Below are 135,215 nucleotides of genomic sequence, written 5' to 3' on the forward strand. Positions count from 1 at the left end.
TGCTCTGAGCCTTGGAAAGAAAAAAAACATGGGACGAAATATCTGTTGTAGCTCTGGGCTCCTTATGGCTCAGTTTTAGACCTGGATAAGCAAAAGTTTAGCTTGGTTTTTCTCCAGGCTACAGGAAAGCAATGAGACAATCATCTTCTTTCCATTTACTTAATACCACATTTTCTTTGAAGTAAAAAAGGAAAGTGAGGTGTTAGATTACAGCCATTAAGAGCTCAGGCTTTGGCGGCAAAATGATCTGGATTCTAATCCCCTCTTCTGCATTTAATCACTTAATAATCATTTAATAAGGCAAGTGTCTTAACTTTTGTGCACCTCCGTTCTCATCTGAATGACACCACTGACCACAGTGTTGTTTTAAGGATTAAATGAGATATTTGAGGACAAAGTATTTATCTTGGTGCCTGGCATAGAGTAAGGCAATCGATAAAAGCTATAATTATCATCATAAACTCACTGGGGAAAAAAATCCACAAAAAAGGAAAGCACAAAGAATAAAATTAAAGTTAGCTGTTATCCCACCACTCAGAGTAATGAGAGTTAACAATCTCAATTATTTTCTTCCTCTTGTATTCTGCACACATACAAGTTGATTTCATTCAAACAAAAGTCACTTCCTCCCTTTCCCACTTAACATTATATTAAGTGTGGACACATTCCTATGGCCTTAACAGTTCTTAAAAAATGTGATTTTATACCTACATCTCCACCAGAATTTCTGTTTCCAACTTTTATTATATTTAAATACTGTGCAGTGAATACCCCAATATACATATTTTTAGTCATGTTTCTGATTATTTCCTTAAAATAAAATGGACTTTCTGATTCAAAAGGCATGAACTCTTGACACTTGCAGCCAAACCAAAGCAGAAAAATGAGGCCAGTGGCCAACCCCACCTCACCCATACCACATTCCTTTTTTTTCCCTCATTATTGCCAATCTGAAATGCAAAAATTATCAAGAACTATTTTCAAACTCAAAAGCCCCCAAAGGAACAAAGGATGCAAATCAGAAAATACCACCTTCACTTCTGTGCTGTGGCCCCAAGCACCCCAGACACTGCTCCTGAGGCGTCCCTGCGGTTGGTCCCCTGGGCACACCAGTGCTTCCTTTAAAGCCACACAAATCAGTGACTGGTTACATCTGGGGTATAAGATTATAGGAAGGAATTTCGCTTCCTCTGTACTGTGTAGATTTTTTTGCCATGATGTATTTTCAGGGAACAACAGCAGAGATCGCTGTGTTTAGAATTTGGGGTGAGAACCTCTCCAGCTGTCTCTGCCATCATCTCATGATGATGTTGTGACCCCATCCATGCTGCCCCTGGCCCCCATCTGCAGGCAGGAGGCAGGCTGGGTGTGCAGCACTGGCTCCTCCCACCAGGCTCAACCTGCTTCAGTCCCCTCTGCCAGCCCCCACCGCCCTCCTGAGCCAGCACCCACGGATACTCACAGCCGCTCCAGCTCCTTCATGTCATCAAAAGCCCCCCGTTCCACCACTCCAATCTGGTTCTCCATCAGCTGCCTGGGGAAGCAAAGAGACAAGGACAGCTCCAGGATGGTGGACAAGGACTCCTAGAAATAGCTGGCACGAAGGAGTGAAATAGGAGCAGTGCCCGAGACCACGCATTCCCGAGTCCTGGCCTGAGTCAACACTCTTCCCAGCTTCATAAATTTCCAACACGGGCTCCTCGGTACACTCAGCCCTGACAGCAATTTGTGTTTCCCGCCCTACCCAGTACCGACCCTCTGAAGCTGTCAGCAGGGCAGAAGGCCAGGGGGCACCAGGCCCTAGGCCATTGCTCCAAAGGCAAGCTCGGGGAAGCTGGTGCCCAGGCAGCAGGGGCTGGCCCAGAGGGCACCCGTCCATGGGGCAGAGCAGGGGGAACTGACCAGTCGCGGGGGGAAGGGAGCTCGTGCCAACTGAGCACAGCCCACACATGCAGCAAACACACTCTGCAGTTGGCAGACGACACCCACTCGGCCAGCGCCCCCACTCCGCCTGGCCACATCTGCTGCCAGCTGAACCACCTGGCTCGGGGGACTCAGCCCCTCCTCACCGCCAACGCGGCCTGAAACCCAGGGCATCTGGCTGACAGGGCAGCATTTTTCACCAGCAGATCACTTGCTGCACGGTAATTTCTGAGCTCATCAAGTATGTCTTTCTCCCATGTCTTCCCCTCCCTCCCCTCAAGCAGGTGGCTTATGGGGTGCCACAAGGGCCTTGGATGAGGTCTGGGGCAGGGCAGGGGGCATAAACTGCTACTGGACACTTCTCTTCCTCTGCTTTGTTTCCAAACAACTGGGCTGGTGAGGAGGTTATGCTGGAGGCTAGGGGCGGGGTGGGGGCGTGGGGGTAACACCAAGATGGAAAGGGGGCTTCACCAGACTCAGAAGAGGTTCCTGGAGCCTGGGAAGGGGTCAGAGTCAGGGGTCCTGGAGAATCAGAAACCCACTCCCCAGTGATGGACAGCTATGATCCCAGAGAGGATCAACCACAGGCTCACCAACTGCTCCAAAGATCTTCCAAGCCACAAAGTCAATCGTTCTGAAAGAACCAGGCCCCAGGACCCCTGCATTAGCCCAGGAGTTGGGAATGAAGGACCCTATGCCCATAATGAATTTCCTGCCAGCCAGGTGGGATGCTGAAACTGGCTCAAAGTCGAAACTGAGTTGAAGCAAAGAAAATAAAGAACTGCAGTTCTTCCCTGACACCTGTGTTTGCAGGCTGAGACAAATTCAGAGGAGGAGAGGTGAAGGGATTCACCCCTTCCCCTCATTCCTCACCCCTGCCCAGCCCGACAAGGCAGGTGCCATGGATAACTCCTTTGCTGGCTGGTGGCCAAGCCCAACAAAGCCATACCTGCCACCTCCAATGTCTGCCACTGCCAGGCACTTGAAGGGGTCACCTCTGTCCTCAACTGCCCCCAGTAACTTCTTCCTCAAATCAAGGGGTCTGTGGCCTCGCTGGGAAGTCTTTCTGCGGCACAAGTTCAAAAGAGCTGTGGAGACTGTTACAGACTGCATCGGGCCATTCTCCTCCCCAGAATTCATACACAGAAGTTCTTGGGATTCTGTTTAGAGGTAAGGCCTTCAGGTACAGAATTAAGGCTAAATGAGGTCTTAAGAGTGGGGCCCTAGTCTGACAGGACTGGTGCCTTCATAAGAAGAAGAGACATAGAGATGTCTCTGTGCACACACACAGAAAAGGCCACTTGAGGACACAGCAAGAAGGTGGCCAGGAGCAGAGGCCTCCCCAAGCCAACCCTGATGGCATCCTGGCCTTAGACTTTTAGCCCCCAGAACTGTGAGAAAACTAATTTCTGTTGTTTAACCACCCAGTCTGTGGCCTTCTGCTATGGCAGCTTGAGCAGACCTGGTCTTCCCTCACCCCAGAAGCCAGCCAATGGACAAGGCAGTGACCACTGGTACCCACTCCACACCCAGTTTTCTCAGTCATGTGTTAGGCAGTGGCCACTCCAGGTCAGGACTTAGCAGCACCTCAACCCACTGCTCACGTCACCCCAAGACTGACTATGCAGGAAAGGGGCCCTACTGGCCCACAGCCCTACGACCCACAGCCAGGGCTCTGCTGTGAGACCACTGCTGAGCCGGGAGAGCAGGAGAAAGGTTACAAGGGGCGGCGTCTCATACTCACAGCACCCGCAGCTGCTTGAGTCCTGCGAAGTCGTTCTTGTGGATCCGAGTGATGTTGTTGCCGTTGAGTTCCCTGGTGGAGGAGAGGAGAGAAGGAGACGGTGAGCTGCCCATGGTGGGCCTCAGGCCAGTGCTCAGCTCCAGGCTGCCTCTCCACGTGACTCAAGTCAGTCATCTCACCAATGAGACCGGGTGCTTTCCAGCCAAGTTCCAGGACCCCAAGTCTATGTTGTCCTAGCAAGCTGGGGGACTTCCCTGGTGGTCTAGTGGTTTGGAGTCTGCATTTCCACTGCTGGGGGCATGAGCTCGATCCCTGGCCAGGGAACTAAGGTCCCTCATGCTGAGTAGTGCAGCCAAAAAAACAAACAAAAAAAAAACTAAGACCTCTTTGCAGCAGATGTTCAACCAACAGGAACACTCAGGGCCCAGGCTCACTACTGGGAGTGCTCCAGAACCCCAAAACATGGCTTTTGCCTTGAAATAGCTCATTCTCATTGAAAAGACAAGACATTCTCACAGGAAAGAGCTTGGAAATTATCTAGTTAGAGAGGCTCTTCAGGCAGAATCGCCATTGAGCCTCAGTTTCCTCATCTGTAAACTGGGGGTAGTAACTGTTTGCCTCACAGGATTAAAATAAGGCATGAACAAGTAAAGAGCATGGTCCACATGGAAAGGACCCCTTTGGGGATACCACTACCATCACCTGGCTCCCACGAGTTATTCATATTCACAGCAGAAGACAGCAGAGAGGGCCGTGACATCAAAGGAGCTGAGAAAGTGGGACTCAAGTTGAGGCCCCAAAGACAAGGCAGAGCCACAGCAAGAAGGATGGAGTGAACATTCCAGGGAAGGAGAAAATACAGAATGTGTGGGTATCAGGGGAGGAGACAGGCTGAGGGTTGGAAGCCATGGGAAGCAGGATTGGGGAAAAGTGGGCTCTGATTGAAGAGGGCCTGAGAAAGCAAGCAGAGGACAAACGGAGCCAGTGTGGCTCCGGACAGGAGCTGCCTTGAGACCACTCCTGCAGGGGAGACAGGAGGACAAGGGAGCCCCGATCCCACGACTATAGTGGCTCCTCCCCTCACACCATCCAGGCCTCCAGTTCTTCCTCCCTCCCAAGGCCAGGCTCCTCCCTTGGCCCTCCCAATCATGCCCTGGGCACCCTGGACCTGCACCCCACCTCAGAGGCCAACTGGCCTCACCTCCTTCCCCCTTTCACCTAGCCTCCCAGGAAAGCTCACTTGGCCTCTGCAGGCCATTCCTCTTCACGGGAACCCAGTCTAGCCTCGCAAAGGGATGCCACTCCAGGGGTCAGGCACTCCACTCCTAAGAGAGTTCATCCACGGAGCCACACACAGCAGACTCTCACTCAGGGCCAGCTCCAAACCCAGCTGTCACCTTCACACCTAACCTGTCTTCCCGTGCAGCCCCGTGCTCCCAGTCACATGGCCTCCTCCTCTTTCTCACCATCATCATGGTCTCCAACACACTTAACAACAACCTAAGAGCACCCATCCCAACACACGCACACGCACATGCACGCACACACACACACACACACACACGCACATGCGCACACACACACACACACACACACACACACACACACACACACACTTACCTGCAGCCCAGTCTCCTCATTTACCAACTTTGGTCAAAGGTTCCAGCTGTGGCCACTGTCCCAACCCAAGTCCAAGCTATTTTGAAAAACACCAAGTTCCCTTTCCTAAAAGTGTTTTGGAAGTGTGATGTTCTAGAGTTGCTTCCACCAAAATCAAGGTGACGCTGGTTTCCACACACTTCGGGAGCTGGGCTTTGTGTGCACCCTCACAAGACGCTGGAAGGCAGTTACTGTGTCTTACAGATGAGAAGAGAGAGTCTCAGGTGCGGCACCTTCACGAGGTCACACCTGGTGATGACAGAGCAGGGATCCCAACCCGCAGTCATCTGATCCTGGAGCCCAGGCTTCTTCCTCCCACCAGGCCAGGGTCTCTCCCCAGGTTGACAAGCCGGTAATTCATTCAACCCATCACTGTCTCTGCCCTTCCCCTGAGCCTGGCTCCTGATCCTTCAGAGCAGCTGGAAAAACTCGTTCCCTGCTCCTTACCTCTTTTCTAACAGGATCTCTCTGAGGGGCTTGAGGCCTGTCCAAGCTAACGGAGCCCTTCCCGCTCTAAATGCTGGGGACGCCTTCCCCACAGGTTCTTTTGAAAGTAAAGGACTCTTTTTGTTGAATGAAACACGTTCCCCTGAAACAGCCACCTCTGAGCCTCTCTTTGCTGCTCCTTCTGTAACATGACCCTGCTTCAAACAATGAGAATGTCTTCTTGAAGTCCTGAAACCTGGTCCCATACTTTGGGCTGTCCTGCTGAAACTTTCATCCCTGAACCCCAAACCTCAAGGTTTTTGATTATAAGCACAAAAATATGAAATTTAAATGGGCAGTGACAGAGCAGCACTTCCTTAAGCTTCAGCGCCTCTGTGAAACTGAATGCCATGCACCCATTGAAAATGGTAGAGATTTCTTTGTGTTGACCAGGGAAGACTCCTTGATGCAGCACTTGGGAAAAGGGTTTTAATACAGCTTGCACACCCTGAGCCCCCTTATGTAAAAACTCACAGGCTGTAAGTACAGGTCTATGCACAGAATGAGTTTGCTGGGGGTGATTTGCCGCATTCCTTTTTTCTACATTGTTTGAATTTTTAAGAGATCTATACTTTTTAAGCCAACAAAATAGGCAAGTTACGGTGCTGAAAAATAAGAGCAATATGTGTACATTATTGAATTTTTTCAATTTCCTGAAGAATAAAGAAAAAAATTCAAATCATACATAAGCTCATCACCCAGAAAGAACCCCCTGTTAATATTCTGGAATATTTTCTCTCAAGCCCTTGGATACAAGTTTTATATTGTGGAGATAATTTGACAAATATTTTTTGAACACTTGCTATTTGCAAAGCATTTTGCAAGGTTCTAAAGATACAACAGTGAGTGAGACATAAATGATATACCCACCTTCTACAATGTCATTCCCTGCTCAATCTCCACTTATGATTTTATCGAAATAAAGGATCCCCTTCATTGGATATATCAAGTAAAAGGGCATGTCTTGATTCCTTGTTACTGGAACACATGGGCTGTTTTGATATTGTTCAATAATAAATAATATCACATAAAGTTCAATGGGCATTTGGGAGGAATACATTCCTGGAAACGGAATTACTCAGCCAAAGGTCATGAGAAATCTTGGATTTTACAATCATTCACTAATTCCTTCTCATGGCAACCATGGTTCATCAGGCAATTGACTACAATAATTATTCAATTCACAGACAGCAAAATGAAGCAAAGACCGATGTTAAGACGTGTCTGAACAAGGCAGAGCCCAAATGGAGCTCCGAATCCCTGAGGGTGGAATCCCCATATGTGGGCAGACTGTGGGGAGGATCGCAGGGACTGGTGGTGATGCTGTCTTAAATCTGCCTCTCTCCTCATCTTTGCCACCAGGCTCCACCAAGCAGACTCTGGGGCGCATTCCTCAGCCATCAATGGCCTCCAACCTCTCCTCCTCACTTCCTGCACCCCCTCTCCACTCCCAGTCCAGAGAAGACCTGGGACAGGCAGACAGAGGAGGACAACGGTGCAGACATCAGAGCAAACACAGCCCTTCTCTCTGGAGGCCCTGCTGGTGGCTTCCAGGCAAGAATGTCGACAGAGTCGGCCCACCCCCTTCCAGCCTCCCCCATCAGCCTTGCTCTCTAACCCAGAGTTAAATTGAGTGCCTCCTCTCGAGGGAGAGCCCTCAAGAAGACAGCCTGTGAGGCAGGCAGAGCTCTCATCGGGCTCCAAGGTCCAGGACTGCAGCTTAAGAAGTTACTATGGCCACTTGGCCTGACAGACTGGCCTCCACTGGCCCCACTCTCTCCCCTCACCCAGGCGGCCCACCAACCTGGCCCGGCCACTTCCCCTGGAACCCTCTGCACAGGCTGCTGGAATGAGGCAAGGGGGTCATTTTTCGCCAGTGCCTGATTCCTGCAACAGGTGGTCCTTGGATGTTGCCATGGAGACCCCTCCCCAGCAAGCCGCCTGGGAAAAACGGAGAAGCTACTGTGACCTTCAGACCTTTGCAGCCAGAGCGGCCAAATGGGGCGGGCTCTGGGGCAATTCCCAGCCTCACTTTTCAGGAATAAGTTAGGATGCAGAGCTTCCCTGGGCTCCCGAAGGTTCCTGCCACCAGAGCCCACATCCAGCACTTGCCTCTACTGGGCACCTCTGCATGTAGGCTCTGAGCCAACTCTAAGCATACTTCCTTTCATCTCACCACACACAGTAACCTATGAGATGAAGCATGTTTTCTCCATCTTGCTGATAAGGAAACTGAGGCAGAAATTGGTGACGAAATTTCCCCCGTGCCATGCAGCTCATAAGCAGTGGGGCTGGGACCAAACCATACCCAGGCCACTGCATGTTCAGCTCTTTCCCCTTCATCACGAGGTCTTGCGCTGCAGAATTCTGTCTATCCCACTCCTTACCTTGAGAAACCGGGCCTTGGATGGCACTGAGAACAACTTAGATAGGACATCCTGGGGCCCTATGGTAAGACCGTGGATTCTATCCAAGCAACACTGTCAGGTGGCTAAGAGCTCGGACTTTAAAGCCAGATTATCCGGCTTCAAATTCCTACTCTACCGTCGCTAGCTGTGTGACCCTGGGCACAAAGTCCAACTTCTCTGTGCCTCAGGTTCCCCATTTGTAAAATGAAGACAATGATGACACCCACCTCTTAGAGATGTGGTGAAGTTTAAATGAATGACTTGACTACTTATAAAGCACCAACAGCAGTGCCTGGCATACATAAATGCTCTCTACATCAATATTGCCTGATGTGATTACTCTTATTCCTCCTGTTGATGTTTTGTTTCCCACAAGGACCATAGCCCCACTAGAATGCTGGTGCTGGCCTAGCTGGACCAGCTGAGCAGGGAAGAGCCAGCTGCTCCTGCCCTGCAGAGCCCCAGATGCCGCAGATACCCTGAGACGATCTTCCCTCTTCCAAAAGTAATGAGTCTGCATCCATCCTTCTCCCTGATCCTTCTTACCAGGAGGAAAGACCCTCCAGTGGCAAATGGCCCTGATTCCCATCTGTTCCTGTGTGGTCTCAACCTGAAAGGAAAACCTCGGTGGTAAAAGATTTTGGAGAAAATCCTCTAAAGCAAAATTACCAAGCAAAAAACAAAAACACACCAGGATTTCTTGAATCCTCTCAGGAAACAAGAATCTGATCCCTAGTGTCTGGGTGTTTGTGATAAACCAAAAGAAACCCTTGGATTTCCTAAAGCTGCAGGAATAAACACCCTGGGCCCCTCTTGGGGTGTTCTGGGGGCTCCTCGAACTTCACAAGCATTTCTCACGGCGCCAGGGATGGGGGGTGGGGGTGGGGACAGCCACTCCTGGCGCTGGTTCCCCCCACCAAGGGCCAAAATCTACAGTGGTGATGGGGAGGCTCAGCGCCCTCTAAGTTCCCTTCCTGCCAGGTCTCCAAACACTGAACACACGCACTCTGTGAATGAGACAAGCCTCGAGGCTGGGGGACTGTATTCCTTAGTTCCTTTGAAATCCTACCCTGGCCAAATCCACAGACCTGAGTGTCCGTATAGTCAAACGGGAGAACCCAGGGAAGGAAGAACTTCCCAGCCCAGCTGCTGCCCCTACAGCAGCAGAGGGGCCCCTACCCCCACCTGCAGGCGGATGGGCTGCATGGAGCGCCCAGAGTCACAAAAGCAGGCTCCCCTCATTCCCTCTGGCTCCCTTCCAATCTGTTCTCCAGGCCATAGCCAGAGTGATCTTTTCAAGATGCAAATCTGATCATGTCACTCCCCACTTAAGCCCTTCAATGAACCCCCATCGCTCTTGGAATCAAGACAAAATCTCCTTAACATGGACTTCAAGCTCCCATGTGGCTGCCCCCATGTTCCCTGTTCCGATTGGTGCCCTCAGATGGCAGGGCCTTTGAATTTGCCATTCCCTCTGCCTACACACTCCCTCCTTCCTCTTTGACTGACTAATTCCTCCCAATTGGTCCAGCCTCCCCACACATGCCCACAGGGCACTCCCTCTGCTCTGCAGCCCCCATCAGGGCGGCAATTTTATATGGATTTGGGGGGTTCCTTGACTGATGTCTCTACCCTCCCATGAGGGTATAAGCTCCCTGTGGACACAGACGGTCAGTTTTTCCTCATTATTGTATCTCCAGGGCCTAACACAGTACATGCACCTGATACCTGAGAGATGTCTCAGTAGGTATTTCTTGAATGCAAGAACAAATTTGCATTAAAACTGACATATTCCAAATAGCATAGGGTTAGGTGGGTTTTCCATGTTTCTCAGCTCCTTGACTCAAAAGAAAGAAAGAAAGAAAACTGACACTAATTATGAAATACTCTCCCCAAATGGGCATCCACCAAGGAAAGCTTTACACACAGAGAACACTGCTCTTCACCAACAACCGTTCCATAGGCCGCAGGTTAAAGGGCTGACTTTTCCTCAGTCCACTTGCTGGAAAAATACCAGCCCCTGGCTTCAGCCACCCTGCTCCTCCACTTTCAACAACCAGCCCTTCTGTCTCAGGGCCTCTGCTCTCCTCCTCCGCATGAAACCCCACAGCTAGCTCAGCCCTCATGTCCTACAGGCCTCAATTCAAATGTCCCTTCCTCTCCACCACCTCCTCGGAGACACTTACTTAGCTCGTCCTCCAGATCTAGACGCGTGTTTAATACAAGGTCCTTGGGTAAAGGCCAGCCTCCCCTGCCAGGCTATGAGAGGCAGAGGCCACATCTGTAAGATATCACCTGTGAGGGTGCCTGGCACACAGTCTTCACTAAGTAGAAGCCGGAAGAACAATCCTGCCCAAGGAGCCTGGCTGCTGCCCGAGGCCTGGCATGCACTCCCGTCAGCTCCCAGCCTTCCCCACAGTCCTCAAGCCTCAGTGGATCATGACCCAGAGGCTCCCCCCGCCCAGTGGAGTCCATGGGCCTGGCACTAACTCAAGGACTGGGGCCTCCCTCCACCGAGTGACGAATCAAGAAACCCCAAAGATGAGAAGTCAAGGGCCCTGCACCGGAGCTGGTCTGCTACACAAGCTGGTCGGCCCAGACTCCTGGACTCCCACCTTGTTTCCTTGGCTTGAGGACTAGTGATATCTATGCTATCACAAGCAAGGGACTCATTTAAGCCTCATAAGAGCACCTGACTGTGACATAAAGCATTTAAGCAATGGCTCAAGATCAGCCAGCTGGTAGGTAGGTTGAGAACGTAAGAATTTGAACCCTAGCATGTCTGACTCCAGGGCCCAGGTTTTGTTTTGTTTTTTAACTTTAATTGCTATAAAAAACATATAACAAGATTTGTCACTTAACCATTTTTAAGTGCACAGTTCAGTAACGTTAAGTACACTTGCACTGTTGTACGACAGACCTCCAGAACTTTTTCGTTCAGTGAAACTGAAACTCTATACCTGTTAAACACAAACTCCCCGTTCCTCCCACCCCCAGCTCCTGACAACCACTTTTGTCTGAAAATTTGACTACTCTGGGTATCTCAGATAAGGAGACCTGGCTTATTTCACAACGTCCTCAGGGTTCATCCATGGCATAGCATGTCAGAAGTTCCTTCCTTTTTAAGGCTGAATAATATTCCATTGCATGTCTACAGGTTTTGTTTATCTATTCATCCATCAGTGGACACTTGGGTTGCTTCCACTCTATTGTGAATAATCCAGCTATGAACATGGGTGTACAAATATCTTTGAGACCCTGCTCTCAATTCTTTTGGGTATATACCCAGACATGAACTTGCTGGATTATATGGTAATTTTATGTTTAACTTCTTCAGGAATCATCATACTGTTATCCACAGCAATTGCCCTATTTTAAATTCCCAGAAACAACTCAAAAGGGTCCCAATTTCTCCACATCCTCACTGCCACTAGTCATTTCCTGGTTTTTTATAGTAGCTGCCCTAATGGGTGGGAGGTGATCAGGGCTCAGCAATTAATCCCAACTCCATGGTGTATTATTCTGTTCTGAGGCCCAAAGTGCACCCCAATTCCCTCACTATTGAGGTCCAGTTTTCTTCTTGCCAATGCCATTCTGCCCCGAAACCACAATGAGAAGCCCACACACCACAACAAAGAGTAATCCCCACTCGCCACAGCTAGAGAAAGCCTGCACACAGCAATGAAGACCCAATACAACCAAAAAAATAAAGTTCAAAAGAAATTAAAAACGAACGTATCTCAGAGCCTCGAGTCTCAGAGCACCACTTACCAGCTGGCTGTTTTACCCAGGACAGACGGCTCCACCTCTCTGAACCTTCTCCTCATCTACAAAGCAGTGGTTAAGTACAGCTGGGTTTCATCCCCCTTTTCTGGGGGTTCCACCTCCACAAATTCAACCAACCACAAATCAAAAGTATTTTTTAAAAAATTCCAGAAATTTCCCAAAAGCAACGTCATTTACATTGTATTCACAACTATCTGTATAGTATTTATCTCATATTAGGTATGATAAGTAATCTAGAGATGATTTAAAGTACAGGAGAGGATGTGAGTAGGTGATATGCAGATAGTACACCATTTTATACAAGGGACTTGAGGGTGGGGGACTTTGGTACCTTGGTGGTGGTGGGTGAGTGTATGTACTGGAACCAGTCCCTCAGGATATTGAGGGAAGATTGTAATGTCTTCCTTCCAGGACGGTTATGAGGAGTGAAAGTGGACGTGAGTAAAGCATCTGAGTCGGAGCCGGCACACAAAGGGCTGTGGATGGTGACCACCAGCACCGCCACAACTCCCTCCTTGACCCTCTCCATCTCTGCTCTTTGACCTGGCAAAGGTCCATCCCGCCCCCTCTCCGCAGGACTCTGCCTCCTTTCCACAGTCGCCTGCCGCTCCCTCTCCCCCCAGGGACTCCAATCCACCAGCCTCTCTGCAAACACCTCTGAGCGGCTTCCCGCGGAGCCCCTGCACTTGTTCTCTCCTCCCGCAGACTTCCTCACCACCTACTCGCTCACCACCATCTGCTTCCGTCTTCCACTTCTCCCGGGAAACCGTCCTGCCCAGCTTTGCCAGTGACCCCCCAATCGCAGCCCCAGAGCGTTCCCTGGCCCTCATCCTCAGACAGACGGGCTGCTCTCCACACAGTTAACCCTCTCCCCCACCCCATCTCCAAACGCCTTCTTCAGTTTGGCAGTACCTGCGCCGCCCAGGTGGGAATCACAAACGTTGAGTCAGGACCCCCGCATTAAATCCAGGATGAAAGTTCTTCTTGTTCCTGCCCAGCTCCCCCCTGGTGGCTCTCCCCTTCCAGCTGCCCTTTGGGCAGTCCTCCCGCCTTCAACGGATGCATTTTCTTCACCAGGAAACCCCAGCACCAATGAGTGCTTCACAGCTCCTCCCACAGCCGAATCACCAAAACGGCCTTTGCCTTTAAGACCTGCTGACTCAACAACTCTGGGACAGGCCTGGGAATCTGCATTGACACCAGCTTCCCAGAAGATTCTTTTTTTCCATTGACGTCTCTGTCCCACTGCCCTCATGGATTCCACCACTTCCCCCAAGAGACCCTCCCAACTGTCTCTCCAGTCTGAACACTCAACAGAGTCACCTTCCCCTATTTCTACCTCTAGGGTTATTTTTTTCACATAGTTTTTATTGGCAATTCAAACAAAAGAGGAGAAGCCAATTTCATGGCTTCTCCTCAAGGATCAATCACCCCCCCCAACTTTACTCTGCAAGATCATTCTTCCAGGCTTGGCCATGGGGTCACTCATGATGGTCCCATTTGCTCTTTCTGCACTCTCAGCCTCAGTCCAGGCCTGCCTCCTCTCATGCCCTGGCCTCTACTGTACCCTCTAAACCCTTTGAGGACTATAGTAGATGCCAGCTGCTGCTATAACAAATAACCACTTAAACACAAGACAAATGTATTATCTTATAGTTCTGGGGATTAGAAGTTCAAAATCAATCTCGCTGGGTTAAAGTCAAGATGTTCCCAGGGCTGCAATCCTTTCTGGAGGCTTTAGGGGAAGATCCACCCCTTTTCCTTTTTCATCTAGAGGCTGCCTGTATTCTTAGGCTCATGGTCCCTTCACATCAGTCCAATCTCTTGCTTCCATCATCACATTTCTCCCACTACTGACTCTGACCCTCCTGCTTCTCTTTAGGAACACTTGTGATTTTGCTGTATGTGTGCTCAGCTGCTCAGTCATGTCTGATCCTTTGTGACCCTATGTACTGTAGCCCTCCAAGCTCCTCTGTCCATGGGATTCTCCAAGTAAGAATACTGGAGTGGGTTGCCATTTCCTCTTCCATGGGACCTTCCCAACCCAGGGATCAAGAGCACATCTCTTTTGTCTCCAGCATGGGCAGGCAGATTCTTAACCACTGTGCCACCTGGGAAGTCCGTGATTTTGTTGAGCCCTCCCAAATAATCTAAAATCATCCCTTATCTCAAGATCTTCAACTTAATCACACCTGCCCAGTTCCTTTGGCCCAGTAAGGTAACATATTCATAGGTTCCAGTGATGAGAATGTGGACCTCTTAGAGGATCATTATTCAGCCTACCACAATGACCATATTTCCTAAAGCAAAGATTAGGATCATGAAATATCCTACCACCAGGTTTTAAAAAAAAATCATTAAACACATTTTTTTGAACAACTACGATGCACCAGGAGATGGAAATACAAAGATACAGGAGACACAGTCCCTGCCCTCAGGAAACTCAAAACCCAAGGTACCCATCAAGAAAACCACCTTCTTGAAAAGAAATAAGATTATTCTTCCCTACAGAAGAATTATAATTAATAAATGTAGAAAGAATAAGGGAAATAGAAAAGCAAAATTGGATAGTAATGGTTGCAGGCAACATCCATTAATGGATGCTAAAATTAGTAGGTGAGAATATGAGGACAAAAAGGATATTACATACTCTCAAAGTATCTCCTTCCAAGTATTTAATAATTGCCAATGTAAAAATAACGCTATAGTGGTTAAACCTGGCAGACTCCATCTTAACCAAGAGATCAAGATTAACATCACCAGCAATGAGACAGATCGATGTCACCCACCTCTGATAGGATGCTCTGGGAAGAATACATCACCTTGGTAGCATTCTTGACAAAACAGAAAATACCAAACGCAAACTGAAGAGCAGTCTACAAAATAAATAACTAGTTATTTTTATAAATGTCAAGATCATAAAGAACAATGAAAGACTTAGAATTATCACAGATTGAAGGAGACTAAGGAGAAATGACAATTAAATGCAATGTGGGATCCTGGATTGATCCTGTAATAGAAAAAGACATTGGTGGGAAAACTAACGGAATGCAAATAAAGTCTATACCTGAGCTAACTCTAGTGTACCAATGTTAATTTCTTGGTTTTGATCAGGGAATTATGATTAAGAAAGATGTTAACATTAGGGGAAGCTGGATAAAAGGGTGTATGGGAATTCTCTCTACTATTTTTGCAAATTTTCTAAAAGTCTAAAATTGCTTTGTTTTCTTCTTTTGTTTTGTTTTATTTTATTATTTGGATGTGCCAGGTCTTAGCTGTGGCAGGCAGGCTCTTTAGTTGCAGCGCTTGGGTTTAGTTCCCTGATCAGGGATCAAACCCAGGCTCCCTGCATTAAGAGCACAGAATCTTAACCACTGGACCACAAGAAAAGTCCCTAAGATTGTTTTAAAAATAAAAGTGTTTTTTAAGTTTTTTAAAAGAATAAAAACACAACAGTGATAGAAAATCCACTGTCAGAAATCACAGTCACCATAAGCAACTGGTAGGCTGCCGTCTATGGGGTTGCACAGAGTCAGACACGACTGAAGCGACTTAGCAGCAGCTGAACATCAAAATAATGTGCTAACATTATTACAAACTATAACCCAGTGAATAAAATGACAAACAGCAGTCCATACTATTACAAATAAATAACAAACAGATGGAGAAGCTGAAGTTCTTCCTTACAGTAGAATGCCAGGTAATACATAGAGAAAAAATGATGGAGTCAGAAATTTCTCATCAGTGGTACTAAAACTAGTGAATGAAAGTTTGATGAGGAGGATATTTACATGACCCCAAAGTATCTACTGGCCAATTAATTACTTAGTAATTTTTGAGCAGAGTAACTTTTGAGCAGAGAAGCCAAGAAGACACCAAATTACCAAGTAATCAAAGCTAAAATCACCAATATTGGGACAAATTGACATCATGTGTCTTCTGACATCACCCACTGAGAAGAGCGCAACATTGCTTGTTTATCATTCCTGGGAAAAATGTGTAACCTGAATGCAATCATGAGAAAAGAGCAGATGAAGCCAAACTGAGGGGCATTCTACAAAATAACTGGCCAGTATTCTTCCAAAATGTCAAGGTCGAAAAAAAGAAAGGCTAAGGAACTGGTCCAAATTAAAAGAGACTAAAGAACCATGACAAGCAGATGCCCTGTGTGATCCTGGACAGGATTCTGAACCTAGACAAAAAAAAAAAAAAAAAGAAACAGCTACAAAAGACATTATTGGTACAACTGATGAAATTCTAACATGAACCATGGAGTAGATTATAATATTGTACCAATGTTAAATTTTCTGATTTTCATAGCCTTACTGTCCTTAGAAAAAAACACACTGAAATATTTAGCAGAAAAAACTTATGCCTCCAATCTACTCTTAAATGGTTCAGGGAAAACAAAGTATATGTGTAGCATAAGATAAAGCAAAGTGGGCAAAATACAAACAACTGAGTCTGGATAAGGGATATTCTTTGGTTGCAACTCTTTGGTGTTTGAAATTATAACAAAATTAAAAATTACAATGAACCAAGGAATCTTTTTGGGTGGTAGAAATATTTCAAAATTGGGCCATGGTGATGTTTGCACAACTCTGTAGATTTACTGAACATCACTGAATAGTAAAATAATAATATAAAATTTTACACACACACAACCTCTGATGGTTCCTCATTCCTGTGGCCTATGCCCACCTGTTACTTCAGTCTCCCCTCTCAGAACTCACCTACACAAGCCTTCACCCCATCACCTGAGTCTGCTCCTCACTCTCCTTCCCAAGCGTACGGCACTCACCTCTGGATGCCCCAGACTCCCTTGCCCTGGCTTCACCACTCGCCCACCTAATTCCTGCCCAACCGTCCAGGCCCGGTTCAAATCCCACCTCCTGCAGGGCTCCATCTCCTCCTGTATGTCTCACTCCCAACTCCTTATCTCTAACATCCATGGAGTACTTTCTACATGCCAACATAATTCTAACTATCTCACATGCACTATTTCATCTGAAGTCACGGCCCTACAAGGTAAGTGCTCCCATTTTACAAGTAAGGAAATTGAGTCACTCGTGAGCCGGCTGAGCTTTCTCAAGTGGTAGCTGACAAAGCCAGGATTCAAACCAGACCATTCTCACACCCAAGGCTGCCCTGGTCGCCCGCTGTGCTCTGCGTCCTGCATCCCTGTGAGCATCCTTACACATCTGTTCTTTCACAGACAGACCTTTCTCCAGCCTCCAGGCTGCAAGCTCCCGGAGGAGCGGGTCTGTACCCTGGACCTCTGCAGACACTCTGCACACGGCAGGTGCCCAACAGCTGTTTGTCCGCCGCAGGCTGGGATCCAGAAAGAAGAGGAGGGGGTCTCGAGCTCAAAGAGAGGAGCCAATTCTCCACCCCGAGCACATCCCAGCTCCCTGGCTACTGCCCAAGGCCCGGCCGTCATCTGCTCTGGGTAATAAGTATTTGTATGGCGATAATTACAGCATTTGGGAAGAAAATCCCATTAAGCAAGAGCCCTGCCGAGCTGCTAATGCCGGCACAGAACTGGAGGCGGCAACTCCGCCAAGCTCCCGTCTGCTCCCAATAATGTGGGGGCTGCCTGTCCCAGCCTGCCGCCCGTCAGCCAGTCCCCAAAGAGCACGGCCACCCCCGCTGGCAGCCTTGGGCAGCCTGGGCCACCACAGCCAGCCTCCTGCCTCAGAGAGGGGGCACCACAGAAGGGGCAGCCCAGTCTCCATGTCCATCAGTGTTCCCTGGGGATCCAGAGCCCCCGAAGGGTGCCTGATGAGAGAGTAGGGCTGTGCTGGGATCCAGCATTGAGTGGTGCCCAAGTTCCTTTCACGGCCCTGCAATTCTCTGTCACCTTAATAACAATAATACTACTATCGTTTATTGGGCACTTGCTGTCCGCCAGACCCACTGCAAAGTGCTTCTCCCAGCATCACCACATTCAATCCTCAGGACCACCCTCTGGAGCAGGTCCTGTCATCACCCCCATCTTATGGGCAAGGAAATGGAAGTCTCCGAAGTCACACTTATCCCAGTTTGCAATTACGTGATTCTTCTCATATTGTGTCATTCATCTCCATCTCCCCTGCTGGACTAAATTCGGAGAGAGAGGGGTGGTTTCAATTTCCAGCACCATGCAGACACTCAAGAGACAGCTATCTGTTGAGTGAGTGAATTAAACTCCATAACCTGCCCACGGTCCCCACAATTGCAGAATGGCAGAGAGGGGCTAAACAGCTAAGCAATCTGGCCTCAGAGCTGTCCACCCTGCAGAGAGGCCCTGCAGGACACTGACCTGCACCCCAAATCCTAAGGGACATGGGGTGGCCCAGGGAAGGAGCACTCTGAGAGTCAGAATCCAGCGTGCAGCCTGGCCAACACTCAAATGTTTGTCTCCTCCTACACTTTCTCCTGCCCCACCTGAACCCTCAAGCCTTCAGCCTGAGCTTCTCCAGTAATAAAAATAACAATCACCTTGCCTAATGTTTGAATCACAAAGCATTTTCACACACGTAGAGTAAGCAAAGTCTGGTAAAAGCCCAGAGTAAGCGGAGTCTGGTAAAAGCCCGGAGGTAGCAGGTGTCACTCTCCCCAGAGGCAGAAGGGCGGTAGGACACCCCCCATGTGCCAAGTGAGCCTGCAGGTCCTCTATATGCATGCTCTCACTTAATCCTCACCATCAACCCACCGCGGTCACCTCCTTTTACAGATGGGGAAACTGAGTCTCAGGTCCAATGGAGTGGCAGCTCCCAGGCGGCACCACCAGTCACTCGGATCCCAGGAACAAGCCCAGCACACCTGCTACCAGAGACACGAGCCTCACCAGATGCCAACGTCTCCTGAACACCGTGACTCTCCAGTCCAGGAGACCAGAGTCCTGCCCAGACAGCCCAGGCCTCAGAGGCAGACAGGGCTCCTATCTGGCCCTCTGAGCCCCCTCACTGCAGCCACCACCCAATCACTATTTGGAATTCCAAACAGGCTCCCAGACAATCAGCCTGAAGGTGCCCTGGGCAGTCTTCCTTGGTCACAACCACCCACCCCCATTGAAGGAGGCTCCAGACACAGGCGGCTAAACTGGGAGAAGGCAAGGGCCTCCCAGGCCTCGGCAACTGGCAGGGAGCTAGGGCAGAGGATGGACTGGCTAGGAGGCAACGGAACTTATCGAGGAAGGCAGGAACGTAGACTCCCAGGGCCCAAAGAGCAGGGGAAAGTCCTACACCCACAAGGAGCATCAGTGGCAAGCCTGGAATACAAGCGTCCAAGGTCAAAGGGAGAAGTGGGGTCCATGCACACTGCACACTCTCTGAAACACTCTAGTCCAGAAGACTTTTTAAAAAAAAAAAAAAAAAAAAAAAAAAAAACCAACTGAAAGCCAAGGTCCTTGAGTGTAAGAAAAAACAATAGTGGCCATGACGGGGTCCCTCTGAGTCTGGGTCCTACAAAGAGACAAGCTCCCAAGCCTCCTCCACCATACCCCCAACCTTACCCTGGATTTCAATTGTTCCTCTGCAGTGAATTATTCGGCATCCCTTCCCCACCAGCCCAAACGGCCCACAGACCCTCTGGCTGAACCCATTTCCTCAACAGCTCTGGAGCCTGCTCAGCCTCTTCCCAGAAGTCCCTGCAGCAAACCACTGACAATTTCTTCCCACATGAGGAGACAGCCTGGACCCCGAGGTATGGAATACATGATCATAAAGTTGCTGGGCTGCACAGGCTGCCGGAGAAACTGCCCGGAGGACAAAAGACAAACGAATGCACAGCTGCGGTCTATAAAAATTTCACAGCCTCGGAAGAAGCTGCTGCTTCGGGCTCTGATACTGCACGACACCAATATTGATTAGACAGAGCATTTGCCACAGTTATTTTGAGTCTGCCCAAGGTCTCTTTTCAGGATGTGCGTTTCCTCTTCAAATGGCTCTTTCGCGGCCTATCTGTTGAAAACGCAGACTCCCTCGGCTTTCACAGCCTTTCCCACTCTGCGAAGTCATGCATATGGCAAGCCCTGGGTCTCAACCCTGAAGCCTCTAAAGGAAAAATCCAGGTAGAGATAGGCCTTCCTGACCCTTCCCAACCTCAAGTCCCATCACATCCCCCTGCACGCGGCATGTTTCAAGCCCGGAGCAAAGCTGGTCCACTTGCCCAGCAGGCCGGGCACACTCACATTTGTAGGCCTTTTGCTGATGCATTCCCTGTCCGGGCCACCTGCCCCTCCCCTTGGCAAAATCTGACCCAATCACTGTTGGGTCCCACGGTACCCTCATGAAACAGTCTATCCTCTGAGAATCTCCTTCACCTGAGAAAAGGCCTTCTAATCCCAAAGCTTCCCCCATTACCCCACTCTGCTGCCAGAGTTTACAGTTCCGTGTCCCCTTCCCCGTCCTCTCAACAGTACATCCCTTGAGAGCAGGGGCTTGCTCACTCCCAGCTGGAGCCTCAACACCCAGGGCAGCTACTGGCTCCCTAAATGTTTGCTGACTTCAGTAACAAGACTCTTCTCCTGATCCTACCATAATGAAGATGGCTCTCATTTAGCAGGCCTCACAATGTACCAAGCACTTCCTACACATTATCTTCAGTCCTTACAAGAACCAGAGACCTTATGTATCAACAGCCTCCTTTTCCTGATAGAAAACAACAAAGGCTCAGAGAAGTTAAGTAATTTGCCCCAGGTCACAGAGCAAATGACTGACTTTACACCAGGAAATTTCACTTACATCTCATTCTGATTTGCAAGAATTCAAGAGTTCATAAAAGTTAAAACAGACCTTGTTCTCAAAACTAAAGGAGAGAAAGCAAGAAAGGAGATGACTTCAAGATTCAGACCCAAGAGCAAAGGAGAGGGGCTAAAATTCTCAGACCTAGGCTGCTTCCAAGGTAACAGCTACAGGAAAAATGCCCCAAGGACAAGGCAAAGGAACAGAGAGGAGGTCCAGAGGGAACAGGTGTGGAGGGTGACCCTGCAGCCTTGGGGATCCTCTAGACAGATTTCTGACCTTCTGTTCCTCTCCAGGACCACACAGGATCCCCAAGGAATTTCAGTTTGTTCTAGCCTCTCCTGAAGCAGTATCTTTCCCCAGCATCACAACACACACACACACACACACACACACACACACACACACACACACACACACACACACACACACTTGCATCGATTCCCATCTAGATTGCGTCTAGATTGCAAATTCTCTGAACCCTCCACGGGAATTTTTCAGTCTCAGCCAATGTGCTCATTGCTGACCTTGGTACAGAGTTTGATCCAGGAGACTGTTCTCCCCAGGGTCAAATTTCTGCCTCTGACCAGCTGGGAGTCATGAAAATACCCCCAAAAGTTCTCAAGAGCCACTGCAGGGGCCCAGGAGTGTAAGAAGGAGAAGGGGGGTTTCAAAGGGGCTGGCAGCCTCCTCCCAAGTCCAGTTCAAAAATCTCCCAAGGCAGCCACCTCTACAAGCAGCACAAAGGCCCCGCATGAGACCAAAAATCTACACACACAGCCCATGGACATGGAGATTCTCCCAGCTTCGTGCGAATGACTGAGGTGACCCCACAGATCCCAGGAATTCACACACACACACACATTCTGCAAGAGAATTGGGGGAAACAAATTATATAAGTCTATAAACACACATGCAAGCTAACCACATACACACATGCTAACCACTCACACACTACAAAGCTTAGCCAGTCTAGAAAGGGCTGAGTTTTCTCAAGAATTTATAAGTGGGAGACAACAGGCTAAGAGAAATGATTTTTTTATGACTTGTCATGGTCAACGTCTTTAATCTCATGTCTCCCACTCCTAGTTCCTGACCTCTCAGCATTATTCACAGACTCCTGGTCCAGGTCACATCTACCCCTCTCTGGGTGCTGAATATAACATATCCCAAGCCTCAAACCCCAGTTCCTCAAGTCCATTGTCTGGGTTGGGGATGGCTGGATGTGTGGTGGGGGACCATGCCTTCCACCTGCAAGGGAAAAATTCTAAAGGCTCTGGGGCAAACAATGGGGAGCGACGCGGGGAGGGGGCGGGTGGTGGAGGACTAGAAACTTCAACTGCATCCCCTCCTGCTGCCCATCAGCAACCTGCAAGCCCTCAGAACCCAAAGGCACACCTTCCACTCAGAACACAGACCGAGCCCCATGTGCCCAGAGGAGCCACGGTGCCTGGCGAGCAGGAGGCACGTCCCTCCTGGGGCCAGCAAGGCTTTCTGGCACCAATTCATAGGCACTCTGGAGAAACCAAGTGCTGGCGCAGTGGGAAGGCCTGTGATACTGAACGCAGGGTGCAGGTGTGAGGATGGGAGCCGATAGCCCCACAAGGGCCCTTCGAATCCCAAGAAAGGGAAACAGTAGCGCTCTGGCTCCTGGCCCCTGGCAGGCACCGACTCCTTTATTCGCTGCAGAGCCCAGGCCCCGACGGTCTTGCCCCCATCTTTGGCCCTGAATAGCGTCGGGGTGGGAAGGCAACCTCCGGGCTCCCCGCGGGCTATGGATGGGGGCCATACTCACAGGCGCTCCGTGTTCCGCGGGATGTTCTTGGGGACGGCCCGCAGCCCGGTGCCGTGGCAATCCACCGTGGTGCCAGCGCAGGTGCAGAGGGCGGGGCACCCCGTGGCACCCAGGCGCCACGCGGCTGCCCACAGCAGCAGCCAGAGCGCGGGCCGGACGAGCAACGCCGAGGGCCCCCTCGGGGGTATCAGCGCCATGGTGCCCTCACCGCGTCCCGCTTCCGTGCCAGACGGCGGCAGCCGCTCACCATCCCCGTCCGGGGTGGCCTCCAGGTGCAGTCCCGGGGCAGAGCCACCGAGGAGACCGTGAGCTTGTACGCTGCGCCCTTGCGGGCTGGGTGGCACCTTGCTTCTCCAAGCTCCGGCGCCTGTGCGCGGACGGAGGGAGCGCGCCTTGGGCGGAGGGCGCTCGGCTCCTCTCGGTTTCTCGCTGGCTGCGTCTCCCTCCCTCCCTCCAGCTCCCAACTGACTGCTGCGAGGAGGAAAATGGGCAGGCCCCGCGCGCGCACGCACCCCGCGCACACACACATACACACACACACTCACACCCGCACGCTCGCTCCCACCCGGCAGTCATCCATCAATCGAAAAGCACACAACCAGAGCCAGACTCCTCCCCGCCCTCCCCCCACGCCCCCTCCCCGCCCCCGCCTCCCGACGACCACTCGCCGGCCGCTGCGAGCCGGCTCACAGTTTCAAAGGTGGAACATCCGAGAGCGGGCAGGGGCTGCGGGGGAGTGGGCGGCCCACAGTTGGACCTGTCACGTCCCGACCAGCTTTACACACACACACACACACACACACACACACACACACACACACACGCCAAGGATGCACACACTTGGACGGAGGCACCCGGCACCCGCAGCCGCAGCTGCTGGTCCGAGTTGGGGGAGGGGATCTTCTTTTGCAGCCTGGACCCCTTTCCCCAGGCGACAGCCAAGCTTTCCCCGACGGCAGAAACGGCTCTAGGGCCCCACCAGACTTGCTTTTTCAATTCTTGGTGAAAGGACGCTTCTGAGCACCTGGTGACCTCGCCGAGTCACCTACATCACTTGGCCTGGGACCTTAAGGATGGAACAGGAGCACCAGGCTGGGGGGGGGGGGATGGGGGGGTTGGGGGGAGTTGGCAGTGCACATACACCAAAGGCCAAGCAAGTTTCCTCCCCTCCCTCAACACATTCTCTGACAAGATGGCAGCAACCCCACTTCTCCAAGGGGAGTGCAGAAGTTAACTCCCCCCAGAATGAGAGTGACCCTGATTTGGACAGTGGCACTGCTGGGAGATGTTTTTGCCCATTAGGTAATGCTGGCTTCCCAGAATATCCATGGGGGTTGGAAATCCTGCAGATACCTTACACCAGGTTCCTCCATTGTGAAGACAGTTGAAAATGATCCTGTCATGGAAGGATCACTGTAAGACCAGTGTGAATCTGGGTGTGAACAGGAAATCCAAGTGGAGAGAGAATTCACCTCAACTCAGAAAAGATAAGGACCTCCCCCAAATCAAGGAGAGCTGTTGGTACCCCATAGAGAACCCAGAAGTTGTTTGTCTGTGAGCTGGGGGCCCTGATTCAAGGTTGACTGGAGCCCAAGAAGAAGCAGTTGAACAGGTCAAGAATCACCTCCCTTCATTGGAGTTGGCTACCCATGTTTCTGCTTGAGAGAAACCAGAAAGAAAAGGTGACTGATCCAGGAGATGCCAGGAGTAGGTACAGCAGGGTACAGTTTATCAGAGTGTATTGATAGACTCCACAAAATTAAACCACATCACTCACTGTGTACCAAGGCTCAGGGGTTTTCTTTTTCTTTTCTATCTTGATGAAAAATGTGCAGTATCTCTACTGTCATAGACAGAACTGGGACCCGTGTGTCACAACTACTGTGACTGATTTTATGGGCTGTTGATGGCTCTTTTGAGTTTTCACACAGTGCTGCCCATGACCTCTAACTAGGGCTGTGGATCCTGGATCACCAATTAGGTGACAGTTCAGGGGGAAGGGATTTTCTCAGGGTCCCTATGTGGTGTGATCTTAGAGAAAGTAGTGAAAGTGAAAGGGTTAGCTGTTTAGTTGTGTCCGACTCTTCATGACCCCATGGGCTGTAGCCCACCAGGCTTCTCTGTACATGGAATTCTCTAGGCAAGAATACTGGAGTGTGTTGCCACTGCTTTCTCCAGGGGATCGTCCCAATCCAGGGATCGAACCTGGGTCTCCTGCATTACAGGCAGATTCTTTACCTTCTGAGCCACCAGGAAAGCCTTCTTTCTTGAGGGTCCCTGTGTGGAGTGATCTTAGAGAACCTTCCCACAAGTCAGGCCAGAGCTTGCTGTCTGCAATGGCCTTTTCTCCCTTCTCTTTCACAAATTCCTTCTCCTTCTCCACAGGCCCTCAGCCCCTTTCCTCTCCTCAGACTTCCCCCACTGCCTCAGACAGAGAGAAATCCTCATTCCTCTGTTTTATCCCCTCAGCTGGATCTCTATTTACACATGTGGCTCCTTCTCTGACACTCCTCCTGGGACCTAGTCGCCCCCCTCTCCCCCCGCCCCCCTGCAGCTTCCTCATTTCCTGGCTTTGGCACTTAACCCAGCACCCGGCACTTAGTAGGCCTGTCACAGATGTCTGGTCTCCAACCTTCTGCTCCAGAGGTGCCTCCCTGGGCCCCTGACTTCAAAAGCCAGGACCCATGTGGGGAGGATGAGAGTGTTGATTAACGGGCAACATGCCCTGGGGGTTTCAGAGTAGCTGGGTGGAGAAGCAGGCAGAGGGGTGGGAGCAGGCTGGAGGCTGCAGTATTAGCCCTGCCAGTGGCTCCTGAGAGTCAGCCACGGCCTTAGAAGCTTTCAGACCAGCCTGGACAGTGAATGCCCAGCAGGCCTTAAGCCAAATTGTCACTGCCTGGCAAGGCCTGGCCTTTCCTTTAAAGGGGAGAAGGAAAGAGGGCCCCTCAGACCCAGGACAAAGACTCCTCCTGCCAGCCCATCATGGGAGGCCCTGCCCCAGGGGCAAGGCAGCTCCCCAACTTGGCTCCCATCCCCAGTTCCTCCACCCCAGAACCTGGCTGGCTCCCCGATTCTGGAAGCAGCTCACCATGAATGAACGCAGCTCATTAATGTTCCCGGCACATTTACTCGTTAAACAACCGCCTGGCCAGCCGCACGCCCCCTACCCCACCCGTTTGCTTTTTCAGCTTCCTCTCCCATGCCCCTCTCTCTGTTGGATCTCCCTACCCCCTCCCTACAGTCGGGCCACCTGCTCCCTCTGCATGGCTGGGGAGGAGGCAGGCCTGTCACATTGCTCCTGCCCGGAAGGCTCCTCCAAGACCCTCTCTGCCCACTGGCCACCAGCAGGGCAAGCCCCCAGGGCATGCTTGGGGCTGGGTCTTCATAGTCCAGCAGTGTGAGCCTCCTGGGCATCCCCTCAGCCTCACATGCTCTGGACTTCAGGGTCACCTCCTGCCTGTGACTCCAGGAGAAAGTGCCTCCTTCTGGCTTTCTGCACCACCAGCCCCTCTGAAGCACAAGAAGGTGGGGAGCCTGGATGAGGCTCACTGTGGTTTGGATTTCCAAACTACAGAAGGCAAGAATAAGACAGAAAGCCTGCTACTTAGGCATTGATTAGACACCATTTATTAACTACGTGTGTACTATGTGCCTTGTACTGGAAGTCAGCAATTCAACAAGGAATACAAATGGCCCTTTCCCCTAGGGACCTGACGGTCCAGCAGGAGAATAGAAAGAAAAACCCACTCAGTGTGATGGGTGGCATACTCAGGGAATGTGGAATTGCAGAGAAGCTAGAGTGTGGGACCTGGGGTAAGGCTGGAAGACTTCCTGGAAGAGGAGGCAGTTGAACCAAATCTTGAAGGATAAATAGGCATTAGCTAATATGGATCTTAAGCACTGTTGTATTGTGCTTAGTCCCTCAGTTATGTCCAACTCTTTGCAACCCCATGGACTGTAGCCCACCAGGCTCCTCTGTCCACGGGATTCTTCAGGCAAGCATACTGGAATGGGTTGTCATCTCCAACTCCAGGGCATCTTCCCAACCCAGGGATTGAACCCAGGTCTCCCACATTGCAGGCAGATTCTTTACCACCTGAGCCATGAGGGAAGCCCAAGAATACTGGAGTGGGGAGCCTATCCTTTCTCCAGGGGAACTTCCCGACCCAGGAATCGAAAAAGGAATCGAAAGTCGACCCAGCTGAGCTACATTGGTGAACAGCAGAAGAGGAAGGAAGACTTTCTGGCCAAAGAGAACTGCATGAGGTAAGGCACATAGACAGCAGCAGCATCCTCAGTGGCTGAGCTGTGGCAAGTTCCATGAGACTGGTACCTGGCAGGGGTTCAGGTAGGCAGTACTGGCAGAGATCTGGTGCAGCCATTCTCTCTGGTTTATTGGACTTTCAGAATCTCATGGTCTGTCCCTGTGCCCAAGACATGCGTATATGAGTGTATGCTTGGAATGTCCCTTGAACCAGTGACAGTGGCCTCCAGAGAGGGGACTCGGTGGTGGCGGGGGCAGCTTGAGCACGTGTTGTTGTCATTTTCCACTGTTTGGATTTGTTTACCTGTGTAGTATGACATCATCCTCTATTACCACCTAAACATTTTTTTTAAATCCCCAGGGACGCTTAATACAAACACCTACCCCTAGGACCCACCCAAGACCTTAATCAGAACCTTCACTGTTAGTAAACTGGAGCATGAAGAAGTGTAATTCTGACGCAGGTGGTTCCAGAGACAGTGATCTAAGAATCAAGGCCGAGCGTGCTGAGTTAATGAGTTTGAACTTGGCCCTGCAAACTCTGGGGAGTCATTGAAGGAGGGCGGCCTGGCAGGAACAAAGGGTCTGAGGCCTGCCTGCCTCCCTCCTCTCCAGTTTCCACACGCTTTTAGCCGGGATGAGACACATCAAAGAGAAAGATAGTCATGGGGGAGTGGAAGGGGAGGGGAGGGGCAGGAACCTTGTGACACTGGTCAGAGTAGCCTGATCCCAAGATATCAGAGCTGGAAAGGGATTCATAAGTGATCAGATCCAAACAGCACTGACCTGTTGGCGGCCCAGAGAAGAGTTGCAGAGGTGAGCCATGGACGAGGCCGCATCCTGCTTCCCTAGACCCACACCTGGGTAGAACCCAGCATCAATACTCCATCCCAGACTCTTCTCTGACCCTGTCACCCCCACAGGGACTGAGGAAGAAGGAGTCCCTGGAAGGTTGTGGAGGCAGAACCCAGGGTATTTTAGCTTTAATCTTTAACCCCCTCAGTTCACTCAAGTTTGAAGGAGGCTGGGCCATTTGAGGCTGTCAGTGACAAAGCCTGGAGCACACTCCTAAGATTACTGGCCTTTATAGAAGCCACCATTGCACGCAGAACAACTCTGGCAGATGAAGCTGGTGTGAACACCAACTCTTCCCAACTCTGTGGGTGCTTCAGTGATGATTCTGCACTGGCGGTGGGATGAAGCACCACAGGGAAGCACTATTTGGAAATCCCTGGCCACTCTCTCTGTGGGCAGCAATTTCTCTCCTCTCTCCCCTGAGACCACTAGCCCCAGTAGCCTCCCAAACTCTCACCTTTGACTCTGAAACTCAGCTTCACACCAGATTCCGCTTGGGTGCCCCCTTTGCTCTGTGGCCTGGAAACTCTCCGGGTTACAAGCTGGAGGCAATTACAGGTCTCACCACCCTTGTTTTCCCTCTTAAAGGAATCATCGTCCTGTATGACCAACTGTTCAATGTCCAAAAACGATTGTTTCATATCTTTTTTTTTTCTGGCTTTTTAGTTGTTTAAGGCAGGATGGTAAATTTGGCCCATTGCTCCCTCTTGGCCAGAAACAGAAGTTTGTGAGAGATTTTTTAGCAATCCTCTGTACCCTAAAAATAGTCCCAGTGTGCTGCAGAGAGAGAAGCAAACAGACAATTACATGACTCTGACAAGTATCCTGAACTTGCCAGAGAAGAAGTGCCTCAGCCTTTCTGGGGGCAGCGGGGTGCAGGGCAGGGGTGTTGGGGGGGAGGTTGGGGGGAGCTGGGTGGCCCACTTCTCTCAGTTGAAGAAGCTCCTCTCACTCTCTGTGCGTGACAGTCCCCACACCAGATTCCCTTCCATCATCCTCATCCTAAACAACATCTTCTCAAGGCAGCCTTCTCTGGCCCGCTTAGGGGTTAAGTCAGCCCTCTGACCTGTCGTGTGATCTCCTGGCTCACCATGCCTCCCCCAGAGCATGAAATCGTCATTTGCAATTACTTGTTTATCCATCTCTCTTCCCCTCTAAGCTGAAGCGACAGGTTTGCAGCTATCTCGTTCCCTATTGCCTGTTCAGGGCAAGATGCAGGGGAATAAGTATATTTTACTGAATTGTAGGGAGGTCATTCTGGAGAGAAGGAATCTTGAGAATAAAGGCGCGAAAAAGACAGGCCTCCAGTCAGAGTGGAAGCAATGAAGAGGCACATTTGGCTAGAGAGAGAATTCCTTGGGGGAACAATGAGATTGAATCGGGGTGTGAGAGAGCAAGCTGCTGAGGGACTGGAGGGCACGCTGAAACCCTCTATAGGAGCCAGGCTGCAGGCCTCTAAGTCCAAGAAAATGACAAAAACTGGCATCTGGGAGCTCGTTAATTCCCTTGTATCTTGAAGTTTTCATCTGTAAAGAATAATCCTGACAGCTAACACTTTCATTGTGCTTGTAAATTCTAAGGGCTTATACTATTTCAAGAGTTTTGCACAAATCATTTAATTCTCCCAGTAAGCTTATGAGGTGGGTGCTATTTTTACAAATGAGAATGCTGAAAGCACACAGAGGTTTAGTAACTTCCCCAAGGTCACACAGCACAGAGGCGGCAGAGGTGTGGTGTCAAATGGGGACAAGGTCAACCTCCTGAAGAGGGTATGAGATTGAATGGAAAGTACATATGAAAGTGCCTTATGCTGTCCTGGAATGTGGGAAATGTGTTCATTTCAAAAACACCCAAAACCGGTAAGAGTTTTAGGTTAGGGGAAAGGTCTGTCTAGAGATAATTTCTTCTGACAAACACTATATAATTAATTTCGCAGCACTTTCTTCTCTCCTTTTTCTTCAGCTCCTTCTGCAAATGACACTTTCTGCATCTGCCTAGCAATGTAACTGACACAGAATCCAGATATTCTTCAAGCTTTCCTTGTCTTCATGGACCATACCCTGGGTCTTCCAACCTCAAAGGTAGTAATCATTCTCAAACTGAACAAAAACCTAAGTTCAGCAGCTCATAGCCTAAAAACATTGAATGTATTTCATTGTAAATCTAATTTATTTTTTAAAAAGCATCAAAGTGGTAACATCATTGAAATTATAGGTGATTTTTAGCCTCTTATCTTATACTCTCCTCTATTTCCCATATTTTCTATAGTAAACAGGCTATAACCAAAAATTTAAACATTATTATAGAAATAAAAATGAAAAAAAAAAAAAAAAAAAAAAAAAAAAAAAAAAGAAATAAAAATGTAGTTACTAAATCTGTAATTATTGCCTGAATACAATTACTATTAAATTAAATATATCAAATCTAATGATTTTATGAGCAAATAAATGTGCTAAATAACACAGTTTACATTTCTGCACTGTCAGAGCTGCTATAGATCTGCAGAGGGGGCTTTAAAAAAGTGATGACTTGTATGAAAAATCTAGAACATACAAATTCATAGAAACAGAGAGCAGACTAGAGGTTATCAGGGGCCAGAGGGAGAGGGGAGGCGAAGTTACTACCGACTGGACAAAGTTTCCATTTGGAGTGATAGAAGTTGTGGAAATAGGGGTGACAGTTGTGTAACTGTGAATGTATTTAATGCCACTGAATCATATGTTTTAAACAATGATTAAGGGACTTCGCTGGTAGTCCAGTGGTTAAGACACCACACTTCCACTGCAAGGGGCGTAGGTTTGATCCCTGGTCAGTGAACTAAGATCCCACATGCCACTTGGTATGGCAAAAAAAAAAGAAAAAAAAATTATAAAATAAAATTTTAAATGGTTTGAATGGCATTTTAAAAATATATGTATAACTGAAAGTGAAATTTGCTCAGTCGTGTCCAACTCTTTGCGACCCCATGGAATTCTCCAGGCCAAAATACTGGAGTGGGTAGCCTTTTCCTTCTCCAGGGGATCTTCCCAACCCAGGGATTGAACCCAGGTCTCCTGCATTGCAGGCAGATTCTTTACCAGCTGAGCCACAAGGGAAGCCCATATGTATAATTACCACAACAAAAAATAAGTGATGGCTCAGTTAAGGGAGTAGGTATGGCTTAGAAAACCTTCTCCTCCCAAAGGTCCTTGTCTCCTCCTGCCCAGGAAGGGCTTGATCAATGATGAAGACAATAGTGATCACTAACGAGGACCACTGCCTGGAGAATAACTTGCTCACCATGAACCACCAAGAGGGACAGGGGACTTGGACGTGAATGCACGCGGTCTGACTCTAGATGTCACAGCTGTAACCACTTCACTGCACGCCACCGTGACAGCGTTGTTGCTATAGACTTCCTACAAGACATGAATCATCTGCAGGTAACCTGCAGGGAGGTCCTGTTATCCCTAGGCACAGACAGAATCCGAGAATGAGCTGCCTGCCGGTGTATCCAGCCAGGTGGGGAGTCCAGGAAAGCTTTATTCTCAGGCCCAGGCTGAAAGGTGGGCAGGTGTCTGCAAAGCCCAGACAACGATAGCGATTGGAAACAATCTGCACAGTATTGAAATTGAGTCAAAGGACCAGGGGAGGAGTTTTCAGGGAGGGCAGAAAGAATTTTTTTAAAGTACTTGTTAGGCTGCTTTGGGCTTCTGCCAAGCCAGTTTGATTCCTTGGAGGGTCTCTCAGTATCTTCAGGGAACATTCATCAACTGGCCTGGACTAGCTGGGGCAACGGCCTGGAACCTAGCGTCCTGGGATAGTTCACAGACACTTGCCCCCTTCTGACTTTCCCTTGATTGGTCACAGATGGGACACCTGGGGGGTTCCCAGGAGAGAGAGCAGGGCAAGTGTGCCCAGAGGGCGGGGTGGGGTCATTCGGACCCTCTGTCTGCCTCTGCTAAGAGGGGCTTGGAGTTTTTGTTGGATCCTCAGAACAACGTCTGTGGACAAGTAGGGGTGAGTGCCGGCAGGACAGAGCCCCTCTGGGAGGATTCAGGCACCATCTGCATGGGGCCGAGGACAGATTTGCACCCAGGCAAGCAGGTCCAGGGGCTTCTCTGGTGGCTCAGTGGTAAAGAATCTGCCTGACAATGCAAGACACTCAAGTTTGATCCCTTACCCAGGAAGATCCCACATGCCATAGAGGAAAACAACAGAATGGGAAAGACTAGAGATCTCTTCAAGAAAATTAGAGATACCAAGGGAACATTTCAGGCAAAGATGTCTTCGATAAAGGACAGAAATGGTATGGACCTAACAGAAGCAGAAGGTATTAAGAAGAGGTGGCAAGAATACACAGAAATGTACAAAAAAGATCTTCATGACCCAGATAATCACGATGGTGTGATTATCTAGAGCCAGACATCCTGGAATGTGAAGTCAAGTGGGCCTTAGAAAGCATCACTACAAACAAAGTTAGTGGATGTGATGGAATTCCAGTTGAGCTATTTCAAATCCTGAAAGATGATGCTGTGAAAGTGCTGCACTCAATGTGCCAGCAAATTTGGAAAACTCAACAGTGGCCACAGGACTGGAAAAGGTCAGTTTTCATTTCAATCCCTAAGAAAGGCAATGCCACAGAATGTTCAAACTACCACACTATTGCACTCATCTCACACGCTAGTAAAGTAATTCTCAAAATTCTCCAAGCCAGGCTTCAGCAATATGTGAACCGTGAACTTCCAGATGTTCAAACTGGTTTTAGAAAAGGCAGAGGAACCAGAGATCAAATTGCCAATATCCGCTGGATCATCAAAAAAGCAAGAGAGTTCCAAAAAAACATCTATTTCTGCTTTATTGACTACGCCAAAACCTTCGACTGTGTGGATCACAATAAACTGTGGAAAATTCTGAAAGAGATGGGAATACCAGACCACCTGACCTGCCTCTTCAGAAACCTGTATGCAGGTCAGGAAGCAACAGTTACAACTGGACATGGAACAACAGACTGGTTCCAAATAGGAAAAGGAGTACTTCAAGGCTATATATTGTCACCCTGCTTATTTAACTTCTATGCAGAGTACATCATGAGACACGCTGGGCTGGAAGAAGCACAAGCTGGAATCAAGATTGCCAGGAGAAATATCAATAACCTTGGATATGCAAATGACACCACCCTTATGGCAGAAAGTGAAGAGGAACTAAAAAGCCTCTTGATGAAAGGGAAAGAGGAGAGTGAAAACGTTGGCTTAAAGCTCAACATTCAAAAAACTAAGATCATGGCATCTGGTCCCATCACCTCATGGGAAATAGATGGGCAGACAGTGGAAACAGTGACAGACTTCATTTTTTAGGGCTCCAAAATCACTGCAGTTGGTGACTGCAGCCATGAAATTAAAAGACACTTACTCCTTGGCAGTAAAGTTATGACCAACCTAGACAGCATATTAAAAAGCAGAGACATTACTTTGCCAACAAAAGTCCGTCTAGTCAAGGCTATGGTTTTTCCAGTAGTCATGTATGGATGTGAGAGTTGGACTGTAAAGAAAGCTGAGCCTTGAAAAATTGAGGCTTTTGAAATGTGGTGTTGGAGAAGACTCTTGAGAGTCCCTTGGACTGCAAGGAGATCCAACCAGTCCATCCTAAAGGAGATCAGTCCTGAGTGTTCATTGGAAGGACTGATGCTGAAGCCGAAACTCCAGTACTTTGGCTACCTCATGCGAAGAGTTGACTCGTTGGAAAAGACCCTGATGCTGGGAGGGATCGGGGGCAGGAGGAGAAGGGGACGACAGAGGATGAGATGGTTGAACGGCATCACCGACTCGATGGGCATGAGTTTGAGTAAACTCCGGGAGTTAGTGATGGACAGGGAGGCCTGGCATGTTGCGCTTCATGGGGTCGCAAAGAGTCGGACACGACTGAGCAACTGAACTGAAGCAGGTCCAGCTCTGTGAATAAGTCTAGAAGCCCAGCTACTCTGTCCTCAGCTTCCTTCGGTGGGGACAGATACATAGCGCCCCAGCAAAGCACAGTATAAGGCTTTTGCTTCTCCGGAAACGAGCACTGCAATGCCCACATTTTATAGATAAGGAAATAGAGCCCCTAGAGGAGAAGTAAGACACCCAGGGTCAGGAGCCGATGGGGACAGAGCAGAATGCCCTCTGTTTACCTCACCACCATGATGTGTACCTTGAGACTATGTGTCTGTCTACCTGCCTATCACATCTGCTTCCACACCATTCGTGTTTACAGGCTAACACTCACTCCAGTACCTGGAACTTAGTAAATACTCAATAAATGTTTGTAAAACAGAGATGAACTGGGATAGGAAACCCAGGTTCTTTGAGGAAAGACAAAATTAGAAATCCAGGAACAGTAAACTGTTCCCCACCAGAGTGGCTAGAGTGTGGATAAACAGAGCCAACCCAGCCATCTGGGGAGGGACACCCAGGCAGCTCTACTCCTTTCTGCAGTCAAAGTCAGTTCTGCTGATCTCTTGGAGAAGGTGATGGCAACCCACTCCAGTGTTCTTGCCTGGAAAATCCCATGGACAGAGGAGCCTGGCAGGCTATAGTCCATGGGGTCGCCAAGAGTCAGACACAACTAAGCATGCACACACACAAACATTCAGTCCATAACAGTACCGAGCAGAACTGAGGGGTTTAGCCCACCAGACAACATGTACAAGAATATTTATAGCAGCTTCATTCATAATAGCCCAAGTTTGGAAATGACTCAAACGTTCAGCAACAAAAATGGATAAATACATTGTGGTGGATCATTATAACGGAATAATGAGCAAGAACAAACCACAAGCAACATGAATGAATCCCACAGGCATTACGCTGAGTGAATGAAGCTAGATATGAAAATACATAATGTTTAATTCAATTTATATGAAGTAAAACATAAGCAAAATTAATCTACAGTAATAGAAATCAAAATAATGGTTGCATTTGAGAGAATAGTGATGAAAAGGAGCATAATGGAGACCCTGGGCTTCCAGAAATATTCTGTATTTTTATCTAGGTGATAGTTATGTGTGTGTGTGTGTGTGTGTGTGTGTGTGTGTAAAATACACCTAGTTGTACACTTAAAATTGTGATCTTTATGAAGGTTAGATCCTAATGAAAAAAGAAAAAGAAATTTTTATCTGGGATGACATGTATGTGGTAGGCTTGCTACCAAGGTCCCTCCTTGCCCATTAATTGCCCATTAATATTAATTAACCACCATACTGCTTTTTGTTGAGTTCAGCATCAGAACCATTCTCAATTCGGCACTCCAGCCAGTCTGCTTTGAGAAGAAAACAATTGATGTTCCTTCATGTATACACAAGTATCTTAATTAAGAGAGAAAGTATGATGCTATCATCTTCAGTTTGTTTCTCCATGCTTTGGGAAAGCCTGGAGGCAGGCTCCCTGAATACTCTGTTCATTTCCCAGGAGAAAGTGCCTTGTGAAGATTATACTTGGAAACTGGAGAATGGGGGCGTGAGGGGCACAGACTGGGAGGGAGCCCCCTGACCAAGGGCTGGGGGAGTAACCCAGTATCACAGATAACGGTGTGTCCTCAGTCGTTCAGTTGTGTCTGACTCTTGTGACCCCATGGACTGTAGCCTGCCAGGCTCCTCCATCCATGGGATTTCACAGGCACGAATACTGGAGTCGGTTGCCATTCCCTCATCCAGGGTATCTTCCCCACCCAGGGACTGAACCCGCATCTCCCGCATTGGCAGGCAGATTCTTTACCACTGAGCCACTTACGAAGCCCCACAGATAACAGTGAGGCCCAGCATAGGCTAGATTTGACAGTACCACGTAAAACAAACTGATCTTTCTCTACTAGCAGGAAGGAAGAGGAGGGAAGGAAAGGCTGGACTGCAGGAAACGACACCTCTTGATTTGCCCAAGGTCCTCTGGCAGCTGGAAACACAGCCACCCCGTGAGCAGTCACCCCAGCTCCTGGTGTATTATCAGGGGTGCTAACTCTTCCTGTTCATTCTTCACAACTTACAAAACCTTCTAATGAACACCTTCTCTCTCATACAGCCACTTCATCTGAACAAAGTGGAAATACCTTTCCTCCATTTGAAATTTTAAAACTGAGGTTTAAAATGCTAGAAAAGGTGTGGAGAAAAGGGAAGTCTCTTACACTGTTGGTGGGAATGTAAATTAGTCCAGCCACTATGGAGAACAGTGTGGAAGTTCTTAAAAAACTACACAATGCCTGTCATGCACAGCATATGTGTGGGGCCCCTGGATTCTTAGACAACCTGCTTCTGGGTCCAGGATTCATACCTAGCAGAACAGTTCCCTCACTAGGATCTATTGAAAGTCAACCCTTGACCCAGGGGTTGGTAAAATTTTTTTAAATGGGGGAGGGGGATATATTTTTAACTAAAAAATAGAGTTAGGATCCAGCAATCTCACTTTTGTACATACATTAAGAGGAAAACTGTAACTCGAAAAGACATAGGAACCCCAATGTTCGTAGCAGCAGTATTTACAATAGCCAAGACATGGAAACAACTTAAATGTCCATCAACAGATAAATGGAGGAAGAAGATGTGGTATACTTGTACAGTGGAATATTACTCAGCCATAAAAAAGAAGGAAATAAAGCCATTTGCTGCAATAAGGATATACCTAGAGATTATCAAATGAAGTGAAGTAAGTCAGAAAGAGAAAGGTAAATGTCCTATGATATTCCTTATGTGTGGAATAAAATATTTATGAAAATTCTAATATTTATGTAACAGAAACACTTATAGACATAGAAACCAAACTTATAGTTACCAAAGAGGATGGGTAGGGGGAGGGATAAATTAGGAGTTTGGGATTCGCAGATACAAACTACTATATATAAAATAGATAAACAACAAAGTCCTACAGTACAGCACAGGGAACTATATTCAATATCCTGTAATAAATCATAATAGAAAAGAAAATACAGTATTATATATATATACACATATATCCAAATCAGTTTGCTGCACACCAGAAGCAACACAACATTGTAAACCAACTATGCTTCTATTTTTAAAAATTAATTAATTAATTAACTAAAAGAACAATGGTAAAGACCAAAAAAAAAAAAAACCTAAACTTAGAGATATCATGTAATTCATACATAACTTTGTTAACTAAGTTGACAACTCAAGATTCAAACCCAGGCCTGCTTTACTCCCAACACAGACTCCTTCTTTGTCTTTTCCTTTGGTTTGAGTTTTTATTTTTACATCAAAGTTATACATGCAGAAAAATGGCCAAATCATTCTATAAGATTTGTCATAAAAATAACAGGGCCCCCAACCCCCAGCTCATATGCTTTCCTCAGAGTCAATAACTTTGACCTCTTTAAACTGATTAATTTATAATTGATCTCCACCATATACAGAAAATAGACCCAAACCAAGTTGAATCACTCTGGGGTTTCAGCATACTAAGAGCACAAAGAAGATGCTACAGGCTTCCAGAAAGAGTAGAAATAATGTCACCTACAAAGAGTTGGAAATTCCAATGGCCTTGATCCTCTCAACAGCAACACTGGAACACAGAAAGCAGTGAAATAATACCTTCAAAATTCTCAATGAAAATGATCCTCAACTTAGAATTCTATACACAGCCAAAATATCAATCAAATGTGAGGGTAAAATAAAGACATTTTCAGATATTCAAAGTCTCCAAATATTGACTTCTCCCATCCCTTTTCCCAAGAAGTTCATAGAGGATGCTCAATCCTTTCCAACTCACCCAACATTTTGTTACCATCAGCCCTTTTCTGTCATCCCTATTCTTGCAGGTCTTACATCTTTAAAAAAAATCATTTTTCTGTCAGTTTAATAGGACTCTAAGGGAGAAAAAGCAGACCAACTCAGTCAGTTATCACTACCCAGAAGTTATCTGCTTCTATTCATTTTCATAAGCCATGGACACTTTCTTCAAACAAAATCTTATACAGAAGACAAATATCGAAGACACACAAAGGTCATATATATTGCATTGCTTGTAGCATAGTTTCTCCCCATTGGCTAACAGTTAAGAAAGTTGCTGCAGCTATTTAATGGGAAAGGAATGATCAAATTAGAATAACACCATTTTGTACCCATAAATTAATTAATGGATCTAGGCACTGAGTATCAGTTGTTGTTAACACCCCCTACAGCACACACAAAAAATGAGAATGGGACATTGTATGTACTTTTTGATGAGAGAACATGCTACCACCTAGAGTTGCCAAAGAATCAAAACCTGAAATGTCTGGATCCAGCTATCAATTTACTGGAATGACAGAAGGACAGAAGGACATACCGAACTGCATCATCAGTGCACAGTCTGCAAAACCCAGACTGCGCAAGGTCAACCGTTCCTCCACATATAAATTGAAAGAGGAGGAAAGAGGAATAGAGGGAGAATCTTTGGATTAAAAGAGATTTAAAAGATACATCAAATCAGAAAGAGGGTAAATGCACACCCATGTTCATAGTAGCACTATTCAGCAAAAGCCAAGAGGTGGCAACCACTCAAATGTCCATTGAGGGATGAGTGGATAAATAAAATGTGGTATGAAAGTACAATAGAATGTTATTCAGTCTTAAAAAGGAAGGAAATTCTAATACATGCTACAATATGGATGAACCTTGAGGACTTTATGCTACATAAAATAGGACAGTCACAAAAGGACAAACACTGTATGGTTCCTCTTTTATGAGATGTTCAGGATAATCAAATTCAGAGAATTCAGAGAATGGAGGTTACCAAGGGAAAGTGGAATAGGAGCTTGTTGTCTAGTGGGTACAGAGTTTCAGTTTTGCAAGATGAAAAATTCTAGACTTGTTGCTAAACAATGTGACTACACTTAACACAAGTGAACTATACACCTAAAGACAGTTAAGATAGTGAATTTTATGTTATGCTTTTTACTATAGTTAAATTTTTTAATTTAACTTTCAAAAGTGGGTAAGACTAAATGGCAGATTGAAGAAGGTGCCCATGGTTGATCACATTATATAAAAATGGGAGGAAAATGATCTTCATAAAAGTTGGGATGGAGTGAAGGAGGTGATCATCATAAAGGTTGGGATGGAGCCATTGGGAGAGAGGAAAGGAGTGGCATATTGGGACAAGGCATGAAGAGGTTCCTGGAGCTCCTGACCTAGGTGCTAACTGACTAAAGTGGTCACCCAATAATAATCATCATGTTATATATAACATGTGTTTCCTGCAGTTTTTTGTTACCTGTTTTGAATGCAATTAAAAAGCAAGACAAAAATACTGGAAAAAGAAAAGAAAGAAAGTTGCTGCCATCCTGTCAGCATATTCTGGCCAAATAACTCTTTCATCTGAAACAGGAGAGTTTGGGAGCGAGGTGACTGGAAACCGGGTCTACCTCACCTCCCCACCGCTGAGGACTTTTGCAAAGCCCTGTGCTGCCCTGGGTCCTCCCGCTACCTTCGAAGCCCAGGCCCCGCACACACACAGCCCCCATCCACCCACAGGGACATTCTCACAGAGTTACAACAGCTGAGCTCTGCCTGGGGTCACAGAGGGAGACAGGACTGTGCAGCGTGACAAGCCAGGGTTTCACCCACATGAATGCAGAAAATAAGACTCGGACGCTTTTGTTGTCAGCTGTCAAATTTCATTTTCTGGTTCCCAAATTCTCTAATGTGAATTCTGCTGAAATCCTTATGCCACCATAATGTGCCGTCACAGGGTCACGACTGCACCAGCTTTCTGTCAGTCTACACCATGAGTGTCCCAGCATGGAGTCCTTGACTGTTACACAGCCTGCAGCATGCACGGGAGGCTGCTGGGGGTTGTAGCTGAGAGTGCAGCTCTGGCTCAGGCTGCCCAGCTTTAAATCTGGGCTTAGGTGACAGCTGCTTATGGTCTCAGGGCCTCTGTCTCCCCACACATTAAGTGGGGCTTGTAAGTACTTCATAAGGTTGTTATGGGGCCTCAATAAGCTAAAATACATCAAGTCTTCAAAGAGAAAGCCTGGCTCAGGGTAAGGAATTGGTGCTTAGTAGCAGAGGTAGTAGTTATTGTTCCATTTAAAGGATGCAACCCTACAGAAGACCTAAATAGACATTTCTCCAAAGAAGACACAAATGGCCAATAGGCACATGAGAAGATCTCCTTATCTCTAGTTATTAGAGAAATACAAATCAAAACCATAACAAGGGACTTCCCTGGTGGTCCAGTAGTTAAGAATCTGCCTTGCAACGCAGGGGACACAGGTTCAGTCCCTGGTCGGGGAACTAAGATCCCACATGCCATGGGGCAACTAAGCCCACACACCACAACCACTGAGCGCACGGGTCACAACTAGAGAGGAACTGTATTCAATACTGTGTGATAAACTATAATGGAAAAGAACGTTTATATATATATAACTGAGTCACTTTGCTGAATAGCAGAAATTGACAACATTATAAATCAACTTCAGTTCAGTTCAGTCTCTCAGTCATGTCTGACTCTTTGTGACCCCATGGGCTGCAGCACGCCAGGTTTCCCTGTCCATCACCAACTCCTGGAGCTTGCTCAAATTCATGCCCATCAAGTCGGTGATGCCATCCAACCATCTCATCTTCTGTCGTCCCCTTTTCCTGCAGCCTTCAATCTTCCCCAGCATCAGGGTCTTTTCAAATGAGTCAGTTCTTCGCATCAGGTGGCCAAAGTATTGGAAATTCAGCCTCAGCATCAGTCAATGAATATTCATGAATATTCATTCCTTCCAATGAATATTCAGGAGTGATTTCCTTTAGGATTGACTGGTTTGATCTCCTTACAGTCCAAGGGACTCTCAAGAGTCTTCTCCAACACCACAGTTCAACTATACATCAATAAAATTTTTTTGAAATAAATAATAGTAATGCTGCCAGGTACATGGGGTGTATTTATCTTTTTAAGTTAGTGTTTTCATTTCCTCCAGATAAATTTTCAGAGTCATACAGTAGTTCTATTTTAATTTTTTTGAGGAAACTCCATACTGTTTTACACTATTGAAGCTGACTCTGGACGAGTCTTCTATTACATTAAAAGCCACCTAAAAGACGAGGCAGGCAGCTGACACTTGCAAGCAAATGCTGATAACAGGCACCAAATCCCAAACCTTAAATCTCTTTCAGTACCACCACTTTCACCCTAAGATTTGGGAATGATTGTGCTCATTTTACAGTGGAGGGAGCTGAGAGCCATAGATGGAAAGGAACTTGCTCTGTCACTCGCTAAGAGCCTGGTAGACTTAGAACTGAAACCCAAGTCTTTAGCCCTCTTCCTACTACACCTACAGTGTGGAAGAGTCTGGCCATCATGTTCATGGGAGCTCTCCATCACAAGAACAGGAGACGTGAGCAGGACCAGCCTCAACTTCAGACAGCATGTATTGGTTCCCTTCTCTCTCTTCTTTGCTTCTCTGTGACATCTTGCCCTCAGACCAGCTGTCCCTCTAGGCTAGACCCACCAGCAGCCTTAGTCTCACATCCCAACTCCCAAAGGCCAAAGAGGACAAAGGTCTCATTTTCCCCAGCCTGAGTTTTATTGGCCAAACTTGGGCCACAATTCACCCTTGGGTTGCTCATTGTATGAGTCTAAATCCTGGTTCTGTGGCTTGGGTAACCCAACCTCTCTGTGTCTCAGTTTGCCCGTTCTGAAATGAAGAAAATAATTGTACTTGCTTCACTAGGCTGCTGTGAGACTGATTCATCCATTAAAAACAAAAACATTCCAACTACATGCTAGGCAATGCTTAGGTGCTGGAGCCACTGTAGAGGACAAACAGACCCCTCTCTGCCCTCGTGGGGTGTATAGTCTAGCAGTAAAGACAGACATAAAATAGACAAGTGCATAAGCAAATATCTCTATCACAGGTCTTGTACAGGGCAAGAATAGAGCTCTGTGGGAGAGAAAGAAAGGGGACCTAGCTTCGATTAAACAAGCCTGACTCTGGGTGTGGTGTGGAATAAACAGTCTATGGTAGCTGTTACATAGGTTCTTGTTCGGCATCTTCCCAACCATCTGGCCTCCCCACAGCGACTTCCCACAAGGAGAAGAGCTAGTGATTTGGCTGCCCTGCTCTCCATCTCTGCGACCAATTACGAGTCTCCTAGGGAATGGAGAGAAAGTGTGACGCTTGTGCTGGGACAGCAGAAGTGTGGCGGGTCCCAGGCGGCCGTTCCTGGTGGGTGGCACTCACCCACCTCATCCGCAGCAGCAGCCCCTTCCGGCTCTAGTGGAGGTCTGCAGAGGCCCCGGAGGCTTCTCAGGCTCCAGGGTCTCCCCAGCTCCTTCCCCTGGCCCCGAGTCAAGCCCTAAATGAAGGCGTGCTGGAGAGAGATTTTCTGCGTAACAAGCCAACTTTCCACTCACCGGTGCCAAGCTCTGCTGTCACCGCAGATCCTGGCCAGAGGGACGAGGGCCCTGCCTGGCCCCAAGCCGTGGGGCTGTCTCATTGTTTCCTGGTGACTGCCTCTGGAGGGACCATTTGCAAAACTCTTCATGATCCAAGATGTGTCTGTGGACATGCTGTGCCCCCACCAGCCTCCTCTGGGGCTGTCTTCCCAATCCCTCTTGTGCAGACATGCTGTTTCTTCAGGGAAGAAGGGCCAAGATTTGCTGGGTTGGATTAATTGTCTCAGACTCTGACTCTGACTCCGTTCCCGCTCCACTGTCACCACTGCCCTGATCTCGGCTCAAGGCCCCAGGACCCTAATCAGGACCCCGGGGGCAGCCCATCCAGTCTGGCCTCCTCTCCTTGTCCACTACAGATGGCCAAAGGGGCTGCCTGGAGCACACATCACTCCTTCATTTGCCACCCTTTGATGGTGTCTGGATCCGAATAATCTGAACCAGTCCCCTTGATGGAGCCAGCAGGGAGTTCTCAGCAAGTCGAGTGTATCATGCAGGGTTTGCCTAGAATGTCATACACTCTTTTCATCCAAGATTTTCCCAAAATGTGCCCTCCTTGTGCATTAACTTATCCATTGTGCATTGATTTATCCATTAAATAATGAAAGCCTCTACACACAGGCTCCTTTGCTGGGCCCAGGGATATGATGGTGAGCCACACAACCACTCCCCAGGAGTTCATGGTCCAGGGAGGGAGGCAGACATCACTGAAAAATCAAGAATCACCAGTTTATAATAATCACCCAGAGTAGTGAGAGCTGAAGGAACCATGTGGATCCTGAGAGATTAACAGAAAGGCGTGACTCTGCTGGGAGTCAGAAATGAAGCTTACCCTGATACGGGATAAAGTGTACGTGCCATGGCGGGGAGGACTAGGGGGAGGAGGCGAGCTTCCAGACAAAAGCCCTGAGGCCAGAGGCCACCTGCAGCCTCTGGGGTCTGAGAACCTGGGTGGCAGGTGGGCAGAAAGCGCAGTGGTAGGCCGGAGAAGGAAGTGGTTACAGCCAGATAGGTATGTCAGCAGATTGCTCTTGATCCAGAGGGCCCGGGGAGCCCCGAGAGCTAAGAGGAGCTCAAACAAGGCTTGAGCCCTCCTGAGCAGGAGGGGTAAGAATGAAAACAGAAAAGTTTGGTGAGATATGATACAGGCTGGACTGATATTACCACAACACAAATGCTGGCTCAAAGAGGACTTTATTTTTTAACTTTGTATTATGGAAAAAAATTTAAATATATCAATGTAGATATAACAGTGTAATGAACCACCCTGAAGCCCTCATCCAGCTGCTTCAGCAATAATCAACCCAAGCTTGCTTCAGCTACATCCCCCACACATCCCTCATCCCCATTGGATTGAATTGAAGCAAATCCCAGATGCCATATATTTCACCATAAATATTTCAGTATGTACCTCTAAAACAAAGGACATTTTTGGTGGGGAGATCTTTCTTTTTTTAGTTGAGGCATAAGGGATCTTTATTGTCACACTGCTTATTTAACTTATATGCAGAGTACCTCATGCGAAATGATGATGAAGCAAAAGCTGGAATCAAGATTGCCAGGAGAAATATCAATAACCTCAGATATGCAGATGACACCACCCTTATGGCAGAAAGCAAAGAGGAACTAAAGAGCCTTTTGATGAAAGTGAAAGAGCAGAGTGAAAAAGCTGGCTTAAAACTCAATATTCAAAAAACAAAGATCACGGCATCCAGTCCCATCACTTCATGGCAAATAGATGGGGAACCAGTGGAAACAGTGACAGACTTTATTTTCTTGGGCTCCAAAAACACTGCAGATGGTGATTGCAGCCATGAAATTAAAAGATACTTGCTCCTTGGAAGATAAGTTATGACCAACCTAGACAGCATAATAAAAAGCAGAGACATTACTTTGCCAACAAAGGTCCATCTAATCAAAACTATGGTTTTTCCAGTAGTCAGGTATGGACGTGAGCGTTGGACTATAGAGAAAGCTGAGCACTGAAGAACTGATGCTTTTAAACTGTGGTGTTGGAGAAGAGTCTTGACAGTCCCTTGGACAGCAAGGAGATCCAACCAGTTCATCCTAAAGGAAATCAGTCCTGAATATTCATTAGAAGGACTGATGCTGAAGCCAAACCTCCAATACTTTGGCCAATCCTGATGCAAAGAACTGAGTCATTGGAAAAGACCCTGATGCTGGGAAAGATTGAAGGCAGGAGAAGGGGATGACAGAGGATGAGATGGTTGGATGGCATCACCAACTCGATGGGCATGAGTTTGAGCAAGTTCTGGGAGCTGGTGATGGACAGGGAAACCTGGCGTGCTGCAGTCCATGGGGTTGCAAAGAGTCAGACACAACTGAGCGACTAAACTGAGGGATCTTTAGTTGCAGCATGTATACTCTTAGCTTCGGCATGTGGAGTTCAGTTCCCTCACTAGGATCAAACCTGGGTTCCCAGCATTGGAAGCTCAGATTCTTACCCACCAGGCCACTAGTGAAGTTCCATCTAAAAACAATTAATGAAAATACAAAGGGAAATTTTTAAGGCTTGATGTGGTGATGGTTTAGTTGCTCAGTCGTATCCAACTCTTGTGACCTGTACCCTGCCTGGCTCTTCTGTCCATGGGATTCTCCAGGCAAGAATACTGGAGTGGTTCCCGACGGGAGGTCACGTGACGCCTGTGGGTCACGTGGGCCAGTCAGGTGACACCGCGGGGCGGGTCGACGGGCTGCGGGGCAGACGGCGGACGCAGGGTCGCGGTTTGAGCTCAGGGCCCCCCGATCCGCGTCCCGCCTTCTTTGCCGCCATGACGGGGCTAGTGCTGCTCTACTCCGGGGTCTTCGTGGCCTTCTGGGCCTGCCTGCTAGTCGTGGGAATCTGCTACACCATTTTTGACTTGGGCTTCCGCTTCGATGTGGCGTGGTTCCTAACGGAGACTTCCCCCTTCATGTGGTCAAACCTGGGCATTGGCCTAGCTATCTCTTTGTCTGTGGTTGGGGCGGCATGGGGCATTTATATCACTGGCTCTTCCATCATTGGAGGAGGGGTGAAGGCCCCCAGGATCAAGACCAAGAACCTGGTCAGCATCAACTTCTGTGAGGCTGTGGCCATCTACGGCATCATCATGGCAATTGTCATTAGTAACATGGCTGAGCCTTTCAGTGCTACTGACCCCAAGGCTATTGGCCATCGGAACTACCATGCAGGTTACTCCATGTTTGGGGCTGGCCTTACAGTGGGCCTGTCTAACCTCTTCTGTGGAGTCTGCGTGGGCATTGTGGGCAGTGGAGCCGCCTTGGCTGATGCACAGAACCCCAGCCTCTTTGTAAAGATTCTCATCGTGGAGATCTTTGGCAGTGCCATCGGCCTTTTGGGGGTCATCGTTGCAATCCTTCAGACCTCCAGAGTGAAGATGGGTGATTAGATGGTCTATGTGGGTGGGGCCGTGCCCCACTCGTATTTATTTGTGGTTTTCCCCGGGACAGCTGGAGCTGTGCCCCTTAGGCTTTCAGGGGGTTTGGTGTTTAGGGCCCTCCCTACACTCACTTCGCGCTACCTGTCGACTTGGAGGCTCTGCCTGGCAGGATCATCTGTGTGGGGAGCGGGCTGTAGATGACTGTGCAGCTTTGCACCTGTGTCCCACCTCCACCTCCAACCCGTCTTCCCAGTGTTTGTGAAATAAACGTGGTATCGGTCTGGGTCAAAAAAAAAAAAAAAGAATACTGGAGTGGGTTTCCCTTTCCTTCTTCAGGGGATCTTCCCAACCTAAGGATCGAACTTGGGTCTCTGCTTTGCAGGCAAATTCTTTACTAACTGAGCTGAACATATGCCCTACTTATAGTCAAACTACCACTCAGAAAAAGTCATCCCTCTCACTATTGCCTTGCACTGATGCCAGCACTTTCTTAGAAAAAAGAGATTTCCACCACTGTCTCATCCTAAAACATTAAAGAGAGCTAAACCTTAAATCCAGGTTCATTTCATGAAAGGAGGCAGCTACATTATCAAATCTGTGGAAATCTAATGGATACCCCCAAGTGATACCAAATGCCCAGCAAGCAGGGTGCTCAGGACAGGAGGAGGTGGGCTCCTGCACTCCCCACTGGCTTCCCAGGCAGGCCCTGGGTCAATGGGGCAGATGAAGAAGGGGCTTCCAGAGAAGTGAGAGGCTCCAGAAACAACCCAAAGGAAACCGAGAGGGAAGGATGGCCAGGTGCTTCCTTCCCTGGTCAGGTCTACCCACCAACACCTCCACCCTTAGGCCTGCAAGTGTTTCCTGTTTGAGCTAAAACCTGGGGACTCCCTGTCTTGTCTGTCCTCCTGCCTCACAATGAATCATTGGCCTCACATTCACACAAACATACAACCTGCACCCATGGGTTTCCATGTTCAGAGAGCGGTTCCCGTCTTCTGCAGTGAGAGGACAGCATCCGCAGTTCCAGAATCCTCTAGTTCCCCGAGCAGCGTGAGCCCTGGCATTATCTAGTTAGGATGGACCTCCTAAAACAGACGTCTATTCTCAGCCCTCGAAAGAGGCAGCTTCCCTTCTTCAACGCACTCCATCATCTACAGAGCCTACTGTGTTCCATGCATTACACCAAGCCGGGAGACACAAAGGTGAATTAGACTCGGGCCCTTTGCAGAAGGAACTCACCGTCTCCGAGAGAAACAGGCATATGAACATGGTGCAATTGGACCAGAGAGAGAGAATGCAGTCAAGAAGCTGCAGGAATTCAGCCCATGGAACAAAGAGCTCTGCCTGTGAGAGCAGGGCGTCTTGGGGGACATAACTTTTAAGCTGGGTCTTTTTTTGGGGAGGGGGGATCCACACCTCACAGCATGTGGGACCTTAGTTCCCCTACTAGGGATGGAACCCATACCCCCTTCATTGGAAGGTGAAGTCTTGACCACTGGACCACCAGGGAAGTTCCTGAGTTGGGTCTTGAATGACACTGGGGAAAGTCAGGGAGGGGGGCTTGCCCCATGCATCCAGAGTGAATCCGTGCTCTTTGGATGGGAGCGGCAGAACTAAATTACACAAAATCATTGTGTTTCTTTGGTCCTGAAATTCCACCTCTACAATTTATCTGATAGATTTACTCACTCATATGTGAAATGACATATGTTCAAGGAAACTTACTACAGCAGGATTTATAAAGCAAAAGATTAGAAATAATCTGAATATCCATCAGTGTGAAGATTTGCTTCCTGTAGCTGCTGTAACAAAAACTACAAACTTGGTGACTTACCTCAACAGAAATGGATTCTCCCACAGTTCTGGAGGCCAGAGGTCTGAAACTAATGTTGCTGGGCTGAGATCAACACAGTGATAGGGCTGTGATCCCTCCAGAGGCTCTAAGAATTCTTTCCTCCCTCTTGCAGTTTTTGGTGGGGTGGCTGCTGGTATGCCTTGGCTTGTAGCCATATCACTCCGATCTCTGCCTCGGTGATCACGCTGTTTTCTCCTCTTCTCTGTGTCAAGTCTTCGACCTCTCCATTAACAAGGATACATGTGATTGTATTTAGGGCCCACACAGATAATCCAGGACAATACTCCCATCTCAAGAGCCTTAATTTAATCACATCTGCAAAGTCCTGTTTCTCCATAAAGGTAACATTCACAGGTTCCAGGGATTAGATGTGGCTATCTTCTCGAAAACCATTATTCAGCCAATCACAGGATGCATCCTCACAGGGGAATATTGTGCCGACATTAAAAAGAATGAGGTATCTCTCTGCGTACTGATATGAAATGGACCCCAAGGTATATTAAAAACTTTAACATTTTTATAAATTTAAATAATTTTTTAAATTAAGTGAGAAAAGCAATGAATTCAAAGGATTGTGAGTAGCTCATAGAATGGAAAAAAGAAAAGCAAATAAAGAAACGGTTTGTATCTTGTGCTACCAACCTATGTAAAAACTATACTATATATGTGTGTGTGTGTTTGTGTCATCTCCAGAAGCACACACAAAAAATTGATAATAATGGATACCACTGGGGAAGGGAATGTGGAAGTGGGGGACCAAGAAACAGCTTTGTTGAGATATAATTTACATACCATACATGACACCCATTCAAAGAGTACAATTCCATGGCTTTTAGCGTATTTGCAGAATTGTGCAACCATAAGCACAGTCAATTTTAGAATATTTTCATCAGCCCCAAAGAAACCTTCAGGCCAACTGGTAACATAACCAAAATGTCAATAGACCATCCCATAGTCCTATCAGGCCAACTGATTCCAGGTTATATGACAAGTGCTGAGACTAGTGAATTCCTAAGAGAACAGATCTGTTGCTGCACTCACATTGCTCTGAAATGAGTTCCCTGGCCAGAAGCAATATTATGTAGAAAGAATCCCGGGATAGTAATGAGGTTTTCTGTGAGTGCACAGACGGTTGGGCTGGCAGAATTTCTGGAAGGGATAGCAAATTCATACCCAGAATAAGTATCTATTCCAATGCGGACCAAATCAATGCCCCGCCAGGATGGAAGAGGTCCAGTGTAATCAATGTACCCCCAGACAGCCGACTGACTGGTCCCCCCACCTCCAGCAATATAAGCTTCTAAACTCTCTGGAGGGTACTTATTTTCTTCTGTTCTTCATTCACTAAACAATTTTCTGAGGCCCCCTGGGCCCTGCCTTTAGGTGGCATTGCAGGGACTGGGCTCTCAGCCACTGTGTCTAGCTCAGGGCTTTTATACACAGGGACGTGAGAAATAGTATGGCTGCAACTGCCACCATATCTCAAACAGAGTGGCATGCTGAAAAGAGCAGTGAACTAGGAGTCCAGAGCATCTGATTCCTAGTTCTAGGTTGGCCATCAACACCCATGGGATGCAAATGGAAGCAAGTTGCCTAACCAGGTCCCATGCTTGAAACAGAATGGAAGCCCCAGGATAGCAAGTACCACTGGTGGACCAAGGGTGGATACACAAGGAAGTCAGTTGTCCATGGAGGAATTTTATAAATAATCAACTAATAGTTGATCTGCTTTTTATTATCACCATATACCTTCAATTTTAAAGAATGTCAATGAGAAAATATGCCTCACCAAAAAAGTCTTCTAAGTTCTAAACAATTGCTACTGTTACTATTGTTTTACTAATATAAGCAAGCTTTAAATTGACATGCTTTTACTACTTATGCTTTAATAAACATTAAATTTTATATGGATATTAACTTGAAGAACTCCCAGTTATTCAATTGGCCCCAGACACACATGAACCCAGCTACACGTGTTTACTTCTAGAGTAGGTTTATCATGGAATCTTTTAAGCTTGCATGCATGCTAAGTCACTTCATCCGTGTCCAACTCTTTGTGGCCCCCATGAACTGTAACCCTCCATGCTTCTCTGTCCGTGGGATTCTCCAGGCAAGAATACTTGAGTGGGTTGCCACGCCCTCCTCCAGGGGACCTGCCAGACCCAAGGATTGAATCTGCGTCTCCTGCAGCTTCTGCATTGCAGGCAGATTCTTTACCGCTGAGCCACCAGGAAAACCCTCTTCTAAGCTTGAGTGAGTGAGTGAGTGAGTGAGTGAGTGATAGTAGCCCAGTCGTATCGATCTCTGCGACCCCATGGACTGGAGCCCACTAGGCTCCTTTGTCCATGGAATGGAATTCTCCAGGCAAGAATACTGGAGTTGGTTGCCATTTCTTTCTCCATCTTCTAAGCTTACTTCTGGATAAAGTTAAAGAGAGATTGAAGAGAGGTCGCCATCCACCCAATCCCTAACTCCTAATGCTTTAAGTAGCAGGTGGGGGTAGGTCACCTACGCCATCTAGTGGCCGACATGGTGATTACCAGCACTTGTGCCTGGACATTCTCATCCCGGAAGGCCACTCAATGGAATAGGGTAGTGAGATGTGGAGGCTATTGAGTTCTTGAAATGTGGTTTATCTGAATTGAGATGTGCTGTAGGTGTAAATTACATACTGGATCTTGAAGTCTTAATACAAAAAAAAAAAAAAGAAGAAAGTAAAAGAGCTTCCCTAGGGGTCCAGTGGTTAAGACCCTGCACTGCAGGGGGCATAGGTTCCACCCCTGGTCCTGGAGCTAAGATCCCAGATGACCTGCAGCAAGGTCAAAAAAAGAGGTAAAATATTTCACAATTGTTCATAATGATTAAATATTGGTTTTATACTGATTCCATGTTGAAATGGTAGTCCTGGAGCAGGGGGAGCCGCAAAGGAGCTTAATTAGACAAAGGCAGCCCCAGGGCTGATGGCCTCCCCTGTCTGCCTAGACAGCAGTGCGCACATATGTTCCTGCACTTCTCAGGGCCTTAGTTTCCTCCTTCTTAAAATGGATTAATGATACCGCTCTCATGGGATTTTGATGATTAAATGTGATAAAGCATATAAAAAACTCCTCAGACAGAGTGGGTGTTCAGTGGAATCTGGTCTCCTTCCTCTCAGAGCTGATAAAAATGCCAGGAAAACTATAGAGGAGGTGGCCTCCCCCAGGCACCATCAGAGGCACTCGATTTGCTTCTCTTCTCCCACATTATTGCTAAGTTGCAAGTGCCTTAGCTGAGTCATCGGGTTCCCTCATTGTGGAGGATCAGCTCCAGCTGTGGCCCTCCTGGGTGCCGCGCCCCCCCCCCCCACCATCAGCACCAACTGTGCACCCAGCACCAGGCACCAGCTCTCTCTGCACCCTGCCAGCCAAGGCTGAATCTGCTGTCCTGCCTGGGTGTCTCCCTGTCCACACACCTGCTCCTCCCCTTCTGCAGTGAGCTACGCCTCCCCCTGCAGCGCCTGCATCCACACCCACGACTGGGCACACACTGCGCCCCCACTGCCACCTCTACATTAGCAGTTCTCAGTGCTGCCCCCAGGCCAGCAACAGCAGCACGGCCTGGGAACTTGTTAGAAATGCAGACTCCTGGGCCTCCGACCACCGGAATCAGAAACCCCCCGGGCCAGAGCTGCGGCACGTCCCCCAGGGGATTCTAATGGTCACGTCAGAACAGCGGCTCCGCAAAACCTCGCTCAGCTACCAGGCCAGTTCTTCTCAGCTCCCACGGCCAGGTCTCGCCTTCTCCCCGCCACCTCCTCTGTCCTGTGACCCCTGGTACCTGACACCATCCTGTTCCCTCCCCCTTGCCCACATTGCTCACAGTGATGCTGACCACACCTCAGTCATAGCAAACCTACTTTCTGTCACATGGGCCAGCCACTTTTCTATTTCTTACTCAACAGTTTTAAGTCTGACACTAGTTCAAATATGCATGTTAGCCTGGCCCTAAAGAACCTATAAATTCAGACAATATACAAGTTATATTTTTCCACTGCACATTAAAATAAACCCTATTAAAATGTGGAGTTCATCCAAAGCACCACCTAAAAGTCATTTGGGAGAAACAGGGCCTTACGTGTGACCTGGCTCTCCCAGAACACACTCCACCCCCTACCCATCCCCCAAAGCCTCAATTTCTCCTTTGTCTCTCATCTCACTTCATGCTTCTATCAGTGCACCCTTCCTTGACCACTGAGTTAACTACCCTTTCATTCACCTGCCCCTGACTCTGATATCCCTGAGGACTCCCCATGAAATGTCACCAGCCCAATAAGTACATATGGGATGAATGAACTCTGGGCCACGAGATGTGGCCACAGCACCCCAGACTCCCTCCTTACACCCTCTGCTCTCTGCAGTGTCTCCAGAAAGTGTCCCTGGGCCTCCCCACCCCAGTCTTTGCACCTTCTCTCCAAGAGCTAAACCCTTAAATCATTAGTACCCAGTCAAAAATAATCTCCTTCATGCCCCTCAAAATCTAGTCCAGGCTGATGTAGACTAGACACGCACATACATACAGACTTTCTGTTGGGGTATAATATACACTCAGAAAAGTACACATGTAAGTTCTCAGTTCAGTGAATTTTCAAAAACTGAACACACCTCTTTAACCAGCACCTCAGAACTTCCTCTTGCTCACTTACTTGCCATTAATCTGCCCACTATCCACCCCTACCCAAGAGTAAGCACTCTATTTTCTAATAGCAAAGATTCATTTTGTCCATTTTTGTATTTGAATGAGATCAAACAGTATGCAGTTTTATGTCTGATTTTCAGCCATATTCTTACATGCAATTATAGATCACATGTTCTCATGGCTGTGTACTATTCAAAATTCCACTGTATTACTTTCCTATTCCTGCTGTGACAAATTACCACAAATTTAGTGGCTTAAAACAACAGCTTATTATCTTACAGTTCTGGTGATCAGAGGTCAGAAATAGATCTCCTTGGGCTAAAATCAAGGTGTTGTCAAGGCTACATTTTTTTCTGGGGGCTCGAGGGAAGAATCTACTTCCTTGTCTTCTCCCATTTCTAGAGGCCACCCATACTCCTTGGCTCATGGCCCCCTCCATCCTCAAAGCCAGCAATGGGTGGTTGACTTTCATATCACCTACTTCAACTCTGATGCTTCTGCCTCCCTCTTCCACACTTACAGAGCCTTATGACATTTGCCCACCCTGGTAAGCCAATATAATCTCTTTAAGATGCTTAAACTCTTAATCCATCTGCAACCTTATTCCACCTTGCTATGTAAGATAACACACTCGCACGATGGGAACCTCTGAGTGTTTGCCTCATCCTGCCTACCACACCCACCACATATCTGTCTGCTGTACTGCTGATGAGCCTTTAGGTTGTTCCGGTACAAGAGTGTTGGTGAGCGTATTTCTGGTGGCTCAGACGGTAAAGCCTCTGCCCACAATGTGAGAGACCCGGGTTCAATCCCAGGTTGGGAAGATCCCCTGGAGAAGGAAATGGCAACCCACTCCAGAACTCTTGCCTAGAAAAAACTCCATGGATGGAGGAGCCTGGTGGGCTAGAGTCCATGGGGTCGCAAAGAGTCGGACACGACTGAGCGACTTCACTTTCACTATAGACACATCAGGGGACTCCTCAGCTGGCTCAGTGGTAAAAAATCCACCTGCCAATGCAGGAGATGTAGGTTCGATCCTTGGGTTGGGAAGATCCTCTGGAGAAGGAAATGGCAACCCACTCCATTATTCTTGCCTGGGAAATCTCATGGACAGAGGAGCCTGGCGGGCCACACTCCATGGTGTCACACGGGTCAGACATGACAGCACTAAACCACCACACCAGTCACATATAAGTTCCCCTTGTCACTGGCCAAGGGCCCACGCGGAGCGGGACGAGCAGTCCTGATCTTGGGCTTACAGGGAGCCGGGAGCCGGGAGCGGGGAGCTGGGAGGGGAGCGGGCCGCCGAGTAGGCGGCGATTCACCCTTGGCCCTACCCTTCGCCCTGCCCCACTGTCACCTCCCCTGGGCGGTGCAGAGTCCTGAACCGGCCGGCGCCATGCTGAAGGTGCGACTGCCATTGGGTGCCTGTGCGCGGTCGTGGAAGTCGGTCCGGATGGCAAGCTGCGGGGTGGCGCGCTGGAACCCGCTGGCGAATAAAGTAGCCCTAGTAACGGCCTCCACTGACGGGATCGGTTTTGCCATCGCCCGGCGTCTGGCCCAGGACGGGGCCCATGTGGTGGTCAGCAGCCGGAAGCAGCAGAATGTGGACCGGGCAGTGGCAACGCTGCAAGGGGAGGGGCTGAGCGTGACGGGCACCGTGTGCCATGTAGGGAAGGCTGAGGACCGGGAGCGGCTGGTGGCCACGGCTGTGAAGCTTCATGGCGGCGTGGACATCCTGATCTACAATGCTGCTGTCAACCCTTTCTTTGGAAACTTGATGGATGTCACCGAGGAGATGTGGGACAAGATTCTGGACATTAACGTGAAGGCCACAAACAGCCCTGCTGACAAAGGCAGTGGTGCCAGAAATGGCGAAACAAGGAGGCGGCTCAATAGTGATCGTGTGCTCCGTCGCAGCCTACAGCCCATTTCCTAGCCTGGGTCCTTACAACGTTTCTAAAACAGCTTTGCTGGGCCTCACTAAGAACCTGGCCATTGAACTGGCACAGTGGAATGTTTGGGTGAACTGCCTGGCGCCTGGACTCATCAAGACTAGCTTCAGCCGTATGTTGTGGGAGGATCAGGCAAGAGAGGAGAGCATAAAAGCAGCCATGCAGATCAAAAAGATAGGCAAGCCAGAGGACTGTGCCGGCATCGTCTTTCCTATGCTCTGAAGACGCCAACTACATCACTGGGGAGACAGTGGTAGTGGCTGGAGGGACCCCATCTCACCTCTAAGGACGTGGAGAGCATCCACCATGGCAGAGATTGGGCTCCAACTCCAGAGTCCTGTTCCCGAATCCATCAACTGGCCTTTCCCACCTCTGCCTAGCATTCTGCTAACCTTACACCATAACACCCCCCTGCCACACACACACACACACACACAAATCAATTCTGCCCCGTAAAAAGCTCCAGCATTCTCTGCTATCAAGGTGTAGTCTTAGGAGGATTCCTGCTGTTGCTGTAGCCTTGGACAAAGACGTCCCTTGCGAGAACAGGGCAGGCCCTGCTGAGAGGGCTTAGTCTACTGTGGTAAAGACCAACTAGTATTTTTTTCTGGACATCAGGGAAATTTGAGGGAGATGGGACAGAAGGAACTTGGAGTGGAAGGAACTGAGTTGGAAATTAACAACTCGCAAATGAGGTGCAAATAAAATGCAGATGATCACGAAAAAAAAAAAAAAAATAAGTTCCCCTTGTGCTCCATGTTGCAACACTTAGAATTTTCCGTGGCTTTCACAGACACCAGATGCTTCCTTGCCCCTCTGCCTCTCTTCATGTCTGCAGGGCCCAAAATGTTTCACCCAGCCATCCACTCATTTCCATTGCTGTTCCCAAGACGCAAAACATAGATGGACAAAATCAGGCCATTTTCTAACCCAAATCACGAATCTGTGTGGCTACCTGAGGGCACTTTTAGTTCAGTTCAGTTCAGTCGCTCAGTCGTGTCTGACTCTTTGCGACCCCATGGACTGCAGCATGCCAGGCCTCCCTGTCCATCACCAACTCCCAGAGTTTACTCAAACTCATGTCCATTGACTCAGTGATGCCATCCAACCATCTGATCCTCTGTTGTCACCTTCTCCTCTCGCCTTCAATCTTTCCCATCATCAAGGTATTTTCCAATGACTCAGTTCTTCCCATCAGGTGGCCAAAGGATTGGAGTTTCTGCTTCAGCATCAGTCCTTCCAGTGAATACCCCAGGACTGATCTCCTTTAGGATGGACTGGTTGGATCTCCTTGCTGTCCAAGGGACTCTCAAGAGTCTTCTCCAACACCACAGTTCAAAAGTATCAACTCTTCAGCGCTCAGCTTTCTTTATAGTCCAACTCTCACATCCATGCATGACTACTGGAAAAACCATAACTTTGACTAGACGGACCTTTGTGGGCAAAGTAATGTCTCTGCTTTTTAATATACTGTCTAGGTTGGCCATAACTTTTCTCCCAAGGAGCAAGCGTCTTTTAATTTCATGGCTGCAGTCACCATCTGCAGTGATTTTGGAGCCCAAAAAGATAAAGTCTGTCACTGTTTCCACTGTTTCCCCATCTATTTCCCATGAAGTGATGGGACCAGATGCCATGATCTTAGTTTTCTGAATGTTGAGCTTTAAGCCAACTTTTTCACTCTCTTCTTTCACTTTCATCAAGAGGCTCTTTAGTTCTTCTTCGCTTTCTGCCATAAGGGTGGTGTCAATCTGCGTATCAACAAACCCATTACTTACAGAATCTTATGATAACAGCAACTTCAGGGGCCACATAAACTCCCTCCTCCCACTCAGAGCCATTAAGTCACACGCACCACGGTTGGTCTAGCAAATGCCCTCCAGAAAAGCTTCCCTAGATCTCTCAGTTAGACTCTGTGCCCCCGTCTCTGCTTTGACAGAACTCAACTCTACCTGGTCACTTCCCGGGTCATATTAGGATCCACTGTCTCTCCCACTGCACTGCATCACAGGGGGCAGAACCAAGATGGCTGGATATAGCTCCAGCCCTGGCATCTCTCGGTGCAGGAAAGCCCACGTCCTCCTGTGTTCCTCAGTGACAGGCACCAGTACCCTCAGCACATTTCTATCCAGGAAGGAACCAGCTTCCCCGACAGATGATCCTTCTATTACTGGACAGGTCTGACCCAGTTCAGTACATTTACTAAGAGCCTTCTCTGTGCCAGGCACCATAGGAAGCATCGTGAGAACAGAATATGAAGAACAGCTCCTGCCTTCAAGGAACTCAGGTCTCCAAAAGCCCAGAATCAGTCCTCTCCTTTCCTGCCATGGGTCCCAGAAATACAGAAACAAGGGTCCTCCTTCCTACACCTCGAAACAGGTATAGCCAGCCAGGGAGTGAAAGGAGACATTGTCAACACACTCACTACAAATTAGGAGATGGGATTCATGACATAAATAATCTCCAGTGACAGAAATGTTATGGCAGCCTGGGGCAGGCATGTGGGGGATTGACTCTTAAGTGGCAGGAGAGAACTTTCTGGAGTGACGGGGATGTCATACATCTTAATTGGGGTGTGAGCTTCAGGGATATAGAAATCTGTCAAAACCTATCAAACGGTACACTTGGTAGCGTTGATTTGAGGAGAGACACAAACCCAAGGGTCCGCACTGCCTCTCACTGCCACTCACTTGCGGGCTCATCTCAGCCCCAAGTCACCATCTTTCCAAATCTGTTTCTGCCAGTAAGAGTAAAACTCTTACTTTAAGTCAGAGCCAGGGGAGTTCCCTGGCTGAAGCAGGCATAGGAAAGCTGGTGTCCTCAGACCCCCTCCCCTGTTCACAAGGACCCCAAGGTGCCACCACTTCTGCTGAATCCCAAACAGCTCTGACTGGCTCTGATTCTACATCGATCTCTACTTCAGACTAAATATATCCCCCCTTTCCTCCAAACCAGATGGTTTCTAGACTCGTCTGGAAAGAGGAGGCTTGGGAAAGCGAAGCAGAGACCAGGAGGCGGGCCATGTCTCTCCTCTTCGCGTTAGTTCATTCAATGCAGCACACACAGTGAGTGTTCAAGGCTGCCATACAAGACCCCTCATCAATGGTCAATTTCAGCTACATTCAAGTGCTTAATAAAGCCTGGGTTACTGGGGCATGAGGTTTCCACTAAGTCCCAGGAGCTTTTCACCAGCAAGAGGCAGAAGGCCCTGGCCCTAGACTTCCAAGCTGTACAGTACGCCTAATGGGTCCTTATGCCCAGGACAATGGGGGAAGGGGGAGGGAGGTTACATTTTTAATGCTTCCTCTCCTCTGACCAGCACAGCTTCCATCTCTGCTTCCAGTAGTTGCCTGCATCTAGGAATAGGAAGAGCCTTCTTAATACACACACATTTCAGTCTCCACAGTTTATAGCAACATTTTTATCCACATAGAAGATACAGGACACACGCTACCTACTGTGAATTCATTAACTTAAAAATATCTTGATGGATCACAACATGGACAAACCCTAAAGGGCAGCGCCCCCACTGGGAAAGATGGACAGTGCTTGACACACACCCTGAGCAAAGTCCTGTTGGAGGAACCTCACCGCCCCAGGGCTGCAGCCCATAGGTACTCACCAGTGAGCTGGACCACGCTGAGGATTCCCAGAGCCAGCCATGAATGGCAGGAGCCAAGCCCAGAGAAGCCAAAGGATAAACCTGTCACTGCTTTTTTCTGCCCTTGCCTCCACTCTCCATGGTGGTCTCAGTACTAAAAGAAAAGAGGCGATATGACCACAGGAACTGATGGAGTTGAGGAATAGGTTCTGGGGAAGAAAGAATAGCCTTGGACTAGAGCCCCAGGAGTTGTGGGGGAAAAAAGCAACGTAAGTCATATATGTAATTTAATATTTTCTAGTAATCACGTTAAAAAGATAAAAAGAAACAGGTAAGATTAATTTTAATGATATAATTAATCCAATATACTAAAATATCAAGGAATGAATATAAAATTAGAGACATTTTTATATTCTTTTTTATTAAGTCTTTGAATTCTGGGGTGTATTTTACACTTAGAGAACATCTCAATTTAGACTAGCCCCATTTCAAGTGCTCAGTATCCACATGTGGCCAGAGGCTACCATATGGGGCAATGCATGCGGGAGAGCAACAGATGAGGATAGACCTTCCCTAAGCCTGGCATTCGGGGGTGGGGGTATGGTGTGTTTCAGTGGGCACCAGCCCTCCTGGGTCTGAACACCGTTCCTGGAGGGCACACCGTGCTATCATCCCAGAGCCAGCACCGGGCATCACTGGAGAAAGTCCTATGCAGACCTGGGTCCCAGCTAGGAGCAGCGCAGCATCGTGCACAAGATGCCTCATGGGGCTTGAGGGCTAAAGCCAGACTGCGCAGGACTTGTGTTTGGCTCCTATGGTTTGTTGGGGTTTTTTTTAAGTGTCATGTATTTTTATTTTCCTTTATACTTGGCCCTGTCCTTCCCAATTCACCCCTCCCCCAGTTTTGCAGACTTATTAGGAGTTTTTCCATCATGTGATATCTCCTCTTTATTCTCATCTGTTTGGCTGTTCATTTGAAGATAGCCAGTGGGAGGAACTTGTATTACAATTTGTTTTGGGTTTTCTTTAATATTTATTTATTTGATTACAGGTCTTAGTCGAAGCATACAGGGTCTTCAATATTTGTTGCAACATGCTGGATCTTTAGTTGTAGCATGTAGGATCTAGTTTCCTGACCAGGGATTAAATCCAGGCCCCCTGCATTGGGAGCTCAGAGTCTTTGCCACTAAACCACCAGGGAAGTCCCTTCCATATGTTTTTAAATCTTGCAAAGTAGTTGTTGTTTTCATGACTTTACACTTCCTTCCTGGCTCCTATAGACACTGGGGTGTGTGACCCTGCTTAAGACCACAGTTCTTAAAGTCCTGGATGTTAACCTCAACTCTACCACTTTTTAGTTGACAATGGATACATTAAACTCTTCAAATGTGTCTTTTACTATAAAATTGGAGTTAAGACTACTTCACAGAGATGTATGACTTTAAGGAGGAAAGGAATTAATTGGCCAGCACAAAGCTTAGTACATAAGCACTCGAAAACTTGTGGTATTAATTTTTCATTCAGACGTGAATTCCTTAGAGCCCCTACTATATTCCTCTTCCAGTATTGGAAAACTGGCAAGTACATGGGCAGGAGAAGCTCTTAAAAGCATCCCCCACTTTGGTGCCGAGAAATGGCTTCCGCACTTAAAGTTTTAAGACAGGCTGTTTTCCTTCTTTGTTGCCCACGGATATGGCTCTACTGAATTAAGCATTCCTTGGGACCAAGGCATTGAAAATTTTAAAAGACTGACTTTCAGTAATAAAAGGAGAAAGCTAACAATGACACCAAGGGCCCCTGCTACTAATCTGCACACTGGTTCCAAGGTCAAAGCCTGGGGATCTGGGCACTAGATGCTTCCAATGAAGGATAAGATATTAATGATCAACTAGGATCAAGACCTGGCCACCGCTCAACCCCAATTTTTGTTTTTGCTTTTTATAGGGAATTTAAGAGGCTAGGACATAAAAGAAGCACCTAACAAACCTGATGGTCCCACCACAGCCCTCTAGCCTAGGTCTCAGGCTTCTTCACCATCCCACTTTCTGTGCTTCTAATTCAGGAATCTAGTGGGGGCAAAAATGGGCCACCTGCCATGGGGCACAAAGGCCCTGGAGTAGGAGAGAGTCGAAGCCTCCTCCCAGGTCTCTCTCTTCCCACCTCCTCTCCCCGCTGTTTAATGCGTCTGCGTCTTCATCCCGCTCTGTGACTCAGTGATTAATGGTTATGTGCTCAGCACTGGACTAGACATTTTGATCCTCTTCCTATTTTTCAGAATAACTCCTGTCCTTCTACCCCTTTTCCTTTTGCATTATTGAGTTTCCCATGTGCTGTTAGGAGTCCCTCCACACTTTAAAGGAACAGAACTAACTCCTTTTTCTACTGCAAATAATATGAACTGGTCCTTGGGGGATGAGGAGAGAGTGACAGACGGTCTGAGCGGCAACTTAGGGAGCTAACACGGCTCAAGAGGAACACACAGGCAGGTAATGGGGCAAAAACAGAAGAGTTTTTTATTTCTGTTCTGGATGTAACTCTTTTGTTATCAAAAATAACCATGTCAGCATCAGTAAGCAGCTGATTATAAAATGTGTCCTTGGCAGAGACAGAGAAAGTTAACATTTAATGAATACCTGCCATCTGCCAGGCACTGTGTGAGGCTAGCGGTGCTCAGTATTTAGTGGTCAAGGACTCCTCTGGGATTCTTATGGAGGTTCTGAAATCTCTCCCTTAGAAAAATTCAAACATACCCAAAATTTTACATACAATTACAGGAGCAAAAGAGTCCTGAAATCACAAACTCCAGATTAAAACCTTTGTGCTAAGCCCTTAAATGTGCCTCTTGAGCATGGCATCATTGAGATGGTATCGTTCCCCACTCCCTTACAGAGTGGGGAACATGCCCAAGCCCACATACGTAAGTGACAGAAACAACATCTCAACCAGAGTTGTCTAAACACTACAGCTTGCTGGCCGAGATGAAAATGTCACTTGGTTTTTACTGTTACTATAACCATCCCTCCTTATTTTTAAATGAGGAAATAAAGATTATGTGAGAAACTGAAATCTGGGCAAAGCATTCTAGACTCAGCCAAGTGAAATCAGGAAACTCAAAATTCCCAGAGGTTCCAATCCCATTTCCTATCAGCCAAAAAAGCCCTACTCCCCCTGAACCCACCCACCCAGCTGGAGAGCAAGCCAAAGACACACTGTTCTTAGGTGTCATAGTCCTCAGAACAAGAGGCCATCTCTGTCATAACAGCTCAAACTTGAAACAAACAATTTTTTTTAAGAGGCAACCTCTCTTTAAAATAATCCATCAGTCAAATGTAAATGAAGAGACTGATCAAAGCCTATAGATATAAAACAAATTTAATTTCCAAATATTACATGAATATAAAAGGAAAACAATACATGTTTCTTTACAGTTACATATATATATATAGGATATAGTTGAATAAGAATGAAAAAATAAAAAATGGTTAGACAGTTAAGAAACCTTGCTTCTCTTGTTGAGCGAGCATAAGGGTAGGGAAAAGGCAAGCCTTGCTGTGAAGAAAGGACCCTGGGGCAGGAGTGTTTTCCCCAACCAGTTCTGCTGGTCCCCAAACATGTCTGGGGGAGTGCTCAATGGCTCTTTAGCATCTGCTGTGGCCTCGCACACTCCAGTTTCCATGGTAACCCAAGCACTCGGGCTATTAAGTCTTAACTCCACCTCCTAGCCAGCCCTCCCATCCACTCTCCACCTGTGGAAACGGCTCAGCATGACCTGCAGAGGAAAGCCAGCTCTCCCACAGTGAGTTTTAAATCGGATTAATTACCACTGGTCTGAAAAGCTTGTGCATCTTAGAAACCCGAATCTTCCCCAATTCCTCTAGCAGTCCTGCCAACTGCTGGTATCCAGCTTTGGATCCAGGTCCTGTCTTCGGTACCAAGGCTTCCAGATGGATGCGGCTCTCTCCTGGGGAAAGGAATTCTACTCAGAAAAGGCTTCAGAATGAGAGCCAGTTTCAAGCATCTGCGTGAGGCTCTGCAAGAAGGAAGGAAGCAGATGAAATAGAGAGACCACTCTGAGACCACAGGATCTCCTGGAAGGCGGTGTTTTAAACCGTATCCTAGCAGAGGTTTCTATGAGGAAAGCTGAACAGAAACACTCCTGTTCCAGAGGAGAGAATGGCTCTGCTCTGACACTCTGGAACCACTGGCTTTCTTACAAGCCAATAAAACAGCCACCGCTGGAACACCCAGTGATCACCACAATTAACCCCAAACTGCTCTGTTTTCCAAGGTAGCCCATTGTCATTCCTGACTACGGAAGAATCATTCGGGGTAATGAGCTGGTAGAGGGTCAACTACAGTTTCAGTTACGATTCGCGAGGTACCACCTCCTTGACTGTGTTTTGGCACTCAGGTACAATCAGTATCATCCAATCCTCTTTCACTGCTGCAATGGAGTCTTTCAAAGCAGGTACACTGCACCGCTGTACCCAGTTAGAAAGTTAGAAAGTCCAGTGCCCAAGGTTTTCACTGATTCAACCAGGATAGCTCACCCAGTGCCAACTGATCTGAATTAAGGAAGTGGTCTGCAATTTTTATGCTTGAGCCACACAAGATATACTGCCCCACATTAATATTACATCAAAATCCACTGCAACTGACCCCAGAAAGAAAGGAAATTTTAAAAGCAACAAGAGGCATTTCCAAAGAAATTCTTTCAACATGAAAAACAAACATAATATTACATATTTTTTAAATTGTTAAATACTGGCTCGAAAATGCCTGCCCACCGAGTCAGAAAGGAAACACGACCCTCCTGTAGTAAATGCTGAAAGGGTCTTTGTTTTTGCATTCTCCGTAAGATTCCACAGGATTAGAACAGTTACATATTATAAGGCAGAATGTTATGCTGTTTATTTCTCAAATTTGGATTCCAACTAGATCACAGCTTCTGTTAAAAAACAAACAAGAAAAGACCTTTCATACCCTTACAGCAAGGGAAATCATATTTAATAAATACTTTAATGAAACACACATACCCAAATACCCACATAAACTGCCCAAAGGGGCAAGCTATACAGAAGCACATGACAGAAATCTCTCACCACCCCAGCCCCAGAACACTAGCCTGGATTACTAACTGCAGTCAACCAACTAAATCTCAAATAGAACCTCGCTCCAATAGAACCACAGAACCAACTCGATGACAAGCAGGTATGAGGTCACTGCTCTGCTCCCTCCGCCTGTGCCAGACCACGTTTAGCAGACCACACCACTCCAGAACGCACCGCTTAGACAAACTAAGAAAACAAGTACTGAGTTAAGGGCAGACACCGCCTGGTCATACCACAGGGGTCTCTGTTTGCACTCACTGACAGCTGGTGCAGGAAATTTTATAAGGAAAAAAGTCAAATAGAACCCGATATGTATGAACTTGCTAATAAGTATTTTTTAAGAATGACATAAAACTACTGTAGAGAAAGGGACTTTTGAGCAGCTTTATACTCCTAACCATCTATTATTTACAATCTATCAAGTTCGATGGCCAAATTTTCCATTTTTCTCCACTACTGTTGTTACGGCAGCAGAAGAAACAGAAAATACAGCGGACAAGACTGACTTCCAGATACCAGAGCAAACTGTGCTCCCCAGAATCATCTTTTGTTTCAGCAATAACACACCATTTCAACAGTTTAAAAATAGGGCAGAAGTCATAGTTTGCTGGGCAACTGGCTTTCCCCTGAGGCCTGACTCAGCTCCAGCACATGGGGTAAGAATGGTTACACATCTAACAGAGCAGGCATAAAACAACACTCCCTCCTGCCCCTACTGCTCTCTGGACAGTGACATCTCACTGGATCAGCTTTGCCACTCTCCTCAAAACACACGTGAACATCCCCAACCCAGTCAAAGCTCCAGCCCATCTCCAAACTACTCCTGGTGTCCACTGTGACAAGCAAAGGGGCAGGTCAGCAGCTGCCCATGAACACAGGTGATAAACCACAACTGCTTCCAAACAAGAACATTCTTTCCTTTAAATCTCTCAGTCCTGCAGAGACAGATGCTCAGTTCCTTCCTCTGACTCCAGCTTGCTCTCAGGAGATGGTCCAGCCTGCACACCTGATCCCTTAGAAGGATGAAGTATAATCTCATCCATCAGCAGTCATCCTGGCCATGAAGCCAGCCCCAGCCTAATCCTACTCCAGAGCTTCCACTACATACAGGTACTTCAGCAAGCCTCAAGTAAGCTGTTGGTGACATGCCTTGAGTCACAGTGACTGGGCACAGAAGGCACCACATTGGCACCAGACATGTTTTAGGTGAGAGGAATCTGAATGAATGCAGGAGTTCAGCAACCATACGACTATTCTGACATCACTGAGGAAAGAGGAAGACAGGGAAGGAGACAGAAAGGAAGGAGGGAAGAAAGGACACAGTTTAACATCATTTGCTAAGATACTGCATCATTCAGAATTAGTCAATACTGCAGGCCAAATACCTATAATTTCAGGCCCAAGAAATCATAAAAAAAAAAAAAATTCCCAGGAAAGCAATAAATTCTGTGGACACAAATAGGTACTGAGGAGTACAGCCTCATAAAGACAAAGAGCTTAAAGTGAAAAAGAGAAAAGACATCTGGCTTAGAGCCCATTTCAATTACCTATCCAAAATATGGCTTTTAAAAATATAAGAAAAAACAAATAAAACAATACCCAACATATCCCCCAATACTATCAAAACAGAGAAAAGTCCAAACTATCAGTTAAAAATAACATCAATCCACTAGATTGACTGCACTTTTTAAACAAATCACTGCAGTTGAGCACAGACTTTAAATTTCCAAAACACAGAACCCGCCTAAAGAAACACATGGAACAGGCAGGGGAGCCTGCCGAGTTCTGCTCATTGATGAGCTGTGTGTAAGCTGGTTTGGCGGTTTAGTGGTTTCCCCAGGACATTGTTTTTAAAGAGACAGAGAGTTGCTAGCACCGGTTCAGTAGGCAGAATCTGCAGACATCTCCGCTGAGTGAGGTTAGAGGTATCAGTTGAGTCACAGGATTAGTTGGCTTTCACAATTCAACACGCAGCAAGCGAGCTGCAAGTCCCAGTTTTTCTGCGGGTGGTCACAGCCCCTGGCCCACAGAAGAACTCTGGGTGGACAACAGGAAAACTCTGGATCCTTCAGAAGAATCCTACGCTGAAAGAGAAAAAGGAACATTAAACGCATTTGTAAATATTTCTTTCTGCAAATATCCCACCTAAAAGCTAGAGAAATCTATACTTAGCATTTTCTACAACCTGAGGGTTAGAGATCAATCTGTTGGATCATCTAAAAAGCAACAGAAAACAGAGAAAAACATCTACTTCTGTTTTACTGAGAATGCCAAGCCTTTGACTGTGTGGATCACAACAAACTGTGGAAAATTAAAGAGATGGGAATACAAGACCACCTGACCTGCCTCTTGAGAAATCTGTATGCAGGTCAGGAAGCAACAGTTACAACTGGACATGGAACAACAGACTGGTTCCAAATAGGGAAAGGAGTATGTCAAGGCTGTATATTGTCACCCTGGTTATTTAACTTATATGCAGAGCACATCATGAGAAATGCTGAGCTGGATGAAGCACAGGCTGGAATCAAAATTGCCAGGAGAAACATCAATAACCTCAGATATGCAGATGACACCACCCTTATGGCAGAACATGAAGAACTAAAGAGCCTCTTGATGAAAGTGAAAGAGGAGAGTGAAAAAGTTGGCTTAAAACTCAGCATTCAGAAAACTAAGGTCATGGCATCTGGTCCCATCACTTCATGAGATGGGATATCAATGTGTCCTTCAAAAATAACTTATGCTTGGGGAATAGATGGGGAAACAGTGGAAACAGTGACAGACTTCATTTTTAGGGGCTCCAAAATCACTGCAGATGGTGACTGCAGCCATGAAATTAAAAGATGCTTGCTCCTTGGAAGAAAAGTTACGACCAACCTAGACAGCATATTAAAAAGCAGAGACATTACTTTGCCCACAAAGGTTCATCTAGTCAAAGCTATGGTTTTTCCAGTAGTCATGTATGGATGTGAGAGTTGGACTATAAAAAAAGCTGAGTGCTGAAAAATTGATGCTTTTGAACTGTGGTGTTGGAGAAGACTCTTGAGAGTCCCTTGGACAGCAAGGAGATCCAACCAGTCAATCCTAAAGGAAATCAGTCCTGAATATTCACTGGAAAGACTGATGCTGAAGCAGAAACTCCAATCCTTTGGCCACCTGATGTGAAGAACTGAGTCATTTGAAAAGACCCTGATGCTGGGAAAGATTGAAGGTGTGAGGAGAAGGGGACGACAGAAGATGAGATGGTTGGATGGCATCACTGACTCAGTGGACATGAGTTTGAGTAAACTCCAGGAGTTGGTGATGGACAGGGAGGCCTGGCATGCTGCAGTCCACGAGATCACAAATTGTCGAACACGACTGCGCGACTGAACTGAACTGAACTTCGGGTTAGAGAGTCTAATTGAGAATTGTTTACTCTCTACCAAGTAAGCATCATTTTGTTCTCTTGCCCTAATCTCACTTTATTAAATCATCTAAATGGCAATAACATTACCTTTACTGAGTGTGTATTTTGTGCCAGGTGTTGCTGAATTCTTTATGTACACTGTCTCATTCACTCTCACAAAAAACTGTGCATGAAGTAATGTTCTTGCCATTTTATAAGTAAAGAATCTGAAGCCTATACAAATGAACTTGCCCTAAGATAAATAGCTATTAAGGCTGTGGACTAAAACCAAGTCTAACTGAACTCAAAGCTCATATTCTTACCACCACTACACCTCTCACCAGCTGATGTTTACTAAATGCCTACTGGATGCAAGGCAGTCATTACTGTGCAGAAGAGAAGGGGCGGGGGGGGGGGGGGGGTGTCACAAATATATTAAGTTTGGCCTTTGTCTTCCAGAAGACAAACTAGCTAAAGAAGTAAGACAAAACATATGAAGTAAATAACTAAGATAAATCACATTAAATGTCAACATCTTCGCAATGTCAATAAGAGCTCAAAGGAAAAAGTACATCTGTCTTAGTTAGCCAAAGAAGATTTCACAGAGGAGGTAGGGTTTAGGCTGGGCTTTGAACAATGGCTAGGATTCTGACTGCTGAAAATAATGCCCATTAATACATAGGTGCTAAATCAGCAGTTCTCATCAGGGAGTGTTTCTGCCCCCTCCCCTGAAGGCGATATTTGGCAGTGTCAGGGGGCAGACACTGGTTGTTACAACTGGAGGAAGGGTACTGGCATCCAGTGGGCAGGGGCCATGAATGCAACGAGCTCTCACACAGCCCACAGAACAGCTCCCCACAACAAAGAATCATCTGACTTAAAATGTCAATAGTGCCACCTGAGAAACTCCAGGCTAAATACATGTCTTTGGGAATACACTATTGATGATGATAATAAAATTGCATTCTCTTCTTCAAAAAAATATTTGTTCCTTTAATAAAGTGAAAGCGAAAGTCACTCAGTTGTGTCCAACTCTTTGGACCCCGTGGACTGTAGCATACCAGGCTCCTCTGTCCATGGGATTCTCCAGGCAAGAGTACTGGAGTGGGTTGCCATTTCCTTCTCCAGGGGATCTTCCTGATCCAAGGATCGAACCCAGGTCTCCAGCATTGCAGACAGACGCTTTACCGCCTGAGCCACCAGGGAAGTCCTCCTTTAATAAAATCAACATTAAAAAAAAAAAAATCTAGTACTGTGTTCATTGTGTACAAGAAAGGTGGCAGGCACTTGGATCTGTGGAAATGGAGACTAGACAGAGCTCAGACCTGGAGCTGCAGGCTGGGGAAAGGGAATCAGAGAACAGAACTGAGCTGCACAAGTAGACCAAACGCTAAGGGAACAGGCATGGAGGGGAGGGCAGGGACGGGCAGAGCCTTAAGACAGAGCACTGAAAAAATATGAAGAGAGGGAAGGGGAGGCGGACGACAGTAAAGCACTGCAGAGATGGAAAAAAATAAAGAGGAAGGAAGAGAAGGAGAATAGTGTGAAGTCATGACACCCATAGGTGTTCCCAGACAGAGGAAGTGAACAGGGAGAAGGTAAAGTGAAAATACCACTGCCTAATCCAGTGGGAGGTCATTCATTTATCTGTGGGCCGCCACTTCTAAATCACTAACATTTTTGAGAATCTTATAAAAACTATACATTCTCTCTTCCAGAAAGATGTTCATATGCACCTACACATAAAACTCCATCAATGATACCAGGAACTTTATTAGAGCCCTTAGGAAGTCCACAGTAAACAGGAAGAAGCCCTGCTCTAAAACTTCTTGGTAAAATATTTAACTAGCTTATTTTTTTAATGCATTTCTTTCTTCCAAAAAGAAATCTAATTTCCTAGAAAAGAATAAAGATTCATCTGTAAGGACTGGGCTTTTGTTCTCATTCTATTGTTTATGCCTCAAACAGTAAGTATGCTTGTATCTCAATGGTAAAATGAGCATATCAAACCAGAAATTACTTCATCTGCCATGCAAGCCTTATAGAACCAGACCAAGTCTTGCCCAGTTTTCCTTAGTAACAATTACTGCTGCCTGTTAATGCTTTTAACAATCACAATGTGCTTTCAAAACATTGTTTTAATTGAGACTCATTAGAAAACTAAGAAGTAGATACAACTATTAATATTATCTCCATTTTCGAAGGAGAAAGTGGGCTGAGAGGGAGTGGTTGGTCCTAACCACAGATCCCCCAGCCTTTCCAGTGAGCCATGTGGCTTCCTCAGAGAAAAGCGCAGCAGTTGGTGCCCTCCATCAGCTGAGACTTGGGTAGTCAGCAGTCTCAGCACTGAATTATCCTTTTTACCCTAAATATCCTTAAAAACATGTTGTATGATCTGATTTCCAGAGTCCTTTAGCATGAGCTCTTTATTTGGAAAGCCTAATTGAATAAACAAAGCTAAAGTCTACGCAGAAAAAGAACGCAATTGTTCCATGTTTGCTAAGCACCTTCTCAGCTCTCCTGTACTTGGTTTCACAAGTGAGCTTACACTTGCTTTTAATTTGCTTAACACGTACTCTTAAAATATCTTTCCCATGTGTCCTGTCTGTCTGAGGATTCAGGGACCCTGTGGGTCTGTGTTCACAGCTCTGCCCTCAGCACCTGGGACAGTTCTGAGTAGATGTTCAGTAACCATCTGCTACATAAACTCCAGGCCTTCTAATTTTTACATCACTTCCAACTACCACCATACCACAGTGGGAATTCAAAACCTGCTACTGACTGACTAGATGCAGAAAGGAACTACATTCACTAAGACATACAGAATAAGTACAGTTAGTACCTTTTTTCCCCTCTTTCTTCCCCTCAGGCCACTTCAGTCTTGTTGGTGTCATCATGACAGCTGGAGAGCCAGAAAATAACTGTAACAAGAAAATTTTAGAGTGGTTTAAATGTCATTCCTGTAAACAGATTTTGCTAACAGAGGAATTATTTACTTGTTCAATTTCAACATGAAGAGTTTTACCAACATAGTCATATCTCATTAATCTTCACTGTTTTACTGCTGGCTTAATGAAGTAACCATTCCTGGAAGGATGAGTCCATGGCTAATGCAGTGTCGAGCAGGCCTGGCTCAAATGTAACGCACCCTGTGGGCTCTCCCAATACGAACTGCTCCCTCCAGCACTTTGTGTGTGGAGCTATTTCACTGCATTTGTCATTTCTGCCTGTAACTGGCTATGTCCTCCCTGAACTTGAAATGTGTTTGTTGGATGAATCAATGAAAGCCTACAGAAAAAAGACAATCAGCATAAATGAAAAGATTGAAAATAAAGGCTGAATGGCCCAAAGAAACACAGTAAAACAAATGATGGCATATTAATTTTCTTCTTTTCTACAGATGAACACATACAGAGAAAAAGTACAAAGAACAGTATCTTACTAAGTTCATATTTTCTTTGCTGGCTCTCTTCAATTCACCAATGGCTACAGAATCCGGAGTAGGGTACTTGTTTTTCTTTTCTGACACCATCTGATTTCCCAGGACCTTCCGCTGATTTAGGAAAAGAAAATATTTGATTTATAAACAGCTACTATATCTGTACTATATATATCTATACTGGCCTTCAAAACTACAGTTTCTTAAGTTAAAAAAAAAAATCTCGGCTCTCTGATAAAGTCCCACAGGCATCTTACACGAGAGGTCAAAGCATGTTACTGAAAAAAACTAAGAACATTGCCTTTCTTTAGGTGATCACTATTCCTCTTTAAACTATCTAAAGGACTGAAATGTTAAAAGAAACTTTATAGTTGATTTAAACCAACTAATATGGGTCAATTACAATGTTTCTCAGGCCATAAAAGAAATGCCAGTTACCTACCAGTATAATTTTTTCCCTAAAGACATGTCTCTGGCAGCTTTTAAGAGTCCCTCCTCCCCTCCCTACTAAGAGACACTTAACACAGGGTCCACTCTAAGATTTTGCTTCCGTGTCATGTCTCCCTCACACAGGATTGGAAAATTTGGAAAAATTCTCTAAGAGCTCCTATTATAACCACAAGAGGATACAGGCCTTCTTAAAAGGGTCATGTGACCATACTGACATTCAATGCAAGACTAAAAGCCCTTTCATCTCTGAACAGCTTAGAAGCTGATGTAACCTACTGTAACAGCTGACAGTGACAATTCTACCATCTTCGAAGAAATCCTCTCTTTCTTCTCCTTAGAGAATAAATTTGAATTCCAAAAAAAGAACATATCAAAACTAGAACATTAAACTTTACAATATAAACATCAGTAGGAATATTCTGATGCAATAAATCATTTACATAAGAGGAATTTTGGAGGAAATAAGTCTAGCCAAAAAAAGGTATCAAAGCAGGAAAGAAATCAAATAGCTAAAACACAGAAATGCTGGAAAAATAAGGCCAGTTCATCTTCCTTTCAGAAGTCAGATATCACCTCATAGTAAGCTGAATAGGAGATGCCAGGAGTCACAGGACTAGCTATAAAGCTTCCACTGAATTTTTTAACAGACCTTTCACTATTCCTTTGCTGTCAAGCAGAAACCTACATCTATTATTAGCTTGAAAGTCTCCTCATTTACAACGAAAACACTTAACCCTTCTGTCCTGTGAAACTTGTTAACACCATTTAAATTATTGTTCTGATGTTTTCTCCTGATAGAATTATAAGCTTTTTTATAATTCTAAAGTTTTAAATTCTCTCTCAGTAAAGAAGAGGGCAGATGCCAAGAGAATATTATATTCTTACCTTTCAAGCAACAATTAGCAATACTTCTAGAACCAACAGCAAAAGAGTTCACTATGAAGAAAAAACTATACCCATCTAACTTCAGTTAAGGAACATTTGTTTGACTAACACAGAGAAACATTTATTTAACTATTACTTTTCTTATTATCAATCATCTCTATGACCAAGAAGAATGACAGACTTTCCTTGGTTTCTCTATGCCTGGAAATTTGAACCCCCATAATCAGCTATCTACTGCCACCTGCTGGCAACGTCCCTTAGTTACACATTCAGATCATCCATGAAGGCTGGCAGCAACAGCACAGAAGTATATATTGCATTTGTTTTAAAAACAAGATTTTTAATGAAGCTTTAGACAAAGAAAAGAAAACAACTGATCAAAATTTGGGGTTTACCTAAAAGTCACTAGGCTATTAGAAAATCTATTTCTAGTGTCTGTCAACTTTCACACTTCGTAACTTCAGCAACCTGCACAGTAAATCAGAAATGAGGACTCTGCCCTTAGCCCCAGAAGACAGCAAAGGACCTTTATTTCTCTTATCCCTTACTTCTCCAATCAGAGTCCCTTCTCTGATTTGAAACACAGCAGAATGCAATGAAAATTAAAAGCATTTCCAAATTCTATCCTTTTCTCTTTATAAGTGAACCCTTTATAGAATCCCAAAGAACGTAACAAAACTGTTTATGCCTAAGAAGAGCCAGATTGTTAAATTTTCTCACAATCAATATTGAAAATGACAGCACAGCATGCCTACCTTAATGAGGCCACTGAAGGACCGTGAACGAGCCCTTTTCTGCACCAGGGGAGTAGAAGGTTCGCGTCCCGGTGTCTGGGTCCCAGAATGCTTATTAAACTAGAAGCAAACATAGAAAACATTTTGTTACAGTCTCCCATCAAGAGACAGCATTCTGTGACAATTAATAGCTAAATGTAAATATTCAGAGACGTCCAGGAATAAGTGAATGTGTACATATATGGATTAGTAGGTTGGCAAGCAAATCACAAAGGCAAAAATTATGCCACCAACAAGTCAAATTTTATCAAATTAACCTGAGGTTAAGTTAAATACTACATACCCCAAAGCAATCAAATTGGAATCAGATCAAGCTTCTACAATTAGATCTAACTACCAGTTTACAGTAAATACAGAAGACTAAGGAACATCTTAAATAATACCACAGGAATGCAATCAGCAAAATCCTGACTGTGGGAGACAAACAATCTGCCTTCTTTCACAAATAAAGTGCAAAGAGAGTGGGAGGATGTGTGTATGTGTGTTTAAATGCAATGTGGTATCTGGACTGGCCCCTAGAACAGAAAAAGGATATTAGTGTTACAACTAGTAAAATCCGAATAAAGTCTGCAATGTTAGTAGTAATGTACTAATGTTAACGTCTTAGTTTTGACAACTAAGGAAGAATATTACTTAATATTAGAAGGAACTAGGTGAAAGGTATGTGGGAATTCTATACTATATTTGCAATTTTTCTCCAAATCTAAATTATTTCAAATTTATAAGTTTAATAAAACAAACAAGCTTCAGCAATTTTTAGGGAGAAAAAAACAGGAAGAGGAGAGAAGGGACCTATGTATAAAAGTAGCTGTATCAGCTTCCCCCAGAGAATGCATACCCTTTGGTCATGCCACTTATAGGAAATAATCTGCAAAGAGAATACTTATGAACAAAAATGTATAAAGTAAAAAAATGCCTAATTTCCCCAATATGTCCAGCAGAGGACAAACTATATACATCAGGTTATATACAATGAAATATACAAGCATTAAAAATGCTTATAGACTTTTAATGACATGGAAAATGTTCTGATGTAATGTTATATGAAAAGGGTAGGGTATTCTTAAAATGGAATATATATTTTTACCTCAACTAAGCAAAAATAATATGAAATATATACTCATGGAAAGAAATACAAGAAGGAAATACTCCAAAATGTGACCAGTAGATTACAGATGATTTTTAACTTGTTCTTGACACTCTTCTGGAGACTTCAATGTTTCTGCAGTGAGTATTCATTATTTTTATAATGATGGAGAACAGTAAAATTATAGTTTTTTTCAAAAATAAATGGCAATATTTTAAATGTAGGCAAGGAGTTTACAAGCATGCATGAGAAAACACTTATGCTGTAATGGTTAATGAAAAAGGGAAAAATCAAAGTATATGGTACGATCATAACTATGTCAAAATATATTCACAGGAAACAGACTGAAAGAATATCCAATACGTAAACACTGGTAGGATGAGTGATTTATTTTCTTTTAATCCTTCTCTATAATTTTCCAGTTTTCTAAGAAAAGCAAAACTAATGCTAGTTTTTTCCTTTGTATTATCTTTGACCTCAGTCTTCTTGATGAGAGAAGTCATTTACACTTGTCCTACCTGAATTACTGGCTTAGTTTCTACCAAGAATTAAACCACAAAACTGCTTTAAATCTGTAGTATTACTCAGCCATAAAATTCCAGTCACAGCACAATTTGCTAGATCTCAAATTAACTTCAAAGACAGTGACAAAAATTTCTCTTAAAGGACTTTGTCAACTGTTAAGAACAGCTCAGTTCAACATTTTTGGAGCACTTGTTTTTGTTTGGCCCCATGCTTGAGATAAACTATAAAAAATAAAAATAAAAACACAGACTCATCCCTCAAGAAGGTCCCAGTTGAATAAGAAGTCAAGAGGCTGACCTTGCCTGTTTAGCTAAAATTCAAGAAGGGTTGAGACAAAACAAATTTCCTGAGAAAGAAACTTAACCATGTCATCAGTATTTACACTGTGAGTCTCAAGATGGCAAATAAGAAACCTAATTTTGCTCCCACAGCTCCAAAATAAACAAACTTAGCCACTAGAATTTCTATTTTTAGTAACAGACGAGGCTCTTGATTTCATGTTTTCTAACAGCAAACAACTCACTGGTGAGAGCTACCACTTCTGTCCTACGATGCCAGCCACTTTACATAGATTCTCTCTAATCTTTACAACCATGGAACATGGGCATTACAATTACCAATAAGAAGACTGAAATTCAGAAAGACTGGGTTATTTGCCAGGCTTAAACATCGTACATGACCAAGTAAGGAAAACTAACCACACTGGATGCTTCTGTTTACTCAAGAAATCCAAGAGCCTCCACCTCTTTCCCTAGGGGGCAGCAGACGGAGATCACCACTGAGGTTCCATAGACAAGTCTGTTTTCCTGACTAAACCAAAGCTTGGGCCAGTAAAAGACAAAATTAAATGAAATTGTTCAAACTATTCTCTAGTGATTCTACAAGCAAAAATCACATCCCTAAAGCTCCGTCATTATCTCCCTGCCTTCGGCACCTGTCTGATGAGCTGTTTCTTCTTTGCCGACTCCGGCATATTGTGAACATGTTGGAACAATTCTCTTAGTGCCTCTTCCGTACGCTGCTGGGTCTCCTCCTGATGAGTGCAGGAATCTACCCGGTTCCATTTTTGAGATCTTGCCAGTTGGAAGGACCTGGTATGACATGAAGCTATCAGATCAAGATCATCCTATGGAAAATTTAAAAGAACAGTGAATTAATATATCTTGCCAGCTTTGTTTCCAGATTCCCATAACCCTGGAAGAAAAAAAAAAGGGAGGGTGAGATGTGGGGTACATCTTAGATATAGGAACAAGAAAATCAAATAAAGAGAAACTTACAATTAAAGACTGTATCAATAGCCTACTCCCATGACCTGCCCAGAAAACCTAAATTCATTTAGAATACTGCCATCAAAAAATACATTTATATAATAATCCACTATTCAGAGCATCTTTTAATCTCATATTTCTAACTGTTATCCTATGGGTTAAGCAGGAAAAAGTATCATTATTACCATTTCACTGAAGTTAAAACTGAAGTTAAGTTGTAAGCTTAAAGTCATCTAGATACTAAAGTGACAGACCCATCTTGGAGACAAGATTCACTGGTTCTTGGCTGGTGCTCTTTCCCACACATGACAATATGTGATAACTACACAGCAGTAGTAGAGAAATAAAAACAACTTTCTAAGAAAAACCACACTCCAGTTAAACTAGTTAAAATAAAATACTGTTTTCCTGGTCACACCAGATATTTGCTCAATGAGAGGTAGAAACCAACGGGAGCAGGGAAAAAAACCTAAGATGATAGCTTAAAGTTTCTAATCAAGACAGACTAAACAGAAATCCTCAAAAAGTGCTTGTGACATTTTTTTAACTTCTCACTTTTAAAGCTCAATAATCATATGTAATCTTGTTAATAAGCATCACACATTTGCTTTCTAAGCTCATACAGTCTTAGGTCTTTTAGACATTTCAGTGTTACCTTACCAATGAACTTGAAAGAATGTCTTATATAAAAATGTACTTTCATAGCTAAAAATATCTAAGACATTCGCTATTTACAGACTTTTCTCATACACTTTATCTTCCTATGTCTTCACGTTGACTCTGCTTTGTTGTAAATCCCCACTAATCTTAGTTAGCTGTCTCCTCGTTTGGGCCAAGAGCAATTTTCTATTCTTACCTTTGATGCTTGAGTTCTGGAACCCACATAGTGCAACCTGGCACAGTCCCGAATGTAAGCAGGAGCCTGGGCAGGATAAAAGAAAATCAAGAACAATCGGTTAGCAGTATCTAAAATTTTGCAGATCATGAGGACAGTGGTTCTTAAAATGATCTGACTGGCAGATTACTCTAGAAAAACGAAAGATCCTCAAAATGCCCTATTTCATAGTTTCACTTCTCTTGCCACCAAAGATAGCTCAAGAAATCTAACAGGAACGTTGTGAGAAGACACGACCATAGTTTTAAAAATCATATATGGCACCTATGTGTGTGTATATATAATTTTTTTCAAATGAACCAAAACAGACATCTGTAGTAATGTTTATACTTACAAAAACTACCCCCAAATCCTTACAAATTTCAAGTGGTCTCTAAATCACATTTTAGAAACACTGTATAGAAAATACCATTTAGAATTACTGTGGAGTAACAACAGAAAAGGAATAATTTAGCTTACTGATATACTACTCAGAATCCTCTAATAAGTACCCTGAAACAGTACTAGTAGAAGAATAAAAAATATAACCACTACGGAAGAGAATCTGGCAGTATCTAAAAAAATTATGTTTTCATTCATCCTTTAAACCAGAAATTTCACTTCTGAAAACCTATCCTGAAGATATAACTCCAAAAATACAAAACATACTTGGATAAAATTAACAGATACAACCAGATGTCTATTAATAGGAAGTTGATTGAATAAGCTTTTATTAATATAATCCATACAATGAAGTGCTATGCAGTAGTTAAAAAGGAGAGAAGGGAGGGAGGGAAGAAATACTTTATGAACTGCTATGAGTCTTTCTAGGACCTGCTGTTGAGTGGAAAAGTTACACAGCAGTGTATAAAGTACTTGAGTGAGAAAGAAGAGGAAACAAGAGTATACACACAAATATACAGTAGAGTCAGACACCACTGAGCGACTGAACTGAACTGATACAGTAATATGCTTTAACAAAAAGAAACACTAAGAAAATAAACCAGTAAATAGTGAAAATGGTTAGGAAAAGATCTCAAATTTCTCTAAGTATACTTTTCTAAGAAGTTTTGACTTTTGAACCATGTAAACATACCACAGTTTCAAAAAAACAAATCCAAAAGAAAAAAAAGCAAACCCTAAACTGAGTAACAACAAAATAAGCATATCTGTATATCAAACTGACAACATAAGCACAGAGAAAGGAATTATTCCACCAACTTTTAAAAACTGTATTTTGACTATGCAATATACAGCCTAATGAGATATACTCGAGGGAAAAGGAACTGTAAGGAAATCTTAAACTTCCATCAGCAAATATACAGAAGTTTATTAGTAGTAGTAACAGTTGCACTATTTTGAAACTAATTCGTTATATTGCAGGATAAAACAAGTAACAAATATAAATGCTATTAAAATCTAGAATTTGCAATGTAAAAATTTATGTAAGTATAAAGTAAAAGATGTCAAGAGAAAGAAAGCTCTGTAGTGTTAAATCTGAATTGGAAATACTACTATGAACTAATGATTTCCTTTTTAAAAATTTTTGATCTACTTCCTTGCCTTCAAAAGAGCCTAGAAGCAATGACACCCAAGAAACAATAAGTAGGTACACCCAGTGTCAGTGGAATAATCTAGGACTCGCTGAAGAAAACAACTGATTCCAGGCCCAGGGCAGAGCAAGTACAAAGTAAGCTGGGGACATTTATACCAGAATGGAAACACTCCAAGACTAATGGAGTCCTGTCAAAAAGACGCAGCAGGAAACAGCTTACAAGGGCTATTACAAGCCAAATTCAGTACAATTTGAATATCAAAATTAACAACTGAAATTGACTAACACTTTGAATAACTAAAAATCCATGCGTCTACAGAGACTCATAAAAAAAAGAAAATAAGAGGGGACTTCCCTGGAGGTCCAGTGGTTAAGACTCTGCGCTTCCAGTGCAGGGGACACAGGTTCAATCCTCGGTTGGGGAACTAAGACCCCACATGCCACATGCTGTGGCCAAAAAATAAAATTTATTTTTTTTTAATAAGAGAGAGAGAAGAAAAGCTCTTGTCCAAAGACAAAAGTCAGCTAATCAAGATTAAATAATAAAATTAGAAAATCACTATTTTGTAATAGCGTTACAATATAGTTACAGATGCCAGCAGGATTATCAGTGGATGCTAAAACCATTACACTCGGTGATCACCCAGCAAGTGACTTGCTAACTGTCAAGGGGAAAATGCACCTTGATAATTAAGAGATGTGGCAGCAATTAGCAAAATCAGCATCACTAAGGCAATCTGCATTCTGTGCCTCCTAATGTGATGCAATATGATGCAATACGTTGTACACAAATATCACCTATGAATCTTTGCCAAAAATGCTTAATCTGAATCTAATCAAGCCTCTAGACCCAACTTGTGGTTTATAGGAGCCACGGAAAAAGGGATAAAGGATAAAGGAACAAGCTAAACAACCCTGAGAAAACAATAAGACAAATTTAAAATATGGAATATTCTGCAACACAATAGGCCTGAATACTTCAACAAATCAATGACATAAAGAAAAAGGGCAATGATTATTCTAGATTAAAAGTGATATAATAAGGCAAAACATAAGCCTTGATTAGTTTATGTTTTTTAAAAAAGGAAATGTGAAATACATTCTTAGGACAGCTGGTGAAATTTGAATATGAATTGAATATTAGCTGACATGAAATTGTTATAAATTCTCTTAGATGTGATAATGATATTGTGAATAATAGAATATTTGTATTCTTAGGAGATGCATGCCTTTTTTAATTGGTATTTCTATATTACTATTTGACTTCTTTTTTCTTTTTTTTTATTTTTTGAATTATAAAAAAAATGAAAATACATTTATACACTTGGAAAACAGAGCAAAGTTACATATAGTTCTACTATATATCACCATTATTTGGGGGGTTAGATAAATTAAGATTCCCAGTTGGAGTTTCAATATCCAATGCTCAAAAATTAATACAATGAATAGAAGAGTAGAGGGATATAGCCATGCTTAAGTTTTAAAGGACAAAATACCCTGTCAGTGGTTCAGTCAAAAAATAAAATAAAAAGCATGAACATAGAGAGATAAAGCAAATATGCCAAATGGTGACATTCATTGAATCTGAGAGTTTTATTTCAATCTTTCAACTTTTCTCTATATTTGAAAAACTTCAAAATGAAGTTTTCAAAAAAAGAGTCTCATGACAAAGACATTACATTATCTAAAGTTTAATTTTTCCCTTGGTAAACGAAAGAAGAGAGCCAAAGGAAATTTCCTCCAAACAAGAATATGACAGCCCACATCACCTATTTTATAACTTCATTTAAAAAAAAACAGAACTTCCCTGATGGCCTGGTGGTTAAGAATCCAACTGCCAATGCAGGGGACAGGGGTTTGACTGCTACCCCAGGAAGATTCTACGTGCCACGGAACAAGTAAGCCTGGGTGCCACAACTGCTGAACCTGCGGCTGCGGCCTGGCAGCTGCAACTGCTGAGGCTGTGTGCCTCCACTACTGAAGCCCGAGCGCCCTGATCCCGTGCTCTGCAACGAGAGACGGCAACGCAATGAGAAGCCGGTATAACTCAACGAAGAGCAGTCCCTGCTTACCACGACTAGAGAAAAACCCACCCAAAGCAACAAAGATCCAGCACAGCCAAAAATAAACAGATAACGTAAAAATTTTAAGAAACAAAAAAACCATTGCCCCAAAAAGATACTATGAGCTGAAGAGATACTCAGAAAGGAAATCAAAAGTAATCAAAAGTAGATGGGTTTAAATGAAAATCTGAGGGTCTGAGGTATTTTACAGTTCATAGGAAAACAACAAAAGGCCAATTCACATAAAATGGGGATTGGCCTTAACTATATATATGTGTGTGTGTGTGTGTGTATATACATATATGTTTATATACATCATAATTTCTGAGAAAAGATGTGGTGACTCCTACTGAGAAGAGAGAACCAGACTGGGTCAGATGGACTTATAATAGTAGAAGACAGAACTTTAAGTAGTTAGGAAGAATTTTAGGGGAAAAAATACAAAGTACACAGAATGAAACAACATAAAATCTGAGGATTAAGAGATAAACGGTCCACCCAAGGAACCTGAGAACAAAAAGACAAACAATCTGGGGTAGAGCAGGGCCTCTCAGAGTATGGAGCCCACAGAACAATCAACCATTTTTAATCCAGGGAAAAGCTCAGGGAAGAATCTATTGAGCCAAGAGGTGAAGCCAGTGCCCACAAGGACAACAGTTCTGACTCAAATCCAAAGATAAAAGTTCTAGGACCAAAACAAATCACAAAAAAAACCAAAAAACAAAAAAAGAAAACACAGCCTTTGTCTCCTTTAGAGATCAACAGAGGTTCAAAGAGTGCTCACACTAGCCTGGAAACAAAGTTAAATAGCAAATAAGAATCAAAATCCCCAGGATGAGGAGCTAAACGAGGGATGTACAGAAAGGAAGAGCAAAACTAGACAATGTTTGAGAGAATGGAATAATTAGAACTTGTACCAAGTCAAAGAGTCCAAAATGCAATACTTGGATGCAACCTCAAAAACGACAGAATGATCTCTGTTTGTTTCTAAAGCAAACTATTCAATATCACGGTAATCCAAGTCTATGCACCAACCAGTAACACTGAAGAAGCTGAAGTTGAACAGTTCTATGAAGACCTACAAGACCTTTTAGAACTAACACCCAAAAAAGATGTCCTTTTCATTATAGGGGATGGGAATGCAAAGGGAGGAAGTCAAGAAACACCTGAAGTAACAGGCATATTTGGCTTTGGAGTACAGAACGAAGCAGGGCAAAGGCTAATAGAGTTTTGCCAAGAGAACACACTGGTCATAGCAAACACCCTCTTTCAACGACACAAGGGAAGACACTACACACGGACATCACCAGATGGTCAACACTGAAATCAGACTGATTATATTCTTTGCAGCCAAAGATGGAGAAGCTCTATACAGTCAGCAAAAACAAGACTGGGAGTTGACTGTGGCTCAGATCATGAACTCCTTACTGCCAAATTCAGACTTAAATTGAAGAAAGTAGGGAAAACCACTAGAATGACCTAATCAAATCCCTTATGATTTTATGGTGGAAGTGAGAAATAGATTTAAGGGACTAGATCTGATAGACAGAGTACCTGATGAACTATGGACAGAGGTTCATGACATTGTACAGGAGACAGGGAGCAAGACCATTCCCCAAAAAAAGAAATGCAAAAACACAAAATGGCTGTCTGAGGAGGCCTTACAAATAGCTGTGAAAAGCAAAGGAGAAAAGGAAGGATATACCCATTTGAATGCAAAGTTCCAAAGAATAGCCAGGAGAGATAAGAAAGCCTTTCTCAGTGATCAGTGCAAAGAAATAGAGGAAAACAATAGAATGGGAAAGACTAGAGATCTCTTCAAGAAAATTAGAGCTAGCAAGGGAACATTTCATGCAAAGATGGGCTCAATAAAGGACACAAATGGTATGGACCTAACAGAAGCAGAAGAAATTAAGAAGAGGTGGCAAGAATACACAGAAGAACTATACCTAGAGCCATACATCCTGGAATGAGAAGTCAAGTGGGCCTTAGGAAGCATCACTACAAACAAAGCTAGTGGAAGTGATGGATTTCCAGTTGAGCTATTTCAAATCCTAAAAGATGATGCTGTGAAAGTGCTGCACTCAATATGCCAGCAAATTTGGAGAACTCAGCAGTGGCCACAGAACTGGAAAAGGTCAGTTTTCATTCCAATTCCAAAGAAAGGCAATGCCAAAGAATGTTCAAACTATGACATAATTGCACTCATCTCACATGCTAGTAAAGTAATTCTCAAAATTCTCCAAGCCAGGCTTCAGTAATATGTGAACCGTGAACTTCCAGATGTTCAAACTGGTTTTAGAAAAGGCAGAGGAACCAGAGATCAAATTGCCAACATCCGCTGGATCATCAAAAAAGCAAGACAGTTCCAGAAAAACATCTATTTCTGCTTTATTGACTATGCCAAAGCCTTTGACCATGCAGATTACAACAAACTGTGGAAAATTTTGAAAGAGATGGGAATACCAGACCACCTGACCCACGTCTTGAGAAACCTGTATGCAGGTCAGGAAGCAACAGTTACAACTGGACATGGAACAACAGACTGGTTCCAAATAGGAAAAAGAGTACTTCAAGGCTACATATTGTCACCCTGCTTATTTAACTTCTATGCAGAGTACATCATAAGAAATGCTGGGCTTGAAGAAGCACAAGCTGGAATCAAGATTGCTGGGAGAAATATCAATAACCTCAGATACACAGATGACACCACCCTTACGGCAGAAAGTGAAGAAGAACTAAAGAGCCTCTTGATGAAAGTGAAAGAGGAGAGTGAAAAAGTTGGCTTAAACCTCAACATTCAGAAAACTAAGATCACAGGATCTGGTCCCATCACTTCATGGCAAATAGATGGGGAAACAGTGGAAACAGTGACAGACTCTATTTTTGGGGGCTCCCAAATCACGGCAGATGGTGACTGCAGCCATGAAATTAAAAGACGCTTAGTCCTTGGCAGGAAAGTTATGACCAACCTTGACAGCATATTAAAAAGCAGAGATATTACTTTGCCAACAAAGGTCTGTCTAGTCAAGGCTATGGTTTTTCCAGTAGTCATGTATGGATGTGAGAGTTGGACTATAAAGAAAGCTGAGCATTGAAAAAATGATGTTTTTGAACTGTGGTGTTGGAGAAGATTCTTGAGAGCCCCATGGACTGCAAGGAGATCCAACCAGTCCATCCTAAAGGAAATGAGTCCTGAATATTCATTGGAAGGACTGATGCTGAAGCTGAAACTCCAATCCTTTGGCCACCTGATGTGAACAACTGATTCATTGGAAAAGACCCTGATGTTGGTAAAGTTTAGAGGTGGGAGGAGAAGGGGACTGCAGAGGATGAGATAGTTGGATGGCATCCACTGACTTAATGGACATGAGTTCGGGTAAACTCCGTGAGCTGGTGATAGACAGGGAGGCCTGGCGTGCTGCAGTCCATAGGGTCGCAAAGAGTCAGACATGCTGAGTGACTGATCGGGACTGAACCAAACCAGATACATCTAGAAGACTGTACTCGTTTTATCTCTAAGGTTTGTATAATCTCTATTCTTATTCTTATGATCCTCCACAGTGATACGTTACCTGACACAGTAAAGTAAAAGAGATTCTGCTGGTGTGATTAAGTTAAAGACCTTGCAATGGGAGAGTATCCCAGGTTATCCAGGCAGGTTCACTATAATCATAATCACATGGGTTCTTAGACGCAGAGAACTTTTCCCAGCTGTTGTTAGAAGGAAACATGACTATAGTAGAAGGATCAGAGACACACAACATTGCTAGCCTTGAAGATGGAGAAAGGGGACTACAAGCCAAGGAATATGTCAATCTCTAGGAGCTAGAAAAGACAAGTTAACAGATTCTCTGCTAGAACATCCAGAAAGGAATGCATCCCTGCCAGCACCTTAGTTTTAGCCCAGTGAGATTCCTGCCAGACATCTGACCTATAGAAATGTAAGATAACAAATCTGTGTTGTTTTAAGTCACTTTAAAAAAATCCTTCACAGTGAAATACAACTTCACCGTTTACTTGAATTATGTATGCTGGACCATGGGCAAGAGAATGAGCTCCACAGATAACAGATCAGAAGGTGGGAAAGCTAAACTGTGAGATGCAATGAGATCTCTGTGATCCCATGTCTCTTTCAGCTTATGAGTGGTAGGCCACAAAAAGTTAACCCCATGGCAATGGCAGCAAGAGAACTCAACAGAACGAGAGTTCTATTAGGAAGTGCACCTAGAAATTCCCCATTCTGATTCACGACTACTGCCTTACTCTTCATATTCACAACTCCTCTCAACTTATTCCCATAAAATCATGCTTTGGAACTAGTTCTTCCTCTAAATAAGGAGTACAAGAACTGATTTGAGAGACCTTTGCTCATCATTAAAAACTATTCTTTCTCCAGTTATCCCGTGACTACTGCTCTAATTTACTTATCTAGATCTTGACTTCTAATTGATCATAATCTTTGACTTGGGCACCTAAGACTCCAATACAGCCCTAACCCTTTGTTTTCCATGCTGCTAAGCCAAAAGATTCTGACCTGTGTTTTCTAAACTCCGAACTTTGGATCACACCATTCTGAGTGGGTAAATTCTAGGGTGGCCTCCATGTTCACATTCTGCATAACTCCCTCTTCCTAAATGTGAATGGACTTGTGACTTGTTGCTAACCGACAGAATATTGGTGACTGAGTGTTATCCCTGTGATGATTAGGTTACATGATACAGCTAAACATTTGTGATTAAATTATGAGATTATATTTCTAATACATGATATATGTAATATATTTTATATATAAGATCTGTATAAATACATCTTAATCTCCATCTTGTTAGCACACACTAGAGAGACTCTCGTGTTGGCCTTGCAGACTATAAAGTAAGAAGAGAGACAAACTGAAAGAAAACCGGTTAAACAAAAAGGAACTAAAACTGGCCAGAGCAACTAGGCAAGAAAAAGAAATAAAAAACAGCCAAATTTCAAAGGAGTAAAATTATCTCTATTCATGGATGATATGATCTCATATGTAGAAAACCCTAAATATTTCATAGAAAAATTGTTAGAACTGATAAATTCAGCAAAGTAGCAGGTTACAAAATCAACACAAAAAATCAGTTGTACTTCCATACACTAACAATGAACAATCCACAAAGGAAATTAAGAAGACAATTCCATTTACATATAGCATCAAAAAGAATAAAGTACTTAGGAATTAACCAAAGAGGTAAAAGATTGGTACAATAAAAACTACAAAAATTCGCTGAAAAAAAATAAAGTTAACATAAATAAATGGAAAGACATCCCAGATTCTTGGATTGGAAGACTTAATACTGCTAAAATGTCAATACTACCCAAAATAATCTACTGCACTCCCTATCAAGATTCCAATGATAGTTTTTGTAGAAATAGAAAAACCCATCCTAAAATTCACATGGAGTCTCAAGGGACCCCAAACAGTTAAAATAATATTGAAAAAGAACAATGCTAGAGGACTCACATTTCCTTATTTCAAAACTTACTACAAAGCTACAGTAGTCAAAACAGTATGATACTGGCATAAAGACAAACATACAGACCAACTGATTAGAAGAGGTTCCAGAAATAAACCCTCATATGTATGGATTTTCAATAAGAGTGACAAACAAGACTATTCAATGGGGAAAGGCAGTTTTTTTAACAAATGATGCTGGGAAAACTGGATATCCACATGCAAAAGGATGAAACTGGGCCACTACCTAATACCATATTCAAAAATTACCTAAAATAGATAAACATAAGACATAAAACAATAAAACTATTTAAAGCATAGGGCAAAAGCTTCACACCATTGGATCTGGCAATGATTTCCTGCATATGCCACTAAAGGCACAGGCAACAAGAGAAAAAAATAGACAAATGGGACTTCATAAAAATTTTTTAAATTTTGTGCAGCAAGACACTATTAACAAAGTAAAAGCAATCCACAGAGTGGGAAGAAATATTTTCACATCATATGTCTGATAAGTGATTAATGTCTAGAATATATAAAGAATACCTACAAAACTCAGTAACAAAAAATAACAACCAATTCAAAAATGGGCAGGAATTCTCTGGTAGTCCAATGGTCAGGACTTGATGCTTTCACTCCTGTGGCATGGGTTCAATTCCTGGTCAGGGTACTAAGATCCCACAAACCATGCAGCATAGCCAAAAAAGAAAACAAGAAATGGGCAACGGACTTGAATAGACATTTCTCCAAAGAAGATATGCAAATAAGCAATAAAGACATGACAAGATGTTCAACATCTCTAATCATTAGGAAAATGTAAATCGAAACTACAATGAGTTGCCATCTCACACCCAATAACACAGTTACAATCAAAAAAATCCCCAAAACAAAATAACAAGAGTTGCTGAGGAAGCAAAGAAATGGGGATCCTTGTGTATCCTTGGGTAAGAAGGTAAAATGGTGCATCAACTATGGAAAACAGTACAGCAGTTCTGTTAGACCACATGATCCAGCAATTGCATTTCTGGGTATGGAGTTGTACCTCAGAATCCAAAGAGTATTGGTTCTAGGATTTCCCCATAGATCCCCAAAATCCATAGATACTCAAGTCCCTTATATAAAATGGTATATTAACAGTATTTGCATATAAGCTACATAATCTTCCTATATACTTTAAATCATCTGTAGATTACTTATAATACCTAATACAATATAAATGCTATATAGTTGTAAATACAATGTAAATGATATGCCCAGGTTCAGAGAAGCATTATTCAAAAGAGTTAAACGTGAAGGCAACCCAAGTGTCCTCGACAGATAAGCAAAACGTGGTATGTGCAATGAATGAAATGTCAGCCTTAAAAAGGAAGGAAGTTCTGACAAATGTTACAACATAGGTGAACCTTGAAGACATGCCAAAGGAAGTAAGCCAGTCACTAAAAGACAAATATTGTATGATTGATTCCACTTTTATGACGTACTTAAAGTGGTCAAAATCATGGAGACAGAAAGCAGAATGGTGGTTGACAGGGCCAAGAGGAAGGGGTGAACGGGGGAGTTATGGTTTAATGAGTTTTAGTTTTTTAACTAACTTTATTGTTTAATGGCATTTTAGTTTAGGAAAATGAAAGGAGTTCAAGAGGTGGATGGTGGTGATGTTTGCACAACAGTATGAATGTAATTAATACCACTGGCATGTACACATACAGTAAATGTTGTCATATGTATTTTACCACATTTTTTTTTTTTAAAAGAAAGGCGAAAAAAGGAACCAGAACTGAGTGGTCTTAAAAATTCTCAGCTTTTCCAGATGGCAAAAGACACTAAAATTAAGAAATTCACCACCAGGAAAGTACACTCTAAAGAAAAGACCAAGGATGTGACTATAGAACCTTTTGTTAAAATCTTGGAAACATCAAAAGGTCAAAAATATTCAGTTACACAAAGAGCTCTTTCAAAAGGGTAAAAGCATGCCGCACAAAGCCTCTCAACACAACCAGAGGGCCTCTAGGAAGCTGAAAGGTATTGTCCCTCAGCCTTCTCAGCAGGAGTCCATGGAAGAAAAGGGTTTATCTTCAAATTTATCTTCTGAGTGAATCTCACTAAAATCCACAGAGACCCACAAAGTTATTGAGAAAATTACATTGGCAGAAACACTGCTAGTTTGTACTTAAAACGACTATGAATACAAGAAGAAAGGAGGCTGTCAAACTTCAACTGGCAGGAAGCAGGAAGGATAAAACTACTACTCTGCTTCCAACTGTTTTACATGAAAAAGGAAGGATGACTCAGAGGGTAGAGCCAACAGTCCAGGAGGTGGAGTCGTGCTCAGCTCTCAGGTACCTTCATATTCCTTCCCATCTAGATCGTTCCCTCTCAGTTTTACCACTGTCTAATTTGGTTTCCAGTTCCAGTCAGGGCCTTTCTTATTTAGCCATCTTTACAGCCCTCTCAGGATCCCACCGTGCTCCACCTCTTTATCTTCTCACTATCCAAATCCCATTTATTACCTACCTTAAAAAGTTTCTGAGAGTGTTTAATCATAAAAGCCATCCCATCATTTAATTTTGTGATATTCTCTTGAAGGTCATTTGCAGTGGCCTATTCAGAGCAAAAGAAACCAAAAAAGAGAGATGAAGAGCTGGGAAGTGGAGGGCAGATACTCCCATTTACTTACTGATAAGCTAATTCTTTCAAATGTATGATAGCGTCTATTGCCAAGAAAGTTGACTTTAATACAGTGTTTAATTCTGGAAAGACTTTTTGGTTCAGCAGGTTTCCACTTGAAATGATATGGTTCTAGGAAGAACCATGTGTCCTTGAAGTCACCAGGAAATCCAAGAGAACCGATTTTCCTTTTCTAATTCTGCCTGAGAATTAGACATGTATGCAGAAGATCATCTTTCCCGGGAAAAGGGACAAGAAGAACAGAATCCATACCAGTCACCAAGAACACTGCTCTCCAGAGAAACTAGGTTCTCCAAAGACAAAAGAGAACTGTCACTATGAATTGATGTTAGAGGTGACATCCATTTCTTAAAAACAGTCAAATGGTCACTGACTCCCTTCTCCTGTTTCCCCTGCCTCTTTTTTAAGCACTTCAGTGTCTCTACTATCCAAAGCCCGCATTCTCAACATGTATCTTTTTTACTTAATGTTTGCTCCTTCTAAGACCTCTTAACTTTATAGTCATAGATCACTTGTTTATTTTCAGTCTCATTGAGCTGGTTCTAAATCTCTTTTAGTTATGTGGTTTTATCCCCTTAACATGGACAAATCTTGGTATGTCTTTTTCCTCTCCTATCCCTCCCCACATCAACCTTCCTCTGGGCAGAAGCTCTGTTTTATGAATGGACAGGAATATGAAGCTACGGGCTTCCAGGTCAGAAACTACCACAACATTGTTAATTGGTGATACCTCAATACAAAATAAAAAATTTAAAGTTAAAAAAAAAAAGGACATTCAGCTTTATCTAAAGAGAGTACATCTACAGGATATAGAAAAGTTAGGACAAGGCAGCATCGCTCTATCTAAAAGCTCTTATCTAAAAGCTCAGTGACACTATCCTATAAGATCATACAGCTCTGATTTAAATTAATACCATTTGATCTTCAGAAATCAATTTAATTTCCCAAGAAGGCTTTCATGTTAAGAAGGAGTTTACACTGACCACCCAACATAAGTATTCTGGTATATTTCGTAGCTATAATCTTCCACTAAGAGTTTCCACTAAAATTGTCATTCAGGCTTATCAGATTGATTTATAAGCAAAATTAACAGGAATTTGTGGTTTGATAACTCTTAAATGATCTAACAAAGTAAGTTCCTAACCTTATAAAGCTGAAGACCAGAACTTGGGCCCTTGATAACCTCACCAAGTACAGCTATAGGATGAGGCCCAGCTCAAGAAAACCAAGCAGTCTTTCTGTTCCCCCCACACTTACATTTTTTGGCCATAAGACATGGGGTGCAAACATAAGGGCTAGGTTATAGGCGGACATCTTATTCTTATCTTGTTTCTTTGCTGTCTGGTACAGGAGATCAAGCAGTAACTTCAGCAAGTTACGGTTGGGTGGTGGGAGAATGAGGAAGAGCAACTGAAGAGCCTCGATTTGCCGTTCCTTATCTGGTACATTGGTCTTGTTTCCTTTATCATCAAACTGCATCAAATCTTGACAATAAAAGAGATGATTATAAAGGATGGAAAAAATACAAGAAAGAAAAAAAAATCAATGTTCCTACTATGTATCATCCTCCAATAAGAGAAAGGAAAAAAAGAATCAAGTATAAACAGAGATTATAGCAAAATACAATAACAAAATCATATCAATATAATTTAATAATAAAAAGACAAAAACCCAGTCAAAAATAACCAAAAGACTTAAACGTTCCTTCAAATGAGATATACAAGCGGGCAATAAGCATTGGTATACTTTGTATCATTAGCTATCAGGGAAATGTAAATGTAAATCAAAACCCCAATAAGATACTACTTCGTAATCAGCGGTGTAGCTATAGTCAAAAAGACTGACAATAACAAGTGCTGGCAAGAATGCTGAGAAAATTAAACTCTTCTACAGGGACTTCCCTAGCAGTCCAGTGGTTAAGACTCTGCGCTTTCACTGTAGGGGGTGCAAGTTTGATCACTGGTTGGGGAACTAAGATTCCACAAGCCATAAAATGGAGCCAAAAAAAAACCCCACCACTCTCCTACATTGCTGGTAGGAATGTAAAAAATGGTGTGACCACTGTGGAAAACAGCTTGGCAGTTCCTCAAAAAGTGAAACATAGAGTTATCATATGACTTAGCAATTCCATTCCCAGTTACATACTCAAGAGAAATGAAAACAGTCCACACATATCTCGGATAATGTCACCCCCTTCACACTTCCTCACCAAGATATTTTACTGCTAAAAAACTATGAGAGTGAATCATGACCTGAAGTCAGGATGATCCAGGCAGCTCCTTACAGAGTCAGAATCATGGCTTCTCTCACAGGCTATACAGGTTTATCAATAAAAACTGTACCCTAGATCATCAGAATTTCAAAAGACACTGAAAACCATTTGGGTATAATTCATATAGACCTGAAAATGATTACAGTGTGTTATTGAAGCTGTTTAACTTCAATTATAATTCCAGGTTTAGGAAAGGCAAATAATATTTCTAGAAACTGTTTCCTGTTAATACGAAATTGAAAACAAAAATCCCTCCCTTTTATTAGCAAACCATATCAAATGCTACACCTGTGCCACACCTCAGTGTGATCTCAAAGATCAGTGAATCATGGGGTGGTGGAGAGGAAGTTTCAGATACTGTACTAAATTAACTCAACAGGAAAGCAAACAGAACAGGCATTCTTCATGTTAACCCTTTTAAAAAGAACTTATCAATATTTTCCATATCTTTTTCAAAGATCCAAAAACTTTTATTTCTCCCCCCAAAAACTGTGATGATGCTGAGTGTTAGTCACTCAGTCGCGCCCAACTCTTTGCAACCCCATGGACTGCAGCCCACCAGGTTCCTCTGTCCATGGGATTTTCCAGGCAAGAATCCTGGAATGGGTTGCCATTTCCTTCTCCAGGGGATCTTTCCGACCCAGGGATCGAATCCAGATCTCCTGCACTTCAGGCAGATTCTTTACCGACTGAGCTATGAGGGAAGCCAAAAAAACTATAAAGCTGTATAATATTCTAGTAATGTTTTCTCATTTGTATCATCTAAATTGTTCCTGGAAGTGCTAACAAAATAAAATCTTACTTTAGAAATTCAAAACCTATTTTTTCTAAAAATTATTCAAAAGAAAAAAAATCTTCTACTTATTTTCCTTAAGATTAGAAGCAAGAGGGAAAGGCTCAAGGGTAGAAAACTAAATAAATACAGTATTGATGTTGATGCTGTGTGCACTTGGAGCCTATAGCAGCGTAAGAATGAATTCCTTACCACACAGGCATAAAAGGAAAAGAGGAAACTGTTTATGAGCTGAAAATGGAACATTCTCCAAGAAACATTAAATAAAAAAAGCAAACCACAGAACCATGTGTATAACACCCTACCATTACATAAAAAGAGAGAAAAGAAATATATGCAGGTATTTGTAAATGTGTAAAACATCTCTGTAAGGACACATTAGAAATCAATAGTACTGGTTCTCTCTTGGAGAAAAACTGAGTGCCAGGGAACAGAGATAGAAAAGAGGTTTTTCACTGGATACTCTTGGACCCTTTTGAATTTTAATTCATGAGAATGTATTGCCTATTTAGAAAACAAGCAAAATTATTTTTTAAAGAGCAAATTTCCAACAGTAGAAATTATCTCAACTGAGGCATATTAATACTTAGCAAAAGTTCCAAACCAAGGCAAATACATCAAAACTGTGACCATTGACGGGTGTGTCAATCAATCCAGTGAAAAGCACACATTAATTAAACAACTAAAATGTTCAAAGCACAATGCTAGGATCCATCAGGAACACAAATATAAACGAAACCCAGACTGTATCTTCAAAGAAGTTTATTCAACAAAAAAATTTGACTAAATCAAATGTAACTAGCCAATGCCTATGAGTATTCAGAGAGCCCAGAAATATCATGAAGTCTTAACCAACATTAGCAGAAGTTACAAACAACAGAATGTTGTTTATAAGCAACAGAATATTCTGTGGGTTACAAACAACAGAATATTCCAGATGACTTTACTAAATTGAAATAAATGTACCTACAGCCCCTTCTCAACTCCAATACTCACCAGCAATTTTGAGGTGTGCGTGAAAATGTTTATGTGTCAGCAAGGGCTCAGGTAACTCTCCTAGAAACATCTTCAGCAAGGTAGCAACATCATTTGAGTGAAACTCCCCTGATTCCAAGTCAATATCAGTTCCATTATTGAGAGCATCTCTTAAAATCTGCTGTCGGACACTATTCCCTGGTACTCTAAACAAACCCTCTACTCGTAAGTCTGTTCGGCATGGAAGAGGAACAGAGGACATGAAAAAAGAAACAGAGAATTACAATTAAAACAAGTCATCTAAAAGACTATACCAGAAAGACCCTTACAAAGACCCTGAAGGAGGTTTTTGCCTTTCTTCTCAGAGGGGTTGAGACCCACTGGTCCCTGGGGAAACTTATCTGAGCATCTCTGAGCACCTAGAGATCTTCCAGGCTGAGATGGTCCACCCAGGAGTCACTGAACCTCCTAAGGCATATCTGGAGACTGAATTTTATCTGGTCTTTTTTTTTAACTCCTATTGAAATAGTTGATTTAAAATGCTATGTTAGCTTCAGGTATACAGCAAAGTGAGATATATATATGTGTGTGAACGCTGCTCAGTCATGTCTGACTCTTTGCAACCCCAAGGACTACACAGTCCAAAGAATTCTCCAGGCCAGAATAATGGAGTGGGTAGCCTTTCCCTTATCCCAGGGATCTTCCCAACCAAGGGATGGAACCCAGGTCTCCCACATTGCAGGTAGATTCTTTACCAGCCGAGCCACAAGGGAAACCCATATATACATATATGTATTAGATTATTTTGCATTATAGGTTATTACAAAATATTAAGTATAGTTCCCTGTGCTATGCAGTAGGTCCTTGTTGGCTATCTATTTTATATATAATAGAGCTTGAAAAATAAGCTGGAAGGAAAGCCACATCTTCCTGAAGTCCCCTCCCCATAAGCCATCCCAGACTTTGTTGGAGGGGTTGAGTTCATCTGTGGAGGTTCATTGCTCCTGTAAACAGTTTCCCAGCCTAAAGTGAATCGAGGGTCTCTGCACTGCCCCAGGAATTAGAACTCTAACCTGTCAGATCACCTTTCCATCTAAGAGACTGCCAGAAGCTCAGAGTCATTCCAACTAAACGATTCTTCCCCTCAACCTAGATTCTAAGCTAATCTAAGGGTTAAAAAAGATGAGACACATTGTTTAGTTTGATATGGTAGAAGCATGAGAGTTCGTGTTTTCAGTTTAGATATGTATTTCTTTGAATAGCTCCCTAATTCAAGTTTCCAAGTTGAAATGCCTACCAGCCAGGCTAGCAACAGTAAATGAATGAAAAGGAACCCTAACAAACTGGCGAGCACCTACCTGTGCTCCAGATGACTGTGTCTAAGAGGCCACAGGGCTCAAGGATGCTAGATCTTCCTGTTATCCAAAGAAAGCTGAAAACCTGGACTTTTCCCATTTGAAAAAACTGGAAACTAATTTTAACTTAATCCTTTGCCAAACAAAATATGAAAATAGACAACTTAAGCCCTTAGGCTGTCAGTTTGTAACCTCTGCTCTAGCTCCCAGCACAATGTCCCAGGTAGAGCAAGCCAAAAATAACCATTAGTGTTGAATTCATCATGGCATCACATAAAGCCACATATACACTCAGTTGTGCCAAGTATTTAAAGCAATGACATAACCAGTATGACTACTAAAAAAGTGAAAAGGGAATTAAGTTGAGTGTATTTTAATCAGAGAAGTCTAGAAATGAAAGGTATCTTTGGCAATAAATTATTATCCCTGGAATAAATGTTGAGACTCTTTAGAAGCAATCTATTTTTTCCAGAAGAAACGCCTCTTTCAACCAAGGGCGAAATGCGATTTCATAGACACTATCTAATGTGTGTGTGTGTGTGTGTGTGTGTATGTGTATTTGAAAGTATAAAGGAAATCAATACATGAGATGAAATTTATAAGGAAGTATATTTAGAAATATGCCACCTGAAATTATCATTGATTAGTGTCTTTGTTAATGGTTAACTGACACTTACTAACTCAAGGATATTAAGCTCCCAACAGAAAACTGACAACTCAACAAAGAATGAAAAAATTTCAAGTAGTCTTACTCTTGTGTAGATATTCAATCAGTTGGTATATCTGGGCAATGCCTTCCTCTGTCAGTGGGGATCCAAATACAACTCCTTTTTCTGAAAAAATCCATACAATAGAACAAGGCTATATTTTCCACAAACAGTACAAAGTCAGCATACCCCTCAAGCAGCCCATGTTACAGTTGAGCAAGTATGTTCACATGGTCAGTACAAAAAACCTTAAGAGTTGGAAATGCATCAGAAAATGCAATCAGAACACCTTTCAATCAACTCTCTGCAAGTTTAATCTTAGATAGTAGGTTCCCTGAAGGCAAAAACCATCTTCTTTAATTAACAGTACTTGGAATATTGATATTTAATTTAAAAACAAACAAAAAACAGAACTTAGACCCATGATTATTAGAACATGATAGATTATCCACTAGAGTTGGTATAGGGTCTAACCTGTTATGTTTAAACATTTTTGCTGCCCTCGGGATTTCCTTATATTTAATAAAACAAAATAGAATCTCTTTCACATATTATCAAAAACAGTGTTAATAATCACAATTTATATATATATAACTAATAACTTACTTCTGAGAAGGCTTTTTGAGTGATTCATAAGTATTAATATTTGCCTTATCAAAGCATTCTATGGAATGAAAACATTAGAGAACTACTGCAATAAAAAAAATGGTCAAACTTTCTTTACTGTACTCAGCAGCTGTATAACTTTGGTCTTTTAATATTATTGTAGTATAGTATTAATAGAGCATGAAAATCAAGGTGCTCCTGGTAACTATGTAAACTAATCATGCTATTTTCTGGAGACTGATAAATATGCTTTAATTAATCTAGGTAATTTTTATAATTTTTATCAATATTACTTAAAGTTTTACTATTCATGTAATTTTAAAAATGACTAAAAAAATGCTTTACAATAATAGTAACTCCTCCACGAATGTGCAAATGTTCAGAGTAGAGAGCGCAGGAAGTAACTAAGACCTGCCCCCTTCACAGACACAGTTCCTACCCTTTCGCTTGAGAGACATTAGAGACCGGAAGAATCCTGACGCCGGGCCCGCCCCACCAGGCAACTTGAGGTCCACTTCTCCCATCAGCTGAGCCAACTCAGTTCCAGGTAGATCAATAAGTCTTGTAATGTTGCTGACCACCAACTCAGTGAACACCTCAGGTTTCTCATGTCGGAGTTTCTCCACAAAAAAGTCAGGATTGAAGATAATGGGCTGACTTTGAAGGGAAGAGTCATTGCAGATAACAAAATTGCAGATAGCATCACTGAAAACAATGAAACAGAAGAATCTTTGAAGGGATCATTTTTGTATGTGTTTTTCATTCCCTCTCAACAACACAATTATTCATTCTTTCTATGGCCTCATCTACATATACCAGTCTTTTGAAAACCTAACACTTAATCTGTTGACTGCACAAAAGACGACAATCTGGATTTGCTGCTGTTTAGGTTATACCCACACAGATACTCCGAAATTTAGTTTAAAGAAAAGACCTGAATTTGCCTCTTAATTTCCCACATTCAGTCTACAAGAAGATAAGACCCTTACAGCCTCCTGAGTCTAACAGTATTTTAGAATTGGCAGCCACATAGACCACATTTCCTTATTAAAAGTTAAACCCTAAACCATCATCATTGTTAAATACTTATAAAACATCAGACCTGCAAATGTTCCCCTAACAGGGCAATATGCAATCATTAAACTAAGGCGTTCTTGGGTGTACATGCTCAGTCGCTTCAGTCATGTCTGACTCTGTGTGACCCTATGAACTGTAGCCCACCAGGCTCCTCTCTCCATGGGATTCTCCAGGCAAGAATACTGGAGTGGGTTGCCAAGCCCTCCTCCAGATCTTCCCAACCCAAGGATTGAAACTGTGTCTCCTGGGCCTCCTGCATTGCAGGCAGATTCTTTACCACTGAGCCACCGGGGAAGCCCCCTCTTGGGAGTACGGCCAGCTATATGGTATTTCCCATCCAGGGATCAACTGCTGATAGTACCACAGTCAGGCTACTTGCAAAGGCCACAGAAACCACGTGACAGTGAGCATGAGACTACTGCAGAGATAAAACTATATCTAGTATAATAGACATTTTGAAGACATTTACTCTACCCTTAGGGCTTTCTGGTTCCTAGGTCCCTACACAGACAGGTGTTTCCTTAAAATCAGTTGAGCCAAGTATCCCTGGATTCTGTTCCACATAACCAAAAAGCCTTCACTAGAATGGCAGGCACTTACAGGTACATAAAAGAGATATTAATTCAGCCTTGCCCAGGTTCAGAAATAGGTTTTATTTTAAATCCTTCATTCTGGATGTCTCTGGCCCATCGTCTAAGTCTGAACTTGGCTCAAGATCCTTCCTCTACAAGGCACTTGAAAAAAAATTTATATTTTGCTTCTTCTATCTCTTCTATCACTGAGTAGTAATACTCAGCAGATATGCTCTGTTGGCCCCTGATCTTAGCTGGTTTTCCACTCCTACATTATCTGGCCTATACTTCTGGAAAAGCTCCTTTCACTCTCAGAAATACTTTCTTCCTTATTGTTCTCTAATACGTAATTACTAAATTCTTTTTACTTTTAACATGTCACATATAAGAACTGTATTATTCCATCTCTTGTAGCAGACATATCACCGCCTGTTTGTATCTATTATCAATTATCTCTAATGGCTTGCTCCAATTCTTATTATATAAACAGTCATCTACTATACAACCTGTGAGTAGATGCAACACAAACCAGAAAGAAACAACTGACCACATCTGTCAGGCAAAGCTGAAATTTACCTGACTCAATCAAACATTCCCACAATAAAACAACCACAACTTTCAAGTTTCCACAACACCCTAGGTACCAAACCTCTGCTCCAGGAAAAATGATACCTCTACACATTAAATATAACTAATCTCTACCACACTTTACCAATAATACCTGGATCTTTTTTTTTTTTTTTGCCCACAGCATGTGGGATCCTAGTTTCCCTGCAGTGGAAGCACAGAGTCTTAACTGCTGGACAGCGAGGGAAGTTTTACAAAGATCATTTTTAATTTGGTATAATGAAAACAAGATGTGGGTAAACTTCAGAGTTTATCTCTACTTCCTTGAGAAGTTATTACCTAATTTTAATCAACAGCCCAAGTCTTCAGTTGGTGACTACTAAATTTCTTTCTTTTCTCTAAAATGATAATATAAGAATTCACATAAAACTTAAAAATTATAAATATATGTTCTCAAGTCAAAGTCTTAAGAAAGAGAACTAAAAATGTTCTTTCCTCAACCTTTTTACATACTAAAGCTAAAGATGCCAATGATTTAAAGATGCCAATTATGATACGAGTCAATTAAAATCAAAAGAATCTTCATCCTAAGTCATTGACAAAGCCTCTTTTTATTTTAAATGTTGGCTTATTTCAGTCAAGATATGAGTCAATAGACTATTATTTATAATCATTGCCAATGAGAAATTACTACTCTACTGAGAGAGCCAGAAAATCATGAAATGGATTAGCACCAAAAGAGTCTTATACTTTATCAAATCTAAGCTTTTGTGGATGTCACATCTCTTCTAATTCTGAAAAGCAATTCAGATCAAATTAATTCTAACATATAAATGTACATGAACAGCATCCATTATATTCCTAAAGTAGAAATACATACATACATATAACCTCCAGATCTTCAGTTTATTAATATCCAGAGTAAGACTCAGTTGAGATTCCAAAACTTACATCAGAGTTGACTTCAGGCACTAAACTGAGTCAAATACAGAGAAAGGAGCTGGAAGCACAAAACCCTACCGACATTGTTTCTCAACAGAATCCTTTCTGACTTGCAGTCTGTTCCCTCATAAATAGAATAGGGAGGAAAATAAGTAAGTTCAAGACTGCCCCTACCTAATTACAAGGAATACAAGAAGAAGATAACTAAGGAGTCCAAATACAGGAGTAACAAATAAGCAAACTCAGTTTCTTATCCCCTTCCGCTATTTCTCCCTTTCCTTCCCATAATCATTCACTTTTGTTTTGTCTCACTTTAATTTCTTTAACCCAATTTTTTCTTGTCCTCTTCCTCGCTTTTTCTGAGTGGAGCATGTGTTAAGACAAAAATGGAGAGAAATGGTTAAAAAAGAAGTAAAACGGAAGATAAGAGAAGGAAAAGACAGATATAGTAGGTTATGCTTTTAAATTATCCCCATATCACAAAGTCCAATAATCTCTTTCCATGGAATACATAGTACCACAATGTAAAGCTAAGAATATCAAGGAACATGGTCAAGAACTTAAGAGAAGGGCTAAAGAAAAAAATTAATAAATAAATACTATTAAGCAAAAACCACTTTCCTCCCTTCCTACAGTATTTTAAAATGAACTGTAAGTTTGTTCAAGCTTAAGAAAAAAATTAATTTCTTACATAAGTGCTGAAAGCTTCTGATGAGGCATTGGTAAATCGAAGAGACAGGAAAAAAACTTTCTCCTTGTTTGCTGTAACAAAGAAACCCTCCTTTCCCTGCCCCATCACAGCCTACACAAATTCCAGATATGTTAGAGGACACAAGGCACATTATGTGGCCTGAAAGGCAGTACTTAGGACTCTTAAGCATTCATCTGCAAGTAGGAGCAAAACAGAAATTAAAAACTGGACCAGTTAATTATATTTGCCAACACGTAGACGAAGCTCAACAACAGTCTCCCATCACATTGAACGCTGTATTAAACAAAACAATCACACAGTATAAGAGTATGCTGCTGCTGCTGTTAAGTCACTTCAGTCGTGTCCGACTCTGTGCGACCCCATAGTCGGCAGCCCACCAGGCTCCACCGTCCCTGGGATTCTCCAGGCAAGAACACTGGAGTGGGTTGCCATTTCCTTCTCCAATGCATGAAAGTGAAAAGTGAAAGTGAAGTCACTCAGTCGTGTCTGACTCGTAGTGACCCCATGGACTACAGCCCACCAGGCTCCTCCGTCCATGGGATTTTCCAGGCAAGAGTACTGGAGTGGGTTGCCATTGCCTTCTCTATATAAGAGTACAAGGACAAGCATATAAAGGGAAGAGAGATCCCTACCTCACATCATACACAAAAAATAAATTCTAGACAGAATAAAGATCTAAATATAAAAAGTCAAACTTGGAAAAAAATAAATTAATGAGGCAGAGGAAAGCTTTCTTAAACACAACATAAAATGTACAGTCCACAAAGAAAAGACTGAAAGATTTAACTACATCAAAATTTTAAATGTCTGTTCAACAAATGACATTATAAACAAAGTTCTTAAAAAATGAAGTCACAGTACCTCTGAAGAGGGGAACTGGATGAAAGAACAGGAGTGGGAGAGAAACTTTTCACTGTATGTTGTTTTGTATTTTCTGGATTTTTGATTCAAGTGAACATATTAGCACTACTCATTCATAATAAATAAATAAATTTAAATTTTTTAAGTATTAATAAAAGATAAGCCATAAGCTGAAAAAAAACCTTTTATTCATACAAAAGGACTGGTATTCAGAATTGATCAATATGACTAAAATTTGTAAGAAAAACACTCAAAGAAAGTTAGTCAAAAGATATGACCAATTCATAGAAGAGAGTTCTAAATGACTAATAAATACGAAAATAATCTTAACTTTAGAAGTTTAAAAGGTAAAGCAAATTGAAAAATGGTATCTTCCTCCATCTATCATTTTGGCATAAACTATCAGATTCAGTGAAAGTGAAAGTCACTCAGTCATGTCTGACTCTTTGCAACCCCCTGGACTGTACGGTCCATGGAATTCTCCAGGCCAGAATACTGAAGTGGATAGCCATTCCCCTCTCCAAGAGATCTTCCCAACCCAGGGATCAAACCCAGGTCTCTCACTTTATAGGCAGATTCTTTACCAGCTGAGCCACCAGGGAAGCCCATCAGATTCAGGTGATATCAGATTCAGGTGATATCTTCTTACTCTTAGTCTGTTAAGTGTTATTTATTTATTATCATGAGCCGGTGCTTCACTTCAGTCTCTCAGTCATGTCCAACTCTTTGCAACCCCATGGACTGCAGCACATCAGGCTTTCCTATCCATCACCAGCTCCTGGAGCTTAATTAAACTCATGTCCATCGAGTCGGTGATGCCACCCAAGCATCTCATCCTCCGTCATCCCCTTCTCCTCCTGCCTTCAATCTTTCCCAGCATCAGGGTCTTTTCTAGTGAGTCTGTTCTTCGCATCAGGTGGCCAAAGGATTGGAGTTGTAGCTTCAATATCAGTCCTTCCAGTGAATACCCAGGACTGATCTCCTTTAGGATGGACTGGTTGGATCTTCTTGCAGTCCAAGGGACCCTCAAGAGTCTTCTCCAACACCACAGTTCAAAAGCATCAATTCTTTGGCACTCAGCTTTCTTTATACCCCAACTCTCACATCCATACATAACTACTGGAAAAACCATAGCTTTGACTAGATGGACCTTTGTTGGCAAAGTAATATCTCTGCTTTTTAATATGCTGTCTAGGTTGGTCACAGCTTTCCTGCCAAGGACTAAGCGTCTTTTAATTTCACGGCTGCAGTCACCATCTGCAGTGATTTGGGAGCCCCAAAAAGTAAAGTCTGTCACTGTTTCCATTGTTTCCCCATCTGTTTGCCATGAAGTGATGGAACTGGATGCCATGATCTTAGTTTTCTGAATGTTGAGCTTTAAGCCAACTTTTTCACTCTCATCTTTCACTTTCATCAAGAGGCTCTTTAGTTCTTTGCTTTCTGCTATAAGGGTGGTGTCATCTGCATATCTGAGGTTATTGATATTTTTCCCCGCAATCTTGACTCCAGTTTGTGCTTCATCCAGTCCAGCATTTCGCATGAGTATGTGCTTAGTAGTATAAAATTTGATAATCACATAATTTTTCTTCTTTGTTTATGTAGTGAATGGCACTGATTAATGTTAAACCAACTGGGTATTTCTAGAATAAACCCAATATTGTAATGATGTTTTATCATTTTTATATACTGCTGAGTTTGGTTTGCAAATTATTTGTTTAGGTTTCTCCATATATGTTCCAAGTGAGATTATCATGGAATTGTCCTTTCTTATATTTTTCTTTATTAGGTTTTATATCAAGGTTGTGCTGGCCTGTCAAAGTGAGTTGGGGAGTGTGTCCTATTTTTCTATTTTCTGAAAAAGTTTAAGTGCTATTGTCATTTCTTCCTTAAGTGATGGAATTGGCTGATGAAGTCATCTGGACCTAGAGTTTTCTTTGTAAGGTTTTTAATTATATTATATATATTCAATTTGTGTTACAGAACTATTCAAATTTTCTATTTCTTCTTGTAGTAATTTTGATAAATTGTATATTTCTAGGGATTTGTCTATTCCACATAAATTTTCAAACTTGACTGGCATAAACTTGTTTGTAATATCCTCTGAGGAACTTAATGTGTCCAGGTTCCATAGTGATCTGCTCATCCTTATTCCTCATACTGGTAATTTTTTTTTTAATTTATGGATCTTATTAGAGACTTATCAATTTTTATTAACATTATCAAGGTTCCAGTTTTGGGGTTTGCTGAATTCCTCTATTACATGTTTGGTATTTATTTCACTAACTTCTATTCTGATCTTTATTACTTCCTTTCTTCTTTGCTGGACTCAGGATAAGGTGCTACAAATCAATGGGGAATGAATGACCTTTTCACTGAATGGTGCTGAGACATGTGGACAACTATAGGGGGGAAAAGTGAAAATTGACACCTACATCACTATACACAAGGTCAATTTCAGGTGAATTATTGATCTAAAGGTGAAAAACAAAACAGTAAGCCTATAGAAGGTTAATATAGAAGAATATATTATTGAACTTAGAGTGGGGAAATAATTTTTAAATTACACATTAAAAAATAGCAACCACAAAGAAAAGGCTCAATATATTTGAGTTCATTAAAATAAGAACTATGCTAGCAAAAGATACCATTAAGAAAGTGAAAAATATATCTACAATATATATGGTGGGAAAATATATCTACAATATATATGGTCAAAAAAGGCTCATACCCTGAATATATACAGACTTTGTACAATCAATATGAAAAAATAAATAACCAACAGAAAAACAAGCATGAGATTTCAAGAAACTCTCATTTTAAAAACTACTCAATACCACTAGACATCAAAGAACTGCAAATTAAAAAATCAATGACATACTATCATCCAACAGAATGGCTAAAATTGACAATACCAAGGATTAGAGAAAGTAATTCTAACTATAAAGTAACTCTAACATAAAGTAACTCTTTTATACAGATAGTGGGGCTATGACTGTTTCATCTTACTACAATATTAATGAACAAGTATATCCTATGAGCAGCAATTCTTAAAACATGCCTAGCATGTGCATGCAGTAACATGGGCACCAAAAATCCCAAGCAAGAATGTTCACTGACACATTAATTTCTAAGCAGCCAAAACTGGAAGCAAAATGTCCAGGAGAATGGTTTTTAAAATGCGGCATATATAATAGCAATTTTTAAAATTTTATTTATGTATTGATTTATTTTTGGCTGTACTGGGTCTTCCATGCTACATGTGGGCTTTTCTCTAGTTGTGGCGAGCAAGGGCTACTCTTCATTGCAGTGCATAGGCTTCTCATTGTGGTTTCTTCTCTTGCTCCGGAGCACAGGCTCAGCGGCTTCAGTAGTTGCAACACGAGGGCTCAGTAGTTGCCGCTCCCAGACTCTAGAGCACAGGTTCAATAGTTGTGGCCCATGAGCTTAGTTACTCCGCAGCATGTGAGATTTTCCTGGATCAGGGATCAAACCCGTGTCTCCTGCACTGGCAGGCAGATTATTTAATAATGGCAGATTTTATAGCAATGAAAAAGGACAAAGTCCAGTTACATACACAATCACGAATGAATCTCACAGATAACTGAGCAAAAGATGTGATTCTCTCTCTCTCTCTCATACACACATACACACACACAGACACACAAACTACTTACTATATAATACTATTCATATCAAATTTTAAAAACAGACAAAAAACAGTGTTCAGAGATAAGTCTCCAATTTACAATGGTTCAACTTACAATTGTTCAACTCTATAATGGTGTGAAAGCAATATGCATTCACTAGAAATTCTACTTCAAATTTTTGAATTTTGATCTTTCCCTGAGCTACCGATATGTAGTACAATACTCTTTCATGATGCTGGGCAGCAGTAACGAGCCGCAGCTCCCAGGTAGCCATGAGGTCATGAGGGTAAACCGAAACATTTACAACTATTCTGTTTTTTGACTTTCAATACAGCATTCAATATAGTACCTGAGATATTCAATACTTTATTAAAGATAGGCTTTGTGTTAAATGATTCTGACCAACTTCAGGCTAATGTGAGTGGTCTGAGCAAGTTTAAGTTAGGCTAGGCTAAGCTATCATGTTCAATAGGTTGGGTGTATTAAATGAATTTTCACCTCTATTGTAAAGCAAGGAAGAATTGTGCTTGCCTAAGTAGCAAATTGTAGAGAGAAGCAAAGATGTATTTACCGTTCAGGATAATGGTTACCTTTGGGGGTTACTGATTATGAGAAGACAAGAGGGCATATGGGGAGTTTCTAGGGTGCTAGCACTGTTTTGGGGAAAAGTATTAGGCTGTGAGGAAACGGGAGTGATTCATTTGAAGTAAATATGAAAATGCTGAGATTTGTTGAAGCTGGGTATTAGAAAGAGTATTGATTATATTATTACTTGTATGTATAACCAGTATCTTTCATGACAATTTTTAAGAAACCAAGTATAGATTTGACCTAAATCTTGCTACAATTTGATATAAATATCATAGAAAATCAAAATACAGTATATACTAAAGGTTAATTTCCTCATCATAAAAGTTTTTGCACAGATGGCTAGTACCAGAATTAGTAGTTAGGTATAAAGGCAAACAGAGATAGCAAAGACTTCAATATTTAAAAGCATATACCAGGGCACTCAAAGTCAGTGCTCTGGGACAACCCAGAGGAATGGGGTGGAGAGGAAGGTGGGAGGGAGGTTCAGCATGAGAGTACACATGTACACCTGTGGCTGATCCATGTCGATGTATGGCAAAAACCACCACAATATTGTAAAGTAATTAGCCTCCAATTAAAACAAGTAAACTTTTTAAAAATTAAAATAAAGGACTATAAAAATAGAAGGAAAAAAAAGCATATACTAAGCAACTATCCCAAAGAGTAACAGAGGCAAGACTTATCCCTTAAAAAGTGTGTTTTTTAATACCAATAGTCTGTAGTGATTACTTTTACCACTAGATGGAACTCTACATGTAAGGTGATATGCTTAGTCAAGGACTGGAAACAAAATCCACAGCTGAAAAATCAATTACGTAAAAATGAAACACAAGTGCTTTTGAGGCATTTTGAACCCATGAATCTGTAAAATTCAAGGCAGTGGGGGGGGAAAAAAACCCTGTTATCCTACAGATGTATCTTTTGGCTGACTACGACCAAAACTGCATACCCACAAAACTAAATGTTTCCTCCCTAGTGAATTGCTTAACTTGATTTGTTCTCCAAGAACCACAATCTTGGCAACATCTTTCAAAATATGAGCTATATTTAAAGCTATCTAAACCTGACTTACCACCCTGAGAGAAGTATGTACTCTCTTGCTATGTTTTCAACCTTAGCTGCGAAACATGGTCACTTTAATTTAAATGTGTCACTTTATTGAAGAGCTGTTAGATATGAATACATACAAGTATTAAACAAGAGGCTATCTCTCTCCCTCTTTCTACCTGCCAAAGTTAAACTGGTATGAAAGTTGTACATAAACAAAAAGGATAAAGCGGGCTCCAGGTGTTCAAGCTGGTAGGTTTTTTATAACACAGGTTAAGGTTGATAAGTATTACCACAGTTTTTCAGGAAATAACATTCAATTCCTTAAACAAAAATTTTGAAATGCTTACATCCCAAGATCTGCCTTTAAGAGTAGCTGTCCAAGGTTTAGTAATATGAACTAATTTAGACATCAGTAGTCTACAAAAATATATTTGGCCCCTTTATTTGATCCCAACTTGAACTAATTTCAGACTACTAGAGCAACTTTATCTGAATTAAAGTGGCAGATGAAGGAATTCCTGACCATTTACCCTCTTAACCTAAACATTCTGCAAATGTGATCAAATTTTAACACTAAGAAATGACAATAGAAAGTTCTCAGTCTAAAAGACTAATCTGTCTTCCTCTGAGTACAGAATGAAGAAGGACAAAGGCTAATAGAGTTTTTTAAGAGAATGCACTGGTCATAGCAAACACCCTCTTCCAACAACAAAGAGAAGACTCTACACATGGACATCACCAGATGGTCAACACCAAAATCAGATTGATTTTATTCTTTGCAGCCAAAGATGGAGAAGCTCTATACCGTCAGCAAAAACAAGACCGGGAGCTGACTGTGGCTCGGATCATGAACTCCTTATTGCAGAATTCAGACTGAAATTGAAGAAAGTGGAGAAAACCACTAGACCATTCAGCTATGACCTAAATCAAATCCCTTATGACTATAGAGTGGAAGTGAGAAATAGATTTAAGGGACTAGATCTAATAGACAGAGTGCCTGATGAACTATGGACGGAGGTTCGTGACATTGTACAGGAGACAGGAATCAAGACCATCCCCAAGAAAAAGAAATGCAAAAACGCAAAATGGCTGTCTGAGAAAGCCTTACAAATAGCTGTGAAAAGAAAGGAAGTGAAAAGCAAAGGAGAAAAGGAAAGATATACCCATTTGAATGCAGAGTTCCAAAGAATAGCCAGGAGAGATAAGAAAGCCTACCTCAGCGATCAATGCAAAGAAATAGAGGAAAACAAATAGAATGGAAAAATAGAATTTTCTCTTCAAGAAAATCAGAGCTAGCAAGGGAACATTTCATGCAAAGATGGGCTCAATTAAGGACAGAAATGGTATGAACCTAACAGAAGCAGAAAACATTAAGAAGATGTGGCAAGAATACACAGAAAAATTGTACAAAAAAGATCTTCCTGACCCAGATAACCACGATGGGGTGATCACTCACCTAGAGCCAGACATCCTGGAATGTGAAGTCAGGTGGACCTTAGGAAGCATCACTACGAACAAAGCTAGTGGAGGTGATGGAATTCCAATTGAGCTATATCAAATCCTGAAAGATGACGCAGTGAAAGTGCTGCACTCAATGTGCCAGCAAATTTGGAAAACTAAGCAGTGGCCACAGGACTGGAAAAGGTCAGTTTTCATTCCAATCCCAAAGAAAGGCAATGCCAAAGAATGCTCAAACTATCGCACAATTGCACTCATCTCACACGTTAGTAAAGTAATGCTCAAAATTCTCCAAGCCAGGCTTCAGCAATAGGTGAACCATGAACTTCCAGATGTTCAAGCTGGATTTAGAAAAGGCAGAGGAACCAGAGATCAAATTGCCAACATCCGCTGGATCATCAAAAAAGCAAGAGAGCTCCAGAAAAACATCTATTTCTGCTTTATTGACTATGCCAAAGCCTCTGACTGTGTGGATCACAATAAGCTGTGAAAGAGTTTGGGCATGCCAGACCACCTGACCCGCGTCTTGAGAAACCTGTATGCAGGTCAGGAAGCAACAGTTACAACTGGACATGGAACAACAGACTGGTTCCAAATAGGAAAAGGAGTACGTCAAGGCTGTATATTGTCACCCTGCTTATTTAACTTCTATGCAGAGTACATCATAAGAAATGCTGGGCTCGAAGAAGCACAAGCTGGAATCAAGATTACCGGGAGAAATATCAATAACCTCAGATACGCAAATGACACCACCTTTATAGCAGAAAGCGAAGAACTAAAGAGCCTCTTGATGAAAGGGAAAGAGGAGAGTGAAAAAGTTGGCTTAAACCTCAACATTCAGAAAACAAAGATCATGGCATCCGGTCCCATCACTTCATGGCAGATAGATGGGAAAGCAGTGGAAACAGTGGCTGACTTTATTTTTCTGGGCTCCAAAATCACTGCAGATGGTGACTGCAGCTATGAAATTAAAAGACACTTACTCCTTGGAAGGAAAGTTATCACCAACCTAGACAGCCTATTAAAAAGCAGAGACATTACTTTGCCAACAAAAGTCCATCTCATCAAGGCTATGGTTTTTCCAGTGGTCATGTGTGGATGTGAGAGTTGAACTATGAAGAAAGCTGAGCGCCGAAAAATTGATGCTTTTGAACTGTGGTGTTGGAGAAGACTCTTGAGAGTCCCTTTGACTCCAAGGAGATCCAACTAGTCCATCCTAAAGGAGATCAGTCCAGGGTGTTCATTGGAAGGACTGATGTTGAAGCTACAACTTCAATCGTTTGGCCACCTGATGTGAAGAGCTGACTCATTGTTAAAGACCCGGATGCTGGGAAAGATTGAGGGCAGGAGGAGAAGGGGACGACAGAGGATGAGATGGCTGGATGGCATCATCGACTCAATGGACATGGGTTTGGGTGGACTCCGGGAGCTGGTGATGGACAGGGAGGCCTGGCATGCTGCGGTTCATGGGGTCACAAAGAGTCGGACACGACTGAGCGACTGAACTGAACTGAACTGAGTACCAATGATGCAAGTTAATTAACATATATTTAATTTGTCAGTTTTTATCCCTTTGGGTGTCACAAGAATTGGCATTAATTCTGTTGCTGCCACTTTGCTTACTTTTTCTCACCAAGGCTGGTGAACAATTGGAACAAAGTTTACTTGTATTCGAAAAGTAACATGAAAATTCCCTATTTATTTGGAGAAAGTTCTATAGGATGCTTCACTGACAAAAGAGTGTCTCTCTTTATCATTATATAAAAGCTGTTTACCCCTCAAAAAAGTACAGTCAAAGCTTCAGGAGACTCTTTTCCTATAGAGTTTAAATGCCATGAGTCTCAGGCAATTAAAACCAAAGGATTTCTACCTATGATCAGATTACCTTTCAAAAGATTACCTCTAAATCCACTTGTTCCAAAGTTCAGAATGATACTATCCAAGAGACTGCTAATGCTTTTGCTCTGGCACATGACTGTTCATATCTATACAACTTCACATATTGAAAATTCTTAAGAGTTTTAATCTCTTAGTCAGTACTCAACCAACCTAATAGTAAGTCTCATCAGCTAGCTTAAGAAAGTGAGTTGCTTTTCTGAGGCACATGTTAGCCAAACAAGAAATCACAGTTACTCACGTGTTATTTAAATTCAAACTAATTGTGATCTACCTAGTGCTTTATATTTATAATTTTAAGAAGCTGTAAGGTACAGGAACAAACTAAACAAACTAAACTAAGTCTGTGGTGCCCAAAAGTTTAAATTTCACTGAATACTATAAGATGGTATTTTGTTTTCCACTATCTCTATTTTCAAAAATACAAATGGTCAGCTATCGGTGCAATTAGCACATAGGCATCCAGAAGGCCCTATGAGAGGTCTTTGAAAATTAGGTTGCAAATAATTTTTCTTTTACTGCATTTGCACATACATGCTAGTCTTTTAAGTGTTATTATTTTAAAGGGATCTTTGGGTATTTGTTAAAACTCCTTTGAAATTGGAAGTAATTATGAGGCTTTTTCCACTGTGGTAAATCTTAAGCAACCACCACTTTGGGGAAACATCATACACTTTCTCACTCAACACTTTCTGAATGACACCAACTTTTGAGATATGTGATACTGAAAAGATGGATTCTAATATATGAAATTTTATGGTGCATGAAATTTTTTTAATTTAAATATCCCACTTTCTTTTCAACACTTTAAAAAATTATTTTATTTACTTATTTATTTTTTAAATTATTATTTTTTTTTTTTGGCCATATCTCGGGGCTTATAAGATCTTAGTTCCCCAACCAGGGATTGAACCTGGGACCTTGGCAGTGAAAGCACAGAGACCAAACTGCTGGACCACTTTTTATTTCTTAACTTCTAAAAAGAAACTATTGTGTCAGTTAAAATAGTTATGCTTTGAAAAATTTAGGCTTTATTCTCTGTACCCACCTTAATAATACACACACTCTCAATTTAAATTTTAATGAAAATTTAACACAATGACATAAGTGTATGCTTCATACTGGTATACTTATTTTTAGTATTTATTTATTTTTAATATTTAAAAGCCATATTTACTTGAAAAATCCAGATTGAAAAATGACTGATCTCTTGCTTAGGGTCATCCTAACAAAAGTAGCAGATTGAATAGCAGATCTAATTAAGGAGAGCTTGGTCATAAGGACAGTTACTACAAAATGACTTGATCAAAAGAAAAAAAATAAAGTAGACCTTGTTATTTGAGTGAAAAAAAACTATTTTTGCAACCAATGAGAGACTGTAGGGATTCCAAAATTTAGAAAACTTTAAAATGATAAACAGATTTAACCATACAAAAGCTAGTCAGATTTAAAAAGAAAAAAAAAAGCTAGTCAGATTTCAAAGGGCTTATTATAGTGCATGTAGCCTTCTCTGATTAAAGTTTTACTTTCTTAGAGAGCAGAAAGTATTTGAAGATAATGTCAAGAATGTTACTAAATACTATTGCTGTACACTTTCTTGGTTTCTCACCTCCTCCTAATTGTTAGTTTCCTGTTATTTGGTGAGTTATTTGGTGAGTTTTTCTTTAATTTCATTGTTTTTAACATTCTTGGTTTTATCCTTGTAATTGTGCTCAGCATAAAAATAAAACAAGTGAAGAACTTCTACATTATATAATCCCAATGTCATTCTTTATAGTTCCTAAATTAAGGAGGTTTGCCCCTTCCCAAACGTATTGATATAATTAATACACATACAGCAACTGTTCAATCTCATAGTTCAGCTTGACAAATTGCCTGTATTTAATTTCATAGCTGATATTGTTATCTGATTATCTTAGAAGCTATAGCTTTATATAGTTTTATAATTTGATACTAACACATTTCCCATTATAAAATGTACTGTCATTAACTCACTCCATACTTTTAAAATTATTCATAAAGTAGATCACAAAACTTGTGAACTTCTGACAAAATTATTCCTTTTTCATCCATCACTATATTTTAAAATTACAGAAAAGAACAAGTTTTCCTACAGTAGGCACTAAAGACTGTAACACAAAAGACAGTAACAAGATCATTAACTGCCAAATGCATGGTACAGACAATGAAAGCTCTAAGAATTCAGAGGTAGGAGAGAATCTTTCACTCTTACACATGGAGAGTTGAGATTTGCTGTAGGTCTTAAAGATGAGGAGGGTTTGACAGATTTTGACAGTACTCATCTTGAGCACTCTGACTCCCAACCTCCTCCTTCAGACAGTTTCCGTTCTCCAAGACCCTGTCCTACAGGGCTCATCAGCGCTGACTCCAAAGCCTGCCCCTGTGGCTATGGCTGGCAGCCTCTACAGTAAGTCACTCTCTTGTCCCCATATTTTTGTTTTTTCATTTTCATCTAGTCTCCTGCACTGCTCCCTTCCACACCATTTTTCCAGTGCTTCCTAGTTTTTCACAAGCCACAACTATTGAGCCTGTGCTCTAGAGCCCACGTGCTGTAACTACTGAAGCCTGTGCACCCTACAGTCCATGCTCTGCAACAAGAGAAGCCACCACAATGAGACGCCCATGCGCCACAACTAGAGAGGAACTCCCCCCTCGCCACAACCAAAGGAAAGCCCATGAAGCAACAGAGACTCCCCACGGCCATAAGCTCAGCAGTAAAGAATCTGCCTGCAATGCAGAAGCCGCAGGAGATGTGGGTTTGATCCCTGGGTCGGGAAGATCCCCTGGAGGAGGAAATGGCAACCCACTCCAGTGTTCTTGTCTGGAGAATCCCAGACAGGGAAGCCTAGCAGGCTATGGTCTACGGGGTCCCAGAGAGTTAGACACAACTGAAGAGACTTGGCACGCATGCATGCTCACTGTGCATGGGCTTAAACAAACAAAGAAAATTATTTTTTAAATTATATATATTTCAGATCATTATAAACATCAGTTTTTAAAACCTCATATAACTATATACCAAAACCACAAACAAAAAGACAAGAAAGGTTAAAGTAGCTTGCTCAAAGACACATACTGTTTTAACTGAGGGAAAAGTTATCAGTAAACAATGTATCTGGCTGGGATCTTCCCAAACTTGAAATTGCAAAGATCCATGCTGTTGTTGCTGTTCTCTCAATATATCGTGTACGACTCTTGGTGACCCCATGGACCACAGCACATCAACCTTCCCTGTTCTTCACTATCTCCCAGAGTTTGCTCAACCTCATGGACATGGAACGGTAATGCTACCTAACTATCTCATTCCCTGCCACCCCCTTCTCCTTCTGCCTTCAATCTTTTCCACCATCAGGGTCTTTTCCAAAGAGTTAGCTCTATATCAAGTGGCCAAACTATTGGAGCTTTAGCATCAGTCCTTCTGATGAATATTCAGGACTGATTTCCTTTAGGATTGACTGGTTGGATCTCCTTGCCATCCAAGGGACTCTCAAGAGTCTTCTCCAACACCACAATTCAAAAGCATCAATTCTTCAGTGCTCAACTTTCTTTATAGTCGAACTCTCACATCCATACATGACTACTGGAAAAACCATAGCTTTGACTAGACGGACCTTTGTTGGCAAAGTAATGTCTCTGCTTTTTAATATGTTGTCTAGGTTGATCATGGCTTTTCTTCCAAGGAGTGTCTTAATTTCAAGGCTGCAGTCACCATCTGCAGTGATTTTGGAGCCCAAAAAAATAGTCTCTGTTTCCACTGTTTTCCCATATATTTGGGAATAGATTATATATATTATATAGATTTTATATATTTATATTAATGTTATATTATATAACTATATTTATATTTATAATACAATTATATATTATATATTTAAATGTTATATACATTATATATAATAACATATTGTATAAAATATTATGTATTTTTTATATTATAAATATGTAGATTATATAGATTAAGCACTTCCCTGATGGCTCAGACAATAAAGCGTCTGCCTACAATGCGGGAGACCTGGGTTTGATCCCTGAGTCGGGAAGATCCCCTGAAGAAGGAAATGGCAACCCACTCCAGTATTCTTGCCTGGAAAATCCCATGGACAGGGGAGCCTGGTAGGCTACAATCCATGGGGTCGCAGAGAGTCGGACATGACTGACGGATTTCACTCGCTATTATATAGATTTCCCATCTATTCCCAAGCCATGAAGTGACAGGACCAGATGCCATGATCTTAGCTTTCTGAAAGTTGAGTTTTAAGCCAACTTTTTCACTCTCCTCTTTCACTTTCATCAAGAGGCTCTTCAGTACTTCTTCACTTTTGGCCATAAAGGTGGTGTCATCTGCATATCTGAGGTTATTGATATTTCTCCTGGCAATCTTCATACAGCCCAGCATTTTGCATGATGTACTCTGCATAGAAGTTAAATAAGCAGGGTGACAATATAAAGCCTTGACCTACTCCTTTCTGGATTTGCAAACAGTCTGTTGTTACATGTCTAGTTCTAATTGTTGCTTCTTGACCTGCAAACAGATTTCTCAAGAGGCAGGTAAGGTGGTCCGGTATTCCCATCTCTTTCAGAATTTTCCACAGTTTGTTGTGATCCACATAGTCAAAAGCTTTGGCATAGTCAATAAAGCAGAAGTTTTTCTGGAACTCTCTTGCTTTTGCAATGATCCAACAGATATTGGCAATTTGATCTCTGGTTCCTCTGCCTTTTCTAAATCCAGCTTGAACATCTGGAAGTTCACAGTTCATGGTTCACATACTGTTGAAGCCTGGCTTGGAGAATTTTGAGCATTACTTTACTAGCCTGTGAGATGAGTACAATAGTGCGATAGTTTGAACATTCTTTGGCACTGCCTTTCTTTGGGATTGGAATGAAAACTGACCTTTTCCAGTCCTGTGGCCACTGCTGAGTTTTCCAAATTTGCCAGCATATTGAGTGCAGCACTTTCCCAGCATCATCTTTCAGGATTTGAAATAGCTCAACTGGAATTCCATCACCTCCACTAGCTTTGTTCGTAGTGATGCTTCCTAAGGTCCACCTGACTTCACATTCCAGGATGTCTGGCTCTAGGTGAGTGATCACACCATCATGATTATCTGGGTCGTGAAGATCTTTTTTGTACAGTTCTTCTGTGTATTCTTGACACCTCTTCTTAATATCTTCTGCTTCTGTTAGGTCCATACCATTTGTGTCCTTTAGTGAGACCATCTTTGCATGAAATGTTCCCTTGCTAGCTCTAATTTTCTTGAGGAGGTCTTTCCCATTCTATTGTTTTCCTCTATTTCTTTGCATTAGTCACTGAGGAAGGCTTTTTTATCTCTCCTTGCTATTCTTTGGAACTCTGCATTCAAATGGGTATATCTTTCTTTTTCTCCTTTGCTTTTAGCTTCTCTTCTTTTCTCAGCTATTTGTAAGACTTCCTCCGACAACCATTTTGCCTTTCTTTTTCTTGCAGATGGTCTTGATCATTGCCTCCTGTACAGTGTCATCAACCTCCGTCCATAGTTCTTCAGGCACTCTGTCTCTCAGATCTAATCCCTTGAATCTGTTTGTCACTTCCACTGTAAAATCATAAGAGATTTGATTTAGGTCATACCTGAATGGTCAAGTGGTTTTCCCTACTTTCTTCAATTTAAGTCTGAATTCTGCAACAAGGAGGTCATGAGCCGAGCCACAGTCAGCTCCCAGTCTTGTTTTTGCTGACTGTGTAGAGCTTCTCCATCTTTGGCTGCAAACCATATAATCAATCTGATATCGGTATTGACCACCTGGTGACATCCATGTGTAGAGTCTTCTCTTGTGTTGTTGGAAGAGGGTATTTGCTATGACCAGTGCGTTCTCTTGGCAAAACTCTATTAGCCTTTGCCCTGCTTCATTTTGTACTCCAAGGCCAAATTTGCCTGTTACTCCAGGTATCTCTTGACTTCCTCCTTTTGCATTCCAGTCCCCTATAAAAAAAAGGACATCTTTTTTGGCTGTTAGTTCTAGAAGGTTTTGTAGGTCTTCATAGAACCATTCAACTTCAGTTTCCTCAGCATTACTGATAGGGGCAAAAATTTGGATTACTGTGATATTCAATGGTTTGCCTTGGAAACGAACAGAGATCATTTTGTCATTTTTGAGATTGCATCCAAGTACTGCATTTCGGACTCTCTTGTTTACTGTGATGGCTACTCCATTTCTTCTAAGGGATTCTTGCCCACAGTAGTAGACATAATGGTCATCTGAGTTAAATTCATCCATTCCTGTCCATTTTAGTTCACTGATTCCTAACGTGTCAATGTTCACTCTTGCCATCTCCTGTTTGACCACCTCCAATTTGCCTTGATTCATGGACCTAACATTCCAGGTTCCTAGGCAATATTCCTCTTTACAGCATAGGACTTACTTCCATCACCAATCACATCCACAACTGGGTGTTGTTTTTGCTTTGGCTCCGTCTCTTCATTCTTTCTGGAGTTTTTTCTCCACTGTTCTCCAGTAGCATACTGGGCACCAACCTGGGGAATTCATCTTTCAGTGTCCTATCTTTTTGCCTTTTCATACTGTTCCTGGGGTTCTCAAGGCAAGAATACTAAAGTGGTTTGACATTCCCTTCTCTGGTGGACCACATTTTGTCAGAACTCTCCAGCATGACCCATCCATCTTGGGTGGCCCTACATGGCATAGCTCATATTCTCACTGAGTTAGACAAGGGTGTGGTCCATGTGATCAGTTTGATTAGTTTTCTGTGATTGTGGTTTTCATTCCATCTGCCCTCTGATGGATAAGGATAAGAGGTTTATGGAAGCTTCTACCTCATACTTCTCTATAGAATAGACCTAGGTAGTGTTACAACAAGGGAAACCAGCAACTTGGAGATAAGATGATTTTCCATGTGCCAGTCATCAACTTATTGCCTCTCATCCATCACTCCCTACTCTGCAAAAATGGAGCCAGAGCCTCTAAGTGTACTTCCTTTTCTAGCTGGTCCGATGTTCAGCATTACCGATGAAGAACCCTGCAGAGACAGACCAGGAGGCCGCGCCTTTCCCTTTAGGGTTTCCAGCTGCTCCTCCAGGCAAGCTCCTGCATCGTGCACAGCCTCTCCACTGCCAGGCTCCAGATTATAGCAGTCAGCAGCACCCATAAGCCAGCTGTTTTCCACTACCCCCCCCCAACTCCCAACCCCTGAGACATCTCCCTATGAATAGTTTTCCCAAGTATCCTAAAGGAGTGGGTTTCGAGAAGGTTCCTGAAGGTGAATTTCCAACAAGTTCTACCACATTATTTCTCTGCCATTCTGTGGCTCCAACGTGAGATCTCTGCCCTAGGGTACCTATCTCTTCTTAGCACATTCTATCTCAGCCCTACAAATTATAGTGGATTCTTTTTATCCAGTTTTATCAAGGTATAATTAGCAGACAAAATGATAAGATATAGTATTTATACAGTGTACACCAGGATGACTTGATATACATATGCAGTGCATAGTTGGTTCTGGTTTCTATCTGTAATTCTTCAGAGATCTCTTTATTTATTAGCCAATCCCTTGTTACTCCAATTCCCTGTTAGAATCAATAACTCTTTATACTAAATTTTCTTTGTTCAAATTACTGTATAGTTTCTGTGTCCTAGTTGAACTCTGACTAAAGTATCAGGTAAAACTAGCAAAATATCAGCATAAAATAGATGGACTCTGGCATTTCTAGAAACATGGTTAATAAAATGTAATTAATAGGAAACAGTTAGAACTGGACATGGAACAACAGGCTGGTTCCAAATAGGAAAAGGAGTACGTCAAGGCTGTATATTGTCACCCTGCTTATTTAACTTATATGCAGAGTACATCATGAGACACGCTGGGCTGGAGGAAGCACAAGCGGGAATCAAGATTGCCGGGAGAAATATCAATAACCTCAGATATGCTGATGACACCACCTTTATGGCAGAAAGTGAAAAGGAACTAAAAAGCCTCTTGATGAAAGTAAAAGAGGAGAGTGAAAAGGTTGGCTTAAAGCTCAACATTCAGAAAACTAAGATCATGGCATCTGGTCCCATCACTTCATGGGAAATAGATGGGGAGACAGTGGAAACAGTGTCAGACTTTATGTTTCTGGGCTCCAAATTCACTGCAGATGGTGACTGCAGCCATGAAATTAAAAGACACTTACTCCTTGGAAGGAAAGTTATGACCAACCTTGAGAGCATATTAAAAAGCAGAGACATTACTTTGCCAACAAAGGTCCGTCTAGTCAAGGCTATTGTTTTTCCAGTGGTCATGTATGGATGTGAAAGTTGGACTGTGAAGAAAGCTGAGCACCGAAAAACTAATGCTTTTGAACTGTGGTGTTGGAGAAGACTCTTGAGAGTCCCTTTGACTCCAAGGAGATCCAACCAGTCCATCCTAAAGGAGATCAGTCCTGGGTATTCACTGGAAGGACTGATGTTGAAGCTGAAACTCCAATACTTTGGCTACCTCATGCAAAGAGTTGACTCATTGGAAAAAACCCTGGTGCTGGGAGGGGGTGGGGGCAGGAGGAGAAGGGGACAACAGAGGATGAGATGGCTGGATGGCATCACCGACTCAGTGGACATGGGTTTGAGTAAACTCCGGGAGTTGGTGATGGACAGGGAGGCCTGGTATGCTGCGATTCATGGGGTCGCAAAGAGTCAGACACAACTGAGTAACTGAACTGAACTGACTCAAGGTAGCCAGAAGGTATCTTCAGGAAGAAAGTAGTGGTAAGTGCTGATTAAAAAATGAAAGAAAGCAATGATCTAATCAATCAACTGTAATAAGTCTCTTTTAAAGATAAAAAGGGACAACCTGACATACAGACGAGGTATATTCTTTTTTTCTTTTTTATTGAAGCATAGTTGATTTACAAAGTTTCAGACAAAGTGATTCAGTTATATATGTGTGTGTGCGTATTCCTTTTTCGGATTCTTTTCCACTACAGATTATTAGAAGATATTGAAGATAGTTCCCTGTGCTATTGATGAATAGGTCCTTGTTGTTTATTTTAGATATAGTGTCTACTGACCCCAAGTTCTTTAATTTATCCCATCCCTCCCCACCACCACCTTTCTTTCTCCTTTGGTAAGCATAAGCTTGTTTTCTATGTCTATGAATCTACTTCTGGTTTGTAAATAAGTTCATTAATATACTTTATGCAAATTACCTAAATTGCCTTATCAATTGGCTTATGAACCTGAATGGAATCAGTCCTTAAATCCGTTTAACAGATAAAACAGTTTTTTGAACTTGCAGTAACAAAAAGACTCCTGCTTTCTAAGGACCTTCCACACAACCACCCAAAAACCTCCTTCTTCAACACTCTTTAACCTTACAAACTCTACAGCTAAAGGTTAGAGGCAAAGAAAGATAGGCCACTGACCAGTTTATAAAGATTAACCTTAAAATTCTATTTTCTTCTTCCCCTCTCCTTCCACCAAGATTGCCCTTGCCTGTAAATATAATGGTCAAACTCTCTAAGCCAGATAAACTGATAAAAATGCAAAATAAAAAGATTCTGATTCAAGAAAGACCCCTAAAGAATCTATTCCTCATTTCGGTTCACAGAATTTGACAGTACAAATAAAAAATTAGACTCAGGGAGTTCTCTGGTGGTCAAGTGGTTAGGACTCGGTGCTCTTGCTGCCATGGGCCCAGGTTCAATCCCTAGTCGGGAAACTAAGATCCTGAATACCTCACAGCTTAGCAGCCAAAAAAAACTGGATTCAGACATTTAAACCATGTTTTCTACTTTTACAAGTGAAAACAGAAAATTCTTCCTAAGATCAACGGGTTCGATCTATCACTTTTCTTGAAGGGCCACACTGTTGTCTTCTAAGAGAAAAGAACAATGTAATTTTAAAAAGGGACTTTACAAAGTCTACAGTGTAGTGATTCAGCAGGATATAGGACACTTTCCCCATCTTCAGGCACCTTCCTTCCTCCAAAAACATTTCCAAACTGGGATGTAACTATCCCAAAGTCTGTTCCAAAGCTTCCTGCTGTTCCTAAGTCCCATGGGCAGGGCTCCAAAACTTAGAAACTGCTGGTATATTAACTGTCTCCAACTTTTCACAAATGCTATCGCTTCCATGACTTGCTCTGCCTCCCTCCACTCCTAAATGTTCTTATTTGCTTTTTCTGGTTCACAGTGGGTTTCTTTTTTTCAGAGAATATTGAGGTTAAAATGCCTGTGACTCTTTGTTATCAATTTCCCCTCTTCATCTAATAATAGTTAGGACTTTCTTTTTATGCCTCTTTTCAACTAAAAAAATGCTGAGCCATATTTCCCTACTGCCAATTATGTGGGTAGGTGGCTATAATTCTTTTCCTGCTTTTGCTTTTTCTCTCTTTGGCCCTTGAGAGCCTCTACTTTTTTTTTCTATTATTTTTATACTACTACTGGTAGAGTGGATAGCTTCAATTTGTGGACTTCCCTTATTAGATGCAGGCTTAAAAGAATAATGAAGAAGAAGAACTAGAAAGCTAAACAGTTCTAAACAGATGATCAGATATTCTCCATTCAACACACAAATATATACTGATTTGTGCAAATCAGACAATTCTTTCCTCTTCTTTATGAACTACAAGGGACCATACCACCAACAGAAGATTAGAAAGGTTAATATCTGCAGAGCATAAAGTAATTTGTATGGCATTTATCACAAGGTAATATTTTTGTCTTAAAAATACCAAAAACTATTATTCATTCACTACTGACCACCTTGTTATTGTTGTTCAGTCAGTAAGTCGTGTCCGATTCTGTGAACCCATGGACTGCAGGACACCAGGCCTCCCTGTCCCTCACTATCTCCTGTAGTTTGCTCAAGTTCATGTCCACTGAGTTGGTGATGCTATCCAACCATCTCATCCTCTGCCGCCCTCCTTTCCTTTTGCCTTCAATCTTTCAAAACCATCAGGGTCTTTTCCAATGAGTCAGCTATTTGCATCAACCAGCCAAAGTATTGGCCAGTAAACTGTAGACCACCTACACAAACCTAATTGTTGGGAATACATAATAAAAATATACATGACCTGCCCTCAAAAAGCCCTTAGAAAACTCAACTTCTCTATGAACTATTTCAGGTTCAGATAACAGTCTGTGACTGTCGACTGATTATGTAACTAATACTATTACCCCAAATTTAAATTCATATAGCAATATCCTTTAAAGAAATTCAAACTATTCCTGCTGTCAAATGGTATTTTGTCTTCAGATTTTCATCACAATTCAAGATTTTAAAGCAGACTAAAGGACAATCTAATCAAACTCATCAATTCCCTCTAGGTTTCGGCGGGGGGCGGGGGCGGTAATACCCAATCATTTATAGGCAGCTCCAAGAGGGGAAAATTCTTCCCTATAAAATATGAAATAACATACAACCACTCTCATCTCTGCTAAGTAAGGAGTCCAGGTCCTACCCACAAACCCAGCTCTCCGGGATGTGGATTCTCCTATTCAGTACAAATAGCATCAACAGATACCAATCAAAGGTTTTACTCATTTACACTGGGGCAATGTATAAAACACAGGCCTGGTGGGCTAAAGCCCATGGGGTTGCAAAAAAGTCAAACTCCCATATGCAAAATAGATAGCCAACAGGAATTTGCTATGTGGCTCAGGAAACTCAAACAAGGACTCTATATCAACCTTAAGGGGTAGGATGGGGAGGGAGAAGGGAGGGAGGTTCAGAGGGGATATATGTATACCTATGGCTGATTCATGTTGAGGTTTGACAGAAAACAACAAAATTTTGTAAAGCAATTAACCCTCGATAAAAAAATTAATCTTTTTTAAAAAAGAGTCAGAAGACTTAGAGACTCAAACAACACTATAAATAAGCTCACTCTACTGAATTAAGACTTCCCTGGAGGCTCAGATGGTAAAGCGTCTGTCTACAATGCGGGAGACCCAGGTTCGATCCCTGGGTTGGGAAGATCCTCTGGAGAAGGAAATGACAACCCACTCCAGTACTCAAGAATATCCCATGGATGGAGGGGTGTGGTAGTCTACAGTCCATGGGGTCACAAAGAGTCGAACATGTCTGAGCGACCTTTCTTTTTCTTTCACTGAATTCCAATATGCATTTTCCCCAATTAAGACAACTAAGTTCTTAAAGCTGGGGTTAAACCAACTAGAAATTCTTTCTAGGAAAAGCTAAATTTCAGTATGCCAACTTGGGAGAAAACATTCTGTAGAAATAAAGCAATGATTTCCTAAACCGATTCCTCTGATCTGTTCTTTAGTTCTACTAGAAGAACAAAAAACTATTAAGTATGGAGTGGTTATTAACTATTAGGTTCAGCACTGACAGCTTTAAAAGGATTGTCTGGTTTAATCCTGACATTCTCTGTAGTAGACATCATTACATCCATTTACAAATGAAGAAACTGAAGCTGAGAGAAGTTTAAAAACTGGCCCAAGGGACTTCCCTGGTGGTCCAGTGGCTAAGACTCTACATTCCCAATTCAGGGGACCTGGGTTCAATCCCTGGTTAGGGAACTAGATCCCATATGCTGTTAACTAAAGATCCCACATTCTGAAACTAAGACCCAGCACTGCCAAATAAATATTTTTTAAAAAAAAAGAAAAAAAAAAATAATAAAAACTGGCCCAAGTATTTAATTCTTTTTAGTGCTCCTATAATTATGATTCTTTTCCTAATGTTCTTTTCAGATAGTTCATTATTAGTGTATAGAATCATAACTGATTTTTGCATGTTGATTTTGTATCCTGAAACTTGAACTTGTTTATAAATTCTAATAGTTTTTTCTGTTAGCATCTTAAGGATTTCCTATATATAAAATCATGTCTGCAAAGAGGGATGACTTTACTTCTTCCTTTTCTTATTTCGATCCCTCCTTGTTTCTTTTTCTTGCCTAACTGCTCTGGCTAGGACTTCTAATACCATGTTGAGCAGAAGTGGCAAGACTGGGCAGCCTTGCCTTGTTCCTCACCACAGTAGGTACCATCTCACACCTGTCAGGATGGCTATGATTTAAAAAAAAAAAAAGTGTTGGTGAGGACCTGGAGAATCTGGAACCTTTGTATACTGTTGGTAGGAAAACAAAATAGGGCAGTGCATAGCTCAGTGGTAAAGAATCCACCTATCAATGCAGGAGACACCAGTTTGATCCCTGGGTCGGGAAGATCTCCTGGCAACCCCCTCCAGTATCCCTGCCTGGGAAATCCCATGGACAGAGGAGCCTGGCGGGCTATAGTCCATAGGGTTGCAAAACAATAAGACACAATGAAGAGACTAAACAACAGCAGAGAGTAGCCTAGAAGTTCACCAAAAAAATTTAAAATAGAACTACCCTAGGACCCAGCAATCTACTTCTTTGTATTTATCCAAAAGTATGAAATCAGGATCTCTAAGAATCATTAGCAGTCTCATGTTCACTGAGGCACAATTAACAATTGCCAAGATGTGGAAGTAACCTAAATGTCCATGGACATATGAATAGATACAGGCAAAACATGGTACATACATAAGGTGGAACATTACTTGCCTTTAAAAAAGAAAATTCTGCAGTATGTGACAGTATGGATGAAACTTGAGGACATTATGCTAACAGAAAGACAAATGATTCCACTTATATGAGGTATCCACTTACACAAGGTGTCTAAAATACTCAAAGTCACAGAAATAAAGAATGGAATGGGGCTTGTTAGCAGCTGCAAGAAGAGCAATGGGAAGTTACTATTTACTTAAAGTTTCAGTTATGCAAAATGAATAAGCTCTTGAGATTTGCTGCACAACACTACCTACAGTCGACAGCACTCACCGTACTCTTAAAATTTTACCAACAGGGTAGATCTCATGCTAAGTGTTTTCACTACTATAAAATTTTTCAAATGTTTAACTGGTCCAAGGACTCAAATCCATATCTAAACGACACTCAAATCTGTGCTCCGACTTAACCATATAAACTGCCTTGGAAGAGATTAAAAAGTAGTGACAGCGTTCTCTCCCGGCGCTGTGCGACGTTGGGGAATTCGCTTAACAGCTCTGGGCTTGTTTCCTCACCATCAAGATGAGTCTCAGCGCAAAGGCACGCAGCGTTGCCACCACAAACAGGTCAGTTTGCAGCCAACCCCGCTAGTGGACCTCCCAATAGCATCAGCTGGACCAAACAGGGTCCTGGCTGTGCGCAGCGCCGGCGCCGGACCACCGAGCCTCAGTCCCCGCAGGCGCAAAGATGAGAAACGCCGCAGAAAAAAGGAACAAAGCCTGGCCCCCTGGGTCACCGTGACCCAAGAGAAAGGCGTCAGTGCGACCAGCCCACGGCCTCGTTTCCTAGGCAGCTGGACCAAGAACTGGGCTCACCTCCGGCCAGATTCCCGGGCTGGCACCTCCCCTTCACTCTGCGCCTCAGCCGCCATCTTAGTCAGCAAACTTCTTTCACCGCCCCCAACCTTGGCCCCGCCCTCATGCCTTTGGATTGGCTAAAGTGTTACCCCCTTTTTTATACGATTGGATAACTTGCCCGCCCCCCCTCAGCCGGAATAGCTTCATGATATTATTGGTCTATTCAAATAACTAACCGCCATTAGTGGCCCCCTGTCGTGGAGGAAAAGAAAGGGGTGAGGGGCCAAGGAGGGGGCGGTGGGAGACCCAGCCCCGTGGCCTGCGGGGAGTTGTAGTTTCTTATTTTGATTAACCCTTCGGATTCCACCGACTTTTAGGTTCAAGTCAGAAATATACAGCCTACGCTCAAATTTTGTCCTGATGCGTTAAGTCTCAGAATTACAGAATTGTCGAACTTGAAAGTGACTTCAAGAGTCACTCTTTGAAATGGCAAGATTACTTTTCTGTCCTGATACAGAGGTACAGAGTGGCAGCCAAGAAGTCCTAACTAAATTTGTTTCACAGCCTGCTTTCTTCAGACAGCATACCAGTGGGTCACTTCATTCCACCCGCTCTCTTCTGGCTTCCCAGGGAAGCCACAGTTTGCCTCTCTGATCTGAATCATGGAGCCAAAACCTGCATAATTTTGTCCCTGGCTGAGCTTTAATCCTCAAAGAGAGAAAGAACCATAATTATGCTTTCCCTCCCTGCCTCACAGGCTTCTGGTGAGGATTTACTGAGGCAATAGATGCTAGAACATTGTAAACTTAAAGCATTAATTTCTTTCTCGGTGTTATTTTCCTCTGCTGGGTTTTTCTATGGATATATTTCTCGTTGTTCTCTCTGACAACCTTTCACCCGAGGATCACCCAGCACTCTCCTTTTCTTTCACTAAGTTCTATCCACTTACATTTCAGTTTCTCAAAAGCCTTTGCTATGTTGCTTTTCCTGGGTGGCCTGCCTTATTATTTTTCACATCTCAGTTTAAAAGTCACTGGTTCAGGGAATTTCCTGGCAGTCTAGTGGTTAGGACTCTGCATATCCACTCTGGGGGGCCTGGTTTGATCTCTGGTTAGGGAACTAAGATCCCCACAAGCTATGTGGTGCAGACAAAATAAACAAATAAATAAAAGTCACTGATTCAGATGCCTTCCATGGCCCCCACTGAATAAATCAGTTCCCCTACTAAACTTTCACATAGCACTTGAACTCTTCCTTCATAGCTTTCACCACAACTTATATAGTTTATGTGACCGTTCATTTCATGTGAGGGTTCCCAACTAGACTTCCTGCCACACATGAATAGAAGCTACATCTATTTTGCTCCCCGTGGCATCTGGTACATCGTGGCCTTTTGGTAAACATTTTATGGACAAATGCATAATAAGCAAACCCTCAGACTCTGTTATCCAAACCAAAAATTGAATCATGTGTTCTAATAGATTATTTCAATTGATGAATTTGTAAGATGGGTAAAAGTGTCTAAATAAAATTGCATTTAGTTTTATGTTGAACAAATTGTCCTCATTGTGCAAATGCATGAGAAGAAAGGCAAAATTCAACAGTGAAACTTTTCACTGAACCCCAGACAGTCTTGAAAAATCCAGGTTGTATAATTTCTGCCTATACAAAGAAGGGAATCCAAGGCTCAAATCTGCCATTTCCCTGAAGTGTGAACAAGTTTTTTAGGTTTTTTTCCTGGTCCCATGACACCCATGACATCAATTAATTGACTGAATTAAATTGATGCTTTCACACAAATGAAATGTTCAAAACTTTAAACTATTACCACTACAACTAGAAGAAGACCATACAACTGTATTTCTGGTTCATCTGTTTTGATGATTTTTTTTTTACACAATGTCCGTAATATTTGGGGAACTACAGCACTATAATTTAGAATTAGGCTGTAAAGTTAGTGAGCCTAGTTTCAATTTTTGGCTCCATCACTTCGAGCTGTGTGACCCCAGACAAGTTACTTGATTTTCTGATTCTGTTTCCTTTTCTGTAACATGAGGACAATAATAATTCTCAGAGGGGTATTGTGAAGATTAAATGACATCATCTCTGAAGAGCTGCTTCACAGCAGATGGCCTAGCACACACTAGGTCTAGATAAATGTTCAAGGTGAGACTGTAAGCATTAAGAATGCTAAACTCCAGGGGAATTTCCTGGTGGTCCAGTAGTTAAGATTCTACCCTTCCACTTCACAGGACATGGGTTCAATTCCTAGTCAGGGAACTAAGATCTGGCATGCAGCATCATACGGCCAAAAAAAAAAAAAAATAGCTAAACTCCCTTCTCTGATAGCCCTTCTATCTCCATTACTGTGTGATAAGGACCATACATTGCACTTGTAGTTACAGTTTAATCAGTTACCCTGAAAAAGGGAGGGTTCCTCCTCAAAACCAACTGTTATTCTGTGACTTCTGATTAAAAGCAAGTATCATTGCTGACTGAGTGCTGTAAAAGTAGCCCGCAGCTGACAAGCCTGCACACCCTGTTTCTGCAAGGATGTCACGGCTCCCCTGAAATCATCCTTACCCTGTTGAGTTATTGATTGTCAGCGTGATGATAAGCACAGCTGTATACCATGCATTCGTGAAAGTTCAGAAAGTCATCTTGTTTCCAACTGCTTGGCTGAACAAAAGGTCACAGAAAAGTGGCCCCAGTCCTCAAGGAGATTACAGTAAACTCAGGGAGACAAACGAACACATGAGTCACATACAACAGAACACAGTTTAGAATTATGAAGGTCTAAATATCCAAGTAGAGAACAGATTGGCAGGAATTCAGAAATGTGGAGAAAGGAAGAAGGCAAGGGATCTAAAGGATGGTTGAAGAGCAGAGGCGTGGACTTGAGTTCACCACAAATGTGATTGCAAATCTATTTACCTATCCAACAGATGTGGAGTTTGAAGGCAGAGGGGGTATTTGAATCATCTTTGTGTTTCCAGGCCCTCACCCCAAGGGAAGGGGGAGAAAAAGGAGGAGAAAATATAGGAGGGAAGTAAAAGAAGGAACAAGGTGAAAGAGAAAGAAAGGGAGGGTCTACCCATGACAGCAGTTCTAACATCGTCCTCTCCACTCCCACCCTCCAACAAAGCAAGTGACTTGGAATTCCCAGATGCAACTTTCTGTTTTCTACTTTTGCTCCTGCTGTTCATTCTCCTTGAATTAAAGCAGGACATTTTGATGCCTAGGTCAAAATATAAAAATATCATGTATACAATAAGCTTTTCTGAGTCTTGCATCAATATTGAGCCTGGCTAGGGATGGGATGAGGCTGCTTATTGAACATTTGAAACAAAAAAAAAGGGAAAAGGCCTAAAAAATGTAATGATTAGTTCTCTTGTCAAACAGCCCAGCAACTTCACCAAAATATCATGTACTTATCTGGAATACCCATTCTCTCCCCCTTTCCTTGCCAACTAACTTGTATTTCTTATGATGAAGTCTTTGAAATCAACATTTTAATGACTTTTTAATCACCTGTTCATATTTACTTCTTTTATTTTTATATTGCTTAATAATACAAATAATACATGAAGACATATTCCTTGTTTAAAAAAATACAAATAATTCTTGTCCCTCCTTTAAGAAACCCTTATTTTTTGTTTGATGTGTGTTCATTCAGATCTTTTTCTATGCAATACGTTTATTCAACAAATATTTATTGAGTGCCTACAATGTGCCAGCCACTGTTCTAGGCCTGAAAATACAGGATAACAAAACAACGTCACTCTCATGATTTCTCATTTTACTGGTAACACATCCATACACAGAGAAATACATAATTTTAAGTTTTAGATAAATGGTGAAATGCTGTACATATTGTACTTAGACTTGCATCTTAGGGATTTTTCCATGTCAGAACACCTAGATCTGCCATAATTCTTTCAACTTTTTCTTATGGTCGAGCCTCGAAGCTTGTGGGATCCTAGTTCCTGGACCAGGAATCAAACCCACACCCTCTAAAGTAAAAGCCTGGAGTCCTAACCTCTGGACCAGGGAATTCCCTGCCATTAATCTTTTGAACTGCTATGTAGTATTCCATCTTATAGACGTTCCCTGGTTTATTTAAAACCATCCCCTGCAGATGTACATTCAGATTTATGTCAATCTGGATTGCAAGCTCTGGAAACTAACTTTGGCTAACATAACAGAAACTGGATTCACTGGAATGAAACTAGGTTGAAGAGCTGCAAGAAGGAAGGGGGCTAAGGAACAGGAAACCCAGCCAAGGTCAGTCCATTTAGTGTCACTTGACTCTCAGCAGTCACCCCTCTGCTGATGTCCCACCTGTCCGTGGGTCTCCAAGTCACCCCCCTGGAGAGGCAGAGTCATCAGAAGAACATCCAGTTGACTTAACCAAGGTCATTTGCCTCTATCTTTCTTCCTTGGGGAGAGCTCTGTCTCCCAACAAAGCTCATCCAGTGGGGGATCATTGGCAAAAACGGGGAAAAATTAAAGAAATGTGTGTTACAAATCATTCCCAATAGTTTACTTCCTGGGGCACATGGTTACTCTGGGCTGGGGCAAAGTTTAACCCTTCAGTCTCCTTCAGACACACTAAAGACTAACATCTACATATTTCAAATGTTGAAAAAAAAAAAAAAAACTGGACAATTTTGCTATGGAATCCTCTTCAAAATTGGCCACAGGGGCAGAAATCCAGGGAGGAACTCAGTGAGGGGAAGGAGAGGAACCAGTTCTATGCAGCTAAAAACAAACAAGTTCGGGGCTGGAACCCCAGAGTGAGAGTTCTGAGGGTCATTTTCCCCAGCCAGGACCACGAGGTCAGAGGCAAGAGGCTGGCAGAGAGGAGGACTGGAAGCTCACAGTCCTGAAGCATTACTCATTGGGAGTCACCATCTGGGGCTACAGTGTTGAATAAGCCATGGATCCTACACTCCAAAAGCTCAGACTGTAGCTGGAGGGCGAGGCGGCCAGGCTGTCTGGGCCACAGCAGAGGCAAAGACCAAAGTCTCTGAAAGCACCACAAGCAGCCAGGTTGGTGTGGTGCGGAGTTGAGGGAGGTGGCAGTGGTCCTCAGTCTTGCAGGTTGAGTTGGAAGACCTGCAAATGGAGTGAATCATTTTGAATTGGAATCTCTCCGGTGCTCTAATCAAAAACACCTCAGACCTCAGGTAAGGAGGCCCCAGGTGCTGATGGTTTCAAAGGAGTAACATATATGTGATGCTCAGAAATGGTTCAGTACATTATGATCTCTCCGTGCTAGGTGTTATCTCCACCGTCATGTGAGCTGAAGCTGGGAAGGATCCTTTTTTCCTGCCATTATAACCCATTCTTGTGCAGGTTGTTTTGGTACACAGATAAGTTTTGCACATGAAGCTTCTATAGCTACTAAGAAGAAGGGTGAAGGTCAGCAAAGGCCTTATGACTTCCACACCTTTCCTGTCCTCTAGACAGGAGCCTTCAGAGCTAGCTTCCAAGTGTCCCCTAGTCAAAATCAGAAAGTGAAGGAAACTTCCTTTAGCCCCTTAAGCCTTTGCATTCATCCTCAACCACAGACTCTATCTTCTTTCAAGGATTTAGGAAGAGAGGGCTGCCTTGCTCACTCACACTTCAGCGTGAATTAAATCCAAGAGTACCTCTTCTGGAACATGTAAATTTGAAGGACCAATTTAATTGTGAAATAAAAGGCTCATCACCCAGTTAAAATAATTTACAGGATCCTGTGAATTAGAAAACCTGAAAACCTTCTCAGGATTCAATCACTATGTCTCAGGTTACCGTTTTGCAGCATTTCTAGGTTTGTTTTTATTATTGATTAGTTTTGGCTTCTCCCACTAGACTGTAAGTTCTATGGGTTAAGGACTATATTTGGGTTTTGCTTATGTAACTATTTTTGAATGAATAAAGGAACACGTGAACCAAATATATCAAAGAGGTATTAAGTAAAATAGTGAGGTTACACAGGTCTTAAGGAAAAGCTACATCCTACCTATACTTGAACATAGGTCTTTGTCTCAATGCAACCAGCATCTCTTTAGGGGTTCTCTGCTCCCCTATCCTCTGTGTGTTTTGGGTGGCACGGATGCTGTCTCTGTCTAAAGGAGTGGGCAAATTACTCTGGTCGGGCAATCAAAGGACTCTGGATTTTACAGTCCGGACCAACCCAAGTTAATACGGAAAAGTATGTAGTAAGAGCTCCACTGGGTGAGCTGAATGCGGTGGGAAGGCAGAGGGCAGGAGGAACCACTCCCTGTCGGAGGAGGTTTGTAGCTGGACCAAGCAAGATTGAGATGGATAGAGATTTGGGGGAATGGTACTCTCTGCAGAAAGAATAGGACCAAACATGGGGAGACAGGATCATGTTAAATACATGTGGAAGCTGCCAAGGGTCCAGTGTGATAGAAGCAAAGGGCTTCTGTGAGGTCAAGAGAAGGTTGGAAGAGTGGACCAGGACCAGCCCTTTGAGTTCTGGATACTATGTTAAGAAGCTAAGGGTTTTATTCAGGAGGTACTGTGGACCTATTCAGAGTGGGGGTGGTGGGTAACCTGAGCAAGACGGGGCATTAGGAAGTTGATCTGCCAGAAGAGTGGATTAAGGGGAAAGAGGGGGGAAAAAAATAAAGGGAAAGAGGGTAGGGCCCAGAAGCAACTTGCAGGAACCCAGGCAAGGAAACATGAAGGGTATGGCCGGTGGGACCCGAAATAGGACATGACAATTGGCAGAGGCCCTGAGGGCAAGAAACAGGCCTTAGGGAGTAAGAACCAGGCAGAGTTAGAAGAACAGATTACAGAACCTGGGTAATGGTTTGAGATGGGCACTTTTTGGCATCAACCAAAACCAAGTTTGAATCCTGGCTCTGGCATTGGCAGTTTCTGTTATCTTGCAGAAGTTTTTCTTAACTCTGGGCCTTGGTTTTCTTGTCCATGAAAGAGAATAATACTAAATGAAGAAGTTATTGGAAGACTAAAGAAAATAATCTCTTTAAAGTGCTCTTGAGACGTCCCTGGTGGCCCAGTGGCTAAGACTCCGAGCTCCCAATGCAGGGCACCCAGGGTCGATCCCTGGTCAGCGAACTTGATCCCACATGCTGCAGCCACAAGTAAGACCCAGCTCAACCAAATAAATAAATAAATATTTTTTAAAATAAAAATTAAAATGTTTAGCTAATGGGTACAAAGTTTCTTTTTAGAATGCAGCAAATATTCTAAAATTAGGTTTTGGTGCTGGTTGCACAGCTGTTAAAAATACTAAAAACCACTGAATTGTACATTTTAAATGTGTGAATTTTGATATCTAAATAAAACTGATAAAAATATAATCAATATGTGGTAGTTACTATTACCTGTCTCAGTTCCTGATCTGAGTACATCTCACAGGCCTTGCCTGACTGGCATTGCCCTCCAAACCACCCGTGCAGATTTTATTTAAATTTTATTTATTTACATTTGGCTGTGCTGGGTCTCCATTGCTGGGCAGGCTTTTCTCTAGTTGTGGTGAGTCGGGGCTACTCTTTGTTGCAGTGCACAGGCTTCTCTCTGCAGTGGCTTCTCTTGTGGAGCACAGGCTGTAGGGCACGTGGACTCCGGCAGTTGCTGTATGCAGGCTCCAGAGCACAGACTTAGCAGTTGTGGTGCTCGGACTTAGTTGCTCCACCACGTGTGGAATCCTCCCAGACCAGGAATTGAACCCTTCATTGGCAGGCAGTTTCTTAACCACTGGCCCAGCAGAGAAGTCCTACGGTCTTTTTTTGAAATACTGAACTATGCTACCCGGTGTCGCCTGATTTTCAATGTCGTTGACACCCAGGCAGCCAGACACACACACAAAGCCTCTGCAGGTCTGAGACTGCCTTCCTCTGACACCTGCAGCCAGTCATTCTGTGAGTTCCAGCATCTACTTTTCTATTCTCACTGCCATGGTTTGGCAAGGGCAGTACTGCCCTTTCTGCAGTCCCAGAAACAGGCGCACTAACCGCATCAGCCTATGTAGGATCACCCTAACAGTCCCTGTAGAGATGTGTTCCTACATGGCCACTTTTTACCTATGATCAAAATACAATGAGAGTGTAATGGCTCCTTGTCTTTTCATCTCTTCATTCTTTATATTTTTTTATATTTTTTTAAAATGTATTTAGATTGTACAACTCATGGCATGTAGGATCTTAGCTCCCTGATGAGGGATCAAACCCATGCACCCTGCATTGGAAGTACAGAGTCTTAACCACTGGACTGCCAGAGAAGTGCCCCCCCCTCGACTTTTTTTTTTAACTGTCCCCTCACAGCAGCCCTATTCTTAGGACAGCCCTCCTAAACTACTGAGAAGGAGATTGCTGTGTATCCTGACAGACTCCCCTGTTAAAACTGAGCACAGGGAAGTTAAGAAAGCATAGACCAGGACCACATCTCTTCATTCTTTACTCCTTTTCTGATGGTAGATCTGACTGGGCCTAGCATAACCCAAAATCCATCAGAGACCCTCATAGTCCTTCCGTTTTTTCCACTGAGTCTCAGAACTACCCCCAGGAATCTTCAGTAAATTTCTCCATAGCTTACACATTCTAAACCATTCCTCAAAACTCTTTGCACTAATTTCCTAGGGCTGTTGTGATAAATTATCACAAACTTGGTGACTTAAGACAACAGAAACTTGTTTTCTCACAGGTCTGGAGGCCAAAAGTCTGATATAAATAAGGTGTCAGTTGGCAGGGTCAGTTCCTTCTTGGGGACTCGGGGAGAAGCTACTCCACGCTCTCTCTTGGCTTCTGGTAGTTGCTGGCAGTCCTTGGTGTTCCTTGGCTTGTGGTAGCATCACTCTAATCTCTGCCTCTGTCCATACATGGCAACCTCCTGTGTGTCTCTGGGTCCAAATTTCCCTCTTTTTAAAATATTTACTTATTTATTTTTGGTTGTGCTGGGTCTTCATTGCTGCAGGAAGGCTTTCTCTAGTTGCAGTGAGTGGGGGCTACTCTCTAGTTGTGGTGTTCGGGTTTCTCATTGCTATGCTTCTCTTGTTGTGGATGGAGTACAGGCTCTAGGTGCTCGGGCTTCAGTAGTTGCAGCTCACTGGCTCTAGAGCAAGGGCTTAGTAGTTATGGTGTATGGGCTTTGTTGCTCCGCAGCATGTGGAATCTTCCCAGACCAGGGATTGAACCCATGTCCCCTGCATTGGTAGGCAGATTCCTAGCCACTGCACCACCAAGGAAGTCCCCAAACTTCCCTTTTTTAAAAGGACACCAGTCACTAGATGAGGGCTGACCCTAATCCAATTTGACCTCATCTTAAATTGATTACATCTTCAAGGACCCTGTTTCCAAATAAAGTCACATGTACAGATCATCAATGGACACAAATTTGGTGGTGGCTGTTGTTTAGTCACTAAGTCGTGTCCTACTCTTTTTCGATCCCCATCATCTATACCCATTAGACTCTGTTCATGGAATTTTCCAGGCAAGAATACTGAAGTGGGTTGCCATTTGCTCTAAGGGATCTTCCTGACCCAGGTCAAACCCACATCTTTTGTGTCTCCTGCATTGGCAGGCAAATTCTTTGACACTGCACCACCTGGGAAGCCCCATGAATTTGGAGGGGACCCTATTCAACTCAGTACACTACTCAAGTCTCCACCTCTGAGGCCGCATCCTTCAAAACCTTTCCAATCTTGAGTGCTTTCTACTTTTATAAATGGCAAAATACTCCACATTACTGCATCACTGTTAGCCCAATCCTTTAATTCATTTTAACTACCGAGTTACAGACTTGACTGTTCCTAGCACCCTGTTTGACCTGTGGGCAGTTATCTTTCCCACCCTATAAACAGCCTCTAAGACATTGTCAAATTTTGCCTTCCCTGGTGTTTCCAGCTTTCTCAGCTGCTACTCTACAGAGAGGTGTTTAATCACTCATTAGCACCTTTCTGCATCTCAATGTGAATCCCCTAAATCTCTTAAATTTTCTCTGTAAAATTCCTCCTCCCTGACCAACCCAGCTTCTAGAGCCTCAGGTCTGGGAGGCAATGAAAGGAGGGATATAGGAGCAAGCCTGTGTCTGCTTTCTGGTTTCCAAGGCCCATTGCTCAAGGATGCTGCTGACCTCTAAAACAGAGGCAAGTCTTATTCCTGCCATATAGTTTGAAATCCTCCACAGTGGGCAAGAATTTAGTCAACCCGCAGCAGGCTGTCTACATCTTTTTAACACTGGATTGTGAATCTACACCGTTGTCCTGTCAGGCATTAAGCAACATGCCAGCAGGGTGTACACCTCCTCCTGCCTTCCAACAGTCAGTCCAGAGCCCCCTGTGCCCTGGCCAATTCTAAAAGAAGTCACAAAAGTAGTTGCTCCCTTTCTGTGGCTTATTTTTTTTTTCCTCTAACATTTTACTCTAAAACATTCCAATCTGTCAATAAATTAGAAGGAATTTAATAGTGAACAACCCTATTACTCAGCACTTAGATTCTACCATTACCATTTCTTAGCATTTAAAAAATTGAGCCATACTTCACATAACAGAAAATTCACTTTAAAGTGGCTTTTGAAGTGTACACTTTGGGGAATTCTCTGGTAGTCCAGTGGTTAGGACTCCATGCTTCCACTGCAAGGTCTGAGGTTCAATCCCTGGTTGAGAAACTAACCAGGGATTTAGTTGCACAGCAAAATAAATAAATAAAATCAAGTGTAAACTTTTGAAGTGTGCACTTTAGTGGTTTTAAGTGTATTCACTACGTAGTACAAACATCACCACTAATTCCAGAACATTTTTGTCACCTCAAAAGAAATCTAGGGAGGGGGGATCGGGATGGGGAATACATGTAAATCCATGGCTGATTTATGTCAATGTATGGCAAAAACCACTACAATATTGTAAAGTAATTAGCCTCCAACTAATAAAAATAAATGGGAAAAAAAGAAATTGAATGCCCATTATCAATTAGTCTTAATTCCCATCTCTTCCCAACCTCTGACAACTACTAATTCACTTTCTGTCTGTACAGATTTGTTTATTCTGGAAATTTCATATAAATGGAATCATACAATAGGTGGCCTTTTGTGTCTAGTTTCTTTCACTTTTGTCTTCAAGGTTCACCCATCAGTCAGTTCAGTCGCTCAGTCATGTCCAACTCTTTCACCCATACTGTATACAGGTTCACCATACTGTAGCATATAACAGTATTTCATACCTTGTATGATAAATTATATTCCATTGTATGAATAGATAACATTTTATTCATCCATTCATTAGCTACTGAATATTTAGGTTATTCTACTTTGAGGTTATTATGAATAATGCTGCTGAAACACTTGGGTACAAATTTTTAAAAGACTATGTTTTCAAATTTCCCACATATATACCTAGGAGTGGAATTGCTCAATTATACAGTGACATTAGCATGTCACTCTACATGCTTTATCATATACCTACCTGTCCTAACCATCCTTCTATCTATGTATCAATCCATCTCAAGGTTTTGGGCACTTGAGAATAAACTGCAAACATCAGTATACCTCACCCAGTGTGTCTATTAACTAGAAATCAATATTTGTGAACAGTTTTTTCTTTTCACGTAAAATTTACATACAATGAACTCTAAGTATAGGATTCAATGAGTTTCCTGGGAAACCTGGAATCAAGATATCAAGATACAGAACATTCCCACCATGCCCTGAATCTCCTTCAGGGCTCTTCCAAGTCAGTCCCTGCTACTGCCCCAACCTCTCCAAAGGCAATCAGTTTTCATAAATTAATTTTACTTGTTCTGGAACTTCATATAAGGAGGTTTAAGCCATATATGCTCTTTTTTGTCTGGCTTCTTTCAGTTAGCATACTGTTTTTGTTTTTAAACATTTATTTATTTGGCTGCACTGGATCCTGGTTGTGGCACTCAGGATCTTCAATCTTCATTGTGGCTTGCAGAATCTTTAGTTGTGGTATATGGAATCTAGTTCCCTAACCAAAGATCAAACCCAGGACCCCCTGCATTGGGAGCATGGCACCTTAGCATGCCAATTACCATACTGTTTTTGAGGTTCATGCATGTTACTGCCTGTAGCGATACTCCAGCTCTTTTTGTTGCTGAAGAGTATTTTGTCACCATCATCATGTGAATGTGCTATAGTTTATCCATTTACCTGTTGATAAATCATTTATACACTTTCCAATTTATGACTTTTATGAATAAAGTTGCTATATTCATCTGCCTATAGGCCTTGACATGGACCTATGATTTCATTTCTCTTATGTAAATATCTAGCTTTGGAGTTATATCATAGGGCAGGTGTATGTTTAGTTTTGTAAGAAACTGCCAAACCTTTTCCCAAAGTGGTTGTACCATTTTCACATACACAACGATGCATGAGACTTACAATATTTTGAACCAAAAAAATCAAAACAAAAATCCTAAACTGCTGCTAATTATTTTCATTTTAAAATTTTAATTAAGTTCAGAATATTCTAGCTAATAACTGGCTGCGCTGACCAATCTCAAATGACTGATTATAAATGAGGGAATGTCTTCAATTTACATAGGGTATACGTCAATTATAACTCAAGTAAAGATAAAGAGAAACGATGCATTCATAATAAGAAAATGCTCAACAAACGAGAAAAAGAAGGGAACATCCCCAACCTGAGAAAGGTCATTTATGAAAACCCAGAACCAACATCATTCTTAATAGTAAAAGACTGAATACTTTCCCTTAAGATCAGGAACAAGACAAGGATGTCTGCCCTCACCACTTCTCTTCAACCTTGTTCTAGAGGTTTCAGCCAGAGAATTAGGCAGGAAAAACAAAAGCCATCCAGATTAGAAAGAAAGAAGTAAACCTTCATCTGTCTGCAGATGATATGATCTTGTATACAGAAAATCCTAAGGAATCCACTAAAATAAGGTGATGATTTTTAAGACACCCTGTAGAAGTCCAGAATTCCAAGATTTAAAAATTCATTTGCTTTCTTTATACTGCCTTTCCTTTATTCTCACATTCTTCCCTCCAAACTTGACAAAAATAAGCCCAACTCTTTTTTAACAACTTCCCACCTCTTCCCTCCATCCCACTCCTCCCTTAAAGGTTTGTGCCTGTTATTATCATCTTGGAACTGCCCACCAAGACCCTTGTTTCTACTTACCTGGATCCCCAGGCTCCAGTCTCTTTCCAAATAATGCTAGTCTCCTGCTCCATATTTTGAAGTAGTTCTCTACCGCCTGGCTTCTGTGTTTGTATGTGTATACTTCGTGGCTAATTGTTAAAACAGCTTTATAGACATGTAATTTACATGCACAAAACTCTTTCACTTAAATGAGTTTTTAAGTGAATGGGAGAAAATAATAGCAAAGGAAACAATTGACAAAGGATTAATCTTCAAAATATACAAGCATCTCATGCAACTCAATGCCAGAAAAACAAACAACCTAATCAAAAAGTGGGCAGAAGACCTAAACAGACATTTCTCCAAAGACACACAGATGGCTAATAAACACATGAAAAGATGCTCAGCATCACTCATTATTAGAGAAATGCAAATCAAAACTACAATGAGGTATCATATCACACTGGTCAGAATGGCCATCATTTAAAAGTCTACAAACAATAAAAGCTGGAGAGGGTGTGGAGAAAAGGGAAACCTCTTGCACTGTTGGTGGGAATGCAAATT

The 135,215-nt window shown here is 43.0% G+C and overlaps 2 protein-coding genes, 1 non-coding gene and 2 pseudogenes across 4 annotated transcripts in view; 2 read left to right on the forward strand and 3 right to left on the reverse strand.

The window, feature by feature from the left end:
• The window catches only part of SLIT1 (slit guidance ligand 1), a 163,912-nt gene extending 141,188 nt beyond the window's left edge, over positions 1-22,724 (reverse strand). The window contains exons 1-3 of the mRNA XM_065920057.1: positions 22,528-22,724; positions 3,668-3,739; positions 1,463-1,534 (exon numbers count right to left, since the gene is read on the reverse strand). Coding sequence (XP_065776129.1) covers positions 1,463-1,534; positions 3,668-3,739; positions 22,528-22,724 — 341 coding nt within the window. The remainder of the gene's footprint in view (positions 1-1,462; positions 1,535-3,667; positions 3,740-22,527) is intronic.
• Positions 22,725-44,730: 22,006 nt separating this feature from the next.
• On the forward strand, positions 44,731-45,730 carry LOC136158260 (V-type proton ATPase 21 kDa proteolipid subunit c'' pseudogene; annotated as a pseudogene).
• A 7,613-nt stretch (positions 45,731-53,343) lies between these two features.
• Positions 53,344-54,667, forward strand: LOC136158261 (dehydrogenase/reductase SDR family member 4 pseudogene; annotated as a pseudogene).
• A 6,214-nt stretch (positions 54,668-60,881) lies between these two features.
• ARHGAP19 (Rho GTPase activating protein 19) lies at positions 60,882-121,639 on the reverse strand. Of its 2 annotated transcripts, none has more exons than XM_065923005.1 (12): positions 121,571-121,639; positions 94,282-94,547; positions 93,282-93,362; positions 91,196-91,405; positions 88,392-88,618; positions 86,961-87,047; positions 75,326-75,391; positions 74,136-74,327; positions 71,551-71,649; positions 69,464-69,574; positions 68,864-68,942; positions 60,882-64,720 (listed from the first exon to the last, which is right to left on the reverse strand). In XM_065923005.1, exons 1-12 carry the CDS (start codon positions 121,624-121,626, stop codon positions 64,716-64,718), a joined length of 1,479 nt encoding a protein of 492 aa, XP_065779077.1. In that variant the 5' UTR covers positions 121,627-121,639; the 3' UTR covers positions 60,882-64,715. The 2 variants fall into 2 exon arrangements, with proteins under 2 accessions (XP_065779077.1, XP_065779078.1); XM_065923006.1 differs by lacking the exon at positions 121,571-121,639 and adding an exon at positions 121,271-121,380.
• Positions 121,640-129,837: 8,198 nt separating this feature from the next.
• On the reverse strand, positions 129,838-129,970 carry LOC136162304 (small Cajal body-specific RNA 11). The gene has a single exon (XR_010662107.1). It is a non-coding gene; the product is annotated as a small Cajal body-specific RNA 11 (non-coding RNA).
• Between the last annotated feature and the right edge of the window lie 5,245 nt (positions 129,971-135,215).

The sequence above is a fragment of the Muntiacus reevesi genome, chromosome 2 (assembly GCF_963930625.1).
Source record: "Muntiacus reevesi chromosome 2, mMunRee1.1, whole genome shotgun sequence".
NCBI lineage: Eukaryota > Metazoa > Chordata > Mammalia > Artiodactyla > Cervidae > Muntiacus > Muntiacus reevesi.

Excerpts from the sequence above, each read along its gene's own strand:
- ARHGAP19 (XM_065923005.1), bottom strand. The coding sequence starts at position 121,626 with ATGGCGGCTGAGGCGCAGAGTGAAGGGGAGGTGCCAGCCCGGGAATCT. Across the intron at positions 87,048-88,391 it reads ATGTCTTATGGCCAAAAAAT|GCCACTGCAAATGACCTTCA; the intron begins GTAAGTGTGGGG and ends TGCTCTGAATAG. Across the intron at positions 71,650-74,135 it reads AGAAACAGCTCATCAGACAG|TTTAATAAGCATTCTGGGAC; the intron begins GTGCCGAAGGCA and ends GTTTGCTTCTAG.